Genomic DNA, 144179 nt, shown 5'->3' on the forward strand with positions numbered 1-144179 from the left:
CCATCTCTTTACTGAGGCCCCGCTCTTCACTGTGGCTGCCCCTCTTCACTGTGGACCCTCTCTTCACTGTGGCCCCCTTCTTCACCCCTCTCTGTTTACCCTAAATAAATACATTTTAAATTCAAAGCGAATGTCTAACTCGTGATTAATCACACATTTTTTTCCATTCTAAATATCCCTTGATTTCGTGCTGCGAGCCTTTTAGTGAGATCAGAGAGTGTTGAGAAGGACAGTAATAAAATATATTTGGTAAGATAGATATAAGAAGAGAGACCCGCAGTGAATTCAACCCGGTCCACTTGACATCGGGTAGGTGCATGACAGTGGTAGGCCTACTGTAAAACTTCAATAGCCCAGGCTTTTATTTGTTTCAATCACTGAACTTTCGAACAAACTCTTGCTCAGCAAAGATGGGAAATACTAGGTAACATTTATTATTTAAACCAGTATGAATATTCCTACCGTACGTAGGCCTATACACATTACCAGGCTATCAAAAACACACGCACGCACGCACGCACGCGCACACACACACACACACACACACACACACACACACACACACACACACACACACACACACACACACACACACACACACACACACACACACACACACACACACACACACACACACACACACACAAACACACACACACACACACACACACACACGGTGGCGGAGCAGTAATCGGGAGAGTCGGGAGAATTCCCGGTGGGCCGTTAACGTTTCGGGGCTGTCGGGCTGATAACTGCGGGATAACAATATTGCGTTCATAAAAGTTCCTTGCAGCGCCATCCGGCAGCCTGAGCTGTGCGTCCGCAACCTCTAAATCACTCAACAGACGCAAAACTCACAAACTGTCAACATCGCAACCAAGTCGATTTCGTCTAGAGGGGAGTAACTGGGCGGCCCCTCCCGAGGTGGTACAGCCCAGGTGGGCCTTGAACTGCGATTGGTCAGAAAGACGTAACAGCTAATGACAACATTGAACTCTCATGCAGGCTCGAACAGAGTGCCACACAAACGCACACACACACTTTTAAGGAGTTTTTCACCCGCTCCGTACGAAATCCTGACGGGGGATGGGGGACGGGGGAAGAGGCCCTAACGGGTGTCTCTCGTGCATTTCGCGATTGCTTGTTCATGTGACCTACGGTACAGTGGCCGCTAGGGTGTGCCCACGGCCCAAATTACTGCCGTGGCCCACATAAATGGACCGGCCCACCGGGAAAACCATCTTCCCGATGGCCACTCCGCCTCTGTACACAGACAATGCTTCATATCTTTCATAACCGAAAAGCAGTTTCCAGTTGGATTTGCCTGGAAGTGGCCAAGTCAGTTATTAACCCAGAGAGAACTGAGATAAGTAAATAAATAAATTAATAGGCCTACACTTAATGATTTAGGCTCCTATAGATATTGCTATGGGGTATCAGATATAGTTTTGAGTTTCCCTTTGCAGGCTATGTCAAAACCGAGAATTTGCCCCTTGATCCTCTGAGTGTATATTTTATTTTCTTTAAACAAATTATATAAAACAAAACCCCAGCCTCTTTCATTTTTAAATAGAAATAATATATGTATGTATATATGTAAATGTAAATATTCTGAATGAATATAAATGAAAAGATCTGCGTGTCGCGTGTATAAGCTATACGCACGGCTTTATATATATGCGTGAGATATGCGTGACGTGGATAAGTTATACACCCACATCTGTACTCTTCATAAAAAAAATCAGTGGTGGCAAAAAGATTGTGGAGTTATTGTTGGAGAGTGGGTTATTGATTTAGGAACTACGAGAAATGACATAGATTAGAATAGAAACACGCACGCACGCACGCGACGGATGGATCCGACTGGGATTTCAGCGAGCAGAAGAGGAGGCTGCCCAACTGAGGAGGCAGATCGTTGAGCGGAGAGCTAGGATGCGGTGGAGGATGCTAAGGAGACAAGCCATCCTCAGTTGTCTGTCTCACTTATGTGTGTTATTGATATGGCTTGTTTTTAACCTTTCAATTTATCGGTTAATATTGGTGGCACCATACCACTGCCAGGTGGCACAAGTAGCTGTACTGGCCTCTACCCCTCTGCCTGTGGGTGGCTCCCTAAGCTCCTGAAAACAGGGTAGCCTATTAATTTCTGCACTGTCAAACCAATTATTCTCATGTAATCACACTTATGTACACTTACTCTATTTAAAGGGCCACTGAAATGGTATTGTGTGTAGATTAATTTTCATATGAAGGAATCCCTAGAAAGCTCTATCAGTATATAATACAAAGCAGATAAAAAAGGCAACGCATACTTACTTTGTATCTGCCCTTTAAATTATTCCTGTTCTGCCCCCGCTTCTTTGTGTGTGTGGCGCGGTCTAGCCTGGTACATCAGCTCGGCAGATAGCTAATAGTTTTCCCTCATAAAGAATGAAGCAGCTTGTTTCCTTTCCAAACTTTACTCAGGAAGCACTGTAAAACTGGACAGATACAAAATATATCTTTCAGTATCTCATACAGACGTTGTTCAAGAACAATATTCATATATTGTCTGTTTTAAAGGTTTCATAACAAACAAATAACACATGCGTTAGCTTAGGGCTAACGTCTATGGGAAATTACATTAAGATGCTCGCGATTAGCATAAAGGATAAAAAATACACATTCTGAACAAACTTAATTCCATTAACAAGGGTTTTCATTACTAGTATTCAATGTTAAGATAACTGTATGACATGTACTTACAGGCAAACGTGTTTTCTGGCCAACCAATATAAAAGAAAATAATACGTGACTGTTGCTTCACCATGCATCGTCGAACTACGGCAGGACTGCTATTACAAAAACATTGCGTTACTAGAGGTGTCCCTTTCTCCAAATAAACATCAGAACAGCACAATTCCATTTCTTTTTGGCCTGTTTGGTGGAAATCCCCAGGCCAGAAGTGGAAATAAAGTCCCTGGGTAAAGCAAAGTTGCACTGCCACTTAAATAACATATTAGGGTTAGGGTTAGGGTTAACCCTTCATAATAAATGAAGACTACTGAAAGCTGACTTGAACTGTTCCAAAGACATACAAGAACTCAACATCAATCAATACTCACTCCCGTCCCGTAACGGAGGAGTTGTGGAGGCCAGTGAGCCGAGCTTCATTGGCCGCCCACCACTCAATGAGGGCCCTTGTTTCTTCAATTGTCCCTTGATAAAATATTGTGGCGAGCAGCACGGGAAGGACGAGACGGGAGCCCAGGTTGAACAATTATGCAGTTCCGTGCCCCATACACCGCACGACTACGGACTGCCTTTATTAACGACCACGAACATTACAGAAACACGGGACACCTGACCAACACACACAACACTCTCACTAATGGTCCCGATCACACAACAATGGAACAACACACAATTAACACACAACCAATAAAGACCCCAAACCCGTTAACCCCACTTAACCTAACAGAATAAATTAACAAAACCCCTTTTGTCAACTGACAACCCCAATTCCAAGAATCCCCGCGGCTCCGGAACATGGCGCCCACACCCGTGGTCGCCACACAGCCCCCACCTTAGGGGTCAGACGTCCCGTCGACCCCAACACCCAACACATAGTCCCGAATGTTCAGGGGGTCGGCGCCGCCGCCTTGGCCCCTGCCAGCGGCGGCCCCGTTGCGGCGCAGCCTTCCTCCCTGGTTGGGACGCCCGTCTCCAACAGTCCCTATTAGTCCTGGGGGTGTGGTCGGGGACCACCGCCATCGGGGCCCCCACCAGAGAAATGATGGTTATACACAATATATACACAATATACATGTATATACGCCTTTATTAATTGAATGCATAAAAAAGGCTATCATATCAAGTTTAACAATTTAAAAAATGTAAAATCTGTTTCAGCTTTCTGCCTGAGGCTTTTATAATAGGTCCATGAACTAAGGACTGACTGCTGAAACTGGTGGGGCAAGCTAGCTGTCCCGCTCCGTAAACGAAAACGTCTTTGTCAAGGATTTGAAAGGTTGGAGAATTCAATGATAGCCTAATAAAAACGTAATAAATACATACCGGTATTCGGGAAACAAAAGTAGCATTTGGAAAATATAAATTATGCTTACAGTTGTGGATCTTCTCCAGGGTTTCAGTAGTCTCTGACACAGTACGCTGTGCTGCGAAATGCATGCTGGGATATTTAACGGTCCGAAGTCCACACAAGTCACCTCCGATGCATCCTCGATGAAACGCTTCTTTAATAGGTCCATGATGAAATGGCCAGTTTAAGAACGCATGAAGAACACTTCCGGGTTTTACGACTTTACTTGACTTCATGCGTACTATGAATTGGAAGAGTTGTTGGGCTACGACTGATGACATTTCACAAGAACGCAAGTTCACAAGTACAGCAAATAACGCAAATTGAGAAACTAGTGATGGGTCAGTCGCGAACGAGCCGGTTCAAAGAGCTGGTTCTTTTAAGTGAACGATGGAAGTCGGCTCCCGACCGCGAGCCATTTCTCTTTTTAAAATACAGGCCTATATATAAAGTTTGCCTAGGCAGAATAGACCTCTGAAGAATAAGTCCCGCCTCTAACGTTTATCTGCTAACGTTTTGAACTACACACTTTTTCCATCTAGATTCCACTTGGGTTTTGGATTGTCCGTGACAATATGTGTAGGATTGTTTATTATGGAAAAGATCCGCTCAACAGGAGAATTTGTGCCATGCAGACACACGGCAAACGGACAAATTAGAAATAGATTTTTGTGCAGTATCTCCCTGCTTCTGAAATGCGTGAACATCTCCGCTGCAGCGCTCGTCCACTGGTTTCCAACAGCATTCCTCTGTGCGACCATCCCTGTTGCATACATTGTTGAAATCATATGCTAGATGCCTTATTTTTCTATGGGGTTTTTCGTTACTGATCTTGCTATAATAAGACCACGTTGGCTATGTAATCGCGGACAAAAGGGGACATTTCATAGTGGTTGGTGGAAGCCGGGACATTTGAGCTCGGGACACCAATCCGGGACTGTCCCGGCAAAATCGAGACTGTCCCGGCAAAACTGAGACGTCTGGTCACCCTATGTAGCCTACCTGCGGTTGGTTAGATCAGTAGTACGGAGAGCAAATGAATTGCATTCCCGCTATAAACAAGCGTTCCCGCTGTGAAATGAGCATTCTAGCGCTCAAATTACGTTCTATAAATATATATATTCTATATAATAAGACCATGTTGGCTATGTAATCGCAGACAAAAGGGGACATTTCATGCTGGTTGGTGGAAACCGGGACATTTTAGCAACCCAACTTCTTTGGCCACAACGTCCCTCGCCTTTGCCTTTTTATTCCTGTCCCTGTAAATGAACATGCTCGCGTCCTTCAATATACGATGACCTGAAATAGCCGCAATCATTCTTTCGCGCAGCATGTTGAAGGAACAAATGTTTGGTAGGAACTAGGAATTTTCTCACGTCTGTTTCCTGGGACCCACGCCGGTTATAGACATCTTCATTCCAATTGGCTGGCGGTCATATACAGCCGTAACGCTACTAGCTCATTTGCATAGAGTTGAGCTGTTTTCAACTCTCATTTACAGCTTTACAGCTTTAAAGCTATCGCTCAAGCGTTTTATCGCTCCTATCGCTTTATCGCACATGTCTAGAAAGTTAATGCGCGTTTATCGCTAAAAATGCTTTTGGTGTGAACGTTCAGTTAAGCAAGCAGCGAGGGGCGGGGATGCGCGTTGCGCTCATATGCAATGAAAACAATTAGCTACAACAATTTATTGATATTAGAATCACAATCAGAAATCTTTATTGATCCCCGGGGAGAAATTGTTTCGTTCCAGGTGCTCCGTGCAAATAGAAATTAAAAGCATAGAAGATAAGATTATAAAATAGAAAATTATAAATAAAATACAATAAATAAAAGTAAGAATAAAGTAAGAAGTGGACATCTCTTAGTGGGTTATAATACAATATTTACACTTTGTTTTATGTCAGAATATCAGAGGGAGGAGTTATAGATTTGATATAAATATTTTATAGAAAATGTGATTTTTACTTTTGAATACTAATAGGATGTATCGAATATTTTAAGTGATACAGGCCAACATATACGAATCATAAGTCAAAACCGGGAACTTTGACCGATGCATACACATACAAATGTACCGTCAACATTTTTAGTCTGTCTTTCTTTTCACACAAGGGAACTGTATGACGAGTAGAGAGAGGAGATAATGAGTGTGTTTCTCTTTAAGCCGGTGTACGTCGAGCCCTGTCTGTTGCAGGAAGGAGGGGGATACATCTTGCGCATGCGCAGTAGCAAAACAAACATCCAACGAGCTGTCTAGGATCCTTAATATTAACACTTTACTGAGAAATAGGAAGTGTCAACGCTAATAAGGTGCCACTCATTTCATCGTATCATCTGCGTCCTTTAATTCTACTTTGTTTACAAATGCAGCCGATACTTGACAGCGGTGCAAGTTGGGTAACGTTAGTTAGAAGCGCCAAATTTAAAAGCAGAATGTAAAAACAAGGAGCTTGAGGAAAGACCAACTAAACAACTAACACGACCAATGAAGACCTGCTGTTTTATGTTAAACGTCAATGTCATAACTAGACAGAATTATCCAGTCTAATTCTCTGTACTCTTCGCTAATACACGAGCGTCCTTTCATATTTATTTTGTTCTTCACAGATGACGCAGACAACTCGTACCGGGAGGTTACGAAAGGAGGTCAAATACACTGAGACGGACGCTGACCTGTGAGTTTTCACTTACATACAATATCTATTTAAAAAATGATTTACACTTTACCTCATGCTTTTGTTGTGATGTAGCACAGCTCGAGTCCAGTAAGAGTTTAATTGACATGTTGTGTTAACCAAGATGCTCTTCTCTTTTGTACCCAGGTCGTTCTCCCAGTCAATGAGTAGTGAGGAGGAGCTTGATGAATGGCGACCTCCGGAGCCCAAGGTATCTACTGAGACCACCATAGACCCTGTGTCGGGGAAGAAGAAAACTGCTGCCAAGAGAACCGCTAAGCCCAAAGAACCCAGGGCTCCTAAAGCCCCCAAAGAACCAAGGGCTCCTAAAGCCCCCAAAGAACCCAGGGCTCCTAAAGCCCCCAAAGAACCAAAGGCCCGGGCCCCAGCCAAGACACCCTCAAAGCAGAAAGCTTGTGTGCCCAGAACCACCAAGGCCTCAACATCTACCATGGGGCCTGGAAGAAAGAGGAAGCATGAGGACACGGCGGCAGAGGCAGAGAAGCAGGGGCGCAGGGATGGAGGAGGACAGTCAGACCAACCCAATAGATACTCAGAGGGAGGAAAGCCCAGTGTCACCATGAAGATGGAGGTGAGCATGATCAAGATAATAAAGCTTGGGCAGGGGACTTGAAGTAGGCGACTTCCACCATTTCGAAGGTCTTAGATTGTCAAAGTTACATTTAACTAAATGCAACCACACACATTTTCCTCAGAAAATGCACATGCGGCGACATGTCTAGTTGTTATTTGTATTATTCCGCCACTTTCTCCTGTTCAACATGTTTCTGTTGCTCGCTTTTTATCTAACCACATTGATCACATTAATGCCTATTGATGAAATCCCAAATCTGGTCAAAGTGGAAGATTTTAGAAGATCCTATAGGGGCCTGGTATGGCCCTCATATTAGGAGTCTTCTAGTGTTCTACAACAGTGGTGCTAAAAGTTGTTATACCTCGTACCACCTCAAAACATATTTGGCTCTCCAAGTACCACCATTATGACCGATGTTAAAATACAGTAGCTTATGCCTGCCCTATTCAGCTACATACAGTTCACGCAGGCTAATTTATTCCTTACAAGAATATTATTTATTTTTAACTGTACAAAGGGGTAGCACTAGAAGTGGCACAAACTCTTTCACACAACTCTCATAGAACACAAGGGGCCACCCCTCTCTCTCTCTCACACACACACACACACACACACACACACACACACACACACACACACACACACACACACACACACACACACACACACACACACACACACAGCAAGTGAGAACAGTAAAGGCAATAATAATATGATTAAAAGTTGGCCAGTATGAAGACAACTGAACTTTCTAATGAGAAGGGTGGGCCTGCCTCTGCGAACACTGTCCTGCGATGTCTACAGGACAGTCTCAGGTCAGCTTCAGTTTCAGGTCTGGCTCGGCATCCATCCTGCTTCTGTATTTAGTATTTATAATGGCAAGTGAAGAGAGGCCTTCCTCGTACAGATATGTGGTTACAAAAATAAGGAGAAAGTGCATAGCCTTGTCTGAAAGGGCAGGGTATTGGCTGTGTAGCTGCATCCAAAAGTCTATGACAATGACCGCCTTGTGCCAGCAGACTTCAATGTTTCGAATGACAATTCTGGTAAACTCTCCTGCTCACCAACAGTGAACGGGTTTCTCATCCAGTTCTCTTCTGGAGTTACTGGGAAATATTCACACCACTGTTGTCCGAGCGAGACGAGGTGTGCAATGATATTGTTCCAGACTATTGAATCGTGGACTTGGACTGCTTCAATCCGTCACGTTTTCATAGGAAAAAAACAACTGGTTTCAGTGTTTCTCACAGGTCTGAAATATGCTTGTGTTGGTAGCCGGCGGAAAGGGCCGGCATTAACTGCCGTCATAAAAATTTGTCTACATGTGACCAACATCAAATCTTTCTGGGTTTTTCAAAGAAGAGCTTCAACGCCTGTGCGTATGGGAAGGCCTCTTGGGCTGGTCCTTATATCGATGTTCACAGACATGCAGCGAGGTGCTCCCCTTTCAGTCTGATTCTCAGGACAGTTTGGACCGGAAAAACAGATCCAACATTGTTTTTGAACTGTTGAATAAACTCACAAGTTGAGGCTAGGTTCGTCAAACATGACAAGAAGCTACATTTAATCTACTTAAAAACTATACATTTTCCGGCCATGCTAATACGACTACATATAAGTTAGAACTATACTCCTATAACCATAGTATTACTAATTATTAATCTAGTTATCATACCAATACTATTTCACATACTTATGCGACTACTCATAAGTAATGGCAATACTTCTTACTATCATACTAGTTCTACTTCCTCCACTTATCATACCAGTATTATTACTAATAAGTCATCATACCAATACTATTATATATAGTACTTGTTCTACTTTCACTACTTATCATACTTACATACTACTTATAAGTTATCATACTAATATAATCAATCATACAATAGTAATATATATCGTACTTCCACTTCCACTTCTTAATACCATACCATACTAATACTATTTCTCAACATACACTTTCTAACATATTAAAGATCATTTTACACTACAGTACTCACCGCACTTTATGCAGGAAATATAAATCGTAGGAAATAAAAATGTGATTCATAATGTGATGAATATACTAATAACGATAATGAAATAAATAATAATAAATAACAAGAGGGACAAACAATAGGCTAGAAAGGATAGTTCAGCTAACAATATATAAATCTAATGTTTAGAAGGATGACGCATAAAGCAATATGACTCTTTATTCGACTAACTAATAAATTAATTAACCGGTTTCCGGTAGGGCTGTGCGATAGACTAAATCTTCTATCATCTATCATCATGATATCGAGGATATAAATAATATATAAAAAATATAAATAAACAAAAGACGACACTGACAACGATGCCCATTAGTTTGGAGCCCAGTATATATATATTTGTACAATTATTACACCCAAAATAGTCAGAGCAGTTAAGGTTTGGTCGGAAAGAGCATAACGACCAACCGACCAGTTGTCGGCCCTAATGCAAATTAGTTACTCTGAAATTTGTGATATCATGGCGGCACCAGTAACATGAAATATAAGGCTTCGTAACAGTTTTGTGTAAACCAGTGGGTGATATCACAGACGCCACATCCGTATCTTTTACAATCTATGGCTCATCATATTTGCTTTTACTATGTACAACGCTATCCGCCATTGCTGTTTTGTACTGCAAGCATGTCCTGTAGCTAAAAACTGGTGTGGAAAGGTTTTGTTGCTTGAGGATTCAGGCTCTGTTTTTATAGACATGGGTGATAAAAGACCTTCTAGGATGTAGATTTGTTCTGCAGCTGTACATATATAATGTAAAGTTATTTACTTAAATGTTTATCCCTCTCTTTTCAACTCTTCCCCTCTCAGATGATAAAATGTTAACTCCTTTTCCTCTCTTCTTTTGTGTGACCTGGTAGAGGCAGTCCTTCACTGTGGCTGACGGCCCTCTCTCAGGGGGCTGGGTGGATGAGGCACTGTCTGGGAAAGGCATGGCAGTAAAGAAAGAGGAGAAGGAAGACTTTACCTTTGATGAGTCTTACGTTAAGAGACAGAAGACCAGTGGCGCCCCTGATGGACAGCCCAGTGCCTTGTCGTCACCTGCCGCACGAGCTTTGAGGAATGAACTCAACATGAACTGGGACCTGATAGAGGTACATACACACATGCACACACACTATAATATATTATGTATCAGTGGCGAGCTCTCCATGAAAACTGAATGTGGCATATGGCCAGGGGTTTTGAAAACGACATTACCAAAAAAAATCTTTTTCCTCCCAATCATTTTATTTTCAAAGGAAAACATCTACAATTTTGCCGCTGGGTTTTGGTCCCTTTGTGAAACTAGGCTTAAATGTTGACTGAATGCTGACTGTTGTCCAGCATATTTCACGCATGGGCTCTCTGTCAACTCCCGCTTTGGTGAGAGACAGTGCGGAGGAGCTCCACGCACTGAGAATTTTGGGAGAAAAGCTTTTAAGTAACACGTGACACCCAGCAATGGGTCAGCTAAACAACACATTTCCCAAGATACTACCGTTTCATGCTGAAGTAACCCACCCAAAGATGTGACCATCAAAACTACTCTTTCAAACATTATAACTAGAGGCTGACCGATACTGGATTTTAGGGGACAATGTCAATACAGATATTAGGGAGTAAAAAATGACAGATATCGAGATATATCGGCCAATATTCAAACTATAGATATGTCTGCCTTTATTCGATGTGTGTGTGTGTGTGTGTGTGTGTGTGTGTGTGTGTGTGTGTGTGTGTGTGTGTGTGTGTGTGTGTGTGTGTGTGTGTGTGTATACCTCGTGGTGTCCTGTGGGTGGAGCTCTTCCTTGGGATTTGCTGTTCACATTCCAGTAATGCTTCGGGCCACAGCATCATCGCATTAAAACCATGGGGAGGATCTACTGACCTTCACACAGATCACGATGTGAATCTATTTGTGTTAGGAGTGTAACGGGATGTGCCAGTTAACGCATTTAGAGTTTCAACCACCACAGTAAAGGATTTAAAACAGGTGATTACGTTATGTATAAATCGACACCATTTCTAAAGTTTTCATCTCAGCTAACATATATGCCGATACCGATATATCTGTGATTGGCCAGTATCGGTTGATAAATCGGCCATCCGATTTTATCGGAGCCTGACCGATAGCGGTTGGGTTCTAAATATAACAATAGATCAGTTATTCATCCCTGCAAACTTAACGCTTTTTGGCGACAATCGCCGTTTTCTTGGTCAATTGGGTCATTCACGTGAATTGTGTAGAACCAGTGATTTTTTTTTAGGGGGTGGGGGAAGGCTGCCTTTCAAATGCATGCCATGCAGGCTAGAATTGCAAAACATTATTGGATAATTCTTCTAATTGACATTTCTCTAGGCCAATCGGAATCTCAGCACTTGCTTCAGAATCTTGAAGCACACAGCGCCAACTGAGCTCGCCTTTGGATGAGACGCCGGGCTATCTCACGAGTCTGATGGAAACTCTTAACGTCAATTTTAAGTAGGCGTGTACGGTATAGCTGGTATAGAAAGTACACCAGTGTGAATTTGCGCTAGGGTATGGATTTTGATGTTACCGTGAGACCGGTGTGACTGGTAGACAGTGTTGTGTCTAACGCGCAACAAAGTAAGTCACGCGTTAATACAGTAACCTAACTACTTTTTCACGTAAAAAGTAAAGTTACACGCAACTACTGAAAATATGGTAATGAAACATAGTTCCTTTTTCAATTCGGTGCAACGTTACTTTTCCCAGGGACAGATTTGACAGCGATACTGCCTTCTCAGGCAGTATGCTATTGAGCATGCAATAGTCCCTTCTCGAGCTCTCATTCCAAACCGTACGAGACAGACGCTGGTAGTGTGAAGCTGTCTCTGAATATCAGACATTGCTTCCGCAGGAATTTTCCAAAGCCAGTCCTTACGACAAAATGCCAGCAGTGGAACAAGGTAACAAACGCCGTCACCGTTTACTTGTGTAAGGACATGGTTCCCTTTCAAAATGTCGAAAGAAAGGGCTTTAAAGAGATGGTCAAAACACTCGATCCCAGGTACGCGTTACCTGCCCGCACACACTTCCGCCAAATTGAGATGCCAAACTATACGGCAAGGTCCGCAAGCAAGTGGAGAAACAAGTCCATACTAATAAACATTAGTGTTTTTCAGAGATAGAAGTAACTTGAGAAAAGATTTTTAATTTTTTTATGCAGTTTTGCTGCTTAACCAGTATTTTACCCCTTCAGAAGCATTTATATTGGAATTAGAAGATCTCTTGTCTCTGCATCTCAGACATCGCTCCTGCAGGCATTTTCCAAAGCCAGTCCTTACATCAAAAAAAGCCAGCGGTGGAACGAGATAACAAACGCCATCACTGTTTACTTGTGTAAAGCCATGGTTCTCTTTCAAAATGCCGGCTTTAATGAGATTGTCAAAACACTCGACCCAAGGTACGCATTAACTGCCCACACACACTTCAACCAAATTGAGATGCCAAAACTATACGGCAAGGTCCACGAGCAAGTGGAGATTAGTACCAGTATTTTACCCCTTCAGAAGCATTGAAATTAGAAGATAAAATTAACATACCGTGATATAATACCGTTACCGTCTATGCCTGAAATCATACCGTGATATACATTTTAGTCCATACCGTACAGCCCTAATTTGAAGGAACTATCTTACGTTAAATTCGAGGTAAGTCAAGCTTTTTGGAGCAAAACACGCTATTTATTTGCTTGATTCAATTAACGTTAGCTACCGCTTTTTTGATGTGGTATAATTGACAATAATATTGTATTTTTAGGACTGAGTCAACGCCGAGTACTGCACGAACGTAGACCTTGCATAAAGTTAGTAATTTCTAACAACATAGGGCTATTTAGATAAATAATCTGGCAAGCGTGTTGTCCTAGGCTAATACACCAACGGCAAATTTCTGCATAATAAAGGGCTACATTTTGCATCCAAATCTGTCATTTGAAATATTTCCATTTGTAATGTGTGCTACAACCTCCGTAATGAATATTCACGCTAAATCCCGGCCAGGGTAGCTCAGAATTCGAGTAGCCGTATATCTCGAAACACCAATAAGTCCTTGGACCGATGATTTTCGCCCCCCCCCCTTTTAACTCTGTGGAGTTTACAGGTCTGGCTATTATATACATGCATGCATTTTCAACACACAAGTAGGACAAATCCAATGCATGCCCTTCTTGAAAAGCAACGTGACGCACTGACGTTGAAGAATTAATCTAGATTACTAGAAATGTATATTCAAGAGAGAGTTATTGTCCTGGGTTTGATGAGTGTGTGGTAGGGGTGTACGGTATAAACGGTATAGAAAGTACACCGGTGTGAATTTGTGCTACGTTATGGATTTTGACGTTCCTGTGAGACCGGTGTTACCGGTAGACAGTGTTGTGTGTAACGTGTTACAAAGTAAGTAACGCATTAAAGCAGTAACGTTACTACTTTTTCACGTAAAAAGTAAAGTTACGCGCAACTACTGAAAATATGGTAACGAAACGTAGTTCCTTTTTTCAATTCGGCGCAACGTTACTTTTTCCAGGGACAGATTTGACAATGATACTGCCTTCTCAGGCAGTATGCTATAGCAAGCACGCCTGCGTGCTTGTGCAGTAATCCCTTGTCTCTGCATCTCAGGCATCGCTTCCGCAGGTATTTTCCAAAGCCAGTCCTTACATAAAAAAAAAGTCAGCGGTGGAACGAGATAACAAACGCCGTCACTGTTTACTTGTGTAAGGACATGATTCCCTTTCAAAATGTCGATAGAAAGGGCTTTAAAGAGATTGTCAAAACACTCAATCCAAGGTACGCATTAACTGCCCGCACACACTTCAACCAAATTGAGATGCCAAAACTATACGGCAAGGTCCACGAGCAAGTGATTAGTACCAGTATTTTTCCCCTTCAGAAGCATTTATATTGAAATTAGATGATAAAATTAACATACCGTGATATAATACTGTTACCGTCTATGCATCAAATCATACCGTGATACAGATTTTAGTCCATTCCGTACAGCCCTAGTGTGTGGCATATTACATGTTTATTTGCGTTTCTTAGAGTCACAGTCGATTTTGGAAAGGTTTGTCACTGATATGTATGCATGCAGGCAGCTTTTTGGAAAGATTTGAAATAAGATAAGAGTATGTTCATAAAAAAAAAGGCTATTAAAATAGTGTTCAATTTAAATTTCACAATATCTCAGTCAAACGATTATTGGCACAGCGCTATCTAGTACTAAACCGGTTGGCCATGAGGATTTTAAACCTGTTTTCTTACATTATGCTATTGTTTTAGTGTTGGTGTCAAAGTAGTTTTCCAGTTTGTTTAAGGTTGAGTTTAAGATCATACTAGACTTAATAACATGTTTAAAACTCTTCAAACCTGAAAATCAATTGTTCTGTAAGCTACACTTTTGCAAAAATGATTCAAGAAAGATTGTTGAAGTAATAGGAAGGCAGATCAGAACACAGATTCAGCACGTCTCACTGTGTTAATAATATTTTGAAGGGATGTATGGTGGAAGGATGAATACATATAACCTGCTGACGACTAAAGCCATGGTGGTATGTTGCTGCGTGTGTCTCCTTTCCTCTAGCTCTTGTCCACGATGACTGTGGTGGAGCGCTGGGTGTGTGTGAACATAGTGAAACTCCTGCGGGAGGAGAACACAGTGCCTTTCATGGTGCGCTACAGAAAGGACATGATCAACCACATGGATGCTGACGCTGTCCGCGATGTGCAGCTGGTGTACGAGGAGATATGGTAGGTGGGAGTGTGTGTGTCGGGGAGAAAGAGGGGACAGATACACATTTTCCAGTGAAAACAGTAACAGTTCTAAATGTTGTATGATATAAAGCACTTTGGGTGTCTTCAAAAGTGGTTTATAAATGCAACAATTATAATAATATTGTTGGCCGCTAGATGGCAGTAGTTACCAGCCTAAGAACCTTTGATTTAAACATTTGATTGGGTGTGTATGAAAATGTTGTACCACTGATTCTTTACAAATTTTAAATAATTACCTGATAAACATGGCCAAGAATATATGATTGTGTCTCTGAATGTTTTATATCCAAAACATCATCTTCAAAGTTGGTACCTGGATTCAGAGCAATAGAATAAACCTGCATAATCGTGTCCTCTTATGTAAAGTGTAAAGGAGACACAGCAAAGCATCAGTTTGTAACAGATAAGTGCTGGTCAACTTTCAAATGCCTCTAAAAATGCAGGTGCATCTCAATTACAATATTGTTAAAAAGTTCTTTAATTTCTATAAATTAATTTAAAATGTGAAACTCAAATATTATATTGATTTATTACACCGAAATTGAAATATTTCAAGCCTTTATTTGTATCTAACCCATAAAAAAATATTTTTGGTACATTGAAGCATGGAAGTGTTATGGAAGTCCAGGTTGCTGGGATAGCAGCCTTCAGCTCGTCTGTATTGTTGGGTCTCACGTCTCCTGACAAAACATTTTCTATGGAGTTCAGATCAAGCAAGTTTTCTGGCCAATAAAGCACTGTAATCCTATTGTCATTAAACCAGGTATTGGTACTTTTGGCATTTTGGGCAGGTGCCAAGTCCTGCTGGAAATTGGATTCTTGGATTTTGTGCCTCTCCCAGGGGTGTTGATAGACCTAGAGCTTTACTGGGGCACAGGCTCCCACCTCCCAATACTTTTTTTTTTTTTTTTTAATGTGTGCACAATATGAAATAGATGGCTACAGAAGGGTATGTACAAGCTTCAAAATCATTATCGTCACTTTCGTACTGTAGGCTATATAATAAAGCACTGGTAAAGGTAAAGATTTAAAGATTCATGAGTACCGTACAATGATATTTATTTAAACACATACACACCTCAAAGATTAGCAAACAATAAGATCCTCTTACTGCAACCATTTAAGATAAGAAATACTCAGATTCTTAGCTACCTCAACCTCAATCCACATTTAAAATAAGTATTTCAGGAAAATAAAGTAACTAACTAAAAAATAAACAAAGTCTCTTTATGACCTTCACTTTCTTATCTAAAGCAGTATTATGCAGGATGCTGGATGAAGGAGAAGTTGTGCCTTAGGCTAACAATAACTCTAATCTGACATAATATGAGTTTCATTTAAAATTAAAGTATTTAAATTAATTAACTTTTCCAAATATTCAAATTTATTAAGATGCACCTGTACGTTTATTTCAAGACCGATGAAGTTTTATAATCAGTGCGGTTTTGGTTTGATCACTGAATGCTCTATAAGTTAAGAACAGTGGAGTCTCCATGGAGAATAGTGCCGAGGTTTCCCTGAGCAAGATACCTAATTCTAACTGCTCCCGACGAGCTGGCTGTTGCCTTGCATGGTTGACGCTGCCTTCAGTGTGTATGGACCTTTTGTAAGACGCCTCGGATAAAAAAGCTTTTGCTAAATTCTAGTGCTGTCAGTAACGCAAACCAATTTTAACGGCATTAATATTTTTATTGCGCGATTAACGCTCTTTTGGCTTGGCAAATGTGCTGTCTAGCAACAACTAGTCACGTTAGAAAAACTACAACACCATACCGGATCTAGCTACACCGTAAACAAAACAACAAGCACATCGCATGAACTTGTTGGGGCGAGCAATGATACAGAGCGGGTGAAAAACTGCTTAAAAGTGTGTGTGTGTTTGTGTGTCACTCTGTTCGAGCCTGCACAAGAGTTCAATGTTGTCATTAGCTGATACGTCTTTCTGACCAATCACAGTTCAAGGCCCACCTGGGCTGTACCACTTCCGGAGGGGCCGCTCAGTTACTCCCCTCTAGACAAAATCGACTTGGTTGCGACGTTGACAGTGTTGCGTCTGTTGAGTGAGTGAGAGGTTGCAGGCGCACAGCTCAGGCTGCCGGATGGCGCTGCAAGGAACTTTTATAAACGCAATATTGTTATCCCGCAGTAATCAGCCCGACAGCCCCGAAACGTTAACGGCCCACCGGGAATTCTCCCGACTCTCCCGATTACCACTCCGCCACTGTGTGTGTGTGTGTGGGCGTTATTCGATAGCCTGATAATGTGTATAGGCCTACGTACGGTAGGAATATTCATACTGGTTTAAATAATAAATGTTATAGTATTTCCCATCTTTGCTTAGCAAGAGTTTTGTTCGAAAGTTCAGTGATTGAAACAAATAAAAGCCTGGGCTATTGAAGTTTTACAGTAGGCCTACCACTGTCATGCACCTACCCGATGTCAAGTGGACCGGGTTGAATTCACTGCGGGTCTCTCTTATATCCATCTTACCAAATATATTTTATTACTGTCCTTCTCAACACTCTCTGATCTCACTAAAATGCTAGCAGCACGAAATCAAGGGATATTCAGAATAGAAAAAAATGTGCGATTAATCGCGAGTTAACTATGACATAATGCAATTAATCGCGATTAAATATTTTAATCGCTTGACAGCGTAAAAGAGACGAGAAATACCAATTCAGATCACGGAAACAAAATAAAATGAGTTAAGCCTGCCTTGAATTCATCATGTATCAACATATTCTTGGCTTGGTTATTTCACGCAAAGATTTCAGCAAATTACACAATTTTGGATGTGCAAGAAGGGCCGGAAGATGAGTTTGGAGCTGCTTTTGCTTAGTGATTTCTTCTCCTCAAGGTCAAGGGTCAATTTGTTCTTGCGACCTTACAAACTCATTTCCCGTGTGCTGCCCGCTTTTGCACTACATTTCTCAATTGTCATTGACAATATTCCAATAAATACCTTCATGGCTTTACTGTTTTACTGTATTTTTCTATGTATGTATTTAAAGTCATCTCTCTAAGAAGACTCAGTCAGTGATCCAGACACTGAGGAAGGATGGGCTCCTGAATGCAGAGCTGGAGAACAACCTGAGGAGCTGCAGGTCGCTGGATGAGCTGGACCACATGGTCAGACACAGTCCCACCTGTTACTTGCATAATTTGGCATATTAGCTGTAATGATGTATTTTTTCTCAAAACTCGACCCATGTTCATTTACTTTCACATTAATGTTTTCTGTTTCCTGTCTATCCCTCCCTCTTGCCCCTATATCTTTTCAGTATTCGCCGTATAAGAAAGGCAGTAAGCTGAGTAAGGCTCGGAGGGCCAGAGACCTGGGCCTGGAGGAAGCTGCTGTCGTACTGTTGAACCGGCCTAATGACCTGCATATCCAGTCTTGGGTCAAGCCTGGCAGTGAGGGTAGGAGACATTGACTTACAGACACAAACACACACATGTGCAGGACATTTACCCTCCTTAACAATAATTCTCCAAATGTTGCTTTGCTTCTGGCTCTATTTGGCTGCAGTCTTTAAAGTACCTTAAGGTGGCACCAAAGGTCCATGAAAAATACAGTTCTCACACCCAACATTTCAGCAAGGCAACATATGTAGCAGCATCTGTTGTCATCTGTTGAACTAAACATCTAGTTAAAACGATTATAACTAAATAGGTCCGGTTGGGGCTGGGCTTTTGTTGTGTATGTTTGTGTTAATCATTTTTTCTGCTAATGTGTCTGTACCTGTCAGGTCTATCTTCAGTGGAGGAGGTGATGACAGGTGTGAAACACATTTTGGCTGATATGATTGCCAAGGATCCAGAGTCCCTGGCCTACATAAGGACACTGTAAGAATAGCTTCCAAATACATCATCATCATCATCATATGATATTTCCGACGCAATGTCATTGATATGAAGAAAAACTGTAATGGATATTGATATCATAGGGTTTTATAGAATATTTTTACATCTTATAGTGTGAAATATTGTCCAATGTCTAGTCTTTACACCAAGACTAATCTGAATGAAATCTTTACTTTTTCTACAAGCTGTCTTATTTGGCAAGGTTATCTTGCCAAATAATAAATAAATAGCTCTTGAAACTTTATTTTATTTTATTTTTAGGCTTGTATAGTTATAGGAACAAACAAATAATACATAATAAAGCTGTTGAGCTCTCAAGCCATACCGATTATTACATTATTAATGGTCTTTATTCCTATAATTTAAGAGACTTCTCGCTCTGAACGGCAACCAGGGCTGACGTCCCCACAGCCCACTTGGAGGCGGGGGGCTCACTTTGACTTATTGTGCATATGCTTGTAATTTACAAATGTAATTATACATTAATGATAATGAAAAATTATTAATAATTAAAATTAATAATATTATTAATATATCAGTCAAGAATACCCACCTGGGGTGTTGAATAATGCAAAGAACAAAATAAACCCTTTAGCACCCATAACACCTTTCCCAAATTAGTTTGCCTATCACAACTTTGTCATTTTTACTAACTAAACTTTTACTAAACTAACTTTTATCACAACCGCTGCCTGGTTCAGCACCCATAGAACGCCAGTGTCAGGCCACCAGATGTACAGGGAGGTAAAGGGAGGACAACTGCCAATGCTGTAGCAACCTGTCTATGGTAAATGCAACACAAAAACGCCCCTAGGAGTAAGCGTTACAAATTCAGGCAAATCAATTCTCCTTGGGGAGCCCTGAATGATCTAACAACTCTGATTAATTACTTTTCGCCACTACTCTTTTAACTTTTTTTGTTTAGAATTAAGGTAAGCTACAAGGTGTTGTATCAAAATATCAAATACATATGTTCATATACCATGCCGTTTACCAGAAGGTAGTCTGGAAAGGGTTAGTTTGATTAGTCTTTTAGATTTATGTTCATCAACAGAAATAAGTCCCAAAATTAAAAAATGATTCTTTGACATACCACATGGTAACATCTGTTGTTTTGTTCCTAGTCCAATTGCTCCAAATGAGTAATGGATAAGACCACTCAAGATTTTATTTTTCTAATTTTATTAAGTTCTATAAATTTTAATTCTATAAATTTCTCTGCTGAGATGAATAAAGTATATCTTATCTTATCTTATCTTAACTTGCACATTTGCGACGCCTGCTGGAGAGAATACAAACTGCGTCCTTGAAGATACAGTGTGGATCATGTTCACTTGGTATAAAGTCGCGAAATAGCTTGTAACCTTGTTTTACAATATCATTTCTGTATTAAAGAATGCACAGTGGTAGTCATCTTTTTGGAAAAGTCATGAAACGCAATCCTGAATGTTTTACAAATGTTTTTGATATTCAGCAGCAGTCAAAATTACCCCGACTCCCGGTGGTTCTAGTGTTTAGTGCCTTACTTCTTTGTTGCTATTTGCTTTTTAAAGCATTCCATCGTGTGTGTGTGTGTGTGTGTGTGTGTGTGTGTGTGTGTGTGTGTGCGTGTGCGTGCTTGCTTTTGTGCAGGTGTGGGAACAGCTTTGTGACAATCCAGTCGTCTGTGTCCAAAGTGGCCCTGAAGGAGCAGGAAGGGGGCAGCCAGCCCAGTCACAGCCAGGCCAAACCTGGGGCCCAGCACAAGAAGAGCAGGGACATAGACAAATTCCACCTCTACTTTGATTTCACTCGCCATATTCAGCGCATCCAGGCTCACCAGGTAGGATACATATGGGAAATAAATATATATATATATATATTGTACATATCTATTTTGCTTATAAAAGGAAAAAAATGTGCTGAGTATCAAGATTTCCGATCCAATATTTTCCAATGACAACAAAATTGGCTCACACTAATCTGAAATGAATCTACAATTTGAACAAGCTATTTTGTTCTACAGGCGAATATCGTCAAACTAATTCCAACAGTGAGGAGCTTCTATAAATCTTCATTACCCTTTTTAATTAGGCTTAGGGCTATATAGTTATCGGAACAAACAAATTATAAAAAATGAAGCTGTTGAGAATTCTAACCATACTCTGCATGCCTGGCGATGCATTTCAGACTCAAGAATGCACAGTTTATTGTATTTTAATAGGTGAACTGATCGGATCAAGATTAAATTAATAAAAATGCCATGTGAATGCGTGAGCCATTCATCCATCTTTTTACAGTGCCCCCCTGAGAGTCATGGTTGTGATAATTTATTTAGCTTATTTTGCGTTCCCTCGTTCCTTCCCTTTGGCATTACCTCAAAATACGTATGTGTTCATGGCAATACTTTTTGCGTTTCCTCGCAATCCTTTTGCGTTATCTAGCAATATGTTTCGTGTTCCCACACCATTCTTTTGCGCTACCCCACGATCAGTGACTCTGATTTCACTTAGATCAGTAACTAAGTAAAACTTTGTTAAAACACAAACGATGCCTCTTAACTGCTGCAGTAAGGAAGATGGTGAGCTACAACCTTATTTTAACCTAAAGAGCCGTCTTCTGAGCTGGACAAATAACGTTGGTCTATACTTTCTCCAAATTAATGATTTGGGCTGTTAACAGGGCATACCTCAATTGAACATCTCCAAAACATGTTTTAAAGAAGACACACCCACTTATCATAATCCCCTTCATCCACAAACTACCATTCGCTACACTATTTTACATTGGACTATAAAGTGCAAATCCATTATAATTTAATCCTCTAAATGCCTCTGAGGATATTTTGGTGACAAGACAGAGCATAAGCTTTCATAAGTCTACATAGGCGTCCAAGAGAGGGTAAAACATGTTGGATACGTCTATATAACACCATGGTGTGGGGTTGTGTGGAGCTCTCTCTGTGCATCCGTTTAGGTAGATTTCTGCGTCCAAGAGAGGGTTTAGCTTCTAGGACATATATATATATAACGCCTTAGTGTGTGTGGGTGTTTGCAGCGGGTTATGTTGATTTCCGCGTCCGAGAGAGGGCAAAGCCTCTTTGATGTCTTTGCAGCACTTGATGTTGATGTCTGAGAGAGAGTTACGCTACTAGGACACATATTAATAACGTGACGTGTCCATCTGTGCAGAGGAATGGTGATGTCTGCGTCTGAGAGACGGTTTAGCCTCTAGGACACTTAGTAGTATAACGCCACGGTGTGTGTGTGGAGCGCCTTCCAGCCAGCTGTTCCGTTGGTATTTATGTCCACGTCCGAGTTGGATAGATAGTATAATGCCACGGTGTGTGGCTCAGTTGATATACAACAGTGATTATATCAATTGAATGCTCCTACACAATGACACTACCAAGGAAACACTCGCAAATGGGTCCTTGCCATTTGGGTAGCCACCCCCCTCCATCCTACAACTCTTAGCCCGGAACACATTTTTTTAAAACCTGTTCTCCAGAGGTGTCAGTCTGTTCTGGGCTAGTGTAGAACTATGGCGACCTCCATCAGAAGAGGACCTGCTGCCCCATGTAGATATAAGGGCTCATTCTAAGGAAACGAAAACACAATTCTTATTTCATGAAATTAAACACCAATTTGAACATACTTATGAATATTATATATTTCTCCAATCAGACTTTACACTTTTGAATGTCTGTTTACACTCAATTCAACCCTTAAGATGTTACAAATAATTGTAAGCCAGTATTCACGTCAACATTTCTTCATTCATTGTCTTTCCTAGTTGAGTTTTACTGTTTGTTCCTGCTTCAGAATATCTATGGCAGAGGTTCAATCACACATAGCACTGTATATTTAACCTTGGATTTGAGATGGATTATGCAGAATGGGCTCTGTTATAAGGCTAGGCCAAGCACACTCAAACCATTCGCAGGCAGCTGCACCACTGCCCTTGAAATGGACTTGGAACTCTTTATTTTTGTTGCACTTAAACAGATGAAATCTGGTTTATACAATAGACACACACACACACACACACACACACACACACACACACACACACACACACACACAGAGTGTACGAGGAGTGACTTCTCCTCGTACACACACCATCTGTTTGTGTTTGTGTCAGTTTTTTGTGGCTGGTGCTCAGGAGCTCTGAATGCCACGTCAGTCGCTGTTAGGCTGTACCCCCTCTGTCCGTGACGCCCCCTGTACCCCAGTGACTACTAGGGTTCTCTGAGTGGGTCCTGGGCCTCATGTGTCACCCCTGCTTCCATCACCGGCTGACTCGCCGCCACCAAGCACTCCCTGGCAAGCATGCCACAGTGCCCCACAGGCGCAACACACACAAACACGCACACACACACACACCCACACCCCCATGCGCACACACAAAGTACATCGTAACCCCCCTTCCTAACCATTCTCTCCACTTAACATATGTGACATGTCCCCTGCTGACATGCCATTGGATTAGGAGGCTTTGATTGACTGGCATGCTCCTGCTCTGACAGCTAATGCTGCTGGGTCTAAAGACGGAAGGAGGGAAGGGGGGGAGGGGGGGAAGGAGGTTGGAGCGATAGAAAAATGGAGAGCCAGTGGAGATGAGCAACAAATAGGTGTGGTCCTAGCCTTTGCCTATTTCTCCCACCCGATCCCTCCCCTCTCAGTCAGCCTGTCTCTCTCCCCCCATGCCCGTCCCACTCCTCCTGTGTGTGAGGCGGTTAATTCGAGTGACGCACCGTTGTCACAGAGCGTTAATCCAGCGGCCACTGTGACCCTGCTAGCTGTCAGATTCAGGCTAAAGTGAACCTTTTCTAGCCGTTAACTTGGTGGCCCCTTGTGTATGTCCGCATGTTTGTTTGTGTGTGTTAGCTTGTATGCTTCGGGTGTGTTTTGACAGGCGGCATGTGTGTGAGCTTGTTTGTTTAAGCAGAAGAAAAATTATGTCGTATAATGTACCAAATTTGGAGGTTTGTTAAAGGTTGAGCATGGGAGGGATGGAGACAGGAAGCAATTGCGTGTGAATACTATGGCACTTATTTAGCTATTTCTCAAACTTCATAATCATCTCTTTATGTCGACTAGTTATTAGCACACTGTATGACTGTATGACCAAACTTAAATAATTGTTTTTAAATAGTGATATAATATGATAATATATAAATCAATATAAATTATATATTCTTTCATTGATGTACTTATAATGGTCAATATTTTTACGAATGTACAGTTAAGTGAAACCTCTGAATTACTCTAGCAATTGTGAAACAATTAGAAATGATTTCCTTTTAATAGTTTTACATTTACATAGAATATGTAGACCAATATTAAGTTAAATTGTGTCCTTTATGAAAAGTGTTTTTAAAAGCTGCAAACTTGGCACACATGTACCCGGTGACGGTGGGACTAAATGGTGAAAGAAATCATAGCAATAAGACGGCGGAGATAAACCATTTTAAGAAAGATATGTGCGTCTTCATAACGTTTAAACAGCTATAATTTTGCGTCAAAACGACGAGGGCTCGGCTCTCGAATGGCTAGGAAGAGGATATTCCTTAGTAGTCAAATGTCCCATTCCTTAGTAGCCAATTACCATGCCAAATGTCAAGTCTATATTAAAAAATATTTTACATAATCTAAATCGCGGCCTCACTCCAGTGCTGCCTGGGATTTAAAGTGGTAGCCTATATACACATTTTCTCTTAAGTCGGTTTTTAAGGATGATTGTGCCATTGTTGAATTAGAAACATTGTCGTGATGATTTTGAGAGAGAGAGAGAGGGGGGCTGGTGGTATGATGGAGGAAGGACTGATCTTGTCAAGCTTTGGCTTGAACTTGCCTAACTGTCAAAGCTGGCCTGTCCTTTTCACACACTTAACCTTAACCTAGGGAGACGCAAAGCATCTAGTAGGGAGAGAGATAATTACTGTTAGGGGTGGGCGATATGGCAAAAATTTCATATCACAATATTTTTCATGAAGGATCATGAGCCACATTCTTATCACGATGGTTGGGAGGGTAATAGAAAAAAATGGTAATTATTGTTATATTATGGGTTGGATCTAATGAGAGATCTACAACCAAAGACTTTGATCAGGTAGCCCTCCACAACAGAACAAAATAAGAAAATAAAGTCTCTAACACGTGTGCATGTTAACTCTATAGTCAAGCTCAGTAATAAGTGATCATAAACAGGAAACTAATGGGCCAATCCACGGTCCAAGTCTAGCGATGTTAACTGAAGATTGAAGCTTTTGAAGGGTGGCGTTAAAGGGGGCATTAGGAGAGGCGACAGTTGTTCATGGTTCAGCATTTAACACTACTAGACCCACAGGGAATTGGACCACTGGGTCTGCCTCTTGGTCCCCACTTAGGATTGCCTTATTGCCGTCTTTGTACTCTTTAAGGACACGAGTGTACTCAACATTTTGAATCAATACAGGCAGGGATTACACAACCCACTCATGCTGGTGAAAATTATTCTTTCCGTCATAACAAGGTAGTGCATTTTTGCTGCTCTGCTAAATTAAATGGTGTAAGGTTATTTCTATCGTACACTGAAACATATCATTAACGTGTATTAAATATTGTAATCAGTCAAATGCTTCAACGTTCTCTCTATCAATGCATGATTGGTCATGATTGGATTTGAATACCGTGCGTAGTCCGTCAGAACGGAGCTTGCCGTCTCGTTTTGAAACGCTGCTTTCAGAATATTACCCATATAACATAAAAGTATAAATGAACCCACTGTTTCAGGTAGAATTAGGAGACAATGAGATTTTAAGAAGTCTGTTTTGGACGGACGGTTCTAGGAAGAATGTGAATTGTTACTTACGACCCATGGCGTTGTGTATGAGCGTTATAATGAGCAATGTTATTTATGAAATGGCCACACAACGTGGCATAATACTATAAATGAACGAGAAGCTTAACCCTCACTAGTAACAGTACAAGTACAAATATCTAGTACAAATACAAAGGTAGTATCCAAAGATACTCTGTGAATACCTAATAAAGCTAAATGTAATTTCTCTGTAGGGAACCTGGTCACAAGCATTAGTTACTTAAATACCTAAATGATGGGAAAAGTCCAGTTTGAAAAATCCTAAAGCTCAGCTCAGAAACAGACTGTTTATATTTCAGTTTGCTTTGTGCTATGACAACCCGAGATCAAGCGCAATGTAAAGAAAACAAGTTGTATTTCTCCATAATGTTGCCAGACATTAAAAATGACAATCTGTACATGTCTTTTTCAAAAACAATTACTTTAAGAGGACATTGACGAGTTCCTATTGCCCCACGGCCGGAGATATACTTGCTTTTTAACTTCAACATCCCGAGAGAGAGAAACGCCCCCTTCCCCCATTTCAAAGCAGTTAGGTGACATTATGCGTTCTAATAGTTCTAACTAGTTTACCCCAAAAGTTTTATGTATATCATAAGTGTGCACCTGCACATGCACACCAATAGTGTTCTTTGTCAAATCATGTGATCCCCATAAACTAAAGCATATAAAAGCTGAGGCTCCACTGAGTCCAACAGTCCATACCCTATTACTCAGTGACAAAAAAAAAGTATTTTTATTAGTTTTTATATTGGATTTATTGTTATTATAATTCTGCCTAAATCTACCTTTACTAAAACCTCTTCAGCTTCACTTTATTGGCATTAAATATTGACCCAGTTGCTCATCTTCTGTTGTGCTGTGACCCTACAATACCAACTGATAATGCACTAGGTGGTTCTACTCTAAAACACAAAGAAATCTTTGTGGTACCCAAAACCTTTTAAGTACCGAAAAAATATTATTATCCGTCAGTTTGCTCTGTGCTCTGTCCAGAAAGGTAAACTTCATGGCTTAGATTAGAGTGTAGGGTGTAGGAGATATTTTCTCTCTGTCAATGCACCCAACTGAAGAGGGAAGGAAAATGTCACAAACATATTTGTCATATATGCAAGTTTGCTTTTTTTATTCCTTTTCTTACTATTCCATTAGGTGTGTGTGTGTGTGTGTCTGTGTGTGTGTGTGTGTGTGTGTGTGTGTGTGTGTGTGTGTGTGTGTGTGTGTGTGTGTGTGGCGGGTGTGTGTGTGTGTGTGTGTGTGTGTGTGTGTGTGTGTGTGGCGGGTGTGTGTGTGGCGGGTGTCTGTGTGGGTGTCCAATGCAACCTCTCATGCACACAGCTGCAATTCATGCTAGGGTGCAGCTGAGTGCTAGTGGTTATGGCGTTATGTGGGTGGGGGCGAGGAGGCCTTGCGGTGCCTTGTTGCTGATGGTGGTGCAGTGGTGGCATTTGTCAGCTTGCTTCTTCCGCTTGGGCTCCAGATTGACGTTTTGCTTCTTGGCCCTGTTGTGTAGCGGGGCTAAAGGTTCCCAGCTGAAAAGGTCAGACACTTACTACTGTTTGCTTAACAGCATGTAACAGTTCCTCGGAGGGCCCACCAGCACAACACAAAACAGGGGTGGCCACAGGACACGGAGGCCTCGGCTCCTCAATTGTGTGTGTGTGTGTGTGTTTGTGTGTGTGTGTGTGTGTGTATGTGTGTTTTTGACTTCTGTAACTTAGGAGTTAGATAAGTTTGTTTGGCTTTACAAGAGGAGGGTTAGAGCTGTGTATATTGAACTGATATGCTTGACACACTCAAAATTAAGTCAAACACGAATAAAGAACTGTGTGCTAGCTCTATAAAACAGTGTCTACCACTTTATCCCGAGTGTGCCCGTATCCGGGCAGGGCCAGTCCCTTCTATTGCAAAGACGTTGTAAGAGATTTAAACAGATTGGAAACAGTCATTTTAAACCACCCTAGAAGGTTTAGATTCTCAACTTTTAGTCTTACCAACCATTGTTAGCTAAACGAAACACAATTCCAAACCCAAATAAAATAAAAAGCATGTAACAACAAGAGTTATGTACTTCATAACTGTGAACAAGCACATTCAAAGCAATTGTGTTGTCTTTCATGTGATGGGATCTCCTCAAGCTATATACCATATGAAACCTCCTCTCTGTGAAAAAAAACTATGAAAAGTGATGCCTTACTTTTATTATTTTTTGTCATCAAAGTTGTGTTTGGTTGTAAAAATAACGTATTTGCTGATAATTAAGTGTCTTGGCTTCATTTTGCATGCATACAGTTTTTAAAATCAATGTATAGTTGCTAATGGAGGCTGCAGGGCTTGCAATCTATACTGGACGGATGTTAAAAATGTTGTCCCCATTAGTTGTGTAACCCAAATTTATGGGAAAAGTCCAGGTTAAAAGATAGAGGGTAGAGGGTGGATTTGTAACCATCTGGTATCATTCTAACTAAAAACTGTTTCAACTGGATAAGCTGCTATTGAACTGTGTTTTGTTGTTTTTTTACATACAACCACAGGAGCACTATGCTGCTATCCATGTAACCTTTGGTTTAGATGTCGGGATTTCGGGATGTTACCCTGCGTTATTCACTAGAGAAAAATATTTGTGTCAAAAAGGTCAAAGGTCTTTGAAGCTATCTGTAAGACAAATAGCTGAAAAATAGCAGAAATAGATGAATTACTAAACAAAAATTTTCTTTCACAAATCTCCCCGATCCCTCCTCCCACCTTTACTTCCTCCGTTCTGTCCTCTCCAACCTTGTGCCTCTGCATCTTATTTACTAATTTGAACCATACCATGACACTTTTTTTTTTGTTTTATAGTTTTGTGAAAGTAGGAGTGGTTCATGAAGTTAGCTTTGCAACTAGTGGAACATGCTTTTAGTAGTGCTTTTTTAGTTGCTTTTAATCTTGTTTAATGTCCACAGATCATTTTCTGCTTAATTGCAATCACCTTTCCTAACCCATGCAAAAAATAAAGAATTAAATGTTAATTCATATCAAATATTTCGTACCACCCAAGGTTTTCATTTAGTTTGAACAGATACTCTGGCTATACCGTGTACCTTCGGTATTTCAATTTATCGAATGTTTTATTGAACGAAAGGAATAATGCGTGATAATTTATTTGTAGATTGAAAGAAATGCAAGAAAAACCCTGGTTATGATCAAAGTTGCAGAGGGTCTCAAAGACAGATCATAGCAAAGGTCTTTTGGTGATCAGGTTTGGTTTTGTAGAAGCAAACCAAAAATCTGTTCCTACGTTACTTCAATATGAACCAATACAAAACATAAAGAGTGTGTGTGTGTGTGTGTGTGTGTACGTGTGTACGTGTGTACGTGTGTAGACCTTGGCTATTTACCGCGGGGAGAGTCTGAAGATCCTGACAGTGAAGGTGAACATTCCCGACAGCGTGAAGAGTGAATTTACGAGGTGGTGCATCAACTGCAGGTCTGTCAACACACGCGCAAACACATACGTGTATTTAACAGTAAAGTACCCACAACAGGAGCCGTATGTAATGTTAGCCATAAATTAGAATCGTTGATTTGCTTCAACTTCTCATTTTGCTATTGTTTGGGCAAAGGGTGTTTAAGATGTTTAAGTGTTATACAGCCTGAGCCACACTCAAACGGCCGACCGTAGTTTGGGCTTTGTTCGACACCGTGAAGCACATGAACAAGAATCCCCGCAAATTGCTTAATATGGAGTTAGTTTGGCTGGAAATAGTGAGTTGAGTTGCCTCAGTTTTATTAGGATTTAGGCCCTGGTGTTGAGCCATATGATGGCAGCAGAACTGCTAAAGAATGCAAATTTACTACTTCTACACTAAAATCCATTTTTTTTATCTAAAGCTATCACAAACTGGTTCTTTATTACGAATTAAAGACTATAAATACTATGTTTAGTATGACAGGTGACATAGAAATGCTTTTCCATTGTGAACTGATTGGAATCACTCATCAATTGTGGGGAAACAGATTGAAGAGATGCTACCTCCTTAAAGAAAACATCATGAATAACCTTTCATTTCTACCTTAAGTTTTAATCGAACTTTGTACTTATTTGTAATATTTGTGTAATGCCAGCTTATTCCAGCATTTTAAAAGTTTCATTAATCCTTTAATTCTCATAAGTAATTATAGTTGTATATAATACTTACTTTTTATTGATTTATTTATTCTGTCTATGCTTGATCTCTTGTAACGTTATGGTGCAGTGAAAATAAAATAATTGGTATATCTCTGTCTCTTGTTTCTATATTATATAATATATTATATTAACACTTTTCGAGGCAGCTGCTTTGCCTATTTTGTATGTACTTCTTGCAATCTTGGGTTGTATCTTCATTATTAAGTACACCTACTATAAGTCGCTTTGGACAAAAGCGTCCGCTTAATAAATATATTGTAATTTTCTGTCCTGTCAACTTGTATTGCAGATGGAGGCCTAAGATGTTGGGGAGACCAAGTGATACTAAAATTATTGGGGATGCAGTAGAGGATGCATATAAAAGACTCATTCTACCCCTACTTACCAGAAGCTACAGGTAGATGAGACCATGTCTATGCTCGTTTTACTACTAAAACTCCTTCCTTCAAATTTCAGATTAGAAAAATGCATAGATTTTTAAACATGATTCTAGACTGTAGACATCAATCTTTCCAGAGATTTTGAAGCATGATTCTAGATGGTAGATACCATTCTTTCCACAGATTATGATGAAACTAGAGTAAAGACACCATTATATTGCAAAATGGTTCAGTATTGACTTTGTTAGGGACTTAATGTAGTGGTCTAGCTGGGTCAGTCAACAGACCAACTGGTCCAACAACCAACATGAGGTCAAGTTTTGACCAATGTTTGGAGGTAGTGCTTGGTTTACATTTCATTTTTACAGTTTCAAATCAAATTGAACATATGTATTGATTCAATTGTTTCTCAACCATTTTTCCATGGGAGAACAAATATAAAGCTGTCTATACTAGGGTTAGGTTGTTTTTTTTTTTAGAAACAAATTATTTTTTCTATCGATACATGCATTAATTATTTATTGATGAATCTCAACAAGGAATTTGGATCCAAAAAGGCACACAATTATATTGATCCCAGTTATAAAAACATTATGTATATTCACTGCACAAAGACATATGCTTAATAACGGAGTATTTAAATAATTAAAAAATATTTAAATTAAATTAATGAAATGCGGTATACATCCAAACGTGCATGTATGTGGTGTAGAACACCATACACAAACACCAGAAAAGGGTTTTAGTGTTGGAAGGGCAGAACTCTAGAATCAGGAGGGACAATCTGTGGATCAAATGGTGTCTAAGCTCTAGAATCAGAATAGACAATCTGTGGATCAAATGGTGTCTAAGCTCTAGAATCAGAATAGACAATCTGTGGATATTATGGTGGCTACACTCTAGAATCAGGATGGACTATCTGTGGATAGGCCCTTGTGTCCAAAGTATGCAAACGTATCCTTTTACTTCGTATTCTATGTGTGTTTCCATTTAGGACCAAGTTATCAGCAACTGCTGAGAAGGAGTCTATAGATATGTTTGTGCGTAACCTTCGCCAGCGTCTTCTAGTGTCCCCAATCAGGGGCTCCGTCATCATGGGGGTCGACCCGGGCTTTGCGCATGGCTGCAAAATAGCAGTTCTCTCCCCTACCAGTAAGTGCATTTTCTCATATGTAATCACTAGGGGTGTGAACGGTTACAAAAAAATGTAAACGGTTAAACAACCCCTTTTTTTCGTGAACACGGTTAACCGTTTTTTTATTAATTAATGAATATATCATTTTTTGGATTATTATGGATTATTAAGTGAATTGCAGTCACGCTATAGGGGGATTATTTTTTTATCAACACTGCGGATGCGCGATCAGAATGATCGCAAAAAGAACATTTGTTTGACCGGTTGCTATGGTTATCTCTGTGTGGTTAATTTGCAGTTGCGGTGTTAATTAGGATGTTTACTGTTACATTAAACTGTAATCAGAAAACGAGGTTATATGCTATAGACCCTATAGTAACTGTGATATAAAGGCTGGGACGAATTTCAATTTATAAATATGTACACTTTGTGTTGAAAGTATAGACCGTCGCGATTCCCATTGAAACGAATGGCGCGGTGATTATCCTTCAAAACGAGAGCTGGTAAATTGTGAAAAATGAATTAAACTGTAATCCGACAACGCGGTTATATGCTATAGACCCTAGAGTATCTGTGGTATAAAGGCTGGGACAAATTTCGAATTATAAATATGTAAACTTCATGTTGAAAGTATGGACCGTCGCGATTCCCATTGAAACAATGGGAATCACACTTTTTTTTCCCGATTTTCGTTTACTGATTTTTCCTAAACGGTTATGATTTACTAACCGGTTACACGTGTACCCGTGCACACCCCTAGTAATCACCGTTTCTATGTAGTGCTCCTGGTACTTTGCTGTCAGGCTGTCTCCAAAGTTGTGCATGTGACAGTAGTGAGCTGTCTACCAAACAGTATTACTTTACAGTGGAAACCTGAAGATTTCAGTTTCGTTCTCTTTTACGACATCTTTGGCGATAAGATGTAAATTTTCCCAGAGATTCAAACAGTGTTGCCACCAACACCATGTGATGCAGACCATAAAGACCCTGACGAAGACAATTAAGAACTTTTTTGTTTGCATACGGTTGACAACGCTGGAATAGTCTCAGCTTGTATCTGCTGATGGCCGAACAAACTTTTATGACCGTATGTGAAAAGGCTGAAGAGTTATGAGTCTTTAAAGTTTTCCATTGATTGCTTTAGCGCCCCCTATCTTTTTATTTTAATTTGAACTTATTTTTTTTTATTTGAACTTTAGCCTGGTTAACCTTGATCCATGCTTCTTTAAGTACACCAAGTTTGGTGGCGATTGACTCAAGTTAACCCCGACTTTAGTCACTTAACATTGATTGGGCTAATTTGGACATGCAGCTGCCATTATGTTACAGGTTCTGGGTTTCCTAGGAACGTTTGCTCAACATGAGGAGGGACAAATGTCTACTGGATTTCATGACTGTAGGTGAAAGGGGTCAGAAAATATGGCCGTCCAAAGTCTGCATTTTCAGTTAATTGTTATAGCTCCTCCTATCGCCCAATCTGGGTACAATTTGGAGAGGTTACATTTTCAGTTAATTGTTATAGCGCTCCCTATTGCCCGATATAGATACAATTGCACCAAGTTTGACAATGGTTGGGTTAAGTTAACCCTGCCTTTTGGCGATAAGTTAAATTTGAAAGATTTTGAGCCTCTTGCAGCCATGTTGTTTAATCAATTGACTTCATCTTACTTGAGCAGTTGGAACTTTGAACCCAACAGCTGCTAAATTGGTCCCGCTCAAATCAAACATTCCGTCTATGAACTGTGGTGATTTTAGTCACAGGCGACGCCCATCTCAATGCCATGCCTCAATTGAAAGTATGTGGACTTCTTCTTGTTCAGAATTTGATCTTGAATAACTTTTGCATTGGACTCAAGATCATAGGAGTCTATCTTGATGTTGATATAAGCATTGAAGTCTTTACATGTTTTAAACCACACCCTTTTTTTTTTAGAAATGAATGGCTCCTGGGTGCCCTAATCTGTGTGTAATCTTGTACAGACTTCCCTTTATGTAGGATCCTTCCTGAATTTAGAGTTTTTTTTAACAAAGTTCCAGATGGTCGTAAATCTATTCAAAGAAAGTTATAGGTTCTTGAGGCAGATTTGTTCACCATGAGGATATGCATGTGTCGGCAAAGTTTCATGACTAAGTCAAAGGGGTCACGAGATATGCTTGTTCAAAGTTTGCATTTTTGGACTATTGCTATAGCGCCACCTTTGGGCCAGTCAGTGTAATATTTGCTCTCTGTTAATCTTGAGTCAGCCTCTACAGCTGTAGAAAGTTTCATAAAAAGCGTGCGGGCGGTTTAGGCTGTGTAAGTCAAAAGTGGCATAATAATAAAACTAATGATTTAAAATAGGTTGCCTCACACTATGTGCTTGGCACCCTAATTAAGGCGCGAGAAATCCCTCAGTAAGAGCTTCTCGTCAGCGCTTCATTTGAGGTAACAGTAGACATCAGAATTGCAAAACATGGGACAACAGAATTATAGGATGTTGGTTTTGTAATTGGATATCACAATGTAATTCAAATACATCAGTAGCACTTTGTCGCCTGCATCCAGTGGGAGGGTTGGAAAAATGGACTGAGATGAACGTTAAACTAAACTAGAAAAATCCATTTCCTGCAGAAAATGCGGTGAGTGCTAAGTACAAAGTGAGGTTGAAACAATTTTTTTATACAGCCTCATAGATTAAGACATAAAGAAACCTTAAATGGCTTAAATCAAGTGAAGGGATTTGAACAGAGTTCAAAAGTCTAAATGGACTAAACAATGTAAACATGCACACCATTTAAAAAAATGTAAATGGTTGGAAACAAATAAATTGACAGCTGAATGAAAAGCGCAGAAATGTTAAAGGAATTGAACTGAAGAATCTGAAATTGCCAAAGTGTATGTACTCGGCTTATGCTCATTTTTCCAGCCTAACGTTATTAAAAGTTGTCCAATTGGGAAGGAAAATCACCCAATCTGGCAACGCTGCCTGAACGTCGTAAAAGTAGTTCAACTGAGCGAGAAAAACTGCCCAATCTGGCAACACTGCCTGCACGTCCACTTGCTCTAGCCTCAGCGTAAATCAATGAGACCAACTGAAAACAAGCCGAGAGGGAACTTAAACTGTGATTTTGAAAAAAGTATAAAGGTAATCGAAATTCAGATTATTGAAGATACACGTGTGTTGATTTTTAAAACCTTTGAACAAAGATTAACGATAAAATATTGACCAAGTTAAGAAGTCTGAAGTAGTAAGTGTCAGAGAATGGGCAGGCGGCTCTGCCGTCCTCCCATTGACTTCCATTTTAAAAGTAGAATATCTTAGAAAGTGTAAAATATTTAAAAAAATCTGAAAAGAAGCGCACGATTCCAAGATAATATCACCATTTTAAAATTGGAATGGAGTCTAGGTTAAAAATTGAGGTAGGAGATAGGTCCCAAAGTTTGTAGAGAATAATAAAGAAAGAAAGAGTAAAACTTAAGAACGATAGTTGAGCGCTGCATGCAGCACTCACCTAATGATTGTATTACCAACAGATGTAATGAAATGGTTGCGGGTTCTCCCAAGGACCTAGTTTTCCGTGGTTGCACTCCTACTTCTCAATTCTGTCCATAGAAATAAGAGGTTGCGGGAGGCGGGTGCGATAATGTTTTGAGAAGCTGTTTATTGATGAATGTATTTAGCAGATATTTCAGTGTTTAAACGAGGCCAAAAGAGAACAAAAAGCTCTACCTACTAATAATAACAGGCTGGTATGTTCACAACATGAATTGAACATGTAGCAACATTCACTGCCGTGCAATGAGGTCAAAACTGCTCAATGTTCTAACCACCTATTTTCTTTTTATAATTTGAAGACTGATGAGTGAGTCGAAAGGCCCCGTCAACCACACAGCAATCCTATGCATGTTGTAGTTTTGCTTTTTTGCGTTTATTAAAATAACTCTGTAGAAATTTAAAAGGAAAAACGTGGATAACAATGTGATTCTGCAATAGTGGCTCCCTAGTGGCCCCTCTTCAGTCAGGGAAAGGGACTATGAATTGAGTCAAATAAAAAATGTAATCGTATACAATTATTCAAAGCTTAATATAATGTAATCAGGCCATTCTTCTTCTTCTTCTTCTTCTTCTTCTTCTTCTTCTTCTTCTTCTTCTTCTTCTTCTTATATCCTTTATTTAACCAGGTTAAGTGTCATTGAGATTAAAATCTCTTTTACAAGAGAGACCTGGCCAAGATGAACAGCAGTACACAGTTGCAACATAAAACACAAGACAAAGTACAAGTTCAATACTAAGTGCAATAGTAATAAAACATTTAGATCATTGACTAAAACATTTGCATTTTCTAATGGAGTCCGACATCAAACTCTTTACAGCTTAAAATTCACTGAGAGTAATTAGGTCTTGCAGCTTGATGGTTATTCCAGCAGGTTATTCCAGGAAGATGGTGCAAAAACCTTAAAGGCCTTTTTTCCCAGTTCTGTCCACGTTTTAGCAACACTCATAAGGACCATGTCCTGAGACCGTAACCCATGGGGGACACGTTTCCAGGACATATGCCGTGACAAATACCAGGGGAGCTTACCTAGAATTGCCTTGTAGATAAAAATATACCAGTGACTAAGACGTCGCATAGACAGAGAAGGCCAGTTAACTTTTGAGTACAACGTACAGTGGTGAGATAAGGCTCTGCTGTTTGTTATAAACCTCAAGATCCATGATACACAGTGTGCAACATATGTAGACAGTTAGCTGATGCATTAATGTACAACAGATCACCATAATCAAGAACCAACAAGAAGGTAGCTTCGACAAGACGTCGTCTGGCCTCAAGAGAAAAACATGATTTGTTCCTAAAGTAATAACCTACCTTTAGTTTCAGCTTTTCACCAGATTTTGTATGTGAGTTTTAAAAGTGATGTGGTCATCGATCATAAATCCATCCATTGTACCTCATTTGGTGACTTAACATACATTTATTATTTATACGTGAACATCTTTAAGGATGCAACTTTCACTCCAGATTGTGCCTTTTCTCTTTTTCTGTTTTGTTTGTTTTTCCCCCCCTTGATTATACTTATGCTGACACATCTAAAACAGACATTTGTAATGCCAAAGCCAAATATTTGGCCAGATTCTACCAAATAGGACCTAATGGCGTATGTCCACCGGAGGGTGCCGGTTGGTTCAGTATGCAAAGGTACGGCACGGTTCGCGTTTCCAACGACAACAGTCGGCGTCATCCGGACTGAGCCGTACTTATCTCGCAGTACTCCTCTGTTTGGGTACTGACACGCCTGAAAGGGTGCCTGAAAGTTCGAGCTACACACGCCGTCCGTTGATTGGTCGACAGAATCGTCACTTCCATGCGACAGGGGGATAATAACAAACAAACACAGTACCCGCAGGGTATTTATGGACAACGGCGAAAGCTTCGTTTATTGAAGAAGATGTCGCGCAAAAGTTTGCCGTCCTTCTTGGACGTCCTACATTTTTGCTCTTTGTTCATTGTGTCGCGTTCTTCTTTTTCTTTGGATTTTTTAGCAGGCTACACTGTGTCGGACTGCTATGAGGTCACGATGCTTACGTAGCTGCCGCGGCTATCCCCATCCGGCTTAAACCCCGCCCTACCATAAGGGTACTGTCAGCTGTGGAAACGAGAGCCGTAATTGAGCAGGGCTATACCGCACCCTCACTACTGGGATGAGGCATGCTGGGCCGACGCGTACCCGCCGGTGGAAATGCGCCTTAACGTGGACTTGCCAAGCTTTGTCAAAATAATAGGAACCACTACTGAATCCCTTTCGCTTGAATATTTGTGATTATTTTGTCAAGTGCAAAAATATAGAAAAAGTAATAATTGTCTATCCTACGCATTCCATTAATAATATTGCTTCTTATTAAAATATCAAAAAACAAGACCTACGATGTATATTTTATTGAGTTGTTACATTATCCCAAATGTTTTCAACAATTTTCAAACCCAGAGATATCCATAGTTCTGTTTTTATCATTCATTTGTTTTGTGTGTCAATATCGTCTTTTTGTTTTGTATTTAACAAACATTTGTGGAAAAACACAGTTTCTTTCAATTGAAGGTAATCATCAGTCATTTTCACACAATCATTTGTCGTTTTGAAACTAACAGAATCATACCTATGGTAATTTTGCTGGTTGATCATGGTTTTCTTATAGCTATGGCTGGAAGCAGGCAAACGTTATGTTGTTATGCTATATGTGCATCCAATAAGGTGTCTGGTGGGGTGGATTGTAGTATTTCGATTGTATTGGATATGTATTGGAATCATGTGTTCAAATGAGAGAGATGATATGTCGCTAGGAATTAAATCAAATTTATAGTTAGATTTATTTAGCGTGCTTCACGAGGCCGTAACGCTGGTCACAACAGGCGTCACTGTGCCTGGTGCCCAGCCTCTATGAGGATCACGCTAAGCACACACGACGGCTGCCAGGACATCTCTCTGCACATGTACTTGATTTCTGTGTTTTGATTTGAATGAGATATATAATTACACACATTGAGGCACGTGTGTGTGTGTGTGTGTGTGTGTGCTAATACAAATGTGTGTCTGTACACACGCACACAATTATTTATTTAGTTTTTGTTTCTTATTTCTCGTATTTTATTAACATATTGGTATATGTCAGTTTTTTACCTAAATATATTGTCACACATGGAATTGACTACATCTTTATGGATACAAAAATATAGTCTGTGTGTAATCACAAGGTCTAAATGTTATAAACTGTACAATAATTGTTTTCCCTGCTTATTCAAATAATTTCGTGTCTGCATTGTATAATGCTATATATCATATTCATAGTTTTGAGCTGTGAGCAATTTTCATTTCCATTTGTCCCCTTTTCAGATCATATTTACTGATATAAATATTTTAATATAATTATATATTAATATAAATCATATTAACTGACTTAACTATCAGATTCTGAACATGTGTCTGGAAATGGCTGTTCTCTGTATGCACCATCATTCAGGTCATATCCTTCATACAGATGTGCTCTACCTGCATAGGCCTGGCCAAAGAACAGAGGCAGACAGACTCCGCCACCTCGTGCTCAAATACAGGTACTACACTTGACATCATCATAAAATGACATATTATAGTGATGGAATACTTGTTTTGTTTTTATAGACTAACTCAAATGTGATTATTTTCTTCCTCTTCCTGATTCTTCCTATCACAGCTGTAATAAGGTTGTCATTGGCAACGGGACAGCTTGTCGTGAGACAGAGTCTTTCTTCGCCGATCTGATCAGCCGGGGTCTTTTTCAGCCGCTAGACGTGTCCTACTGGTAAGATACAAACCTACATGTGTTTATAAACTCCAAACACCAGCTTGTAAACCTAAGGCCCACAGACCACCTGCCTGCAAATACTCTGAACTGAGTCAGGATGCATGGAAATTTGGAACAACCACACACCGAATATTCCATTTGTAAGGATGAACCTTCGAAAAAATCTGCAACCAAACCTAAAGAGAGTCAAAATACACTGTGTGCACAATTATTAGGCATGTTGTATTTTTGAGGATTAATTTTATTATTGAACAACTACAGTGTTCTTGGTCAATCCAAAATGTTAATGAACCTAAACCTGAATGTTTAAGAAAGTAAAAGTGAGGTTTTGTCTTTCTTAATATAGAGAGAAGTATAGAGAGTATAGAGAGAATATTTATATATGTGCACAATTATTAGGCAACTATTAGTGTGCAGAATTATTATGCCACTAAATGAAAAAAATAACATTTTCCCATCTCACTTGTTTATTTTCATCTGTTAAAGGGAGAATAATAAAACAATTTGGAATTTACAAATAAACATTTCTGACATGTCAAAAAAAAAATCAGTGACCAATATAGCCACCCTTCTTTTCAATAACTGTCACAAGCCTTCCATTCATGGAGTCTGTCAGTTTCTTGATCTGTTGATGATCAGCTTTTTGTGCAGCAGCAATCACAGCCTCCCAGACACTGTTCAGAGAGGTGTACTGTTTTGCTTCACTGTAAATCTCCCGTTTGTGCCGGCTGCTGCGCGGCGCAACATTGTATCTACTAGATACAATGTTGCGCTGCGCAGCAGCCGGCACAAATGGGTTAAGCAGGGCCCACAGGTTCTCAATAGGGTTTAGGTCAGGTGAGGAAGGGGGCCATGTCATTATTTTTTCATCCTTAAGGCCTTTACAGGTTAGCCATTCAGTGGAGTACTTCGATGCATGCAATGGAGCATTGTCCTGCATAAAAATCATGGTCTTCTTGAAAGATGCAGACTTTTTCCTGTACCACTGCTTGAAGAAAGTGTCTTCTAAAAACTGGCAGTAGGCTTGGGAGTTGATTTTAAGGCCATCTTCAACCCGACCAGGTTTGAAGACCAATACCAGCCAATACCAGTACCCCACCTCCAGCTTGCTGGCGTCTGAGTCAAAGTGAAGCTCTGTGTCCATTACTGATCCAGCCACGGGCCCATCCATCTGGTCCATCAAGAGCCACTCTCATCTCATCAGTCCATAAAACCTTTGAAATATCTGTCTTCAGATATTTTTTGGCCCAGTCTTGACGTTTCAACTTGTGTGTTTTGTTCAGTGTCAGGTCTGGTTTCAGCCTTCCTTACCTTGGCCATGTCTCTAAGCACTGAACGCCTTGTACTTATGGGCACTCCGGGTAGGTTGCAGTTCTTGAATATGGCAGCAGTTGAGGATAATGGGTTCCTGGTAGCTTCACGTTTGATTCTTCTCAAATCTTTGGCAGTTAATTTGCGTCTTTTCTTCTCAATACGTTTCTTGCGACCCTGTTGGCTATTTGCAACAAAACGTTTGATGGTTCTGTTGTCATGCCCCAATATCTTAGCATTTTCAAGTGCTGATTTTCGAGTGCTGCATCCCCATGAAATACTTTTTACAATTTTTGACTTTTCAGAGTCCGTTAAATCTCTTTTTTGGCCCATTTTGCCTGAGGAAGAGAAGCTGTCTAATAATTATGCAAACCTTGATATAGAGAGTTGATCTCCTTAGGCCACACCCTCACTCATTACGCAAATACACATCACCTGGTATGCTTAAATCCAATAAGCACTCAAGTTTATACAGCTTGATGGAAAATATGCATAAAAATTATGATATGGCCAAAATACTCACTTGCCTATTAATTGTGCACACAGTGTAGATTGGCATATTGTATTTTTCTGACCCTTTTTCTACGAGCCATTTTCATGAATCATAACCTGGAACTGTTGGGTACTTTTTGTCTGTGTGTGTGTGTTTGAGACCGATTTTTATCAAGGGATGTGATCTGTTGAGTCTGATCGTTTACCCACCTCCTATTTGAACAATCCAGATGTATCATTTTTTTATTGAGCAGCTGTGAAGCAAGCGGATCTGTTCCACACACTTCGGCCAGATACTCTTAACGTCAACCGATGGAGTATTGTATTCGAATTTGTATAAACATGTTTGATATTTGGTTGTGTGTCTCAGCCTTTTGTCTTTTGAGTGGCCATGTCATGTTTCTAATCTGCATCCCTACCTATAGGTATGCGGTGCTTTATCTCTTTGATACTCTCACACGCTCTCGCTTTACTGTCATTTAAAGGGACTCTGTGAGCAATGGCACACGCATAAGTTGAAGGGGTGATATCATGCTTTTCCCCTTGCTTTAGACTGTTATATGACGTATGTTTACATGTTTTACGTGCTAGCAATGCTAATGAGCGGGCACGCCATGTTTCAAGTCACTGGGCTACTTTGAAGATGACAATTGATTGAATAATGGGGCTGATCAATTTTTGTTTGATTGCGATTCATAGTGCCCACTGTGGCCTTACTTTTTGGAGACCCGTTTACAAGCGGCCTCTATACGTGTACCGACTTTGACAACTCTGAGTTGTTCACCTTCAGAATGGTTGAGGTCAGCGTTTTCTTCAAATTGACTTCCATTATAAAAAATATCTCACTGTGGTCCTGCAAAAACTGGCAATTTGAAATTGGCAATGTGACATATTTAATTTTAGGTATCGACACAAAACGTTCCACATTACCTAAGTGGGGTGTCCTTGATGGTTCAACCAGATTATAAATCCGATGGGTTCTATGAAGCTGTCTTGTGATAGATTGAATATTACGGCCCATGATTTTTTATCAAGGTTGTATTTTGCTATTGTTGCATTAAAGCCAAGATATCAAATGTAATGACCAAATAAAATTTTGATACAAGTCATAATCCCAATTAAAATTAACACTGTAACGCCATGCATCCTCTCTGTAAAGTATAAAGTGCCTTAAATAAACCTTCAATCAGCTGTGGCAGTCCTATGATGCAGAGGTCGTTACACTGGCTACAGGCCTTGAGCTTACGTTGCTAGCTTTAGCTCCGCGCATGTAGTTTCCAAAGTTCACGGTCAGATTCTGCATGAGACTCCAATGAGGTAAAACGCTGCCCAGGGTTGGACACTTTGCTTGCACCGGATCAATCTAAGACTCGAGGCCGGGGATGGCCCTCTTGAATTCTGTGGAAAGAGCTGCCTTGGGGTTCTCCAGCAAGGTGGTTAATGCGCCATGCTAAAATTGCTAGCGGCTGCATTTTCTTTGGGCATGTATTTTCCACTTCATAAAATGTCAACCAAAACCTTTAACGCTGCTGGCTAAATAGATGACCAAACAAATGGACTACTGCAAGAATGTATGATTAATTTTACCATGTACATTGATAAATTCATAATTATGAAACCACATGTACAAGTCTTAAAGATAATGATGGACTAGTTCATTATGTGGAGCCCTCTTCACAGAGGACAGACTTCCCTAACTCTTATGGCCCTAGGGTATATGCCCACCCATGTGAAATGACCTCTGTCACCCCGCCAACTACAACTCCCATGGGGCCTTTCTCCCCTGCTGCTTGTCCTGTGGCTGACCCTGCTCTGCCACTAGGAAACATGTTGACCCAATAAGCATAGCTTAGCTTGAATGATGAATCAGAGAAGGCATGGGTTCAAGGGGCACTTAAAATATGCTTGTATTCTTAAGTGTTGAGCTACTCCCCCATGTGTCCTACTGTGTGTGATGGAATCTGCGTTTAAACAATATCACTCATTCAATCACAAGTAAAGCAAGTCATAGATTCTTCACTGACTAAATTATCTCAGTAACTCAAGGATTTTATGCCTTGTCCGCACGATTCAAACTTTGAAAAGAGTACTTTTCTGAAACTGCAAAACTACCTTGACATGTATGTACTTTTTGAGCATCTGTCTGAATCTCTTATCGGCATTCACCTTTCTATTCTAGTCACTTTACTCTCCTCATTATCATGTGTGCATGTTTGTGAAGGGGGGGGGAGGGCTCTAATCTAGCTCAATCAAGACCTCTGCCTCACTCCAAACGTCTGCTTCCTGTCCTCCCTGAGCCCTCATTGTGTCACCCACGGGTTCAATGCACTTCAACCGTCACTCCCCCAGACCCCCTTCAGCCCTCCACCCGTGCTCTGTCTTGGCCGATCCCTCCCTCCCTCCCTCCCAGGCTCAACCACTGTCAAACAGAGGTGGCGTGTGTACGTACATACACGGGTCTGCTGTGTATCAGATATCTGCAAGATTTGCCTCGAATGTTCTCGATAGGCTCTCAACTGTATTAGGCTTTCTAAAAAAAAGTCTTCAATGTAAAAGGCAGACTTTGCCTAATACTCCCTAATCGGTAGCTTCATTTGATCACCTTACTTGGATTGTCTAATTGTATTTATTTGCAGATATGTTGTCATTGATTACTGTGGTAGATACATTCTTCCAAATTGCAAAATCCAATGTAGTCATTTCATTTTTTGGATGATTTCTTAATTTAGGATAATATGGCGGTGTGAAAAAAAAAAAGGCCTTTGATAAATTGTGATAGCATCAGTGCTCAGAATCTTCTCCAGTATCTGAGAGGAATGATACGCCTGCTTCTGCTCTTTAATAATGGGGCCATGATATCAATGAGGATTTTGGTTTAACGGTAAGGTGATATTTACTATAGAAAATGGAGAATGTGGTTGTTTGAAATTGTTATTTCTGTGATCTGAATCTCTCATTTGTACTAAATTTGTTGTTTTAATGATACTTAAATGTCTCGAAGACATTTTGGTTGAATAAAAGAAAATAGCAAACAAACAAAGCACCTCAGTTGCTGATCACACTAAACTTAAATATCAATCTGATTGCTTGGTTGGCAACTTTGCAAAACAAAAAAGGTTTTTGCAGCCAGAGGTGGGATGGGAAGTCTACTACTGGGCCAGTTGTACTGGCGTGCTACTCTGATACAGTTTCAGTTTACTGATTTGTGTCTCATTGCACAAATGTGTAATTTGATTTTAATCAAATTGCAATAAAACTGAATAAATGTGGCTTTACTATACTAAATGGAAGTCAGATTCTAAGCATCTTAATTCTGGCAAATACAAGGATGTTAATTCATTATTTGTATTCATAGAAGAGGTGCAACCAACTGCAAAACCAAATGCACAGTCTGCTAATGAAGAGAATTAATTCATATTGATGTTTTCCCCAATGAAATATGTGATGTTTAATTTATGTGGACATATTATTTACAATCAATTTAATGTATTTATATTTGCAAGGCCTCAGTTAAGTTAAATAAAGGGTCATCATCAATAGCTTTTCAAGCGCAGTAAGGGTATGAAAAAATGTAACACAATGAATAAATTGTTTTATTTAAGTATTCACCCCCCTTTATGGCTAGGTCACTTATCTTTCAGACATGTGTGCAAGACTGTACCACAGCAGTGAGGGGACACACACACACACACAAAGTCAGACACCAGCGCTGTCATTGACCAGGGAGTCTGTCTTACCTTCCCGGGTTGCCTCTGGTCACATGAGATCATTATTACCATCTAGCGCAGTGGTCTGCTTCTATCTTTTGTCTTGTCCTATTTCCAGACATGTTGCTTCGAGGCGGCATCAATGATTAACCTCCAGTGGCAGAAGTAGTCATGTCCAAGAGGATCCAGAAGGCTAAGCTCTCAGTCAAGTTTGGAGGCTGACATGGACTAGGATGGATGAAGGTGTCGGCTGCAGCATTGGGTTGGATTAATCATAAACTCAATCTAAGACAGCAAGATGCATTAAGATCCCAGTAGTAAACATATTTATATGGGCAAATAGGTTATCTTCATTGTAAAGACTGCGATGTGAGCATGCTGTGGAGTAGTTCTCCCTTGTATTCAAATATAGAGCTGAACAGTTCCCCTTAAAATACATTTACAATAGATATCCATATCTCTTGGTTTTTCATATCTATAAAAAACACACATCCATAATTAATTTAAAAGAGTTGAATGTGCTGTTAATTTTTTTTTTCCGTATTCTATTGTAGCATTGACTTCCTCAAGTTAACAATGAATTTAGTAATGTTAATACTGAAATGATCAGTCTATAACAAAGTATAAAACTTTTTGCAGTATTGAAAATATATATGAAAAACCTTTCTAACTTAAAGGATGGCTTAAGCATATTCTCTCGCCTGCATAAAGTTTTGTGCAAGGGGTTAAGCAGTTGTGGTAGTGGTAATATTCTTCTCTAGGCTCAATATGACCACTGTGTTAATTACAGAACAGGAAGGTTATATGTCTGACTCAATAACTGACGGACATGGAGGAAGACAGTGTTGGACAGAGGCTTCCTGCAGGCTTCGGTCAAACCCTTAGTGTCTTCATTACACAAGAGACACCATTGGTTGGAGGCTGAAGCATATTGTCCTTTTTGCCCCTGGATGGCCGAGTAAGGCGAGGGATGAGGCTCACATGGAGAGGGGGGGGTCTGGATAAATGGAGGAAGGTGGCTAGGTGGGCACACCTACCTGTGAATGGCAAGTAGGATCTCAATTATCAATCATGGGGGAGGTGGTAGAGGAATGAGAGGAAAGGCAGAGGGAAAGTACGTACGTGGGTGTGGTGAGAACTGTACCGGGTCGTTGCACACACATTGACACACAGACGCACCGCACTATTGCATTAGTGCAGTGTATTACCTGATTGGCAGTTGAAGGGAGACATGGAATTATGTCGGGCAGCTCTTCTCCTCTCTCATTGCTTACAATTGTGTGTAAGAAATGGCGAAAGAGAGAGTTTGATTTAGAGTAGGGTAGAGTGCATGATCTTGAGCCCATTGGTCATTTGCGGGTGGTGAACTCACACACATATTGGTCTCCTAGTGACCAGTGTATCACCCTTTCTCTTTCCAGTTTTATATGTTTGTTTGTGTTTGTCTTTGTGCGTCTTTCTGTGTGTAACACATAGGGAGGGAATCGTAGGCCTGCACAGCCACCAGACTGACATAAATCACTGTGAGGCCTTGCTCTTTTCAGACGTACGTGTGTGTGTGTGTGTGTGTGTGTGTGTGTGTGTGTGTGTGTGTGTGTGTGTGTGTGTGTGTGTGTGTGTGTGTGTGTGTGCCTCCTAGCATTAAGCTAGAGACTGACGGCCCTTGACACCTGCCATTTGGACGCTTTCCTCTGTGAAAAATGTCATCGTCTTCAGACAAGACGTGTATGTGTGTATGCATGTAGTTCGAGCCTAAATTTGGAGCCCTCAGGTCAGGTTTTGCAGCTGACTGAACAATAGACCCAAGCTGTTTGTGTTGCCACGACAGCGGGTCTAGGCTCTCTCCCTCTCTTTCTGTCTGTCTGTCTTTCTATAGGTCTCTCTCTCACACACAAACATGTGTTTGGGGTAATACGGCCTAAATAACGTTAAACACTTAAACAATGTTTTGCAATTGGCATGTTCAATTGGTCTTGATCCATTTTGAAAGAATGGGTTTTTGTCAACAATTTCCATATGTTTTATTATTCTCTTGGCTTAAACTATGGTACTGTGAAATGACAATATAACAGCATAGACATCCAAGCATACATTTTTGGACATCATAAATGTGCTTGTAACCTCACTCATTCTAAGTGTAAATTGGCACCACTTGGCTGTTTTAAATTTTTCTCAAGGTTGGGTTAATTGATTTCTTTACAAATTAGACTTTTAGTGGACATGTGATTGGCTCAGCCCTGTCAACCCTTTCTGATTTTTCCCCTGATCGGTTTACTATGGATATATCACCTTCGATCTCTGGATGATATGATGAACTCCTTTAATTAAGCTTGCAACTGTATTATTAAAGCAATATTCTTAATGATTATACGATTATAGCTGTATTATTATTTGTGTAAGTCGTATTATGAAGTATCAATGTGTATCCATCTCCTCCAGTGACAGTGGCTATGAGGGGTAGTCTGTGCCTTAGGCCATGGGGTTTGTCTTCAAGAGGTCTACTCAAATAAAGGGGCAGATGGGGATCCCGCTTCTGACTTTGCCCCTGGATGGGACAGCGCTCCAAGACAGTCCAGTGTGTGTGTGTGTGTGTGTGTGCGTGAGAGAGTAGGAGTGAGGGACAACAAGAATAAGTAAACGAAATCCCTGAAGGCAGCAAGTCACTGTTCTTCACTGAGAGGCAGCCACTGACATTGGGTTACTGAGTGTGTGTGGTTGTGCTTACATTCAACCTCTTAGGCCAAAGCGCAAGGCAACAGACAACCTTCTGTTTGCTGCCAGGGTGATGCGTTCGCAATTGCGACAGCTCGGACACTATGGTGACGAGGGCTCTGAGCTGTATCCATGACAGTTCTGTTACCCAGCTGATTCGGTGGCCAGCCTCATTAATTCACTCATGATAGGGGCTTGTGGCCTTTCTCATTCAATCTGTCTGTCTGTATCCTCCCTGGGTCATTATCCTCTGCAAACTTAGTCTTGTTTGTTTTATCGTTGTGCTACCCGGACTGAGCTAAGATTTGGTAGTTTACTCTGCGAGTCTGTTTCATCTGTCTTCTTTGTCTGAGTTTATATACATTCATAGGGGCTGATCACACAGCATGGTCAACACACGTGGACACTTAACAAATGCACCTCCCAGAGTGCTTTGAGGGAGAGTTCGGAGAGCCTGTGGCGAGGGGATTCTTCTTTTACAGTGAAATGGAGGCAAAAAGAGGCCAAGCATTTACAAAGCCTTTAATTGTCATTAACTATTATCCCTTCCCTGCCAAAATCGGCTTCTTGTAATTTTAGACTTTTGCTCTGCAGCCAAAGTTACGCGACTTTTATGCCTGGTTAGAAAACCCCAGGAAAAGGCAAAGAGCATCATGGGAAAGGAGCTCAGCAGAGGAGTGCTTGTACCAAAGGTAACAAAATGGTGTTTGTATTTTTAGAAATGTTTTCTGTGTGATCAGCCCCTTTTTATATAAGATGTTTAAAGAGAAACAATAGTCTGGGTGTGTCTTGTAGTTTGTAAGCATGTGTATTTGTGTGCACTATTCCGACCTCTCTGAAGGTCACATGACAGGGCTTGTTAGGAGGGTCTCGATATGTCAGTTGTCAGTACAGTTGATGGTTGGTCCGGAGAGGGGGGGGAGGTTTGAAGAAGCTCAAGTTGTTTTATATAAGAATCTCTTCAAAAAGCCTCTGCCGGTCCTTATTATCAGAGGTTACACTGCAAAGTGTGTTAGTGTGTATTTTTGTGTACAGAGCATAATCTACCAGTTAACAAAATGGAACCTAATGTTGTCAGAAGAATGTTTGCAATATAATTTGTCTGTGTCAGCATTTGTGTCAATCCACCCAGGCAGTGACCCCGATTCATATGGGTCTGCCCTGAGGAAACTGACCCAACCACGCTCCTCACAGATCTCCCCTCCATCCCCCATCTGTGTGTCCATGTATCTGTCACGACGAAATGGGGGAGCAGAATAATGGGGTGACATGAAGACTCAGTTGTTTTTCTTATCAGGGTATCATTGGCTTCGATTTATATTTTCCCCTTCTCCACGGCATGGGACGCTTAGCGGCCTGTTTAAACTGAATACATTAGCATGGGCAAGGGCTGAATTCCCCACCAATGTTGCAATTTCAAACTGTAAAAGATTGAAGATGAATTCTGCACCCTGAACTTTTCAACTGTACTTTGAAGGCTAGTATGAATATTAGAAAAACAATTGTTTTTCTTATTTTAATAAGCAATCACCGAAAGGCTGTCAGTTTCTTTATGGTCTTTTTAAAAAAGAAAAATCCCCAAAAAATGTTTTTGAATTGCTTTAAAGCAATTAAATTCAAGGCAAAAATATTTTATAGTATAATACAATATGTTACTGGATTGAACTGGATTACTGTTATATGGTATGAATAATATTTATATGCATGTGTGTAATAAATTCAGAATGAGTATAAACTGGTTGCTGTACATCAGACAGGCCTCTAGATGGCAGTCATGCCACATGGACCAAGCTAAACTGACTATTGTTGATGGATCTGGGTCCCGCCATGCATTATGTTTCTGTTGAAGCAGTTCCCAGACAGCTTGCCTTAAGAAATATTGGATGCATGTCTCAACCCTTAATGTTCACCATACATAATCTTTTAATTAGTTTAAATATCAGATCAAGCACTTTTTCTAACCACTACTTTTATACAATCAGTGATACCACCAATATTTATAAAGAGCTTATTTACAACATTTTCACGTATTACATTTCTTATCGATTTGAACACAAAATATGAAGTGAAAGTAAACCACTGCTTGTGTCCTTACTCCCAAAAAGGCTAATAAAGTGACTTTTCCCTATGTCCCTGATGGATCACGGCTTCCAATCATTGGATTAATGCAACTGTTTTCTATGTAAATTGTAATGGTACATACTGTCTACTGCCCTAACATCCAAATATCTACATCTGTCATGCTCACACCCAGTGTCTATCTCTCTCACCCAGTGTCTATCTCTCTCACCCAGTGTCTCTCTCTCACCCAGTTTCTCTCTAACCCAGTGTCTGTCTGACCCAGTGTCTATCCATCTCACCTAGTGTCTCTCTGTTTCACATAGTCTCTCTCTCACCCAGTGTCTCTCTCTCACCCAGTGTCTATCTCTCTCACCCAGTTTCTCTCTAACCCAGTGTCTATCTGACCCAGTGTCTATCCATCTCACCTAGTGTCTCTCTGTTTCACATAGTCTCTCTCTCACCCAGTGTCTCTCTCTAACCCAGTGTCTCTCTCACCCAGTGTCTCTCTGACCCAGTGTCTATCTATCTCACCAAGTCTCTCGCTCTCACCCAGTGTCTCTCTCTCACCCAGTGTCTCTCTCTCTCTCTCTCTCACCCAGTGTCTCTCTCTCTCTCTCACCCAGTGTCTCTCTCTCTCTCTCACCCAGTATCTCTCTCTCTCTCTCTCACCCAGTGTCTCTCTCTCTCTCTCTCACCCAGTGTCTCTCTCTCTCACCCAGTCTCTCTCTCTCTCACCCAGTGTCTCTCTCTCTCACCCAGTGTCCCTCTCTCTCACCCAGTGTCCCTCTCTCTCACCCAGTGTCTCTCTCTCTCCACCAGCATCACTAACGAGGCGGGGTCGTCCATCTACAGTGTGAGTCCTGAGGCTGTGAAGGAGATGCCGGAGCTGGACCCCAACCTGAGGAGTGCAGGTTAGGACACAGGGAAGGGGGGGACCACACACCGACACACGCACGTGTGTATAATTGGCCCATACACCGACCCGTGTGTGTGTGTGTTGAATGCTGGGGATGGGTTTTGTTTTCAATCAGGATGCCCTTATTATTGATATCTTTACTACAGATTGCTGCCAATACTGTTTGATCCAATACCGTTAATCATTACAGTAAAATAAATGTTGCAATACAGAAGATACTAGGGATCGGTCAGAATATTTGATTCTTAGATTATTTGTTCCCGAGGGTCAAAATAGATTTTTAACATTTGGACCTTTAACATTTTTTCCCATTCAAATATAAAGTTTTTCACAAGCCATAACTTTGTTTCCCTGGTAACGCCTGAGCGTTTGACTAATACCTGGAACAATATTAAAGTATTAAAGTATTAAAGTGAAAATGTCACGTTGTCCTGGCAACCGGATATTCAGTTCTAAACAACCGAATGAGAGATGGCGTTTTCCATTGCTTCCATCTGTTGTTTCTTTCAAAATGAAAATCAATCAATTTCAAGAGGTGAAAATCACTACCAATCGAAACATGGGCATTGTATGGCCCCCGGGCCACATCCAGCCCTTTGGCCGTTTCTAACTGGCCCGTGTGAGGTCTGTGGGGAGTTCACAAGCAAATGTAAATAATTGTATAAAAAATAAATCGGAATACAACTGCACTGCTGTTATTATTAAGGCGACTTTTGTTGTTGCTTTTTTTGTGCGCGTGTATGCAGCTTCTTCTTCTCTGGTTGCAAGTCGCAACTAAAAATAAGTAGAAGAAGAACCCCGTCCACGAGCCACGAACTGGCCACGAACTGAGCTCACAGGAGAATTTAGTGCTGACGTGAATGGCTGTTATTCCTTAAAAATGTCAGTTCATGCGAAAAAAAGAAAGGTTGATACAGAGTGCCGAGTTTTTAAACAAACATGGACTTCTAAGTATTTTTTCACTGAAGTCAAAGGTAAAGCCATGTGCTTAGTTTGTGGAGAACAGGTCGCTGTGTTAAACACTAAACACGCAGAGAAATACGTCAACTTGACTGATGCAGATTGGGCACGGACATCTGAAGCTCTGTTTTACCAAGCGTTGCCAATCCAGGGATGCAGCACCCAAGACCAGCTTTGTGGTATCCCACAAAATCGCCCAAAAAAGTAAGCTATTTTCTGAAGTGGAAAGAGTGTTTGGTGGACTCTGCTGAAACAAACATTTTCAGTGATGAAGTTTAACAAATCAGGATGCAGATCTTCTCTCACTGATGATCACCTGTCAGCTGTCCTGCGCATATCCACCTCAAACATTTAACCTGACTTCAGTGCACTTGTTCAAGCCAAGCACAGACTAGATTTCTCTCACTGAACAAGAAAAAAAGAACTGAAAAACAGCTAATGGAATAGTAAAACTAAAAACAAAAAGATAATAACACTTTGTATAAAGTTAATTTATTGCTGTTTTGAAAAACAAATGGCAAAAACATGCATGAATTTTGTTTAAAATTGCTTTGAGTATATTGTTCAAATAGTGACATGTTGTCATTTTGTACTATGTCTGCTCCAGTTTTTCATCTGAAGAAAACATGTGGAAAAAAAGCTAATTCTGTAATTACGCTGCAAATGAAATAGTAATAGCACTTTATAAAGTTCATTCAATGCTGTTCTTTGAAAAATTGTGAAAACATGCACATTTTTTCACAATTGCTTTTGTGGATGTTAGTTAAATACTAACATAACTACATTTTGTACCATGTCTACTTTTTTTTTCATATTTTCGTAACATTTACTCTTACCAGTCACAGCTTATCAAATACCCTACATTTTACTGCTTTTTATAAAGAGATCAAATTAATATTGAGCTGAATTGAATTTAGCCTATTGGTCCGGCCCTCCACAACAGTCCCTGTTTCTCATGTGGCCCTTTGGTAAAATTAATTGCCCACCCCTGCCCTGAGGTATTAAAAGGAAAAGTTTGACGATGTTACTTTAGTTTTTTTTTTTTTATATGAAGACAATCTATTCTCAATATTACTTACATCATTGGTAAAGCAAACTCACAAATCAATTCGCAAACGTTCGTGTGGCATAGGATTTCCCCATGTTAATTTGGTTTGTGTAGAACCGAATATCGGTTGCTATGGAAATGTGATGTCACACTTTAGTACTCTATCATTACCTTCCCGTAAGGTTCTTATGCAACAGAAACGTTGTTCTAGTAGCTAGAAATTGCGTTAGGTGTAAAACGAGCACTAGGTATCCTGCTCTGCCTTCGAAAAAACAAAGCTCAGACGCGCCGATTTGGAAGTTTCCAATAGAATAGCAATAGCAATAGAATACTTTTCCTCATTTCTGAATGGGCCAGTTTTTTGTCACAAAACAAGATGGATGGGGAAATTCTTCTGCTTCTGAGGAATAGGCAAGCTGAAGCGTAGGGCCGTACAACTGTACGTAAGATTTGAATAATCAAATCATTGTTCCTAGTCAATTCAAATCAGTCTAACCATTTTGTTTTTATCATGTGCATTATAAAGGTATGGCCACACTGAACGCGTTACGCGCCTAACCTGCCGCTTGATCATTGCGTGTCACAAAAATGGTTGAACGCGCCTATGCAGCTAGATGAGCCCGCCCAAAACTTATTTTCCCCCGCTACTTTTCTTTTGCTCCACAAACATGGCTGAGATCACCACCATCGCTGCGCTGTATTTGTTGTGGGAGTTCGAGGAGTGTAGGAAACCCAAACGTCGTCGTCTTTGGGTGCATGACATCCTCCGTGGGCGCTCACAGCTGGGTGAGTTTCACCACTTCCTCCAGGAACTCCGCCTGGATGACGGCCGGTTCCAGCTGTATTTTCGGTTGACTGGGGCCATGTTCGATGACCTGCTAGCCCGGGTTGGTGTCAGGAAACAAACTACAGGCGCTCCATATCAGCTGCGGAGCGCTGCGGAGCGCCTGTCCTCCGTCTCTCTGCCAGTGACGTCGTGTCAATCTCAATGCTGATTGGCTATCGCGGCTAAGCGTTACTCGTAGGAGCGTAAAAAGTTCAATTTTTTCGTAGGTGCGTTCGACGCGTTATTTAGGTGTTTAAAACGATTCTTAACGCGCTGCTTTAGCGCGTGTAACGCAACTACGCGCCTAAACCAATGGTCCCCTGTCAAAAATGCAGATTTTCTACGTTGAATCTACATTTTTTTGTGTCTGAGTACTTTTCTGTAAACCCCCTCTCAAACCTGAGGTTTTTCAGAATAATATTCAAAATTTGTCAACGCCTACTAAAACCTTAATTTCTCAGGCTCTTTAGCAGATAAAAACATGAGATGAAAGGCATTTGAGAGCTTACTTCTTTGGCTGTCAACTTGACTGACTTGATTGGCCATAATCTTCAACCTCATATTTATAACAAAAAACAAAAACAGAGGGTTACTTCTTCTTTTCCTAGTAATTTCAATTTTAATTTGTTCATTTTCTTTGTTGCATTATTTTTATGGATAAAAGCGTCTTGAGAAACCATATAATCATAACTTGAACTTAACTTAACTGACTGACAGGAAAAAGAAAAAGAGCCTCCGCCAACATTTCTTGGACTGGTGCTGGAACTGATGATAGCTTACCATCTGATCCAGTAGATCGACCCCCTTCATGTGCTTCTGATAATCAGAGACGCAAGCTGGCACTGTGACCTCTCTCTGTATGTCTTCTCCCTGTCTTCTCCTGACAGACCCTTCTGCCCTGGGCTTATGGTAGTTTGACAGTACCTAAACAACCTTTGCATCCTGCCAAGCACAGAAGGTCAGGTCATCCTTCTGAGACACTTGGTACCGATGCTTATCCATGGCAGGCGGTTTTGGGGGGATTCCCTTTCTGTTTGATCGAACGGTGCCACCCACATACAGACCATGAGCCTTCAAATCTTCAAAGAGCGGCTCCCCAGAATAAAAGTTATCCATAAAAATGGAGAGATGGGACCTGAAGTATGGTCCAGCCAGATCCATCACTATGCGGTGTGCAAGGCCCATTTCACTACTCCTTCCCTCACATCCGGTGTAGACATGAAAGTTTGATACATACCCGGTAGAGATCTCAGCCATAAGCCACACCTTGATGCCCCACTTGGTGGGTTTAAGAGGAAGATACTGTCGGAAAGTGAGTCTCCCCTTGAATTTTACCATACTTTCGTCGACCCTCAAAAACCCCTCCACTTCATACAATTCCTGGAATCTATCTTTCAGGTAGTCGAGGTACCATCTGACATTCCAGAGCTTGTCAGAGCGGTTCACATCATTGCTGTTGTTGTCATGCAAGTGGATGTACCTATAAATGCACATAGCAAGTTGGACAGTGAATTACACATTATTATCATGAGTTTTCATTGTCATGTGTTTGTATGATTACACTTTATCAGTTCATCAGACATCATAATTATTACTGTCATCCATCATGAGTTATCATTTTCATTTGTATTTGTTTGTTTTATGTATTATTATCAATCATCCATCATAAGCTAGCATTGTCTATTGCATCATATTTAATTTTTATTGTCGTTTATCAATAATCATCAATTATCAATCATCATCCTGAGACATTTATTTATTGGCATTAGTATCAGCAACAAATCATTTTTACCATTGCTATCGCAATCATATCATGTGACATTCCCATCATCATTACAAAAAGCTAGTAGGCTAGCCATCTCCACAATCATTATAATACATTATTATTTTCATTGCTATTGTTAGTATTATTAGCATACCTCCAGATGATGTCAAATCTGTCTCTTGAAATGGCTTGAAACGGGTACCCACTTGCATTTAGATTTGCGCTCCGTGTTTGATCCGCATACAGATTTGTTTCTGTTAAAAGTCGCATGGGTGTCAGTTTGAAATGTGCTGGGGACAGAGACACATTCTGAAGTGCATTTTCAGAAGTGCTGGGTACAATGAGGATGCACTCTTTTTTATCTCTTTAGTGCCGGTAATGAAAGGTTCCGAAAGACGCCATACCCATGTAGCTAATTACTAAGGAATAAAATGTATACAAAATCTGTCTGGCACGTTTTATGAAGAAAATGTTTCCAAAAAGCATCGGACATATGACCCACTATGTTCTGCTCCATGTATCCAATGTTGACAATGTGACATGACATGGCTAAGCTACCAACATAAACAAGGGGAGCTAGGAAAGGAAATTAACTGCGTGTTTAAGTTCAGAAGGGGCAAACGTGTGGCTAAACACAGCACTACAAAAGTCGTCAAGATTGAAAAAGAAAAAAATATTTGTTGCACAGCTGAACGTTGTGTCACATCATGAGCTGGCTGTTCTCTAGGGCTGGCCCGAATGGCATTTTTCAGGCTTCGAATACTCGTTGGTTTTTCCGAGCGAGTATTCGAATACTCGTTCCAGAAAAACACACCATCAAAAACAACATTAATAATCCCTATATACTCCCTGGAACTGATTTTGACAGTATCTGCATATTTTGTTGAAGATTTAATGGCTTTTGAACGTTACTTAGTAGGCCTAAGTAAGTTGGAGTTCCTCAGTTTTTCCCCGTGGAAGCAACCAGCTGTTGTTCCGTTCCAAATCAGCTGTCCTCTCTGCCATCTCAGCCCTTACGGGAGCTTTTCAATTCATCCTGGAACGTGCATCTTTTCAGGGAATTTGTACAATAGATCCATAACAAATACTGATTATTGATTATTGGATATTGATTGTCCATATTATATCCATTATATTGACCGGGTATTCCCAAGACGCTCACGCTCTGCAGCAAGCCAGTCACAGTTGATGGGCGCGGCGCTGTACAGCGAACCTTAGCGTTTCGCTAAGCATTACTTTTCCTCCCGAGATCCCGCTTATGTTGTGTTATAAAGTTAAGGGAAACAAGATATCTATTCTTCCTCCACCTCTCAAGCTTCTCTGCTTCGTGTCGCTTATAGTTTGCCTCCCTCGCTCTGCTAACGTCCCGTAGCATACAGCTGGTGTCTCACCGGTTGCGCTTTGAAAGGTCAGCGGCCAACTAGGTCAAACTTCAAAGACTAAAAAGGTAGTTCTGCCGTTCCCAAACTGAAGATTTTTGGGGCATTTTGAACCAGCTCATTCAATGTCTATGTTGAAGTAAGTGCGCTCAATGCGCTGCGCTCTGAGGTGAGGTGATGGATGCGCTGTGACACTTAGTGATGTAATATCCTCCTAAATGAGCAATATACTACTACTACAATATTACTAACTTTTATATCCCAAATATTATATTATTTGCTGACATTATATTGCAGTTCTAACTTCTTGCAAAAAACAAATTGTTGAGCAAAAACAAAAAACGAAGCTCCGAATACAGATTTAAGCTTTGAATACTAATTTTTTTTTAATTCGGGCCAGCCATACTGTTCTCAATTCATAACACGCATTCCATCCAATCTAGCCTACATCAGGCATTCTGACCAAAATTAATGCAACCCCCCCCCCCCCCCCCCCCCCACACACACAATTATTCCAGAATTCAAGCAAAGCAATGGCCGAAAGTCACTTTTTGTCAACAAGAGACTGACTACATCGACTATCAATTGCAAGTTAAAACAGCTGACCACTTGAGTGCAAAGAACACATAAGACCTCGCCACAGCACCAGCAAATCTTAAGCAATAAATATCGGGTCTTACCTTTATTTATGTGGCAGTGGTCTGCAGATGCATCCAATGGTGTAGCCTACCACATCCATTTAGTTCAACAGGTTATCGTTCTGATACTGTCCATGGTACTAGCAACCTGCTCTGGTGCTTTTTACCTATGTATTCAGGCTAAAATGACTTGATTGTCTGATGCCTCATCATCCCAGCCAAAGAGTATTGGTATTATTAGTAATGACTACTTGCCAAAACGAAAAAATAACTTCACACAGTGTCTTTTTCCAATGTATGTGTTATCATTCGTAGAGTTGATCAGCAGAGAAATAGTTTGCCAAAGTCGTTGACGTCGCTTAGCAACCGAATGCGCTGGGGTTGATAAGTTACCGGACTGCGGAGTGATACAGATGACGTGAATCAGAGGCAAAAAATCCACTTTCCTTGACAGCGGTCAAATATGCTGGACGTGAGCATTCCACTGCATTGAGAAGAGCCGTGTAATAAACAAAAATAATTGACAAGTGAACGTTGGGAAGGCCAATGCAAGTGAATGGAGCAGTCTACAGCATTGAGAAGAGCCGTGTAATAAGTAAGGGATAATGTATAGAACGCCGGTCATTATCGGAAAAATAAGCCCTGACAGGGCGAACAGGACACAGACGCGCAGCCTAGGTGGCTTGCTTGGCCCTGAAGGGGCTTTTTTTCGATAATGACCAGCGACGTTCTATACATTATCCCGCTTATTACACGGCTACTTGCCAAAACGAAAAAATAACTTCACATGGTGTGTCTTTTTACAATTTATTTGTTACCAGCGATCGTAGTGTTGATCAGCAGAGAAATAGTCAGCCAAAGACGGTGACGTCGCTTAGCAATCGAAGACTCTGGGGTTGACAAGTTACTGGACTACTTGCGGAGTGATACCAAAGACGTCATTAGAGGTAAAAAGTCCTTTGTTTTTCTTGACAGCGGTCAATTATACTTAGCAACGGTGAATTATCAAATATTGCCCATGCAAGTGAACGGAGCGTACCACAGCATTGAGAAGACCCGTGTAATATTCCACAATAATTCAACTCAAGTTTTTGTGGTGGTGGGTACAAAATGAATCTTGACGATTCCGCTGGGGCGCGTCCCCACCAGTTTTCGTGGAAGTTCTATTTTGGCGGCTGGTTCGTGATTATACCGGATCTTCTCACGTGAGTGAAAGTTGTTTGTTTTCCATTCTTCTTGGAAGCCAACAAAATCGTGCATATCCTTAATGGTAAATACGCATAGATGCGCGATCCGGTCTTAAAGGTTAACACGCACAGATGCGTGATCCGCTCGGAATGGGTAAAGATAAGATTTGACAGTTGGAAAGAGAGCAGAAAAGATCAATCTGAAAAAAACACTCCCCCCTCACCATCTTTCTCTGACATTGACAATTGTTGCACTCATGCACCTGTGGTGGAGCTGATGTGAATGACAGCAGGATGAATTCGCTGAACAATCGGAATAGATGGCCTGATCAGAGAAATCAGTGTGGTCTAAAAGTGAAATTGTCTCATACAGCAAATTGCAAAGTCGACATGCAAATAATAATATCATCTATATTACTTAAAGAAACAATGTCTCCCAATATCTAAAAAAACAACTGGATTCAACCTGTCAGGCGTGTCGTGTTTGCTTCATGAAATTGAGCTCTAAAGTGAATGCCATCTCACCTTTTTTCTCACATGCTTGCATTTCCATTATGGATATGTAAGCCAATATTGTGGTGTATAAGGCTAAAAGTGGCCTATATGTTCTGTCTTGGATGCAGATGCTGTTGACATGAATCAACGCGCATCTATAGACAGCTGTTGGAACCCTTTTTTATATCGAATTGCTTGTACATAAATAGCTTCATGCGGCACGTATTCATCTGGCAGAGATTGGTCATCCAAATTTTTATTATATCTCTGTATGTTGTCCCACTACTCTTTAAAGCTTGTCAAAGTTGTCGGCTATTGGCGTGAGGTGGAACTAGCATCCAAGTGTTGTTAGACCGTTTATTAAAGGTGTAGTATGTAGAATTGAGTGGAGTCTAGTGGAACTGACTTGGCAGAAATGGAATATAATATTCAGAAGTTTGAGTGCAGGGGAGGGGAGCGTTTTTCCTATCAAGGGCAATGTAGGTATTTTTAAAATAATTTGCGGTCCATACAAATGTATAGATTTTAATTAACATGCTTTTTATTGGTCAAGCGTCTCACTTCTAGTGCAATGGCTGGGACTGCTGCTCTTCAGCGAGGCATCTGACGTCAATCTAAAGCGGAACCTCTTTGCAAGGGTCACTATGGCGGCTATCACTGCAAGAAAATCAAGAGCAAAAATGACCGAACGAGCACACATCTGGCAAATCTGTGCACACAAATCCTTATTTTGAGCACTTTTTACTTTATATTTACAATATAGCCTGTGAGGAAGAAACGATTGGTTGAGCGTGCACAACCAATTGATATTCTTGTCCCTGTCCCCAAGAAAACAAAAGCCCTCAGTTTAAATGACTACCACTCCGTACATCTGTGTTTCTGAAGGGATTCAAGCGGCAGGTCAAAACCCACATCACATACCCTCCCCTGCCTGAGTCTCTGGACCCACTACAGTTTGCCTATGGGCCGAACAGGTCTACCAATCACGTCATGTCCCTCCACACTGCCCCCTCCCACCTGGACCAGAAAAACACATGTGAGAAGTCTGTTTATTGATTATAGTTCGGCATTCAACACCATCGTGTCCTCCAAGCTCATTACTAAGCTTGGATTCAGAGCTTCGTGACGGGCAGACCCCAGGCTGTGCAATTGGCACCAACACCTCCTCCACATTGACTCTCGGTAATGGAGCACCGCAGGGGTGCGTGCTCAGCCCCCTCCTTACTCCCTGTTCACCACTTACAGCTCCAATACCATCATAACGATACGTTTCACGTCCTGAAGCCTCTCACCAAATGCCTTAATAACCTTTTCACATTCAGCAGCATATCAGATGTCATAGCATGCTTTTGTCCTTGCAGTATAGGGAAATGCACCGTGTTACCCTTTTCCTGTTGCATTTGCAACAGCTTTAATTTGGCTTTGAACAATTTAACGTTTGAAAGCAGGGAGCTGAGATGCTGGTTTAGACCTTGGAGCTTGACGGTCAGCTTTGACATGTACTTCGTAAAGTCCAACATGAAAGCCAAATCACACAGCCACCTGCTTTCGCTGAGTTCCTTGACAGGTTTTCCATTCATCTCTGTGAATGGTTTAACTCTGGTGCATCGAAATGGTAAACCAGATCGCCATACTCAGATTCAAGATCACTCAGTAGCTCCTTATACTGGTCGCTCTGCCTTTTTGGCCAAGAGAGAACGGGACAATTCTCTGCACTGAGAAAACTGACTCCTTTTCAATATCTTGTGTCGTTTTTCTGAGACAAACTCGAACAATTTTACATTGTATGGTGATGACAATTCTGCAGCTGGATGAGGGCGCTCTTTAACAAATTCTCTCTCTAAATGACGCTTCAGTTTCTTAGCAATTGGCTTGCTCGCCACAATACATATAATCGGATACATGTATCGATAATTTATCTTGATAGCAGTCTGCACTAAATGCCAACGTTACTTCCACTATGGGATATGAATATAGGTCGCTTTTGATAACATGACGGTGGGCAGTTGTATCTGTTCTTTTTCCAACTTCGCTCGGTGTTTCACTATGGGAATCGCCCAGGCATGATCTACTACGGAAGCTCCAATTGCACCACGTCTGTCCTTGACAGACAGGTCGGACTGTGCCACAGGGCCCTGCCCCCTGCACTTTTACAGTCGACCCACCCTCCTCAAATCATTCTCGCTTTCTTCCCGTGAGAAAGCTACTCAAGCTCCCTCAGCTCATCTAGGCTAGCTTTAACTGCTTTACAGTTCACAGACGTGCCGTCAAGGATTCCGTCGTTGAACGCAGTCATAGGCTTTTAACCTGGTTCGGCTGAGTAGGTACTTCGTAAGAAGCTATCTATTACTACACCGTGTTCTCCAGGTAGTGTCCACGTAAAGGCGAGCTGCTTCTCCGGTTACCCTGTATTTGCTTACAGGTGTCGCTGGTTGCGGTGTAGCTTATCGGCTAACGCGTCAAGGCGAGCTTACTGCGGCACAGTTAACATTAGCTTGTTAGCTGAGCCAAAACACCCAGAGTCTAACTAACGCATCACGGCGAGTTAACTCTGCGCTATGTCTTCATCCGCCACCCCTGCCAAATGGTTGGCGCCGAAGGCTAAGGAGGCTGTATCCCGCCAGTGCCCCGCGTCATGTGGAGCCTCCATATCAGGCCGGGACCCCCACCCCATGTGCATAGCGTGTATGGGCATTAAACACACTCAAACTTCGCTAGCGGACCCGCATTCATGCGCTCACTGTGCATCGATGCCGGAGAAAATTCTCGAAAGGAGGCTTAGAGTGACGGTGGCTACCACCCAGGACCCCTGCCTGGCGGGTGCCACCGCTAAAGCCTCAACGAGCACCCATCAGTCCCAAGAGACAACGAGCTGGGCGGACATGATAGAGGCGGCATCCCCGCTTGTGCCCCCGCTATTCGAGGAATTCCTCGATGCCGAACCGGGCACTGAGGACGCAAAGGGTCACGCCAACTTGGACCTCCTCGACATGGACGGAATGGAGGAAGAGGAAGATGATACCACTTTTCCTGTCCAGCAGTACAGATCCCCTAGCGCCTCTGACGCTGTGCAACCAGTGGACAGTAACCTGTACGAGGTGTGAAAACGGGCTGCTGCTAAATTGGGCATTCACTGGCCTGCAGCCCCGGATGCTGAAGGGGCAGAGCGAGACCTGTACGATGACAAGAGGCTCCCACCAGCCCAACCGCCCTTTAAGCAGCTCCTGCCAGCAGTTCCTATCTGCATGAAGGAAATGAGCCGCTACTGGTCCAGCCCATTTAAGAGCAAGCTTCCAACCAAGGGCTGCTCTAATTTTGAGATCTACGGGATGGGAGAGCTGTGGCTGTCAGAACCCCCAGCTGTGGAGCCTTCTGTTCTGAGTAGCACCCAGAAAGCCGAGGTCATGGATGCTGCATATGACCCAACCAAGGTTCTGTTTGGTCCAGCGTTGGAGAAAATGAGAGAGACCAGCACTCTCAGGAAGGAGAAGCCTTCAATCTCTGCCTTCCCCGGAAACAGGCTCCCCGCCCACCCCAACCAGCAAGGTCAAGCTTTGCGGCCGCCGCAGCGGCAGCAAGAGGAAGACAAGGGGAAAGCAGGCCTCAGAGAGCCTACAGACCAGCCCACACAGATGGCCCACAGGCCAACCAACAGCCTAGGTCAGAGAACCCAAGGCCATGGGGCAAACACTCCTCCGCTTCTGCGGCAGCCAGAAACCGCTCTCCCCACCCCGGGGATGGGAAGGAGAAGTGTGCACCCTAGCACTCCCAGCTTCTCTCTCTCCCCCTCCCATAAAAGAAAAGAAAGCTTGGGAGGGTAGAGCAAAGCCCCAAGTTTCGTGGTTCAGGGACCTGGATATGTTCAAGTTCTCCAGGGGCCCTATCTCTATGTCTATCTGAGATTTTAACACACAAAGAGCTCTGTCGTTCAATCCGTCCAGGGGATTGGTTTGTAATGATCTATCTCTCAGACGCATATTTTCACATCGCCATCTATCCTGCGCACCGGAAAATTTCTACGGTTCGCATTTCAGAACGGGGCTTACGAATATCAAGTAGTCTCGTATGGGCTATCGTTGGCCCCGAGAGTGTTCAGCAGGTGTGTGGAGGCAGCACTGTCACCGCTAAGAAACAGCGGCATCAGAATATTCTCTTATCTGGACGATTATCTGATATGTTCCAATTCACGCGAACAGGCACTCAGAGATTCTGCTACGGTGGTAAACCATCTCAGGTCTCTGGGATTCAGCATAAATTGGGAAAAGAGCCGTGTGGACCCCGTGCAATGTGCAGAATATTTGGGTCTCAACATAGACTCTCTCTTATCGCGTCACACTATCAGAGAGGAGACTAATGTCTCTCACGCAGTGTCTCTCCCTCTTCAGGCAGAGAGAGGCCGTATCGTTCAGATTATGCATACGCCAACTTGGCCTTATGGCTTCGGTGATATCAGTAGTACATTTGGGGCTTCTGATGAGAGATTTTCAGCGCTGGATTGCAGCAATGCGTCTGTGCCCCCGTCGCCACCTGAACACCAGCGTGTGTTACTGCTCTCCGCCCGTGGTCGGTGCGCACGGTTCTGACAGCGGGCGTCCCGCTGGGGGCTGTGTTGTCCAGGGTAACCGTGACAACGGACGCGTCCGTGTCAGGGTGGGGTGCGACAATGATGGGCAGAGCAGTGAATGGCACCTGGAGCCACAATCTAGCTCAGGCTCACATAGACCTCCTGGAACTTTGGGCAGTGTTCCTTGCTCTAAAACACTTCCTACAATTTATCCGGGGCTGCCATGTCTTGGTAAAGACAGACAATTCCACTGTAGTGGCATACATCAACCGGCAGGGCGGCATTCGCTCACTGAAACTACACGAGTTAGCTCGAGAAATGATCTTGTGGAGCAGCACCAGGCTCCTGTCCCTTCGGGCGACACATTACCAGACGTCCTGAACAGAGGAGCAGATCGTCTGTCCAGAGGGATCCCCCTGTACGGGAAGTGGACTCTTCATCAACAGGTTGTGGAACAAATATGGCAGAGGTACGGCTTGGCAGGTACAGTGCCCGCTGTTTTTCTTACTGTCGGACGTGACGGCTCCTCTAGGGGTAGATACGCTGGCCCATCCTTGGCCAAATGTGCTGCTATATACATTCCCCCCTCTCAGCCTAATCTCCCCCACCCTAGCCAGGGTGAGAGAACAGAGTCTGTCGCTAATCCTGAAAGCCCCGCGGTGGCCATCCAAATATTGGGTGGCGGAAATAATACAACTCCTGGCGGGCGAGCCATGGCCCCTTGCCCTGCACAGGGATCTTCTCTCCCAAGCGTGCAGAGAGATTCATCATCCGTACCCGGACCGCATAGCGCTCTGGACTTGGCCCTTGAGAGGTGGAACTTGAATTTGGCGGGCCTGCCTGCACAGGTCGTTGACACTATTCAGAATGCAAGGGCCCTTTCCACTCGCCGGCTCTACAGTGGCAAGTGGTGTGTTTTTGAGGACTGGTGTGACTCGAGGCACGCCATTCCATATCAGTGTTCTGTGGTGGACCTACTCTGTTTCCTGCAGGAATTGTTGGAAAAAGGTAAGGCCTTTTCCATGATTAAAGTGTACTTGGCAGCCATCTCAGCAGTTTCCAGGCCCCAGGTCCCTTTGTGGGATTTATCGGTGGTGCTGGATGCCCCATCTCATACCCCATTTGAGCCATTGGAGGCGGTGGGCATGAAGTTTGTGTTGCTGAAAGTGGCGTTGCTCTTAGCTTTAACCACAGCTAAGCGTGTAAGTGATTTACGGGCATTGTCTATCCGTCCTTTCTGCTTGCAGTTTGCTCCAGGGGTCTCCAAGGCCTGCCTGCGGCCCAATACGGCTTTTGTGCCTAAGGGAGTCGGCCTATAGGTGTCTTACGGTGGAACTGTCTGCGTTTCACCTGCCTCAGTTCTCCTCTGCGGAGGAGCAGAGACTCAATACATTATTCCCAGTGTGGGCTCTGCATGTGTATGTGAGCCGGTCAGCTGATTTTAGGAAAGGGGATCAACTGTTCGTGTCCTGGGCCACTCCCCATAGTGGCAAGCCTTTGTCCCGCCAGAGGCTGTCCCACTGGATTGTAGAGGCTATATCTCTTGCTTATGGATGTAGGGGCTTGCAGCCCCCGCATGTCTTGAGGGCCCACTCCACAAGGGGTATGGCTACGTCATGGGCCTTATTCAGAGGAGTGTCAGTGCGTGACATTTGTGCTGCGGCGTGCTGGGCTACACCTCACACCTTTGTTAGGCTGGATGTCTCAGGGCCTTCTGTTTCTCAGTCCGTGCTGGAGACAATCTCATCAGACTCAGTGATATTTGCTGCCTGGCTGAATTTGCATGGATTCGGGAGACATATGCAATACGGGAGTGGTCTATATCTCCCATAGTGAAACACAAAGTTAGGAAAAAAAGCTTTGGGTTACTTAACGTCATCTCTGGTTCTTTGATAACAGAGTGAGGTGTTTCACCAACACGTCCCTCCTTGCATTTACACAGAAAGAAACCGGTATAGAATGATTTGAGGAGGGTGGGTCAACTGTAAAAGTGCAGGGGGCGGGGCCCTGTTGCACAGTCCGACCTGTCTGTCAAGGACAGACGTGGTGCAATTGGAGCTTCCGTAGTAGGTCACGCCTAGTTGATTCCCATAGTGAAACACCTCACTCTGTTATCAAAGAACCAGGGATTACGTTAAGTAACGCAATTTTTTTTTTTCAACAGTTTACTTCCTCAATACTTTTAGTTATCGAAAATATTGCAGACCCATACGCTCGTATGCACTAGCTATATGAGGTGTGGGGTTGGAACCCTCAAAATCTTTAGCACTGCCATGATTCAAGTGGTATATTCGCGTCCGTAAAATGTTGACCTGATTTATTATTTATATGATTCATTTGCCTAAAATGTAATGGTCTTTAGACCCAGGTGGAACAACTGGCTGAAGGAACCTTTAGTTCTTCAAATTAAACATTTGATAATTATAATTTTGAGCTTACTGCCCCTTTACAAGTCACCGCTTTTAGTTTTCCTGCAAAATGGAGGAGAAAGTAATTGTTGGCATTTGCGGACTCCTGCAGCTCTATAATATCACCTGTCTCTTGAAAGGACCGCTAGAGTGTTGGGTTCTCCGACATCTCTGGTACTCTTCCACAACAAGTAAAGACTCGCAATGGTGATTTTCTCGGGCGTGATCTGAGAATGAATTTGCGGAAAGAAACATTGTTGTTCACGAGAGAGCCCCTCCTCCAATATTCTTAAACACTCTGGCGAGTGTTTTGAAGTTTGCACGTTCAAACTTGTGTATTCACGCGGGTAGAATGTTGACTTGGCTTTTGGTGTGAACACACAGTAAGGTATGAGCTGTTCTCTTTTTTTGTAATCTCCTCTCCCTTCCTCCAGTCTCCATGCCCCCCCATACGCACCTCCATCTCCTGATGGCGTTTCTCTTCTTCCTCATCTCTATTCTGTGCAGCTCCACTCCACTATTAAATGTTAAAAAAAGGGACAGAGAGAGATGTATACATGAACAAGAAATGGGAGAGATAGGGGATATTTTTGGAGGCGTAATAAGCAGTGCCAGGGCTGAAACTCCATCCCTATGCAAATATTGTTTCATGCAGCAGCCTCCCACTAAGGCCAGGGAATAGGTGAGTTGGTGAATAATACAATAGAAGGAAGATGATACGGGGAGATTTCCCCCTCACATTTTTGGGACTTCCTGAATGTGTTTAACACAAACAGACTCTGTGTCTATCTCTCTGACTCATTCACTCACTCTTATGCACAAACTTACGAATGTGAAAAAAACATTAGGGGAAGTGTGTGTGGATTATTGTCAGTTGCACAAGCTGTCGTTAGTGCCAGTTAAGAATCCATTGTGGCTACTTTTCCTGAATAGGTTTGGCTTGGGCTGGTTAATGTCGGCAAATGGCCTATTCAGCAAACATTTGAATTTGAGTTCCAGATAAGACATTACAATTACAAATGATGACAATCTATGTTCTCCACCGTTGTTTAAATAACTATAATTTCACCTTTCATATTTGGGAACATAATACTGTGTGTGTGTGCGTGTGTGTGTGTGTGTGTGTGCGCGATTGCGTGTGTGTGTGTGTGTGTGTGTGCGCAGTGTCTATTGGCAGACGTGTTCAAGATCCCTTGGCTGAGCTGGTGAAGATCGACCCCAAGCACATAGGGATAGGAACATACCAGGTAATTCTGACCATCATTTAGGTATTATGCATATTCTTAGCTAATGCCCTTAAGGGAATGTATCCTCAGCATTGTACCCAGTATCATGTTTAAGGAAATTCTGTCCATCGCTTGTATTATACACAGATAAATGCTAGGGATGTAGGAAACAGCACGTCATTCAGTTCACAAAGGAAAGGACTGAGTATACAAAAGGTGTGTGTGTGTGTGAGTATAAATGAACGAGAGTGGAGTAAATAAATACATATGGCTATTAAATAAATAAATGAGGCAATAAATATTTGCATTTAGATAAATGTATAAATTACTCAATATTGAAATGAAGAAAAACGTTTACTTAATTTCAGGGAACGTTAATTTAATGCCACATTTATTTTATAAATTCCTGGCGGATGGATTAGACATAACTTACATAGGGCCTGTGTATGGAAAAGAAAAACGAGCTATTGTGCAGACTATATGGAACATCAATGGGCTATTCTTAGCTGATGAAATTGATCACATGGTTTATCAGCAAATACTATTCTGCCCTTTATTGAAGACCGTTTAGAAATACTTTTCAAGATATGGACACGGAGTACGATGAAATAATGTCGCAATAAATGTTGCATTATGAAATAATGGTCTGGTGAAATATATATATATTGTTTTTCATTTTCTTTCATTGTCTATTTCATTCTGCTAGATTATCTTTTGTTGGTGAGGTAGCCAAGTTGCACCTTCTAGAAAGCCAGAAGAAAATGAAGGCTCACTATGATCAGAAGTCTGAAGTCCAGTTTGAGCCTGGAGAGACAATCCTAGTTTTACTAGCTATACCTGAAAATCCATTTGGAGCAAAGCTCTTTTGCCCTATGAGGTAGAAAGGAAGCTAAGTGACGTCAACTACGTAATGAGAACCCCTGCTAGGAGGAAGTCGTCTAAGGTGTGCCATCTTAACATGTTGAAGAAATCCCAGGACAGGCCACCCTTGGCTGCTCCTTTTACAGTATTGGGTCCCAGGCCGCACCAGATACCCCTCTTGAACCAGAATAGAATGACCCGACTCCACCTGTAGAAACTCTATTTGACCACACCACTCTCATGGCCCATCTTAATAATGGGTTAGCCTTTTAATGTGATTCTCAGCGAAAAGATGTTGTGCATTTGTTACAGTCTCAGGCTTGACTGTTCGTGGATAAACCAGGGCTCACCTCCTTGGTGCAGCCCGTTGTGGATACCTCTGGGGTAGCCCCTATAAAACAACATCCTTATAGGGTGAACCCTGGAAAACAACAGTTGATAAGGAAAAAGATAAATACATGTTAAAGAATAGCATCATAGAGCCCAGTGATGGTGGGTGGAGCTCTCCTATTGTCCCCATTACAAAACTTGATGGGGCTCCTTGTATGTGCGTTGACTATAGGAATCTCAATGCCGTTACAGAAAACGATTCATACCCCATCTGGAAGATTGTGTTGATTGGGTGGGTACAGCCAAATTCCTGCCACATTAATTTTCCCAGTTAATGCTTGTTTGTTCTCACTGACGGATAAACTAACTGTGTTGCCTATTTAGATGACACATTTTCTTTAAAGTGACACGTTGCCAGAGCATATATTTAAACCTAGCCAGTTGCCTATATTCTGTGGCAGAATGGCAGGTTTTTATCAAAATTTGTCCCTAACTTTGCTAGTTTAGCTACATCTCTGTCCTGTCTTTTACAGAAGAATCAGAAGTTACTCTGGTCTGATCACTCGCACTAGATCAATTGAAGGCTGTCTTGTCCTTTGATCCTGTTTCAGCTGGGCCAGATTTTAATATGCCCTTCAAATTGTGTGTTGTTGCTTGATGCTTGTGTGTGTGTGTGTGTGTCATCCGATTAGACCTATTCGACTCGCCTTGTAGCAATAACACAGAGGTTGTCTAGGACTAGTATATCCTATAATTTGTGGGTGTGCTTGAGCTTTTGCGTGTTTGTCTTCAGAAAGGAAATGTAAGAAGTAAAATAAAGCAGGCCGGCTGCTAAGAGAGTGAACAAACTTGGCTTCGGCCTGTGTCAACAGATGATGCTACCAGCAATAGCCAAGTCAATTAATGGAGATACGCAATGACGTATAGTCAGTCATAATGTTTGGACTATATAAACTCACACATGTTCTGTTTGTGTACTCATGCTTGTGTTTGTGCAGTTAAAACTGGCATTAGGTGTGTGTGGGTGTGTGTGTTGGAGACAGGCGGGACAAGGATTACCTCAGTGCACCTACCTACTATTTACAGACTATTAATCCAATCAAATGCAGCTAAAAACTGACTGACTAAAAGGTCTTGGAAAATACTTTTTTAGAGAGCACTGTGAAAAAACTAAACGGAGAGAGAGACACAGTGTGTGAGAGAAGAGGGGAGAGAGGATGGAGCTAAACATTTATAGAAGGTGTGGTGCAATGGAAGGAGAGTGGATGAGATCAGAATTTTTGTGTCCAAGCAACCTAAATGCAACACAGGCTAAGCACTAAATGAGCTAGTAATAAGCATGGCTGCCCCATTGATGGAACACAAGTAATTCTACTGTATCGTGCCTCATTCCAGAAAAGTCAATCAAGGGAAATAATTAACATTTGGTTACTGAACTGAATTTAGAAAGTGAATGTTATGTGTAGGTTTATTATGTATTCAGGAAAGGTCCAATAGACAAGAAAACATTGGCCATTTTAACTCTGATGCTATTTTAACGTGTGCTTGTGTGTTTCTGTGTGTATCCACGAGAGTGTATGTACTTTACGTCTCTCATCACGTTCCGACCGGCCTCTTCTGAACACCATGGGACCCCCACCCCTTGCACTCAGATCGTGTGACTTGGTCAACAAACCATAATCTGATGGAGTAAATAAACTCAATGTGCTGAAAGACACAAGAAGGGCCGTCACTTTGACCAGCACACGTCTTTTACACAAACACACCTGTGTTATTGCTAGACTGCAACTATAAAAGTCCAATAAGACTAATAGGATGACACAGACACACACATCCATTGATCTGGATGTCAATTCACTTCAAGCCGAAAACAAACAAGGTCGCTCTCGCTCTCTCTCTCGCTCTCTCTCGCTCTCTCTCGCTCTTTTCTTTTCTTTTTTTTGCCATCTTTCGTATAGTGTAAGTTATTTAACTTGTAGCCTGTTTATAATGTTCACACTCCCTCTGAGGAGTAAGAAACTGGAATAGAGGAGATCGAAGAGAGACCAAAACTTGAGGAAATGAGAAAGAGGGTCAGATATCTAAATGAAATGTGCAATTCTATTCAATTGTTCTTATTTAGGTAAAACTTAACCTTGCCAAGTAGTGTTGCCTAAACAGAAACCAAATAATGGAAAATAAATTCAATTAAATCTAAAAATGAACAAAGGACATGAACCCTGGGCTGAGAGTCCTGTGCTTTAGCCATTCATCCATCACAACTTTCTCTGCCTATATCATTTGTCGTGATCTAACTATCACTTCATTAAGCATTTCTGTCAGAAAGCATCTTAGTCAAGGCTTGGTTGATCAGAACAAAAGAGACTCATTAGCACCCGAGAACCAGTTACTGAAAGATGGCATGATCAGACCTGAACCACAGTTTCAATACGACTCATTATAATTCAATGAATGCACTAGTAAAGCAGTCAATTACCGTCAAATGATGACGGTGGCTACACTGGGTACCCCTAGCCCATTCTGCCGGTGAATTGCATTCGCCCTGCAGAAAGGTCTGGAGAAGAGCAATACATTTCATTCTGCTTCCGATACGTTTTTGCGGGAGCCAATCACCAAGCTGGCTTTTCCCTCTGGCACGCTATTGGCTGGTTTAACACAATGATTGATGACAGGGAAGTCACGGCAAGCAGCCAATTGCGTACAGAGTCGTTTGAACTAGGCCCGTTGATCACGCCTCTTGTGCTGAAGAAAATGACAGCAGCCTGCCCAGACCAACGTGCAATCTATGATTGAGCTTGGTCTGGCAATAGCCAGGCTAGACGGCGGCAGTATGTGCTGGTAGTGGGACGCTGCTTAAGATTGTTTATCCATCTATCGAAGATAGACAAATATGGCATCCATGTGTTTGACGTCCACTTAGTAGGCCTATGAGTGTTGTGTGTCTACTTGATAATTAACCAAATGAAATACTACAGCGTATGAGACTAATAACGTGTTAAGTTACTTTACTTATAGCCTACATCTGCAAATAACGCGATACAGTAGGATATATTTTCAAGCGGGCATTCTTGATTGTAACATTTTGTTGTTTCACTTTCTGTTCACAAATGTAGGCTACTTAGTGTATGTCGCTCTTAGGGGTGTAACGGTACACAAAAGTCACGGTTCTGTACGTACCTCGGTTTTGAAGTCACGGTACGGTACAGGACGATACGGTTCATAGTTAAGGGGAAAATTAAAAAAAACAGCTTGTTTGTCAACAACGGAGAATGGCCGTAGATCAGCAGCAATGAAAACACCAATAAACCTGGTTATGGCATTTGCATTTCTGAATTCCCAGCCAGGGATTGTTGAAATAGTGTCGTGGGCTGGGTTTGCACAGCTCGTTTTTTTTTCACAGCACAGTGATAGTAATGGCGCATTTCCACCTGCGGGTGTTGGTCGGTTCAGTGCGCAAAGGTGCGGCACGGATCAAGTTTCCACCAGCAAAAGTGGGCGTGACCCGGACTGAGGTGTACTCGTCTCGCAGTACTCCTCTGTTTGGGTACTGAGATGCCTGAAAGGGTGCTGGCAAGTTTGAGCTACACACGCCGTACGTTGATTGGTCGACAGAATCGCACTTCCGTGTGACGGGGGATAATAACAAACAAACACATTAGCTGCAAGGTATTTCTGCGTAATGGAGAAAGCTTTGTTCGTTGAAGAAAATGACGCGCAAAAGTTTACCGTCCTTCTTGGATGTCCTATATTATTGCGCTTTGTTCATTGTGCACATTCTTCTTTTTCCTTGGATTTATTATCTTATTAGCTTATTTATTATTATTGTCGGGCTTCTATGAGGTCCCGGTGCATACACAGCTGCCGCAGCTATCGCCTTACGGCTTAAACCCCGCCCTATCATAAGGGTACTGTTGGCGGTGGAAACGCGAGCCGTAACGGACGCATGTAGTGTGAACAAGGCGTCACTACTCCACCAAGCCGCACCAAACCGACCCGCACCCGCCGGTGGAAATGCGCCATAACACCTGGATGGTGCCTTTTCAAATGCGTGTGCATGTTAAAGTGCTGTACGTGGACACGGAGAGCCCTCTCTGTAACCGGAGAGCCTGTTGGAGACCCTCTCCATAGCTTACGTGCGCATCCAATATTTTTTAACTATCCGTCGACGCAACAGAGACAGCAAGGGCAAAGTCATTTCCGGAATCACTTGTCCGGTTTGACTTTGCACCTTATTTACTTTGTACATTGTTTATTTTGCACATTAAGGACCAATAAAACACCAAATAAGATTTGAAGAGCTTTTGAAGTTCATTTACAACACTGCTTACATGGTTTGAAGTCAACATATGAGATCGATCGGGAGGCGAATTGCATTGCGTATCCGACATCCCGACAGAGAGCTGCAAAAGCTCGAGTGGTCTCCGTAGTTACGTAGTCGGATTACGGAGTCAGAGTAGTATACTTTGGCTAAACTGTAGCATTGTAGCATTGTCTTTTCAATCAAATCTCTTCTATTTATATTTCTGTGATGGTGAGACAATATCCCAGCATCATGTTCCATTTAGCATTATTATCTTATCTTGAATATCACTATCCAGATCATAATAAAGTCATCTATAAACAGAGTGCCCACAGACTCCTCTGAAGAAGGTGCTCACCTCCTGCCTATTATTAAAAACATTCAACCAACATTGAGTGGAAGATATTGCCAAAAGACGTCAATACTCAGCAGTATAACGTTTATTGCTTGCTATAGTCCAAAATTGTCCAGATGGGTAAACATATTATCTGCAAATTACTATTAAAACTATTTACATGTGCAAAAACGCCAACAAATTCTTTATTTTGCTGACCATTTGTTTTTTTATCCCGACAAAAGCCTCCTAAGGACAGTTCCTCTGCGCCTCTCTCGTAGATCTCTGTGGAGACAGCGCAGCATCAACACCTCTACCCAAGCCCCCCCCCCCCCTGCTAGCTCAAGCAACCTAATCGCAAACCTAAGTTTGGCTACTTTATAGCGTGATGCTGTTGCTGCTCTCAGCTGTGTCAGAGCGTTCATAGTTGCTAGGGAAACCACCTGTCATCGCCGCCTGGTGCAGCAGTGTGAACTGCCAAGTTTTTAGAATGTCGCAGCCAGTCTCGTCTCAAGTTGCATGTCGTTGCGAGGCAAATCTTTGGTCTGAACTTGGCTTAATAGCGGACCTTAGCGACAGGTCAGTCCCATCAATTCGCAAATCAGTTATTGCTATTCAGCGCACTTGTCGCCATCAAAACAAAAGCGCGCAACAGACTGGAGGTGCACAACAACTTTAGACTGGCTATCATTCATATTGCACCTGACATTTCAGCCCTGGCTATGGGTATGCAAGCCCAAGGTTCACATTAATGAATGTAGGCCTATTAATACCATGCACTGTAAGCTACGAAAATAACACATTTATAAAATAGGCACAAAAAATAGAAATGTATGGTTATGGGGGAGGGGGGGGTGCATATTCCATCAGTGAATTAGGGGGGCCCTGAAGAAAAAAGGTTGGGAACCACTGCTCTAGGTGCAGACAGTACTCTGTCTCTTAGTCTCTGCTGCTACAGCTTGTTTAACGCAAATCCAGATATGACCTTCACACTTAAAGGAACACTCCACCCATTTGCATTAAGCTTTGCATTGTAAGAAACCCAGTCATACTTTTGAATGGTCATGTAACACTCTCTCATTTTCCCATGAGACGGGAGAAATCCGTATTTACCTCTTACGCTTCCTTCTGGCTATGACGCAAAAATTGTTGTTTGCGTCATTGCCGGAAGGAAATACAAGAGGGGGGATTTCTATTGAGACTACAAGCACTAGTTCCCACCCTTTCAAACCTGCCCATAGGGGGTGGGACCTAATGCGCTAACAGACCTATTACAGATCAGTGCCAGTGCGTTAGACTTCGTCTGCAGATAACATGGCCGAAGGTACTGAATACGCAGACAGACACAATATGGGGGATTGGGATTTTGAAGAAGTTATGGTAGAAACGGATGTTCATGGCTACCGTTATGAGCCACAATATAGAGATGAGCAGCTGAGGGCTATGGAGGAACAGGAGGCGGCTGAAGCTGCCGCCGCTACAGCCACGGCAGACGACCTGACTGCCGCAGACGTGGAGCCCGCAATGGCTCGAGCTGGGGCGGATTGGTGGTGCCTGTGCTCTCACTGTGCGCCAATGGACACAGAACAAGAGTCTGTCTGCTGCACGGAATCGGAGGATGACACGGACGTGTGTGTTGTCGATCACCTGAGTTTCTCACCCCAGGCTTTACGCCTCATCTGAACAGTTGGGTATTGGATACATATTTCCAGACCCAGAAAGTGTACTGGAAATGCCAGCCAAAGACCGCCGGGAGTAACAGACGTCTGAGCATAGAGTAAGTGTCTGTTTTTTTACTAACACATTGGCTAATAGTTTTGAGTCCCGGGGAACGTGACGATGTAGTTATCCAAAAGTAGCCGATCTTATTGGCAGATCATAGGCTACGTTACGTTAGCCTGAAGTCTGTGTAATGCTGTATAGGCTACTCAAGGCATAATTTGTCTTGCTTTGCTAATGTTGTTCTCTTTCTTTCTTAGACAGTATCGGCTTCCTGTGTTGTCCAGGCCATCAGAGCTAATTACCCATCACAAGATGGGCAGTACCGTGGCTACCAGTAGATGCTCAAGATGAGCTCTGACTATTTTGACTCTGGCAAACGCACACTACACGTTTTGTTTTTGTAAATAGTTCATATTTTTTCATGAATAAAACTTCAAATTCATGTTGGTTGTTGTGATTTGTTTACTAACCCAAGTGCTGTTATACTAAAGTAGGCCTACTGTATAAGATAAACACTTATTTCAACTGGGGAGAAAAGGTTGAGTACTTAAAATGCTGAGCTACTGTCAGGGCTGTACTCTTACTTTTTAAAGCGGTAGCACTGGTGCTAGCAAGCAAAAACATTCAGCAGCACAAAAATAATTTTGGTAGCACACATACTATAGTCAAAAAAAATATTTTATTCAGATATAACTATATGAACAGAATAGGACGTATATACAAAAGTAACACAATATGAACAAATTTAACAACAGTAAAGTGACAATAAACATATTAAATAGTAAAGTGACTATGAGAGCCTTTTTTCATGTAGTAGAATTAATGAAGCGAATTTAGTGAACGGGAGCTCCTCCTTGGTGATGCAGTACGCAATATTCATTTTAATTTTGATTCCCCTAATTATGTCCTTGTTCATGCTTTGGTTTTGTTTGCTCACAGCAGCGTCGATCGAATCAGCACGGTTAACCTGGGTTTTTGCCAAAAAAGCCTCCTGGCAAACGATGTGTCGCTTTGACAAGTTGTGCTTAGTGACGTTGTCCCTCTTGAAAATAGTGTTCCCTGTAATGTAGGGTGTCTTCCCAGATGTCGTTTCCCCTGCCTCGAGGCAATATATACAAAACATAGACTTCTTGGATTGGTCGTAGACCAGCCAATTGAATGTTTTTAACCACTGGGGGTTAAACCTGTATGTTTTCCCGTTGGCCGAGTCGACTTCGTCCGAAGGTGCCAGTTCCGTGCTTGTGGTCGCCGAGTCGATCTCTTCCATACGTGGATTTTTTTCCAAGTTTCCTCTGTCGTCCCCCCCCTCTTCCTCAACGTGCGAATGTTCGGGAAATGTAGTTTTTTAGTAGTTGAGCGTAACTGGCGAGCCTATAATTCGAAATACATTTCCCTACATGCATCACTCCCATCATGCTCCCACACACTCGCGCTTAGCAGTGCCATTTAAAGCCATACAGAAAGACGTACTTTTTTTCGGCACGGGTCCTTCTCACCGTTTCGCACCGGTGCGAGTGGACTTGTATTTATCTTCGCACATTATATATTTCAATAGCAAATGCGATCAAAACTGTCGCACTGTACAGCCCTGGCTACTGTAATTAGCAAATGTTTTTATGCTGTACAGTAATATACAAATGAATATAAAAACGAGGGCAGAAGTCTAAACTAGTCAAAGTATCACGGGGATATGTTTACGCAAAGTTTGCTCGCACTACCACTCGCGCTAGGACCATGGGTCCTCCCCCCTCCAAACGGAAACAGGCGGGCGTTGCTGCGAGCGCAATGCACTGTGGTAGTTGGAGGATTTCTTAATTTTGAGCCAGTGAGACACTTTCTGCCTTTTCTCAGGCTAGGATGAACTGATTTCAATTTTTTTTGCACATTTATAATACATATGATTATTTACTTCATATAACCTTCAAATCTCCACCGGTGAAGTATCCCTTTAAGACGCTAGTGTGTTATCTTCACGGTGAAGAGAAATTAGTTGATTATCCCTTCAATTGTCAATATACGATCAGATCGCAAATTAGCAAAATTGTAATGGATACATAGATACATACAACATCAGATGAGGAAGAGCCAGACAGAACTTGAGAAAATTAGAAAGTGAAATGAAAAATAGTAGAAATAAGGAAGAGACCGAGATGAAAAAAGTGGAAATTCAAAAGAAACCGATCTATAGGAAATGAGGAACAGATAGATCCAGAACTAGAGAAAATAAGAAAGAGGCAGAGTAATAACTTCAGGAAATCAGGAAGAGACAGAGGGACAGACAGAACTAGAATAAATTGGTAAGTGACCAATTTCTTTTTACTCCAAAAAACACACAAACGGACAAACACGGACACACAAAGACACAAAGACACAAACTGGTTTAATAGTAGATGCCGTTTATGTGGGATTTGGGCCCCCCTATATGCGAAGTTGTGCATTGCACTTATGAAGATTGCTAACTGTCATGGAATGAGATATCTACACCAAACCTTTTACACATGTGCTGGGAGGTGCATGGCATATAGAGGGCACAATAACCCTTCTAAAGTGTAATTGTTATTGATTTAATAATAAAATATTTGGATTTTTTTTTTTTGTCATGTAATGCTTTGGTCCTGAAGATAACATTTTTTCTAAATTTTCCTAAAATGTCGCTGCACAGGAAAGAAAACCTTGAGAGACACTATGTCGTCGACAAATTTTACAACTTTTAACCCTAAAAATAACAAAAGGTATAATACAGATAATTTGTGAATACCTAACTGGAATTAAATGAGGAAGAGACAGATCTACAAGGAATGAGGAAATGAAAGAGAGACATGGATTTTTGAATCCTGCCTTGCAACATATTCCAAAGAAGTGGGAATATTGACTTTTGTCAATGCCAAAGGTTCCCAATATGGCAATGATAATTGTCTACAGATAGTGTTTTGTTGCCATCGATCATATAGTTATGTGATCTCACTTGTAGCCTGCGTATAACTTTCATGCTTGTTCTGAGCATTTAGAACATGGAGACAGTCATTGCTATTTTCTTTATTCTCCGAAAAACACATTTGACCAAACCGTAGACAAAAATATCCTAGTATGTGGTCACATACACTGTTGTTTGCACAACCTATAAACATTCAAGTCTTTTAATAATATTGACTTAATATTGACTTTTGATATTGGGAAGCAATTTCAGAATTAAAATAATATTTCTAAGAGAAACTAAATAATAGAAGAATGTGCCCAGTTATAAATTGTGTATACTTTTGCCTATAGCAACCATTGTGTGGATCTCTTAGCAGGAAAAAATATCTCTACATTTTCTCACGCTCTTACTATCAAACCCTCAGGTACTGTGTGGGTGTGCAGGGTGTTGGGTTGAATCGAAGGGTAAAGACAAACCCGGAAAAAGTGGGAGACTTTTAATTGGGGTCCTTTCCTCACCCCCTCAGGCTGTGTGTGTTTGCATGTGAATATGAATGGGTGTGTAGTTGTTTTGCAGGAACTAGATACAAATCCGTCAGTCATTCATTGGGTTTAAAAAAAATAATAAAGTAGAAAATTATTTAAGTTATCTATTGCTGTCATATCACATTCCCACTGATTTATGACTAGTGCTTAAACCAACCAGTCATCTCTCTCCCACACACACGCACACACACACATTCTTAAGTCTACCGTGGAGGAGCAATTTCCTCCACTGTTGGCTATGTGTTACGTACAACATTTTTTTCTTCGAGTTCATGGAAGCTGTCATTCAAGCTGTAGAAGGACCTTTAGATAACCCCGGGTTCAGTGTTCAAACAGAGACTCCATTGATTCACACCTATTTAAAAGTACACCAGGGTAATCTCTTCTTCTAAAACGCAGGGACAATAAAGGGCTTCAGAAGACCATACATGGTTTGTCTTTTGTCATAGCTGACCAAGAAAATAAATGGACAGTGTTATGTACCATTTGAAAAAGAAATATGTTGTAATTAGTTAGCATGAATGGGATGTGCAGTAGGCCTGTCACAATGGGATATTCTCTCTACACAAAAACAACAATAACATGTTGTCTTCATTGACACATGGTGTTGATTTACAGTTTGATTGAGTGTGTCACAGTTTGGGGGAAAACAAAAACAGTGAATAATGAAAAAGCTGATACCTTTCCTTTAAGCAAAATAAACATAAGCACACTAATGAACTTGTTGTTTTTTGTCTGAGCAAGAGTGCTTGTGCTCTTTGTCAAACTTTATTTGACAAATCACTTTGTTGCAGTGGTATGGCATGGGATTTTTTTTTGAGGAAGCCAAGTGAGACAAAAACCTTTAATCTACATGCTTTTTTGAAGCTTGTATTTATTAAATGTAACTACAAGAGCTATTTGGGCACCTGTTCATTTAACCAGGACTTACACACGCCTGTAATCTGACCGACACGACACGGACCCTCTCTCTCACACTCACTCACTCACTTACACCCCCCCACACACACACACACTCACACAGTCCTCCTAAACATCTTATTAAATTATACATTTTATTATAAATGCACCCCCCCACCCCGACCGAAATGCACAATTAGCTGCTTAATGCCCAATCCAGATTCGACAGTGTATGAAAGAAGCATTTATTCACAATATAATTAGGAGACGTTTTACGTAGGCTATTTCAAGTTTCACATTCATGTGTAACACGACTCGCACAATCAGTTTTATATGTGCTTGACATACACACATACTTTCTATGCATCCTTTTAGTTTAAAACTAGGCCAAATGTTCATTATACAACACTACTTAAAATACAACACCAAGACAACCGAGAACAAGCGGCTATAAACAACCACAGCCACATCTGTTCAGGTGAGCCGGCTCTATACAGCTACTGTCCCTGGAGCTGATTCTCAGCGTTAACAACCGCGATAAAACAACAACTTCAGTGGATTGACCAATGCAACTTATTCCAGGCAATCAAGGCACAATTAGCAATATAAGAACACAAAAAATAACACACGTAGCTACACGTTCAGGGAACAGTAAAGCTGCACCGGGAGAAGGTGATTAAAGTGCGATAATCTCTCTTTCTCTTCACACGCAGCTGAAGCTTTGGCATTGGCCTGCCGTCAGATTTGTTTTTTAGTTGCTGCTCAAGTGGCAGTTTGGTAATTCTTTCTTATTAAATACTCTAAATCTCGACCCTCCATACTGCACTTACTAATACGCTAATATGATAAAAATGTAAACATGCTAATCTCCCACTATTTGTTTACATTTCAGTGACATTTGATTTGATTGGTGTGAAGCCAAGGGCCCAGGGGCTTCCCTTGGCACCCTGCTGACTAATCACAGGAGGGCAGTGTCATGACGGTAGCCTCACCTGATTGGTTAATCCTCCTTTTTTTTTTCACCAAGGGATGCCACCTCGGGCTGGCTGCCTCGCGGACATACAGTGTGCAATGTCGTGTTTTACCGCATATTCAGTATTTAACAATAAGAGGGGTACTGTTTCACGCATTTAGAAAATGCTCAATGAGAGGATAAAATGGGGAAGAAATGACAGCAACACAGCACCAAAGAATTACCAAAACTGTTAATATAAATGTTTTTTTTGGATGACAACTACAGTCTAAAAAACAGGGAAGCATGGCTTCCCTTGGCTTCCGGGAGAAAATGCCACTGCTTTGTTGTGATGCCTACTACAGCGGTACATGTCTTTCCGTGTTTTTCTTCATGGTTGTTAGCTGCTGCCATGAAAGAGGTGGAAATATGTAACTTAATGGCTATCATTTCCAAAACAAGACCAGACATAATTAATCATGAGGCTTAGAAAATGTACTATAGTATAGTATAGTAATAGTACTGAGTTTCATGTCACTTGATCTGTGGATTCTTTTAATGATATTTCTACTCTTTGCACAGCTAGTGCTACTCTTAGCTTTTGTCAATCATCGTCCCGGCATTTAGTACATGCCTCCACCCTGGCTTTATTACGGTTTCCAAGTTCTGAGTGACATCACTGTGTGTCAAGTCCAAAGACTTAAACCTCTATTGTGGCGCCGTGTCATTCAGCATTTGAGCAGTTGGTTTCTTCTCTTCCCTATTTAGCTTTCTCACCTTCTCTGCTTTCTTGTATTTTATCTTTAGCGTTTCTGCGTGGGGGACAATGTGCATGTGTGTGCCCGTGCAAGTCTGCAGTGTGGTAATGCCTTATGTTGCATGGTGAGATCATGTTGTATTTTAAGTTATCACTCATCCTATCTCTTTCTCCGCATCCTTCTCTTTCACTATGTCTCTCTGGTTGACACTTGGTGTCAATCTGTTGTTAGTATGCAGAGATTGTCTGCTGCTCTGTGTCTGATAGCGTGTGTTAGGAATTTATTTGTAAGGTCCAAATGTGTCTGTTCTTTTTGGTCTTACTTCTTCTTTTTTTATCAATAATTTACCCATGCATATTTCATTTAGGTATGTGTGTGTGTTTGTATGTGTGTAGGTAGGTAGGTTTTTATGTATGTATGTATGTTGTGCTGAGCTTGAATATTTGCATGTTCATTTGTTAGGTAGGTAAGATGAACAAGGATTCTTAGAATCGTAATACATTCTGAAGACTTGTCTGGTGAAATTTTTGTTGTATGTATTGTTCTATAAGGAGTACAGTTTGTCTGGTTGCACTGATCTAATAGTTCTCGTTTTGCTTGGAAAGTGTTTTTTTAACCAGAGACAAAGAGAGGTGAAAGTGGTCGGAATGAGGAGAGACCAGGTTTTGCTTGCTTCGCGATAAAGCCATATATTTGCTGCTTCCAGCGAGGAATACCTTTTGGGAAAGGGGCTGGGAGCTTTGCAGACTGTGTTGTGCTTTACTTGGCAGTTGATAAAAATAATTTAGTCATCATCTGACATTTGTGTGTTGAGACAGAGCTTAGAATAAATCCAAGTTTCAAGGATTTACTTGGTTAAGTTTGGTCCAGTGAACCTGTGTTGTGTGTGGTGTTCCTGTCAGAGAGGCAGCCATGAGAAAACTCTAAAAAGCTACTAATGTGGATGGACGGGGCGGACATTGGACGTGTCAGGAGTCGAACGGTATTCGTTTTGGTTGTTACTTTAACTTCAGGCAGGGGTTGGGCGGAGGTTGCTTGATGGAAAACGTGTGGTGGGGAATCTCAGGAACATTGAACATTGGTTTCCCCGCATTATAGACCCTCCTGGTGACTCATCTCATCCACCTCTGCTCGTCTCAGCAGACTGCTGTTTCCTTTTGTTTCTTCTATTCTATATCTACTGATAAAGTGATTCAACAGAGTGGATGATTATCCGCTACTGTGCACGAGGTACGGGCAGAATGTTGGTTCTATCGACTTTCGACCATAAATGGAACACATAGTAGATCGTCCTAAAGGTCCTGGCATGCTACTTTATGGATGCTTTAATATAGATATTAGTGGGCCCCTAACACAGTATTTGAAGACGTGTCCGAAATTCAGCCGTGGTGCAGAATTACAGCCACTACGAGCCAGTCGCACATTGAGCTTTCCCCTAACGTGCCGTTTTGGTGTCTGTAGCTTTAATGCAAATGAGAAGGAGAGAGGCGGGTCAAGGAGGAAGGAGGGTGGGGGTGCGGCCCTGAGCAGCTTGCGGACATGGTACCAAGAACTCTGTTTTCAGTGGATGTATCGCAATGGCGAGGTGCGCACAGCTTTTGGCCGTGTTCTGTAAATATTCTAGAACACTCCGGGTGCTCCGGCGGGAGTCCTGGAGCTCTACATCTAAATAATATCATATTATACATCGATATCTATATCATATAATCTATATTATCACAGTCAAAAGCTGTGTGCGCCTCCAGACGATATTATGAATCTCAAACGACTGCATCGGTTTCTCTGACGTCTCTGGTCTCTGGTCCACGTCCACATCAATCTGAAGTAGACTGAACCATGACATGGAGGAGAAAGGGATTGTTGCCCGCGATTGTTTACCGCGATTGTCTCCCGCCGGAGCTTCGCTGCCGAGGGACCACTGCCTCGGCGGCGGGCAGCGTGCAGCGCTTAGACACCACCGCCTCCTGCAGCAGGAAGCGGGCAGCACCGAGGCGGTAGTCCCTCGGCAAAGGGCAGCAGGAAGCGGGAGACAATCGCGGGCAACAATCCCTTTCTCCTCCATGTCGTGGTTCATGTACTTCAGGGAGTCAAAGCCAAAGTTCCTTTCCCCCAATTCCTGTGTGTATAAAAGGACATTTTATACACACAATACCATCAGTAGATCACCCGTCGATGCCATTTTGTTTTTAAGATTCGATAAGTAGATTGGCGAACACAGAGCTTGCGTGTTGCTGACGGGTGTCACAATCTCTGTGTTCGTCAAGCTACCTATCGAGTCTTAAAAACAAAATGGCGGTTCTGCACTGATATGTTTCATATAATTTCATATGAATATGTCAGGGGGGAGAAGACCATGTCGTGACGTTCACATAAAAACATCCCAGTCAAAGGTTGTCAGGGGTTTATTTATTACTGAAAAATAACACATTAGTTTCAAAGTAGGCTATTTGTATTTACATAACGCTTTTAAAGAATAAATATAACCGATTTATTGAAGATGAACACAGATGTAACGGATGGCAAAGACTTCACAACACTTCTAAAACAAAATTAAATAGAAACGGGTACAAAATTGTCTTGGTCTATTGCAGACTTCAGAATAAAATTTTAATTCAAATAAACAAAATCATCCATTCTAAAGCTGAAGCTTATACACAATATCCTAGCCCTCTAGCCCATTCCTCCGGTTTCTCTTTCCATGGGTCTATCCTTCTCTCATTCACTCCTTTTACTTACCATTTTTTATGGTCCTCAATATCTAAGCGCTTTAACCTATCACCTTGATTGGCGAGCAGTCTCCACCAACAAAAAGTCAGGAGAATCTTAGCCTGGGAAATACTTGCGATGGGTGTGTGCACAAATTTTTAGTGTATCAATGTTTTATACGTGGGACATGTAATGATGATTTACCTCGCCTTGTACGTGTACTTGGTGGCATCAAGCTTGTTTTCAAATCTAAATATCCCTGTCTGTGTGTTTGTAGCATGACGTGCAGCCGGGAGCTCTGAAGGCAGCGTTGGACGGTGTGGTGCAGGAGTGTGTGAGCTTCGTCGGAGTAGACATCAACATCTGCTCTGAGACACTCATGAGGTAGAGGGCACACACACACCAGTTGCTTACTGGAGCACAAATTGACTGACTTTGCAAAAAGTACAAAATAATACCCTGTTTGTTTGTTATTTGGGCAATTTCTATATTTAATAGTATTTTTCAGCTTTAGATACTGTTATTTAAAGCTAACTGACTTCTCAGACACACAAACATAAAGAAAAATGTTTTATAAGAAAAAAAGTGAATGTGTGTTTCTAGATGTGGGAAATAGGCTACCCTGGTGTCTCTCGCATAACCGATAATGACGGTACAGGAATATATAATTGTACATAGTGTCAGAAGTGTTGACTCACTTACACACACAGGCATGTCATTGAACATGTTCAGGACATTTACCCATATGCACAATTATACATAGCATTACATTCCTATGTACACACATCAAATACACATAGACAATCACACATGTATGCTTTGAAACAGTAATTAAGTATTCCAAGCTCACAAAATGAGCGAGAGAGAGAGATCATCTGATTACCAGTCTGCTGTGTAAACTTTTTCCATACCTGCATGTGTTCATATAACAGAAATACACACAGACTTGTTGATGACTGCAGCGTTATGCTGAGTGTTTGACATGAATGAGTTTGCCACGCAGTAGTGTGAACATTAACTAAGCAGAAGTAGACATACCTTGATTGAACACAAAATAATACATCAGTATTTGTGAGTTTGTGTATTACTTGTATTTCATTACTAGAGGTGAAGCGGTACAATATTTGTATTGAACCGTGTAGTACAGGCAGCACAGATTTTACATTAAATATATATATATATGCATTAAATATATATACATTAAATACATTAAACAGGTCTTGTAGCTAGTAAAACATTAATAAACTACACATAGACCAAAGACGATTGGTACAGAATTAATGAGGAGAAAATATAAAGTAAGTAAAGTGAGGATCACAGATTCTGTGGTGCAGTCAAGGCATGGTCACTTGAGAAGTGGCTGGAAATCGGACGCGTTGCTGGGTTAGGCGCTATGTTCTCGAGCAAAGCAAGTTTAAAACATCAATTGGCTAGACTTAAAAACATTCTGGCTTCTTGAAAACGCATTCAGCTTCTAAGGCCCAGAGGATTGCAGGGTCCATCTCATGGCCAATTGCCACCACAATTTCTACACAGGAAAAACAATTTAGTGGGTCGTGCACTGTGTCCAAACGCGCCAAATGTCAACACGTTAATGAGACAGTTGGTAGGGCCACCAGAAAGCAGCACCGTCAGCCCGCAACAATATGCTGCTGTTTCCAGTAGGGACAAACAAAACAGGTTGGAAGTGTTTTACCTGTGATACACTGTTACAACCTGCACACTTTTGGCCCGGACAGTAATTTCTGCCTTTTAACAGAATAAAAACGAAAGAACAAATTGAAATGCTGTCAGAAAAGGCTTCTCTTGTGCCAACTACAGACAGCTAAACAATTGAAATATGGCAGACACGGAAAACCGATTCAAACTTTCTGCGCTTGAAACAATGTCGGGAAGTAACTTGGGATCACTGGAGTTGTTTTCTTCACCACCATTGCCGGTAAAAATGAACTGACATGACTCAGCAGCAATCAGGTTAACGGACAAGTTAATTTATTCAAGCTTTTATTAGCATGTCATTTAGTCACGTCATTTTATTCTAATGATATTACCCTAGGTAACATAATGTTAACTTGCAACTTCCCCATTAGTTGAGACTACTACTCAAACAGCCTTAGATAATGTTATATGGGGAAACAAATGGTGGGGTAGCAAGGTGCTGTTATCTGTGGTCAAAACATCCGTACTAATGCAACCTTATGAGCATGTTGAATGTTGTTGTGAATAATAATAATAACATTAAATTCACACACCCAAATAGTTAGATTCTACTTCTTAATTGTGTTTTTGGTTGTATTCTTTAGTTGGAAAGATATTCACACTATGAATTAAAATGATCATCATCGGAGTGAGTCCTGTGTATTCCTGACCAGGAGACATGAAGCAGCACTCCTCGGTATAGATCCACCCTTTGGTCAATAATAATACACAATGGGCATATTAAAATGCACCCTTCGCGAAACAATAGATAGAACATTGTAATAAGCTAGATCGCAATAGAAATATCATATTTCTACTGGATTACTGTTTTTGTATGTTTCCGCGGGTGTTAAGGACATATAAGGGAAAATGTAACTTAATGTTACTATTACCCTGAATATAACTACTGATTTCTCTGTATTTGAATATTTTGGAGACAATTTGAATAAGGTATGTTCACATATCCACACAATTCATATCACAGGTCTAGTTGTTTGTGGATATTTTAATGCAGAAATGTTACGTATTAGGTCTTTAAAATAAGATAACAATGATGATTAAATTCAAACGTGTCTTCTGTATAGCAGTTTCTCCATTCTGGGCTCAAGGTTTTTTCTACATTGAAACTACTTTGTGGGCCGCAGAAATTATTTCAGGTTTTGCTTTGGCGGACCCTGAAATAATTTCTCCGGCCCCCAAAGTCAGGCAAAGAGAGACTTTATGGAGAAAGCATAAAATACAATCATCTATTTATATTTATTTTGGGTGCAATGTGGTCTTTGAGCCAGCGGATGACCGATGTATGTTGTAATCCGACTAGTAGACAACCAAACGCTGATTACTGTAAGTCATTTCCGTAAAGGATTGTTCTTATACATTCAATGGCTTAGAAAAGAAGTGCATCTAATTTTGTTTTGCATCCAAGCAAAATATCTTCAAGTCTAAATTACATCCCATGGCACTTTATTTTAGATCGATGTCTAATAGACATTACAGTTTGAGAAAATAAAATCTGAGCCCAACAACAGCTACTTACAAAATATAAACCTTCCAGCAAACCAAGCAAATATTGTAGCTGGTGTAAATGCAAACAAACATACAAGGATTCTAAGTTACGGGCCTCTTACTCTCTTGCGACTCTGATGAGCAAAGCCTACATTACTATCGGTTGTTCGTGTGTGGATCAGGCTACTGGTTATTTTAACTAAAGGACAGTACCATGTAGACTGTAAAGAGAATGTTATAGTTGCAAAACAAAAATAAACGTATAAATTCTACATGATTATTTTTGACAATGCTTGTCTTCTGCCATGAATGTGTTTGTCTTTCAATTGGCAAACAAATGTTCAGGCTTCCCTTGATATTATCATATAAAATGTTGAACAAGCTGCAATGCTGAAGGTACACAGTGCAGCCTTAGTAGCCCGGCAATGAGTACAAATAGGTCAAATTACCAATCGGGCATCTGGTAAGGATGCCCACTGGGCGCCTCCCTTGGGAGGTGTTCCGGGCACGACCAGTGGGGAAGAGACCTCAGGGAACACCCAGGACTAGGTGGAGAGATCATGTCTCAACACTGGCCTGGGAACGCCTCGGGATTCCCCCTTCATGTTATAACCTTGTTCTATTTATCTTTTGATAAAAAAAAAAAAAAGTGTGATCTCAATGTTGTGTGAATCTTTCACTGTGATATTGAAAATGGTATTCAATAGCAATATTTTTCATGGTATTGTATCATAGTTAGAAAATCCGGTATGGTGACCACACTAGGACTAAGTGAAGTGGTTGTGTTTTCTAGGCATGTGTCGGGTCTGAACGCTGGGCGGGCACGGAGCATCGTCGAGTGGAGGGAGAAAAACGGGCCTTTCTTCAACCGGGAGCAGCTCAGACTGGTCAAAGGCATGGGGCCCAAGAGCTTCCAGCAGTGTGCCGGCTTCATCCGTATCAACCCACACAACCTACACAGGTACACACACAACCACACGCATGCACACACAAACACACACACATACACACACACACACACACACACTCCTCTCGCTTCTCTCTTCTTTCTCTCTAAGTTCTCTCTCTCCCCCCCACTTTCTCTCTCGCTCTCTGTTATTTATATATATATACAGGGCTCCAGACTAACCTTTTTCACTGGGAGCACTGTGGCCCCTAACTGAAATTTTTAGGGGCACAACCAGAAATGTCGTAAATCAACATCCCAATGTGATTTTCTAATTTTTTTCACTGTATTACTAATACATATCTTACTACTATAATAGCAGGCCTGTCGCAGCAGTTACTCAAGTTACTAATGTGCGCATGTGCCTAGCAGCCTGCAGCTCACACACAGCACCTGCGAACGCATACATACACCGCAAGCACGCACATACACACCGCATACACACACACCGCACACACAAGCACATAAGCACGAACATACATGGAAACACACACACATACGCACACAGCGCACGTCAAGACAAAGGCAGCGACACATACACGAAAGCGCACACACACGCACACACGCACGCACGCACGCACACACACCATATGTCAAGACAAAGGCAGCGACACACTCGCCGAGCTAAGACGTTATGTTTTTTAACAAAGCGGCTCCGCCATCAACACACGCGCAAGTAAGAACACACATGCACACAATGCAGGGACACTCGCGCAGGTAAGACGTTATGTTTTTAAACATAACTGCTCCGCCATCGACAAACACTCCCAGGTAACACGTTCTGTCTATAGACTGTAGAAATTGTGATAATGGAAGCGAAGAGACAATTTCTCACCTCGACAAGCAACGGCAGGTCGCTCATTTGGTCATATAAAAAACGTGAAATTCAAACATCGCACCGACCCCTGAGGTACTATTTTCTCCGTAGGAAATGTAAATGACCTTATATGTGAATGAGGAGTAGAAAGTCTGTATTTCTCGCGACACTTCAGTGGGCGTGTTGATGACGCTTCTGCATGTCATTGAGTGGCCCCCTAAATGATAATCAGCCTGTTACCTTTTGTTCGCTGAATGGTTAAAAAATATTTAAATGTTGGCACTACTTTTAAGAGTCATTTGTGGTGAACAAATGTTATATGTTGTAAAATTATAGGCAAAATGTTATTCTATTACGCACTCAGAAATTTGTTACATTATCGACTGGGGTTTCCACATTATTGCTAGGGGTTTAAATACAACTAGAGGTTGAGTGCGAGCGACGCACGTGCGAAAGCTCTAGTTTTGATAATAGATGCAGAAATTACAATGTGCCGTTTCAAATTCACTGTCACATTTTATTGTGATTCTCATCTATTCCAACTGTTTCCAGGTGTGCGCGCATGCGTTCGACGAGCACAGAGGAGACCGTTTCATGGGAGTGCGCCCGTTTGTCGTGCCGCTTGACAGGACGCTGCGCCTCCTCTCGGCCCGCTCGCCTCTCCATTGAGAATGCAGCAGGCGCGACAAACGCCTCCCGTGTGAAAAGCCCTTTATGGCACATGAAGTCCTGACCGGGTTCGGTACCCGCGGGTGTCCTGCACAATTTGGATGAAATGGGTGAAAAATAATGTACTATGTCGGACACGGGTGCGGGTCGGACGCCTGAACAACGCAGGTCGGTCGCGGGTTTTGCGATTGCGAGCGAGACTTCTCTGATGCTGGATGTGTTATTCAGGAGCGGAGGAGTCCACTAAAACCGTCAACTGTGGATGATGTGCTTTTTTTGCACAGCAATCTAAAGTACCAGGCTTAACATATTGTAATTCATCTCAAGTGTCTAATTTTCCTTCTGGTGCGGGTCGGGCGTTGGTAACAATTCATAGCTGGTCGGGTCGGGTGCGGAATGTAATTCGCACTACTGTCAGTTTTAAGTAGCCCATTGCGGGTACGGGCGGGTGCAGGTTTGCAAAATAAGACCTGTGCAGGACTCCGGCACTGGCCGCAAAAATTAGCCACTAACAGTGGCCGTTCCCTATCCTTCTCACACTCATTGGCCTGCTACAGATTCTGGATTCGTTGACACGCCCCTTCCCCGTTTAACGTGTAAAAATAAAAGGGGAAATTTATGTAAAATTCAGTCGCACACTCTCACATTTTGGTCGCAGTGTGGAGCCCTGATATATATATATATATACGTACAAATGAGCACACAAACAAACACACATGCACAGATGTCTACACAAACAAGCAGAGTCAGATTTATTTTTGGCTTAGTAATTTTCAAATGTGAAAAGTGAAAATATGTTTATGTATAAAAAATGAAATTCATCGTATAAATTATGAATTCAATTATTTTGCTGGTCGGTCCCATGCCATGCAAAAGTACATGTGATACTCTGATCTACCTAAATATAAATTCATAAGCAAATGTCGGGGTCAGTCTGAACAGGTCCTCTGTTAGCTGTGACTCCGCTGCTCCAGAGAAGCCAGCGGTGAAGAAGAGCAAGGGGAAGGCTGCCACCAACATACCAAGCACACCAAACCCCCTGGACCAAACCTCCATACACCCCGAGTCCTACCATGTGGCTGAGAAGTAAGTTACACACCACCACACCACACCTCAGGCCTTAAGATGACCATTTTCTTGAAGAAGGCATAGGGTGCATCTGAATACTAAGTATATACTATTTCTGTGCTGTGTCTACTACTTGACCCTTAATGTAGTACGTTCTACAGCTATGCGTAGAACGCCTTCGAACGCTACCAACACCACCGAAACGCCATCGGTTTTTTGGAGATTACGTATTTCCCCCCTGTGCGCTGCACATCAGATGCCGGCAAAATTAAAGTCACCTGTGATAATTTACAGATTTCTTTTTTTTTTTCACCGCAGCGTTCTTCTCCTTCGGTTACCAGACTCCGGCTGAATGTGGGATAGCGTAGTGACCTTCCGTTGTATACTGTGGCGGTAGTATGCATTCGGAAACTTTTTGCCTACTGGTCATGCGTATATTTTTGATCGTGAGAAAACGTTGTTTTAACGCGAGTGAGTGCTAAAAAGAATGAATGAATCCGGCCGCGCGTGTGTGTATGTGTAAAATAATTAATGAATGCGGGCGCATGTGTGTGCATCCATCTGTTTAAACACACGCAAACTAAACATGTAACGTATAATATAGTCCATGGCAATGTACAGGGCCGGCGGTAGCCAGGGGCATGGGTGGGCTCAGCCCACCCAAATGTGCGCCCTGCCCACCCAATCAAAATTGAAGAAAATGTTTTAGTTTTAGTTTTTTTTTGGGGGGGGGGGGGGTTTAGGTGGAAGTTGAGACCCACTATCGGACGGACATGTTTGTTCACTGTCCAAAAAATGTCAAATAAAATTCAGCCAATTAATTAATACTATAGAATATACCATTACCATGCATTGCTTCTAATTGGGTGGGCAGGACAGCCTGCCTCCAAGTTACCCACCCGCTTATAGTGGTCACTGGTCAGCGTTGCCAGGTCCGCTTTTTATAAGCGACTTTGGGCTTGTTTCTGAAGAGCAGTCACTTATGGTGACACGGCAAGCAGCAACGTTTTAGGGAGGGCTCTGGTGTCGGGGAAAGATTCCAATGGCTTCCAATCTCACCTAGCAACTCTCTCAGTGGCTACTGCTGCAGTTGGTGTACTCACAACATCAAGAACCCCGTTCCGCCATTGTAAACGGACGGAATATGGCTCTGACTCGCTCTGACTACAGCGATAGGAGGTGATGACATAAATTCCCGAATGCAAAAAACTCTACTCGCCCGCCGTAGCCGCCCTCTCAACCGGCGGTGCTTAACCCATTTGTGTCGGCTGTTGCGCCGCGCAGCAGCCGGCACAAATGGGTTAAAGTCCCTACTAGCGAGGGCTGTGACTGCCGCCTCCTCCAGTCCCCCCGCCCAGACCGCAAGTGCTGAGGCTTTGCCTTTCCCAGCACTACACAACGACGTAACCGCTCTGGGCACAAGCTGACTGCAAATGACATGCGCACGTGCAGCTTACAACCAATCACAGACAATGATTTTGTCAAGTTACAGACCAGTTATGTTTTGGTTTAAATGTTCACTGCTTCTTACACGGTTGTCATTCACAGCAGAACGCAGTCAGAAGCACATGTGCTGAAAGGACAGTTACTTGGTGACTTTTCATGCGACTAAACCTAGTGTAGGCTAGACTATTTGTGAATCTTGTGCTGCTACCAAATGCAAGGCAAGGCAAAGGAGAAAAAATTAATTTGTTAACCCCAATTCAACCAAAGTGGTTTACAGAGGGAAGAAAAACAGAAACAAATCAGAATTTTACTGCAATTAAAAAGTAAAAGAATATATAAAAAACACATTTAAATTATGACAATTAAAAGGAACTTGCAGCTTACAACCCTTGCTGTGTAATGAACTATAATATAAAGTGAGTCTAAAGTGATGTATCGCTTTTTTAAGCCTATAACCAGGCCTAGTGCTGCTACTGCTAGCACATCAGAGGCTCCAGCTTCTGCTCCAACGTCACCGTCTACAAGCTCTCTCCCAAAGCAGTCCCCCTTTCTCGGCTGCCTCAGCCCCACCTCATGTGGTTAGCGACTTGAATGGTGATACACCATCTCAGCCATTGTTAGCTAGCAACCCAAAGCGGGCCTTTGGTGCTACATCACGGTCATTCAATCCTGCCTGGTACCGCACACACCCGTGGCTGGAATACTCTGTCCTGCTGGATCCATGTTTCTGTTTCCCCTGTTGGAAATATGCCACTTCCAATGAAAGGGATGTTGTTTTTACCATGCGTGTATTTAACAATTGGAAGGCGTCACTCGAGCGTGACAACGGGTTACAGAAACATGCATCCAGCCATGCTCATACACAGGCTGCAGCCACCTGGTCGGAGCACCGATGCAGGGAGGCAACAGGGGAAAATATTGACTGTATGTTAGTGGGTAACACACAGATTGAAAAAAAACGGTACTATGTAAAGAGCATTGGTGATGTTATAAAGTTTATGTGTGTGAATGAGTTGGGGCTTCGTGGATCAACTGAAACTTTAAAGCGTGACTACATGGAGCCTGATGCTGATGACATTGCTGCGGGTCTGTTTTTAAAACCTTTTGAATATACCCTAGAAAAAGATGAGAAGCTTGCTAACATTGGAAAGGGAATACAAAAAAATGCAAATGCACCTCTAAGGATATCCTAAATGAAATAATTGAAACGCTGGCAAATATGGTTTCTGGAGAGGTCAGGAAGAGGTATGCAAATGCTGACTCTGCTGGGTTTTGTCTGAAAAGAGATGGGACCAGGGACAGGTGTAATGTTGAGAATTTGTCCACTATAATTCGGTTTGTGTGTAATTCCATTCCAGAGGAGCATCTGATTGGGTTGCTCAACCTGCATCAACTTGATGCTGAGTACATGTCCACGGAGATATTGAGGCATCTTTCTGATGCTGGTTACAGTCCTGACAACATGGTTAGCCAGTGTTATGATGGTGCATCAGTGATAAGTGGAATAAGGTACAGGCATTGATTCAGAAGAAGCTATATAGATGTATTCCTTACATTGTTACAGCCACCAGCTACACTTGGTGGTTGTGCATGCCATGCAGGCTGAGCCATGTATCAAAAGGTTTTTCGACCTGTGTAGTTCCCTGTATAACTTCTGCCACCACCACTATGTCTCAGAAAGGTATGACGCTCCTTGCCTCAAAAGACCCCTTGAAATTCGCTGGACAAGCCACTATGACGTTACAAAGTGCATCATCGAGAATAAACACCAGCTTCTCAGGATACAGTCAGAGATGTCAGAGGATGATGATGTCAAAGTGGACTTTTGCAGTGAAGCATCAGGCCTCTTAATTCAAATTAAGAGGCCTGAGAAATTTCTATTGCGGGTACTTGGTGTCTTGAAGCCAGCAAATGCTATTTTGCAATCTCAGTCAGTGGATTTGTGGAGGTTGTTGGTGCATCACTTCAGTCTTAAAAAGACATCCGTAACGACAAGCAATGCTGGGCAGAGTTTTCCGGGGCACAAGTTGGGGATAATGATGACAAACTTCCAAAGAGAAAGAGGACATTAAGTAAGCACCTTGGTGAAAGCGTGGTACTGTCAACTGTGGGTCGCACAGGTTATGATGATCCAACCATCACCCCCTGTCAGTCTCTGAAAAGGTCTCTGCTCAATGTTCTTCACAGGGCCATTTCAGAAGTGGAGATCAGATTCTCCAGAAATGTTTCTGACCTGATGACAGACATTTCCAGTCTTCTGCCAACATCGAGTGCATTTCTTGAAACCACTTTGTTGCGCCCTTTGCATGTGCTTGCTGGCCCTGTGACAGACGAGTTGAGTTGGCTAAATGAAGTCCTTGTTGCAAAACCAATGTTGCTCAAGAAATGCCCCGATAAAAAAGATCTCTCCACTGTTTGCAAACACCTGCAGGGGTATAAGGAGGCATTTCCAGAGTTGCATAAACTGTACATAACAGCCCTGGTGATTGGTGCTCCTCAGCTTCATGGGAGAGTTCTTTCTCTACACTGGCTTGAGTCCAAACCCCCTACCGTTGCACCATGCTTCATAAAAGAAAGAGGAATTTAGTTATTTTGGCCCATTAAAAATCCATAACAAACACATTGGACATGGATGAATTTGTGCAGATTTTTGCCACGAAGAACAGGAGAAGACTGATAATGTAGATAAAACACATACACACATATGTGTGTATACTGTACAACACATATGTCAATGTCAAGGCCCGCGGGCCAGACATGGCCCTCCGCGACTTTTTAATCAGGCCCGCCAATAAATTCTGACAATCAATCTAATGTGGCCCGTGCGCTGATGTTTACATTTACGTCCATGACAATACAACATTGAAACACAAGAGGCGCTGCAGCGCTCCGCTGCCATGCTCCACTCCCGCCCTCCACTCTCACACTCTCACGCAGAGACAATACAAACAACGTAAATGCTATCTGCCTTTCCAAAGGTAGCTAGCTAGCATTAACGATGGCCCAAAAAAGAAAAGTGGACAATGAATATCGACAATTTCAAGAAAGATGGGAAACAGAATATTTATTTTGTGAATTAAAAAAAGCCAATGTGTCCGTACGTCAAGAGGCATTGGCAGTTTTCAAAGAGTATAACCTTCGGAGGCATTTCGAAACGAAGCATGAGCATTATGGAAACATGGACATGGAACAGCGGCTGCAAAAAGTCAAAGAATTAAAATGCAACCTTCAACAACAGCAAAACATGTTTACTCGCATCAACAGTCAGTTTGAGGGAGCTGTGAAGGCAAGCTTTATAATAGCGGAGGAAATAGCAAGAGCATGCAAGCCGTTCACAGAGGGAGAGTTTATTAAAAATTGCATTGAAAAGGTATGCGATGTTGTATGCCCCGACAAGAAGCAGGCATTTGCAGATATCAGCCTCTCCCGAAATACCGTGGCTAATCGGGTGGATGAGCTGGCCTCCGACTTACAGATCCAGCTAAAAACTAAAGCCAAGGAATTTGTTTCGTATTCGTTGGCTGCAGATGAGAGTACAGACAGGACGGACACTGCCCAGCTTTCCATATTCATCTGGGGGGTGGATGCTCAGTTTTCCGTCATTTCATTCCGAAATTTTCACACAAGTGGAACGGTGCGTCAACCAATCAGAATTGCAGTGGAATAAACTTGTTGAGCTGACAACGGATGGTGCACCTGCGATGTGCGGGGAGGTCCGTGGTTTGGTTGGTTTGGTTTGAGAGAAGATGGGGCACACGGGAGGAAACTTGACAGCCTTCCGCTGCATCATCCACCAGGATGATTTAGTTGGGGCTGCTGAGTTTGCACCTCTACTCCCTGAATCAATGCCACAGGTCACCTTCAGGCTGCACGCATCATGTCTGTTTGGAAGCACCTACTCGTGCGAACAGATGTTCTCCGTAATGAAACTGAACAAGACATCCCACAGATCCCGCCTCATAGACCAGCATCTGGTCTCGATATTGAAAGTGGCCATAGCAAATGACATTAAGCCTAGAATAGACGAGATAATTTCTAAGAAAAGGTGCAGTGTCTGGTAAGAGTTTAACTAAATAGCAAGCACAATGCCTATTTTGCTTAGGTTTGGCATTATAGGCCCTATTGTTGTCCTTTCAAGTTTCCAAAGTAAGCCATACAATTTGAGATACGACTTGTTGCATTGACTATTTTGCTTTATTAATCAGTTTTGCTGGTAACAAAGATCTTTTTTGTTTTGTTAAAGACAAAAGTACTGTGATGCAAATCTGGTTTGTTTAATTGTGCAGTTATCAATACAAAAACATTGTTCAGCACTTGATAAATACTATTTTGCTTAATTAATCAGTTTTGCTGATAAGAATTACCCAGACATGGAAAAACTGTCTGGCCCCTGATTTTATTGTTTGAATGACACCCCTGCTGTACAAGATGACATGATATTTACAGTAAATATAGATATCCGGTTGCTGTTGGCTGCTGTTAAATAAGTGAAAAAAAAAAATAGAAAAAAGTTCTGCATTTGTCAAAACACACAAACATATATGATTGAAATAGCCTACTGTTAATATTGATTATCTGGCTGCTGTTAACTAAGTGAAAAAAGTTTAAAAAAAAAAAAAGAAATCTGCATTTCATGTTGGACGTGGACGCACGCAAACACACACACACACACACACACACACACAATGCATTAACTGTAAAGGAAATAGGCCTATTTAAGTCACCATTTGAGTCATCAAATAAAATAAGCCAATCAAACACTTACATCACAATCATTTATTTTATATATATACACACACTATATATCTATATAGTGTGTATAGTATATATATATCTCTGGACTACCACCATCCAGGTTGCCCAGTCCCAAAGCTTTCTCTTCTATCAGCTCAGGCTGCCTACTGTTAATACATGTTTTCAGGTTGATGTAAGGTGTGATTAAAAAAAAAAAAAAGATAAATTATGTTGTATATTATATGTTACTCATGAACATTTTGGAAACAAAACAGGCAAGAATTAAATCTCCCACACAGCAATATTCAAAGTAAATTTGCATATTGTGTTCTACATTTTTTCTTGTTTTTTTTTACATAAATTAGTTTTTTTCCGCCTTGCAATTTTAATACTTTTGTCTGGAAAATTCCTTAATATCAATATTTCTGCCAGCAGAATTGGATTTTCAATTCAGAGATACAGTGACATTTCATCAAGTTCTGAGGTGTCTTTGTAGAAGGTGGCAGATGGTTGTAACACTGATGTGGAAAGCTGCTGGTAGCAGTGCTATCATGGTAATACCCCCCATACAGCAGTGATGTGTCTAAAAGCTTACATTTCAGTAAATGTGCCAAAAAGCAGGCACGGAGATCTTGCAAGGACAAAAAATATCTGCCCACCCTAATCTTACTGCCTAGAACCGGCCCTGGCAATGTATATTAACGGGGGGACACATGCATATTAGGAACACAAGTCGATAAGGCATACAGTACTGGTAAGAAACAACGTTTGTTAATGTATTGCGTATATCATTAAGTAGAACCACAGTTACCGCATATCATATGTGTGTTAAGTTTTCTTTGCCGAAATGTATTTGAGGACTCAGTATATCTGAGGTTGTGGAAGAAAGCGCTATTCCATGTGTGAATTAGGCCGTATTATTTGGCCATAAACTGAGCCATTTGAAGTTTAAAATACATGTGGTCATGCATGTCTCATCGGAGACTGCAAACGCGCTGTCAAAATATCAACTCGTCAGATTCAAATGCGCTCATGGCTCTTAAAGGGGGTGGGAGATGGCACTCTCATTGGTTTATTGCACGTTACGCCCAAACCACACCTACGGGTAATTAGGTTACTTCAGGGCAACCCTTTTTAGATTTGCGTCGGGCGCAAGAGTCATTTAACCGCCGGTATTATAGCAACATCGCCATAGAACCGCCCACAAAGCTACTTGCGTTTGGCGCTTCTCACTTGCGTTTCAGACTGTTAAAATAGGGCCCTATATGTATGTTTGACTAGGTTTTCCTGCATTCAAAAGGTTTATTTCAGTTTAATTTTTTCAGACACAGTATTTATAGACTTAGTACAATTTTTTTGTGTAATAATTGGTCGTTATGGGGCTTACAGGATCGTATCCTGTTTTTGCTGGTTTATCATGGTTTTCTTATATCTATGTATGGTACTATGAAAACCTTGCGGTTACAATTCAAGGCTTTATTGGGGGAGATTTTTTTAGGTAGATTACATTTGAAAAGTATTTGATTCATGTTTCAAATTAGTAATGTGAGGTTTCTCTTGGAATTAAATGAAATTCATATTTACATTTTCACTGTATTCAGAGTTTTAAATGTGTTTGGTTAAATTATTATACCTGCTACTCTGCAGCCATTTATAATGTAGACACACACATGCACGCACGCACACTTAGCCAGACACTGCCAGTGCCTTCTCTCTTTGTCTCTTATGTCTGAGTAAATCAAATCACATCCCACACTAGGCTAATGGTCCCATATGAACGAGTGTCAAAATGAACCCAATCCTACTGCAAACAAGCCTGTCGTGGTTTGGTATGCTGACACAAGAGTGTGTGTGTGTACGTTTAGTTTTGTGTTTTCATTATACATTTATGTGTACTCGTTTGGGCCTGCGCATGTATATTGTTGTTTTAGATATTAAAACACACTTAACATCTGCCCAATACTGACACTGGTGTGTGTGTGTGTGTGTGTGTGTGTGTGTGTGTGTGTGTGTGTGTGTGTGTGTGTGTGCTTTCAGGTTTGTTTGCAGCTGCAGTCACTCAGCTGTGTTTAGTCTACATCAGGTCTGTCACTAGTGGCTCTCAGCATGCCTCTCCAAGTGCTGATGGGTTTAATGGCTGCTCCGCTCCTGACTCCACTTTGTGTGCCTTTATGCAAATAGGATGATATATGCTGACTCTGAAAGTGAGAGCTAACCCCCTGCTTCAGCTCAGATTCAAACCACCATGAGAAAAAGGAGGGCTGAGAGTTCTATGATGGATTACGGTATTCTTGTTATCCCCATGGTTATGACCGAAAGCAACTTTGTGATACTTTTATAGTACTTTATAGTTTTTTTTCATATGAGCGTTGTAATGACCGATATTGTTTCCGAATTTCTTTTGTTAATTAGTGTTGCTAAATTAACACACTGGTAGCATAAGCAGCGTTGCTGATTATATCTTTCCACAGTTTCAGACTGGCCATGGCCTTCTTGAAGTAATAATTGTGTACAAGGAAGACAAAGCTAACGCTTTTTGTTTCCATTTTGAAAAAGTTAGTTAACCATTTTTTATTGTTTGCATATTTGGTGGTCCATGAACAGTCTTGATAACGATTCTAATCTTCAAGACCCTCATGCTCTCAATGTCGGTCTTATTTTAGTAACAGTTACAAAATGGCATAAATCACTTACATATAGACATATTACCATGTTTACACTGCACTTCCCATATTAAGTTTGTGCTTCTTGTTATAAAATGTATTTTTGAGCGAGTAGTCATTGCGGGCGTTCTTTTTTAATGTCTCCTTGACACGTCTTCTAATGCTTTTATGTTCAAATAGCTTCTGAAAATGCTTCTGCATCAGGGAATGGTGTGGAGGTCTCTCCTATTGCCTCGCTCTGTGGCTCTCTCTTTTATCGCCCTTACTCGTTCTATGCTTCACCCAGTTCATATCCCGCTCTGTTTGTTTTCTCTCCTCGCCGTTCGGCCTCATTTACTACTAAACCAGGCAGAAAACTCTTTCCCCCCTCCCCACTGTCGGTCTCACTCTGCGGTGTGTGTTCTTTCAGCTATGGTTTGTGAATACTACTGTTCCAATGGGGCCCTCTTAAATGTCAATCATCATTACTCACACTCATGTCTGTGTGTGTGTGTGTGTGTGTGTGTGTGTGTGTGTGTGTGTGTGTGTGTGTGTGTGTGTGTGTGTGTGTTAAAAACGTGTATTGGGGTGAAACACGCATGCACTGCTGCTGTCTGCCAGGTGCTTCAGAGTGTGTGCTCCTGCATATGTTCAAACCGCCTACACAGAATCATGGAAAACAATGATTATTGTTACCTGGGGTTCTTATGACAGATTCTGTCGACCGGGGTCGCGTCCTTGACAAGTGGGACCCCACCCACCCGTCGATGACTGGATCAGGCTCAGTGTGCTTAGAGTTGCTGGGCTGTTTCTTAGTGTCGCTCCTCCAGTAGTAGTAGGCCTCCATTCAGATGCTAAAGTGATAAATGAGGTGAAACTGTGGTTGGAAGGAAGGGGGGGGGGGGGGGGGGGTGGTTGTGGAACAAAAGAAGCAAGGACAAAAGGGATGAGCGGAACAAGGAGACCAGTGAAGTGCTCAAATCAATGGAATATTTTATTACGGCTCTACTGCGTCTTATTTTGTGTGTGTGTGTGTGTGTGTGTGTGTGTGTGTGTGTGTCTGTGTGAGTATGTCTGTGTGTGTGTGAGTGTCTGTGTGTTGGCATGTGTTGAGATTCCTTTGGATGTGCATTTGCATGGTCCGTGTTGATTTATGCACCCTTCTCTGTAGGTGCTGGTGTGTGTGTGTGTGTGGGCGGGTGTGAGTATCCGAAAAGCATATCAGGTTCATCACATTAAAGCAACTGGATCCTCAATTACAGCTCACAGCCCACACATCATTATTTTTTGTAACAATATCTTCTCATGCACACGCATGAGCACACACATACACACAAAGTTCAGCACTACACACAATAGTGCATTTATTTTATGGAGGATAAAAAATATTATTTAACTTTTGAATTTCTGATTACCATTCACAGAAATGCATACTGGAAACATGTTAACATATCATATGTTGTTCCTAATATGTTGTTCTTTTCAATTGTACTTATTTGTGTGCTAGGCATTGACAACAGCGCAATAGCTTGGGAGAAAAAAATGTTTTTAGGTTAACGTTGACAATGTTTCTTTTACCATTTCATCTAATTTTTTTGCAAATATTATCCGGGATTTTCTCATCAATGCCCAAAACACAATCATCTATTTGCATAGGATAAAAGTGTTCAACCATTAAATCATCAGGTGTTTTCTAGCTGAACTTCCTAGCGATTTCTCCACCACAGTGCAGAGTGCACGTTGCTCTGTGCATTTCTCCCCTCCGGCGCCTCCGGCTTCCTCCCAGCCCTGAGGTCACGCCTGTTTAATTAGAATGGGTCTGTGGGTGTGAGTGACTTGTGGGTCCATGCTAAACCCCACGTCTGACTGGCTTTTTCCTGCACGCATCAAGCTAGGACCCAGACCACAGTACTTGACTCAACACCGGCTGGCCACGGTCATGCAGTGTGCAGAAGCGTCTATATGATCATAATGCTGATAGGAGGATAACACAGTCACTATGCAACATGCTAAACATTGACAGGCTTCAGAAGGGAAACATGGTCATAAAAACATAGGCAAATTCATACTTTGAGTACTCATTTTTGGGCTTGGATCAAAACGATATTATTACAATATAATTGGGTTATATTGAATACTGTGTATTTAAATTGTGGCACTGACTACAGAGAGAAACTCTTCTTCTAGAGCAACAATTGTTAATACAATGCTAAACAGAGGGGGTTATTTATAATTTAACAAAAGGAGCTGCCACTGAGGTGAGAATATCATGATATTTAGTCCACTCTTGGAAAATCATTCATCATTTCAGACACAAGAGAATTACACAACAAGTCTTTAATGTGTGTGTGCTAGATTATATATCTCAGTGGAACCTCTTAAGTTGGCCATCCAACCAAAACACACATACATACACACAATAACACACAAGGAATATGTGCAGTGGGTTTGTACCTTCTAGTGGGAGGGCCCCTTTGACTCCTGGTACCTCTTAAATACCAGCACCCACCTGGATAAACAATATGATGCACACATATGACACACACAAACAAGCACCCACCCACAGACACACACACAAGGTACGCCCACTGACTCCGTCCTGGTGCAGGATACTTGGTTCATTAATCCACTGCATTTTCCTTTTTCCTTTCTTCTAATATGCCTCCTGCTTTGTCTTCTCTCCGTCTCCTCTTTTCATCGATTTTCTCACCATCCTCCCCCCAACACTTCTTCCACACCATCCTCTTTTTTATTTGCTTTTGGGTATCAAATCTTCTCCTCCCCTGCTTCTCTTTGCAGTTCTCATGTTTTTCTAAACTGATTTCTGTGATAGTTGGTTCAATTTCTCTGTTCATCTTTCAAACTCATGTTAAGGTGTCCTTTGGCAAGACAACTAGCCCCTAGCTGATGTTTTTGTAACTGTGACGTATTGACTGTAAAGCTGTTTGTATAGCTGGACAAAATAACGACTCTGTGATTACTTGATCATCCCCGCCATTTATTTTTCTTTCAGTCTTCATATTTGTATTTTTAATTGAATTGTTTTATTTCGTAAGTCTTCAAGGTATAATATATATCATTTTACCATTAAAATATCTGAAAATGACTAGATCTATGTTATATATTGATATGAGATATATGATCATCAAACTCGTCATTGTGTAATGGTGTAGGATGGCCACCTCTTATCCCATCCAATCAGTTGCATATAAAGAAAGTTTCCAGAGAATTCAGAAAGTGACCGCGGTCAGAAAGGGTTCTGTAATGGTGGAGGACCATGTTTGAGTTGGAGACATTAGTCTGGTCCAGTTAATTACCATAGCATCTTATCACCATTACACAGTCTAATGGTTCACTGGCCTGTGTTCAGAACTTCACATGGGATTAGATTGCACCCCCTTACTCCAAGCCCTGTTGAGTAGAAAATCACTGGCTTTGGAGGAGCTCAGTGTGTCCAAAGCCCCATTTCTAATTTGAATTGATGAGGTTAAATTGAGGAGTGATCTGCCATTGTGCAACTACAAAACATCAATTGTGCTGCTCTCCTAGGCAGGGCTTAGCTGCGGCACGATTTAGCTTCAATTTAGCTACCATTTTAGCTTCTATTTCCACCAAAGTGACTGGCTCTCATTGAGGGATTGAGGCATTGTGTTTCCTCTTGGTTGGGTGTGCAAGAGGTACGATGGCAGAGGTAGTGGAGCTGGCAGGAACCTCATCATTCACAGTTGTCTCAGACATAGTTGGTACACATGCTGGGTCAAGTTACATTCCTGCTGTGGCTCTCCCTGCAAAATGTGCACATGGCCCTCAGCGTGTCTTTCCTAGTGTGTGCGCCAGTTGCATCGACCCACCTGTCCTATCCGTCACAAGATGGGGGACAGCTGCAAAGTCTCTTTGGCGTCAGGCTGCCGTGGTGATTTCCATCTTCAGCATTGCCCAACTGGTCCAGACCTACACATTCATGTCTGTCAACGATTTAAACATTACATTACTTAACCAGGGACCCAACACACCAGGACCACATAGTTCACACGTCTCGTATGTACACCAAACAAACATAATTCTCCAGTGTGCAACAGCTTTGCATTCTCCTTATGGCCACTGCTGTCTGGCCCTCTGCATGTAGACTAAATAAATGTATGTGTATTTAATCAATTATTTCCACTAAAGAGGTGTGGCAGGTAGCCGTGCTATAGCATTTAGTGATGGAAAAACTTTCTTATTTTATTTCCTTCCTTTATTTTTAACCAGCTAAACTAGTAATTTTCCTTTTTCTTTCTTTCGCTTTTCCCTACATCTCCCTTCTCTTTTTCTGACCAATCTCTGGGCTCTCGCTCAGTCAACAGGAGACTTGGCACACAAACTGGGATCACCATTAAGACTATTTTCCCAACAATGTCACAAACAGGCAAGCCTGCATGAACCCTAAAACCCAAATGGACACACACAAAATAATTCTCTCCCACAAACACACATATTTAAATGTATCATTAAAATATATGATGATGAAAAATGATCTCAAGATGGTGGCTTGAAGAGAGGTTGAGCTCAGTTTAGCTAAAACCATTTTGCTACTTTTCATGATTTCACATCCTGGAATGTGTATTATTAACCACGTACTATAACCATGCCACGAAGAAAAACCTGCAATGGGACACATTGAGCTGACGAGCTAGGGTAGCTTACGCTTTAACCAACCTCATTTAACCCACACTTAGTGACTACAGCTTATTCCTATCAATGATCACGCCTAGGAAAAAGGGACCATAGATACGGAGACTAGGACTTTAGCACTGGGAAATGCTGCTTATCCTTTTGAGGGCAAGCATTGAAAAAGCTGGTGTTGACGTGAGGGATCATATTGATGACTTGGAATACATGCAGGAGAAAGAACACTTGCCTTGTAGGACACGCAGAGGACAGCCTCTACCCAGCCTCTACCCTGCCTCACTCAGGGTCACGTACCGGGGCAGAGACCCAGCAGCAATGGGGGAATACCTTCATTTGCTGGACATGACCCAAATGAGGATAACCGGTGAATTTCAGACTGACTCATTTTTGTTTCTAATGTGATGGAAGTTGGTGTCTACAATGTGACTTAAAAGCGGTTAATATGTCTATTATATGGGGAGTGACAACTTTACACCTGGAATGTAAATGGTGTCCATAAACCATACAAACAGAGAAAGGTCTTGACTTTGCTTGAGATAGAAGGGGTAGATATTAGGCTTCTGCAGGAGACCCACTTAAATGTTATTGAACATTTCAAATTGCAACAAGGGGGACAGGTTTGGGAAGGTATTAAGTTCTTCCTTTACAACAAGGAGGAGAGGTTTGGCTATTTTATTTTGGAAAAAACATTTAAATGTACAAACTGCATTAAGGACACTTGCAGACTCTTTAATTATTAAGTGTTAAAGTGTGTTTTATGGAGAATAAGTTGCTATCATAAATGTCTACTAACCCCTGGTAATCCCAGTGATTTCCTTAATAGTGTGTTCTCTAAAATGTTAGATCTAAATGTCAGGAACTCTTTTGTAGACAGAAATTTTGAGTGCCATTTAAACCAATATTGAGCCTAACCCATAAGTTTCGATTAAGCAGACCGTCTCTCCATCCAGGCCAAGATTGTAACGACTTCAGAAATCCCTCATCAGAGATTGTTAATGCCCTTTGTTAGGATTTGAATTATATATTTGTGTGGAGATTAAAATTTATTTAAATGAAGGTCAGGGTAAAGTAAGGGCCTGAGGAGTGTGACTCCTACAGGCCAATCTCATGACCAATGACACTGAACTGAAATGCAGGACCAAATAGGTATTATGCAAGGTCCTAACTCATGTAACAATATTTGCATGTTACTGAAAACAATTCAGTCTTTTCATCAGCTGTCCATATATGGTCTTGTTCCCTCATTTAATGCTTTAAAGGCATTTGACCACGGTGAATGGCTTATCTGTTTCACACGTTATATTAATTTGGTCTAGCGGACAATTTATTGTGTGGGTCAGGTTTCCTCCTCATGCCACAGTAATTGCTAGGGGATTGTGATCTCCCAATTTCTTCACTCAAAGAGCAACAAGACAGGGCTGTCCTCTTTGCCTCTCCTGTTAGCTCTGGCCATGGAGGCAGTTCTAACAAACCAGTCAACCGAACAAACCGATTCGGTTGATTCAAATTTCTTCTCACATAAAACTAGCATAAACCTCAATAGCTGGTTTAGTTATTTTGTATGGGCTACAAAGAGGCCTCTCGTAAAACGGCAACATTACAGCTCATCTTCAGAGGGTGCAAAAAAAAAGTCTTATTTCGATGACGCCGTTTCCGGCAATTTTTTTCTTGCAGGACTCAGCAGCCATCATGTTAGCATGTCTTCTATTAAACACAGTAAGCATGTACATGTAGCATGCATATACAGCATGTACTACACTGCCAATGTATCTTACAGGTAAGACACTAGTTGTTTCTGCCTCTACTAGTCAAAGGTATGACGGTATCCTTCTTTATCTGCTGGTTCAGCTGATGCAACGAAGGCTGAATCCTCTTAATTTATCTGTTCTTGAAATGTCTCTCTAGTTTTCATCATGCGGTCTTAAATAAAAAAGCTACTGATCATTAAGTGATGGCAAACCTGTATATGTAGCCCAAAGAAGCACCACATCCAGACAAACAAATTACACAATGGTACTTACTAGTGTAACTTCTTATAATAGAAACTCATCTAATAAAATAAACTTATTCAAATACATCTATTCTCAGATTCACTTAGAACACATTCATGGAAAGTATTTTTTTGTTAACTGCTAGTCTTGGGTAAAAATGTCATGTATATAGAGTTAAGTAAAGGGCAATTAGGCGGTCTCAAAAATTCCTTTTTGACTAAACAATGAGCCAAGTCGTTTATGTTTTCTTTTTGCGGTCCTGATTTGTTGATGTATTTTGCTTGTGTTTGTAAACTTGAAAAGTGAATAAATATACATATATTTATTCATAAATTATTGAAATACTATCTCATTCAACTAATGATATCATTTATTATGTACAATTCTGGTTATTTTGTTTGTTTGAACCAATTTAGACTTAGTCCCTCACAGCCTTTGCCCTGTCTGCCCTACCTCTTCAGATTGGTGTCCCTGGTTGGTGGCAGCATGGGCCAAATCGGTAGCGAGGGGCTGCGGAGGTGTGTGGAGACCCAGGTTCAGGCCAGCTGCCTGGAGCACCTGGCCAAGACCCTAGACACCATCCCTGAGACGCTGCAGCTCATCGTGGAGGGCCTCACCCAGCCCCCCGGCTTTGACATACGCCAGGGTAAGACAAGGCAATCAGCTGCAGTTAAAGAGTTCCTCTTTTTTTTGGGGGGGGGGGGGGGGGCGATACGTCATCCAGAATGCTGTGTGTGGGCTTTCTAATTTGCATGCCCATGAATAATGCTATTGCTGGGGTGCAATTGCATTGAAACTTTGCGCAATGTACACGCCACTTTTTAGTTGTATGTACCCATATGTTCAAAGGAGTGTGTCTTAATTGGAATTTGAGTGGATTGTTACCTAAGAGGGCGATCAGGCGGGCACCGCCATACAGCCGTGCTATAACTTCCGGCCCTGCTCAATACATTGGCCTGTATCAGAGGTTATCCATTGCCATCCATTATATCAAGCTTGAGCATCGCTGTTTCAATCTCAATGTTTAAACAATGGTAAAATATATAAAAACACTTAACCTTGATAGTCCACAGTTGACTAGCTATTTATATAAATGTATTATCCGTTGAGTATCAACATTGTTTCAGTTTGGTGTCTGTTGAATCCATCCTCAGACATGTTTCAGTTGAATATCCTTTTGCATATCTCATTTGTGTCCGGTGCGATTTTTAAGTGCCATCAACTTCATTTTCTACATATTTTAAAGTATTCAAATAATTGTCATATGATTATCACAAACACAAAACCTAAAACTCATTTCATATGAAAGTTAACAGTGTGGCTAAAGTCTTTTAGTTGCAAATCCAAAAAAACATAATTTGGACTATCCAAAACAAGTGAAATCCTTCGACGTGACAAGTTTGGAATCATTTAAGACAGAATCTCAGAATGCCGTGAGCAGCATTCGTTTCTAGCTTGGAAATTATTTTCCAGGCATTGTGGGAGATTTCTTTAAAAACTCACAGTCTGAGTTTGCCTCTGAAAAACCTCAGTTTGTAATTCTCAAATGTAGACTTTATTTATATTTACTATGTACCTATACAATGTATACACATACTTTTGCATTGGCAATGCTATTTTTAACGTTCTGCCCACTAGTGGGCATTCTACCAATAAACATTTCTTTCCTGCAAAGTAAATATTAGGCACTACATATATTACATTAACACAGTCGAGAGAAGTGTTGTCCGTGGTGATAGAGTCAAGACTCATGACTCCCGTTGTAAGGTCCTTATATTTTGAACGCGATTGTTGGTTGTGATTTTTTCACACAACAATGAAATAACATCCATAGAAGTAAACTATATTCATAGACCTATAATTATCGCTTTCTGTTATATGTGTCAATATTTCCCATACATAGACCAATGTGTGGTGCAGTGCCACAGAATCAACACCAAGCGCCACAAATTGCGAGACAACCTATTGTTTTCGTATGAATTCCTATTATTATTATTTTAACTCCAAAAGTTGGTCAAAAGTTGTGAAATTTGGCACACTGATTCAGGACAGTTACATGATCTCATGAAGCAAATTTGGGGTCTCTAGCCCATGAGTTCTAGCGCCACCAACAGGTCAAAGTTGGACATGCATTCATGTTTATAACTTTTGACCCATTTATCCAATATTCACAAAGGCACAAGGTATTAGTGGAATCCTTGGGCCAAGCCGAGTTCAACGCACCCTATGTCGTCATTTTGCGCCATGATGGATTTTCTGCCATCTTGGTTTGCGTCGAAAACCTTCAAAATGCATCTCCTATCACAAATTTTGTCCAATCATCTCAAAACTTGGCACACATGATCTTCAGGCCATGCAAAGATTTTTCAAATTCAAAACCGTTTGGCCGCTACAGCCAATCAAATTATACCGTGAAGTCGCCAAACACGGAAGTAAGCCAATACCTCAGCACCCCTTTGACATTTCATAACCAAACTTGGTACATAGACCCATGACATCATCATGTGGGTACTCATTCAATTAGGTGACCTTTGACCTCTAGGGGCCACTGTAATTAATGAAGATGTGTTTTAACTCTTCTCTCTTCACATGAGTATATTTAAAAACTAATGTCCAATGTCTGGTGATACTATCAGACCGCCCCATGTAGCTAATAAAATATTTCCAATGGCAACATCAGAATTTGACTGCCATGTTGAAAGTTGTCAAAATCAATAGTACATATCCACAGGACACATATTATGTCCAATCATCATGAAACTTGCCATATATGATCTTCAGACCAAGCTGAACAAACGGTCTGAAGATCATGCTGTGACAGCCAATCAAACTTGAAGGCAAAGCCGACAAACAGGAAGTAAGCCTGTTCTCAGCATCTCTTTAATATATCATAGCCAAACTTGGTACATAGACTCATGACATCATTCTGGGGACATCAAAACAATTTGGTGACCTTTGACCTCAGGGGGACGTCAAACAGGAAGTGAGCTCATTTCTCTGCAAGGCCTTCATGCATCCAAACCAAAATTGTCTCATAGTCTTATGACCCTATCCTGATGATGCCCAAATAATTGGGCATCATCAACGCCTAGGGGGGCGTTGTTAGCAGCAAGTCTATTCCGGCCCTTACTAAGCAACTTCGATGTATTTTCATCATGATAACCATTTGCCAATATCATCATGTAGCCACCTAGCGATTACGTCTGTCCAGCAAAATTAGTTTATTGAGTCCCATTCTGCTTGACCCCCACATTGCTGCTCGCAGCTATATTTATTATTATATTTATATTGTTACATTATACTATTGATTTTGTTTTACCCAAAAAGTTAAATACAAGAACAGGTTGATATTGGTTGAGGTAGGTCTTAAGTTCAGTATTTGAAATAAAAACCTCCAGCTTTAGTTATTTTTTGCAATTCATTCCTTGAATGTCACTGAATCTAAAGATTGCCACTAACATAGGCAAAGATTTAGGTAAAAACTAAACTTTGACCTCAATTTTGGTGAGTAAATCTCACCATGAAACTTAACAGACAGGTCTTCCTCCATCATAAAGTCCAGGTCTTTGTATGAGCAAACCAATTATACTGGCCTGCCATGTAATGTATGGAGTTGGGGCAAGGAATGAAACCAGGCAGGGCTCTGGTAAAAATGTTTTTAGTTGTCTTCTCTTAAAGAACTTACTTTAAAGAATTAAGATTGAGCTGAATAATTTAAAATGCTTCTTGTAGCTTTTAAATTGTCTCATCAGGTGACAATAGATAAGCATACAAGTGTATATTTAACATGGCAGATTCAGAAAGTGTGTGTTTGAACGCCGCCTGCTGCACACACTCTGCATACACCCCGATGACCGACTCCACCGACCGCCACGGCACCGTGACACTCGATTCCCCCAGCGGCGCCAGGGGGCACCACACTTTGCTACCTGTTTGTGGGAAACACTGTGTATTGATCATTCATCTCTATAGCAGTCGACGCTACAAGCCAATGTTTACTTGCACTGTGGGACGTGAATATCAGTTGCTTTTGATTACATGAAGGAGTGCATTTGTGTTGTAGATAACACCTTTCTATGAAAAGGGGATAGCGTATTTTAGTTATTGAACAAAGAAACTTAACATTTTCAAAACACACCCACTTATCATAATCCCCCTCATATGCGAACAGCCATTCACTAGACTACTTTACAATTAAAAAGTTAAACTTTTAATCTTAATCCTCTTAATACATAGGATATTTTGGTTAAAGTTCGAAGCATTAATCGTCTTCACTAGGCGCTGTATTCCATCCTTCTTTTCACATGGCGACTAATAGGAATATGCCCCAAATTCTCAATGCGGCTGATGTAAATAGTTTTTAACTTACTTGCATTGCGTCAAGATAACAAAACTTTATTTATATTTCTTTCCTTTTTCTTTTTTTCATTGAATTTCCTTTTTTTCCGATCTTTTTTTTTGGTCTGTAGAATTATTGGGAAAACACCAATTTTTTGGAAGAAGGCAGGGATGATGTTATAAACAATTATTTTGAGTCCTTTTTGATGTTTTTTCGTCTAATTTCAAATTTTATTTGCATCAAGTCATGAAGTAATCCATGTTACTATGTATTATTTTTTAAAAATCCGGGTTTCACTTTTCCTGTAGGTTTTAGTTTTTTCTATTACTTTAAATCAAATTAAAGGGATGGTTTAAGCTTTGATGATCATTCTTGGGTAGGAACTATTCAGTTGCTGCTCAATACCTATGAGATCCTTGCTGTTGCTCAGTTGAGAAAACAGATGGCCCAAGGCTACCGAATGAAATCTGTACTGAGGGGGAATATAATTGGTCCTGAGTATTTCCTGGAGCGCTAGCTTCACTTGTTTGTCTTAATGCAGAAAGGAAAGGATCTCTCAGAGGCAGTGGAAGGTGGGGTGGACATGGAAGCTGAGGCATATGTTAGCACACAGAGGCAAACATTAGAAATTGCTCGTAATGAGATATCTTTTCATGTAATTAATTTGCGCACTACCTTACTACTTACTTACTCTATCATTTTCTTTTCTCACACCCATTCATCCATCTTCTTTTTTCCCATTTTGCTGTTTCACATTTCACTCTTTCATTCCTCCAACTCCTCACCCCTCTGGCCTCCCTCCTTCTCCTCTGTCAATGTCCTCCCAGGGTTCGAGCAGGCAGACTTTAAGCGTGGCGTGGTGTCAATGCGGGACCTGCAGGTGGGCGCAGTGCTGACGGGCCGGGTGGAGAACACGGCCCTGTTCGGGGCCTTCGTGGACATCGGTGTGGGGAAATCCGGCCTCATACACAAGAGCAACATCACTGCAGACAGGCTGCCCCCCAACAAGCGCGGCCGCAGCCTGTTCCTGGGCCCCGGGGAGAGGGTGGAGGTACGGGTCCTCAATGTGGACCCACAGAGGGGCCGCATCGGCTTGGACCTGCTCAGGGTCCTCCAGTAGGAGGCTGGACCTCCTCAGACTTCTCCAGTAGGAGGCTGTCCAGTCTGGACCTCCTCAGACCCCTCCAGTAGGAGGCTGTCCAGTCTGGACCTCCTCAGACCCCTCCAGTATGAGGCTGTCCACTCTGGACCTCCTCAGACTTCTCCAGGAGGAGCTGGTCCAGACTGGACCTCCTCAGACTCCTCCCGTAGGAGGCTGTCCAGTCTGGACCTCCTCAGACTTCTCCAGGAGGAGCTGGTCCAGACTGGACCTCCTCAAACTTATCCAGGAGGAGGTGGTCCAGTCAGGACCTCCTCAGACTGCTCCAGTGGGAGCTGCTCAAGACTGGACATCCTTAGGCTCCTCACCTAAATGAAGGACTTTATGATGTTAGAATTATAATTTTTCCATTTTAGGATTTGAATATGTTCGTTCTTTCCACATATTTTGACACATAATAGTTTAACCTTTCAAGTTAGATGCTTGAATATACTTTTTCAAACAAGTTCATGAAGATTCACAACCAGCATGAAAATAACATTTGATTAAACACATGCCCACAATATTGTGTGTTTCTTAAGTGCACCTGGGAGTGATAAGAGAGATGGTCTTAAAGATAGCACACAGGCAAGGTAGAGGGTGGATAGAAAAGGTTATGGAAGAAACAAAGAAATGGACGGCAAAGAGAAATATCCAGTGAATGAGACGTGAACCACAAAGCAAATAAAGAGTTGGAGAAACAAGGATTACTCCTTTTGCTTTGAGGTGGGGGTTGTATAGGATTGATCTCCCAGAATGCTGAAAAACCTGGAGATTTTTTGAGGCTTGTCCCAGACATAATTATTCTAGGACATACTCTACCTTAAACACACACACCCTACACACATCAGCTATTTCAAAATTAATCCCAGACTCTCCGTCCACATTATATGATGTTTATGTTTATGAGACAGGGATAAATACATAAAACTATGGTTCTCTGTAATCCCCTGGTGTGCCCTGAATACAATAACTGAATGCTTAAACTGCTGAATACAAACGCCTCACAGCTGTGCTGCTGATTTACGCTGAGAACGATGAAATATACAGATACACATAGAGGACTTCCATCAAGGTTAATGAACCACAAGAGGCTTTTTCTGGGAGATGATTTAAGTGGACTCATACACATGTCTCCTTCTTTGCCCCCTCCGTTACAAAGGAAAATGCAGCTTCCTGAATTTGTTGCCAAGAGTTCGATTTTTGTGTGGAATGTGTTGATTATTTTTGTCTTTGGATTTGGTAGTTTGGCAGAGTATTTCCCCCCCCCTACCCCTCATAGCAAACCCTGAGATATCAGCACTTACCTGCACCCCAAATAATCCTTCCTTGCACACAAATGGAACATACAATCTAGAGCAAGGCACAGTGCTTTCAGAACACTGCCAGCAGTCAGCCTGTGATGAGACGCTGCTAAAGGCTCACCAGTCTCCACCACGGCGGCTGCTGCTTATCATTCACTGGGCTCAGGTGTTGCCTTTGAGCTTCTGATGAAACACGGAGGAAAATCAATAGCCAGGAGTAAATGATGACATGCATCTCCTCCACACTCCCTTACTCTCTCGCTCACATCTTATAGTGACACACCGTGTAGCTAAACGCATTACATTGGTATTTTTCATACAGAGAATGTTCATGTTCATTCGTTTCAATGAACCTTACAGTGAAGTAAAACACAAGTGAACCTCAGGTGCTCTGACAGTGGGAAGCAGATATGGTAGGAAGTGGATTTGAGAGATCAGATGGCAAATTCACTCATGAAATAGAACGTGTGGGGCCGACAAAATCTCCCCTGTTGTTCTGTCTCCTTGCTGTTTTGTCAGAATTTTTCTGAACTTGCATGACAATACCAACTCTCTGCCATAGAGGGATACTGGCACACACACAATGTCAAACAACATCAGTGGCTGCTTGGTATTGGTCTCTCCATGCAGCTGGGACTGCCACAGTGACATAGCAGTGGTTAGAAGCAATCTTCTATTTCCAGTAGGACATAATGTTCACAGTAGTAGCTGGGCGACTGCTGAGATGAATATAGCCTCTCTGGCTCTCCGTGGCTACAGGTTGATATTTTGATAGATAAAAGAGACTGACACTGGTCACAGAACACCACGGCCTGTAGTTCCTCCACGATGAGCAGGTTTTTTTTCAATAACCTTAATGGGTTTAGTCGTCGTACACAGGCACTGGTAACTTCTTTATCAGTTTTATCGACTCTGTAGTCCCTAGTGCTACAGTTTACCCCCATATCCTTCACTGGGTTTATGTACGGTCTGAAGAAACTTGAGCTCAGATGGCCTGCCGCTGCAGTGCAGGGGGGACGAGGAGGTGGCCTACAGTCCAGCACGTTGGTAAAGGAGAGAGGAGTGGTGATGCATGGAGCCCTGGAGTACAGGGGGGTGAATGGAGAGCGAGGGAGATTGAATGAGACAGGAAATTAAAGGCTTTCTGCAGGTTTCTGCTTGTGACCTCATCAGTGTGATCATGGGATTTATGAGTTCTCCTTCTTGACACCCACACACCACCTCACCGGGCCAACACACACTCACACCACCTAACTGTGCCAACACATACACACACACTTTGTTCAGTCACGCTCCACACTACATGTGTTTTTGTCTCTGAAATCCTTTTCTTTGTTTTACTCTTGCTACATTAACCTCATTCATTAACCATAACCCTAATCCTCATCACACACCAACATTAAATAATGACATAACACTTACCCTGATAACACCCTGATCCGACTTACATTAGCCATCTGAAATTATTTTATAGTGTGCCTTAAAGTGTCACTTTAACTAAGAGAGGCCTTCCCAATAGATTTAATACGGATGGAAAATTAGCATATCCTTAAGCGTTCAGTTTCCAACCACATAAACAAACACCCCCATGCCCTGGCGGTGGTCTGCTCCTGTGGGAGGGAATGTGGCTGTTTTCATTACAGCTCATCACCAGAGCTTATAACCTCCCCCCCTCCCCCAGATGAGGAGCAAGATAAATGGCTATGCATAAGCAGCCATCTGATTAACAGTGGGATGGGGGCGGGGGGGTTCTGCTCTAGGGCCTCTCTCACACAATGCCTCCTTCTGCTTCTCTCCACTTCTGTCTCTGCATCTTCCTCCAGGCAATCTCAGATGCAGATATTTATTATGCTCCTCCCTGACAGCTATTATTATACATTATAACTACGTTACCCACAATTCACTGTCCCCTCCAGCCTCACCGTTAACCTCTACCTAGTCAATAAATGGCTTGTGTGTGTGTGTGTGTGTGTGTGTGTGTGTGTGTGTGTGTGTGTGTGTGTGTGTGTGTGTGTGTGCGCATGGCTGTGCAGGCAGTCTAAAAAATGAGGGGCTGGGTCATGGGTGCAGGGGACTGCTATAGGATACTGTGCAGTACACAGCATAGTTGTCTCTTGCCAAGCTCTATTTGTGTTTCTACTAGGCTACTGTATATTGTTAAGATCTACTATTCAAAATGTATTAACGGCCACAATGCTTTAGTAAAGGAGGAAACGAAGAGAGATGGCACAAATAAATAACATGGAGACAATTGCAAAAGCATACACACCAGCCTTCTTCATTAGAGTTGAAAGAAAATGTAACTAAAGCTGTTTTCTACATGGTAGGAAAAAACTAAAAAGCACTCTCTGAGCTCATCAAATACATATAGAGAAGACAGAGCTGGATCAGGAATAGACAGGCTGCAATGACGAACAGACACGTGCATGGGACCAAGGAATAACAGGGCTAGTTTAAACCCTAAAAGCATAGCATGAAGCTGAGTGTGAACAGAATGTGGAAGAGCATGTAGATGACAAAATTACTTTTTTACAGTTTTTACAGTGTCTACATCATTGTTTAACAAAACTACATTACCATTTTCATATTCCTTCTGTGCTTACATTTTTACGGTCTTCAATATGTTATAAAATCCTTTAATTTATATTAAAGTTTTTTCACATGCATATTTTTATTAAAAATGTATGAGTTATGTGAGGGGGTTTGTGGTGTGATATAATAACACAGATCTGATTTCTCAACAAGAGAGTTTCATGTAGGCCTAACATATAAACTCACTTTCTTTCTCAGGGTAAATTCTTAGTGCGCAAACACATGACAATGTCAAAAAAGCAGGAAATTATACAGAGGAATGAAATCAGAGGCAGCCCCCCGCCACCACCAATTCCACCGGTGGATTATGAAATGGGCATAGTGCGGACAGTGCAAGCTGGCAGAGTGCCGGATACCTCTGGGTCTTCTTCACAACTTCCCACAATGAATCAACTCTTGTAAATGGAATGCATTTATTTAGCGATTTTCTAACCAGTTAGCACTCAAAGCGCTTGACAATATTGCAGGGCTTCCATAACATTCACCCATTCATCATACACACATTCACACACCGACGGCGGAGTCAACCGTGCACGGCAACAGCCAGCTCACTGGGAGCAGCAACACTCCACTAGGAGGAGCCAGGGATCCAACCTTCCGGTTACCAACCAAACCGCTCTACATCCTGAGCTACATGCCGCCATACATGTCTCCTCTTGGTCATCTGAGGCAGAGCCATGTCACTTGCATATCTAGGATGAGAAATAGCAATATTATTGCTCACATATTTGGCAATAAAATGATTCCTTACAAACAGGCTACATGATACAATTAATCGCAAAATAATCAAACTATTACTCTCTGCTTATTCAGGGTGTAGCCATCAAAATTACACTTAATGTAAAAGAGCATGGCCTGTATAAAAAGCATCTTCCAACAACCCACCTACATTTCATGTTGAAACCCAGCTCTACAGTTCGTTAAGCTTCACAGCTGGGTACACAACTGGCAACTTCTGGAGTTGAGGAAGAACGTGATGACTTCCCCATACAAAGACTAGTCCCCTATACGTCAGACACGCCCTCTGTCATCCGTCGACGGACGCATGTGGTGTGAACAAGGCGTAAGGGCTTGTTCACACTACCTCCGTCCGTCCACGGATCTCATGGACTTTGCATGGGGCGCTCGCGAAATGCATTGTGGGTCCGTCCGTCCATTTGGCTCCGTGGCCTGCGTCAAAAAGTTAAGAACATTAAACTTTTCAGGCAGTGCCGGATCCTATCATTCCACATTTCTTTAAAAATATATAACAGCCGGATTTTTACTCCTTCTTCCTTGTTATCGCAAAATGGATCCAGGACACGCGTGGAGTGCATTTGCATAACAGCGATCTGATATGCCGACGGATCAGCTGCTGCCTGAAAAGTTGAACATTTCTCAACTTTGTGACACAGGCCACGGAGCCGAATGGACGGACGGACCCACAATGCATTTTGCGAGCGCCCCATGCAAAGTCAATGTGATCCGTCGACGGACGGAGGTAGTGTGAACAAGCCCTAAGTTTGGGCCGATTGGGCCGAGCATCCAGATGGACAAATTGGTCATGTGGACTCCTGAAACACAAACGATGACGTCATCGCCCCCCACAGCTGGGGGACGTTAGAGTTGCATTGAATTTTTTATTCAATTTTTTATTTGTTTCTTTTTGTAGCTTTAAATACAGCCCCTTGGTAAATTTAATTACTAACTGTACATTGAAAATTATTTCTGCTCAATATAAAAAGTTTAATCTCCTCGTTGACTGAATGTTTGCATAACGCAGGCTGAATGCGCGCAGGCTGTATGTGTGCAGGCTGTATGCGCTCAGGCTTGATACACTCCACTTTTTTTGTGGAGAACCAGCGGCATGAATATTTACTACAGCGTCTCTACAGCTCGATGCGTTTTCGCAATGAGTCCGTCTTAACGGAGATATTCCTGAAACACATCAAGGAAAACGGAGGGGGAAAGATAGTTTTTGCCCGTGTGGACTGTTCTTCTCGGACTGTATTTTAGTAAACAGCGAGCAGGCTTTATGTGCATGCTCGCCTCTTCTTCTTTTTTCTGCTGGAGTTCTGTAGCAGAAGCAGCGCCCCTTATGGGCCTGGAATATGTACTACAGCATTTCTACAGCTCGAGGCGGTTTCGCAATGAATCCGTCTTTACAGAGATATTCCTGAACGGCAAAATAGTTTGTTTTCGCCCGTGTGGACTGGGCCTTATTCTTCTTTGGGACGGACTCAGTTGATGTGTTTTATGCTGTACAACGAAAGTCCATGTTCGCTTTGCTTTTACCGAAATATGTTTTTTTTATCAAGATAGTCATGACAAATAAAAAAGTAAAACACAGACAAAAACCATTCTAAAAGCCTACTTAAATATATAGCCATGCAATAAGTGACGCAAACACTTCTTGTGTGTGGGAGCACAGAATGACTTTGGAGTTAGATAGAGACACATGGTCCCTTATATGATTCAGGGAATTAATGTTTACTTAAATTAGTAGATAATATAGTATAAATCCAGGCCTAAAGGAAGTGATGTAATTAGGCAACCTAGGGGTCAAGGACACTTGGGAGTGAGCCAGAGACCTGGGGGCTCTTTATTTTGAAAGAGTGCCTCAAGGATTCACAACATTACATTTTGGGCTCCAGCCCTACAGGAAGTAATTCACAAAGCATCAGAGAGCCACAGTGGAAAGTGTGCTAGTCTTCTCCATCACTGTCTGGTATGGTAACTCCACCTCTTCAGAGAGGAAGCAGTTTGAGAAGGTGGTGCATACAGCATCCAAAATGATAGGACATGCCATCCAATCTCATCTCTCTATCTACGCCACTCAGACCAGCCATAAAGTGCAGAAAGTGCTAACAGTCCTTCCCATCCTGCCAGGTCCCTCTCCCAACTACTGCCCTCTGGAAAGAGAGTTCAAAGTCTCAGGGGTAAAACATCCCGCTTTTGTAACAGTACGTACCCTGCCACTATTAGGCTCCTCAATGCTCAGGCACCTTGCAGAGTAAACCTATATTAAATGCACCTTATTCAAGTGCACTTTATAGACTGCACAATACACTTCCTGGGAAGTTGCAATAGCACAAGATCTTTACAGCTTTTTACTGGTTTGAATGATTGTCTATGTGATTGTGTTTTATGTTCTGTAAGTTCCTGTGTGTGTATTGCCTTTTTTAAACCTGACTGGCACCAAGACAAATTCCAATCAACTGTGTTGACATGGCAAGTATTGAACTTGATCCTCAAATGTGCCAATTGAATCACAATGGAAATAAAAAGCATCATAATGAATTAATCTGAGGTCATAGCACAGAAAGACCTGGACATTAGAACGCTCGCAGCGGCGTTTCCCTGACCCTAACTTCTTTCTGCAAGCACTGGAAATACTTATCTCTGATATGTTGTTACGGGCACCGAGGTGAACGTTACTATGAATTTTGGCATCTCTACCAATCTTGGAAGACCCCTAAAAAGGGCGTGACCTCCAACCTTAGAGTAAATAGGCATTAAACGGTGTCTGTTTCAAGTTCCCATTTCCGTTGGGGTGGAGATGGAAGCTTGTGCCTTAAGGTGTGTAAAGATGTTGTTTATATATGGGGTAAAAAGTGTGGTCAAACACCTGAGCCACGCATCATATAAGATATAAAACTTTGTTTTTATGAGATGAAGGTCTGATTCTCAGATATGCATGTTTGATCGGTGGGGTGTATGTCTAGGAAGAATTCCAGCTCAAATCTCAGAACTTGGATGAGGGCTGAAAGGTCACGAGCTGGAGCATTATCTGAGGCTTTTTTTTAGTTATTTCCTGTAAGGCCAGAGCCCCAAAATGTATAATCTTACTTGTCCTTGAGGCCCTCTTTCATATAAAAGAGACCCCAGACCCCTCTCTAGCTCAATCCCAAGTGTCCTTGACTCCCAGATCACCTGATAATTACAGAGCTTCCTTTGTTGGCTTGTTCCTTGAACATTGTTCTTGTTTTGTGTCCAGAGCTCTATACCAGCGGCTCGCTACCAACCCAACGCTAGGGCCTAACAGCGAGCCCTACAATGACCCCTTAACACAATCTAGGCCCCAATTCAGACCGCTGTGAAAAAGATCATAAGTGTCAGCAACTGTTCGATCTTGTAGTTGCTAAATTCACACAGTGCAAATAATAAAACACATGACTTTGGGTTTTGGACGTTTGATATTTAGTTATTTTTAGGAACTTTGGAATTTAAAATCAGTGAAGAATATTTTTTTCAATTTAAAACTGACAAATTCTTTAATAGACATATTCTGTATTATAACACGGCTCTTCTTAATGCTGTGGAATGCTCCATTCACTTGAATGGGCCTTCCCCACGTTCGGCGGTCAATTATTTGCATAATTGACCGTTGCTAAGCATTCCTGTCAAGGAAAGTGGATTTTTTGCCTCTGATTCACGTCTTTCGTATCACTCTGCAAGTACTTATAACTTATCAACCCCAGCGTATTCGGTTGTTAAGCGATGTCTTTGGCGAAAAATAATTCTGCTGATGTCCTTAACACTATGAATGATTAAAAAATATTTTTAAAAAGACACACAATGTCAAGTTATTTTTTCATTTTGGCAAGTAGCTTTGTAATAAGCGGGATAATGTATGTGTATGAACGCCACTCACTATCAAAAATAAGCCTGGTCCGGCTCAACCTGTCGGGGCTCTTTCCCGATAATGACCAGCGTTCCATACATTATCCCTTACATATAAAATAAGAATTTCTGCTAAGCACTGTGCTTCTAAGGATTGGAATTTCAATTTCTTAATGAAATGTTAGGATAATGCTGCAATCCATTTGTATGGTACACCGGTACGCCCAACCTGCTCTAGCGAGAACGTGACGTAATTTCCTGACTTGCAGCACTTATAGTGTTCCCATTTCTCATTGGCTAGTCATTGGTATTGTTAGTTACATTAGCCTTGTACAGTCAGTTTCACTTAACTCGGTCTACTCTCAGAACTACGACTGGGAAGGTTTATACCACGACCAAAAGGGGGCGTTCCTCTGTTAAATGCCTCAAGAAACCTGGGAGATTTACACCCTACGACTCGTACGGTTGGGCCTACCATACAAATGGATCGCATTGTGTGTGTGTGTGTGTGTGTGTGTGTGTGTGTGTGTGTGTGTGTGTGTGTGTGTGTGTGTGTGTGTGCTATGTTGGGAAATATGTAGACATCAGATTTGAATTGTTCACCTGCAAAGGCTCAATCCACTGAATTGACGGTTATGGGAATTCAGTTCTTGCCCAGCAGGTGAGGTACTTCTGACTTCCCATCTTCCCAGATGTATGAAAGGGTTAGCCCTTCAACCAAATCAAGGTTTGATAGCAGATTTAGAGGGGGGATTTAAGCGCAGAAACAACATATTTCTCTCGTGCAATGCCCCCATTGCCTTTCCTCAGGTGAGAGGTGTTTTTGCTCTTATGGCTAAAGCCATATTTGCTCTGTGTACCAACCTCTGTTGGTTTCTGTGTAATGGTGTATAAATGTATATTGAAATATTGGAAGTTTATTTTTGGGTGAAGGGAATACAGCATTGTTCAATGACCGGGCAGCTTGTGCTGATGGTTTTTCCCCCCTTGGTCCAAGTTTTTGAAGATCTGAGCAATATATAAACATATACTTAGCAGTTCACTGAGGGGTAATGATAAGAGATGCTTCTGAAGGATCTTTGCTGAAATTCACTGTCATTGGGATCACAAGGACTCTACCCCACCATAAGAGCAATTCTTTCCATTTCCAGCTGTGGTTTCAATTCGCCCATGGCTCAAAAGACGATTGGGTAGGGCGATATTGTCTGTTTACCGGCTTGTGTAATGTGCATGATGAGTTGCTTGAGGTGCACACTGTTGTGGCTTTTATGTCAAGTCAAATTCATTTGTTATAACTTATGCATTGCATATCGCAAAGCCATGCATTCAAAAGGCATATACATTGTGCCGAAATTAGCTGTTTAAATGTAAATTCACACAGTCATGATAAGAAAGCTAATAGTAATGTTCACCTTGGAACAGCACTGGGTCTTAAACCCTGTGTCTCAGGAGGAGGAGCAGGTATCTGGGCAGGAGCAAGAGGAGCAGGAGGAGGATCAGGTAGCTTTGCTGGGGCAGGAGAAAAAGCAGGAGGAGGAGGAGGAGGAGCAGGTAGATGGGCAGAAGGAGGAGGAGCAGGAGGAGCAGGAAACTTGGCAGGAGGAGGAGCAGGTAGATGGGCAGGAGGAGCAGGAGGAGGAGGAGCAGGTAGATGGGCAGAAGGAGGAGGAGCAGGAGGAGGAGGAGCAGGTAGATGGGCAGAAGGAGGAGGAGCAGGAGGAGGAGGAGTAGGTAGATGGGCAGAAGGAGGAGGAGCAGGAAACTGGGCAGGAGGAGGAGCAGGAGGAGGAGCAGGTAACTGGGCTGGAGGAGGAGTAGGAGGAGGAGCAGGGAGCTGGGCAGGAGGAGGAGCAGGGAGCTGGGCAGTAGGAGGAGCAGGGAGCTGGGCAGGAGGAGGAGCAGGTAACTGGGCTGGAGGAGGAGCAGGAGGAGGAGCAGGTAACTGGGCAGGAGGAGGAGCAGGGAGCTGGGCAGGAGGAGGAGCAGGAGGAGGAGCAGGGAGCTGGGCAGGAGGAGGAGCAGGAGGAGGAGCAGGGAGCTGGTTAGATACTCCTTGGGCCCAGTGGGCAACGCAAAGCCAAAATACACTGCAAGAAACATTCCACAACAGATAATACGGGCAAGACACACAGCAAAACAGATGAGGATATTAGAGCGGCGGGGGAGAAAGAAAAACAATTGGGGAATATAAAGGGAGGTTAGAAACCTGGGGGAGAAAAATGCAGTCATAAGTGTTGTCTTACGGGTTCAGATGTATATGTACATGTTATAGGAGCAGTTTCAAAGTAGTTAGAGGTTGTTTTCTTTTGGACGCGTCACCTAAGTTATTCTTCATCTACTGCTTGCAATCAACATATGTGGGTATGAGGATGATATGGTGAGTGAATCTACATTATCACCTTTATGATTATTTGCAATATAAGACGACATTTGGCATAGTGGAGCTTCTTCGGATGATAAATCTGAACGCATTGTGATGATAGAAGTAACTAAGACATTTAACAATGCGAAACAAATACATCTGTACAATAAACATATCTGAAAGAATACGAGGACCAGCCTTCAGTCATTTTGCTTCCTACATTGCCTCCCAGTTCACAATACGTGGTTGGTTGCAGTGCATAATCTGAAAACAAGTGAACTGAAAATGACCCCTGTTGAGAGGTGGATCAAAACCACCCGACTATAGTGGCCATGTGTGCGGAAATGAAGTCAGTGGATTTCTGAAGCAGCACTGGTGTTTCTGAAGCGTTTACCCGGGAGGACGGAGCAGAGAGGAGTGTGCTGGAGGAGAATAATCTTTACAAAATCTCATCTGTGTCTCCAAGTGGAACGGGTGTCTGTGCATTACCGTGCCCATCTGTGTCCATATGTGTGTGTCTGAGTGTGTGTGTTGGGCGTGAATTTCCTTGTGAATGAGCAAAGTCTGGATGTATGTGTCTTAGACTTAATGTATGTGTCACTGTGAACGTGTGTGTTTGCATTTTCTGGTGTGTGCAAAGAATGTTTCATTATATCTCCAACTTTGTGTGTGTGCATGTACAGTATGTGTGTGTGTGCATGTATGTGTGTGTGTATGTGTGTGTGTGTGCGTGGATGTGCGCCAACTCCTGTGCTGACGGCAAACAGCTTATGAATTGAGGGAAGCTTGAAGCCCGCCATAATTCTGCACATACACGCACACAAATAAACATGTGCGTACACTCACACACATGGAAAGACGTACATGTGCGATTACACAAACGTACTCACTGGGAAAGAAATGACTATTAATGGCTATTAATATTTCATGGAGGGCCCACCATGATGTGGGACCACTTCAGACCACCAGTCCTCATAAATCTCCCAGAAGTATTTTCCAAGTGGCACGCCCAGCCCTGCACTCTGGAATGGCAGAGACAGATGCTGAGCGAGAGGGAGACCGAGATAAAAACAGTTAAAAAATCGATCTATTCACTATATCTCCCTCTGGCTCCACATCTTCAGCCTTTGCCCGGGAGAGAGCAGGGGTTCCTATCTTTCTGCATCTCGTATTCCTGCATCTTTCCCTGTCTTCGTTTTAACAATGACAATCCAAACTTCTATTGAATTCATTCAAAAGCAATTAATGAATTCAACCTAAATTGGTTGTTAAAAGGTGAATTCACACATTCATCTCTAAGCGCACACAGCGCTTAGAGAGATGCTTAATGAATTCAATCCATTTACTTGTCTATAGTGCTGTGAATTCTCTTGAGAACAAAACAACACAAGTGATCCTGTCAAAACTAACGACCCAGTCAATATAGGAAAAAGGAAATAAACATCACTGTCAACCAATCAATACATTATTAGGACACATCCATACTACACACAAACAGTAGTAAATTACTTTGAAATCAAAGGTTTGAAGACTAATAACTAATAAGAACATAATTTGAAATATTATCACCATATAGCATCAATCAATGAGTTTCACTTACTTCCACAGCACTGAATAGCCAAGTGTCAAGTGATGAGGTTTTTTGATAGATTTTGATATTGTATTTAGTTATTTGAACTGCTCTGGTTCTGGAAGTAAATTTCCCATTTGTTTTCTCCATTGACTTCAGAAAATCTTTATATTAAGAGTTTTAAGCCCGGAACCAGTTATCCCCCAAATTAGTTGTGACCCTGAAACATTTGATTTTGAATTAAAAATAAAATTGAAAACTGAAAAAAAGACTGTGTACATTATTTTGTGAACGGGTGAAGGAACTTCTCGTCTCATAAACATTGCTAACCTTTTCCGACGACTTCAAACCCGAAAGTTTGGCTAGTTTATATAATATAATTATTATATTTTTATAGTGTTTCAATTATTAATAAAAGTGTATGCATGTATGTATAGTGTTGCCTATAGTGTATATAGTTGTCATCAACATGGTCCAGTGCTTTGTTCCTGACTGCTATCACCGCTCGGCATCCATCAATGCCGGTTCCCCCGGTTCCCCGGTTCGAGAGTGTTGGCCTACACACTGCCCAGACTCAAACCAGACCACTCCGTAGCCTCTCGTCTGACACGTTCGGCAAAAAATTGCATTGAAAAAAGTTGCACTCATAGCGTGTACATTCTGCGCTTGTGCAAGATGCAATAAGACCCCTGAAAATCAGGTAATGCTCGTGGCGCTAGTCCCCCAAACTGCGCTGATTCACTGGTAGTGTGCTAGCAACATGCTAGTGTGCTAGTGTGCTAGCAGCACACTACCAATCAGAGACTCTGATCATCAGACGCCAACGCTCTCAGACTTTGCATTTTGAATCAAACCAGATACTGCCTGCGCGGTTCCAAAAGCTTCCAACACAGCTGAACACACTGAACAGATTTGTTCCCGAACTCTTCCGAGTCTCCCCAAAAGTTTCAGATGGCCAATGGTTGGGCCAGTGTGTTCCGCGCTTTAGACACGGTGGATATATAAGGTAAAATGTTACTCGTTTTTAATACATGTGACTTTGGTTACATATTCCAGTTACATATTCTTTAAACATTATGTATTCCTAGCCTTTATCCTACCAAAATTACTATATACGTAGCACTGGTATATCATATATCATATATTTTGTTTATTTTCAAGGTATACTTACCATGAGCCAAGAGATTGTGAAACAATGTTATATGCTCCTGTAGTTAAGTTAAGTTATGTTAAGGAAAAGTATAAAGCCTAGTATAAGTGCTAGGAAAACATAATGTTCAATGAAAACGTAACTTGAATACGAGACTGAATTCACATGTATTAAAACTGGTAACGTTATCATTACCTGATCGATCCACATGGGCACACACGTCTTAGCCAACACACTTGTTGGGCACCGGTGGAAGGAACGAAGGAACGAGGGACGAAGCACTGGACCATGTCACTGACAACACTATATGCACTCTATGAAACACTATACACAAGCAACACACACACACACACACACACACACACACACACACACACACACACACACACACACACACACACACACACACACACAATATATTACAAATGTTAAACACTTTATTAATAAAAAATATCTAAACTAGGGGATGAGTAGTAGGCAAGTAACCCTTGCCTTTTTTCTGCTTTCCAATCATCTCTTTGCTCTGAATCAAATATTTTATGGTCTCAAATCATTTGTGGAATAATTGGCTTAAACATTTAGTTCCAGGCTTAAAACTCTTTTTATTTTCTAATGATTTTCTAAAAAGTAACTGGAGAAAATGAGTGTGAAATTGACTTGGGGAACCAGGGCCGGTCAGAAAGGGCTCACTGTGGCGCTCTATGGGGCGACTGTAGAAACATGGGGCACCATGGCTCATTGGAGGAGCACCGTCTCCCTGTGTAGATATTAAGGCTCATTCTAAGGAGAGGAGCACACAACCGTTCTAGTTTAATGGGATTGTACACTGATTAAAAATACTAGATTCAATTTCGGCCAAGTACGTTCTACTGCATAACACTAAATTCTACACATTGCACTGTTAAAATAATATGATCATTAATGTGTAAATGGTAATTTCCAACTATATTTTAAACCCTCAGGCTTCACATTGTAAGATTACATCCTTGTTTTGAAGTGCAGTAAAGTGAGAAATATCTATGCACGCACGCACAGGCACATGCACGCAAACTCACACACACACACACACACACACACACACACACACACACACACACACACACACACACACACACAAACACACATTGGCACATCAACCCCTGAGGCTGAGTTGTTACAATGCTTCTTCACATGGGAAAGGAAGCTATTCTGTGCTATCCTCCCCTCCCTCAGGCAATGTATACACTACTCTGCACACCCAAACACACAAGTACACCCAAACACACACACACACAACTTCCGCGTTACTTGTATTGTCATTTACAGTAGCGCAACACATATTGTATTGCAAATCTAAAATCATTTCAATTTTGCATCCTGAAGTCCCTGCTGATTCACGTCCCTAATACACACACATACTATTGCAAGCAAGCATGCACACGCACACACACACACACACACACATACTGCTGTGAGTTTTCTTTTTTCACTGGCTTGTAGGCTAGTGCTAGTTAGCTTGAGCGACCTGCTGGTTGTTACTAATCCCTTTAAAGAACCAGCCTCTGGCTGCAGGCAGGAGATGGGAACCAGATAGAGAGAAGGGAGACACATATCTGGAGAGTGAGAAAAGAGTGAGAGAGAAGACAGGACAGGGTGAGACTGAAGAGGCAGGGGTCAGGACGCGGTGAGGCTGAAGAAGCAGAGGTGGGACGGGGTGAGGCTGAAGAGGCAGGGGTCGGGGGGCGAAGGATGGGTAAGAGGCACGGGTCGGGAAGGGGTGAGGCTGGGTAAGAGGCAGGGGACTGTGTGAGGCAGAGAGGCAGGGTTTGGGACTCTGCATGTTGGCACATGCAGGTATCAATATATCAGAGAATCAAGACAGCAGAGAGTCGGGGCCAAACCAGGCATGGGCATAATGCTTGGCACGAAGAAAGGGAACCTACGCCTCACTATCCACTAGGCCGCGGAACCGAATATATATATATACTCCCTCCATTATATACCAGTATGTTATTTGTAGGTCTATCCTCTCCCGAACCTCACAGATGGTCTTAATACTGGGCCATTCAGTAGAAAAGAAACATTGTAGGCAATTGTCAAATGTTATTGTGGCATATATTCATCTGAAGATATCCATCTACTGTTTATTTGTTTGTTGAACCTTTACAACATCCAGATAATACTATGTAACGACTGGGTCGAGGGTTTCCCAGAACTGGGTGGATCGGGTAATTTTCCTCGTCAGTCTCTTGTGATCCCAAGGATGGAGACGTGTCAGATGACCCTATCTTAGGAGTGTTTGTGTGTGTGTGTGTCTGTCTGTGTGTGCTTGGGTACATTCATTTGACTGGTGGTTCATATTGCTGTATGTTATGTGTATGTGTCTACCTGTTCACGTATGTGTGTGTGTGTGTGTGTGTGTGTCTAATTATTCATGTGTGTATGTGAGCTCTTTGTACCCATCTTTCCTCCCACCTCCCCTTGTAGGTACACAACATCCCCTCCTCTGTCACTACTAATGCCCTTTTTCTCCTCCCAGTCATCTTTGGAGTAAAGCGTTTTTGTTTGTGCATGTGTGTGTATTTGTGTGTGTTTTAATAGCCTCATAACTTTAATTAGACCAATGTAAAATGGGAATCAATCTTAATTTGAGGATCAATAATCACAATAATTTAATGCGCTTGTTTTCTTAATTGAATATGTATATATATATATATATATATATATATATATATATATATAATGCCTTTGTGAGTAAGTGGAGATACTTGTGTGGCATTACATATGCAGACATTTTTATGTGTATTTACAGACGTGTGTATTTGAGTGTGTGTGCGCATGTGCGTGTGTGCGTGTGTGGATGTGTGTCAACAGATGACAGAGAACATAGTGCTGCTGACTGTTCTTCTCTCGACGATCCCCCTAATGGGGGCACTGTGTGAACATATATACACACGTTTACACACACAAAAACACACTTACACACACACACACTCACACACACACACACAGTAATTGATCCTTGAAGAGATCCTTTCCGCCTATCAGACATTCTTCTTCTCCCCAGTGAGGGAGGCATTTGTTGGGCTAGTCCCTCCACCCACTCCCCATGCTCCTGGGGAGGCCCCTTACTCACTTAGCACCTCCCAGGCCTGGGTCAACTTCTCAGTTCCACCATATAGGTTTGGGAGAGTAGGAAACTGGAGCCTTTTCCCACTAAATAGTGGGGCTTTGATGGGACTGCAGAGAGGACTGACACCCTCGCTACAGCTAGAGACCGGCCACTCTCAACTTTCACAAGGGGAATTCCACCAACCTTCACGGATATTCAGAGAGAGGTTTGTTGTTGGGATTATTCTGATGTGTGACCTTTTACCGCTCAAATTCAAAGCCACGAAACAAGCATGGACAAGGAATGACTGTTGTGCAGCGCTGCTGGATTTGGATCAGCGGTCTGCAACAGCCACAGTAAACTTGCAGTTGGTCCATAAACCAGAATTATGCAACAGATTGTCTCTTAATTCATCCCATTTGTTTGACACAATATTCGGTTAGTGATAAAAAAGAAATATATATGGTACAAACATTCAAAGATCAATCCCTCCAAGCTCATCTCTGTGTCCCATAGTCTGTGCATTTCAACCACTGTTCCCCTCTACAGTGTATTGAACAGTGTTCAATACACTGTTCTTTTCTGGCATATGAAGCCCGTAGTGTTTTCCAGGGTATTGTTCTCTGTTTGAAGGCCCTTGCGTGTGAGTGTGTGCCTGTTTGTGTTTTAACCTTCCTGTAAAATGATGTTGAGACATGAAACTCCTGGCAGACACTTGGTTGAACTTTCCATGACTCCTTTGTCACCTATGGAGAAGAAACACACACACACATGCACGAATTGTGTGCATAGGGTGTGCGCACACACACACACACACACACACCCCTACACGAAATTAAGATTGGATGTGCTTAACATTGAGGGCACGTGGGCACACAGCTCATGACAATATATGAAGATAGATACCCTGAAAAGAGCCCTTATGGTTTTGTAATTGTATTGAGTTGCGTTCAAGTGTCATGTTTGCACATGTGTTTACCTGGACCAGTTCAAGTCCACGCGCCCTGAGACTTACTGCTGTTGACACATATAATCTCTCCTGGTTTAGAGCACTTCATCATGCTAAACCCACTGGTTCCTCACATGTTTTTAGAAGCCTTCACTTACACACACGCACACACACATCAGAGTCTTGACATGCGAACACAAAGTAGTAAGCGTCAGATTAACCTATTGACAGTTCACACACATGCATGCGCATGCACGTATGCTCTTATACACTACACAAACACTTTAACTGGCTGGCTAGACAGCTCCCACAGTCCTAAAGGGGAAATAGCAGGTTTTGAGTGACATGATCGGTATGCATAAAATGCTCTTTCATAATCGGCTTCTCTCCATAGTGCTATGAGACAGGTCACAGTATGTATATATATGAGAGTTTGCTTGTGTGTGAATGTCTGTGTGTGTGTGTGTGTTTGTGTGTTTGTGTGTGTGTGTGTGTGTGTGTGTGTGTGTGTGTGTGTGTGTGTGTGTGTGTGTGTGTGTGTGTGTGTGTGTGTGTGTGTGTGTGTGTTTGTATGTGTGTGCTTGCTGTGAAGTTTATTTCCAGCGTGACATGCTGATGTGTTCTCTGGGGTCTGCTGTTCTCTGTTGACATATGGTCGAGTGACTAGTACTCTGACTGGGGAGAGGGACAGACGGATAGGAGAATTAACCGAGGGTGTTCGTTTTACATTTCATTATCAGAATTTCAAAATGTAGTAATTGTAATAAATAAAAATAAATAGCAATGGGCCATTCCCTCTAAAAGGTCCTATTGTATCTAAGTTAAATGAAGATTTATTATGCTCTGTATTATGGATTGAATTATTTAAGAAATGGAAGAGTAGTATTCATAATGATGAGGCATTTTTAGATGCTTCAGATGTGTGAATATATTGTATGACTTGATAGTAACCATCAACTTAATGTTATTCAAACTATGGGGGGCCGCTGAAAGACCATAGAAATCTATAGAGGAAGGCAGGCAATAGACGATGCAGGAGAGGACATCCCAGCAGTCAGGAAATGCTTGTTTATTTTGAGACACTTTCACATGACCTTTTGTCACATACCCAGCATATCACCTGTGACCCTTAAACCTGGCCTTGAGGGGCAAAGACACACCTGTTACTAAAGGGAGGGAAATTAAGGTGAAAAAGAGAGGCAGAATGAGAATGAGAGAGAGAGAGAGAGAGAGAGAGAGAGAGCCTTGAGTCATGAAGGCTGCACCTGCATCCTCTTTACTATGCCCTTAAGATGTCTGTCTGTCTGAACCTCAGGCAGTCTGTCCGTCTGCCTTTCTCTCTTTTGGTTTGATATATTAATTATTGACGCTCATTCAGACCACAAAACATTGAGGCCTTCTAAATGTATGGAATTACACATGAAACAGATGGTCTTGTATCAACACAGAGCCAGTGGTGACATTTGGGCCGTGTTGTGGTTTTGACAAGAGGACGGGCTGTAAATAGGTCAGAGCGTGGAGGAGCGGGGACAGTCAATTCAGAGACACTGAAAAGGTTGAGAAACTGGAATACTGGAGCCCAAATGGGAAGTGTATGTTTCTGTGCCTCCGAGCTGTTGTGTTAGTGTGTGTGTGTGTGTGTGTGTGTGTGTGTGTGTGTGTGTGTGTGTGTCCGCGTGTGTGTGTGTGTGTGCGTGTGAGTGTGTGTGTGTGTGTGTGTCCGTGTGTCCGTGTGTCCGTGTATGTCTGTGTGCCGAGGGCAGAGCATTAGTAACTGGATACTAGTGCAGTAGAAAGCTGGAAACGTGTACCTCCTTATCTTGAGGGCAAGTGAGTCTGTGTGTCGTTTTTCCCATACATACCTGATCATGCCGATAACATCCACCTGTGTTTTTGTGTGTGTGTGTGTGTGTGTGTGTGTGTGTGCTTTCTGCAAAATCCCCTAAATGTCGGAGTTCTTGTTTTTATGGGAAAAGAGTCCAGTCGAAATATAATCGATGCACATCATGATCTTTAATCTGTAAAATAGCGTCAATGTATTTATATTCCATTGCTTCCCCTTATTTATAATATCTAGAATTTATCAGCAAATTTGACCGGGTCAGGTGAGTTTCAAATCAAGTGTGTGTGCATGAATGACATGGCATAAATTAAAATTAAATTAAAGATTCAGTGTAAACCATCAATAACAATTAATAACAATAAGTATCCACAGATACACTTTGAATATCTAATAAGACAGATGGTGCATTTTCTCAACAAAAAAATCAGGCTCAAGGGATTTATGGTTTTGGTGTTGTGCACTTTTGTATGAATATTAAACGTGTTCTCCAACCTAAACGACAGAATCGGTTGTTCAATATATTAGTTGTCCAAAACAACCCTGAATGTCTGCTTTACGACGCAATACGATACTACGTCAAGGTTCTGTGTGCCGTTAGAAAATATATGATAATCTTAACATTCTCGGTGGAAAAATAAACATTTTAAGACTTTTTCGCCCCCAAAAATTGCTTTGATAACATTTCTAGCGATAAACGTGCATTTTATTTTCGTAATCTTCAGTCAGTTAATGTATTTGATGTTTATAAACTAATGCAATGTTTTATACAGTTGCCATGGTGATACATGAAGACGCTACTCTCTCTGTAACCACGCAGCTTGCATGCTGTTTGAATCGTTGTCTTTGCGTTGTGCAACGTTAGTCATCTGAGCTGCTATGTAATGTGTTAAATTATGTAACATAACAAAAATGAATTAATAACGTTGATCTTGTTTAACAGGATAATCAGGAAATTGAAGAAGGCTGTAAAATATTTTCTTTCAGTAAAAACATAGATTTTTCTACGGAAGAGGATTAGGGCCACACATAAAAAATAAATATAAAAAAAAAAATCTGAGTTTAAAGTCAGAATTCTGGCTTTAATCTCAGAATTCTGAGAAAAAGGTTTGAATTTTCGTTAATGGAAGACCAAAAGGTGAGTGAAACTGGCCCCAAAACAACATATGTTCCAGTTTCACTCACCTTTTGGTCTTCCATTAACGAAATGGCTTCTTCTGACAACTGTCAGAAGAATATAAATATATAAATATATATAATATAATAAATAAATATAACAAATATAAAGTTAGGAACGCTAATAAATGTAATTTGTAAAGTTAGGGCTATCTGTCTTGTCGCGCTCAATGAACGACTTCGCGAATGTTCTTGAACTCAATGAACGACTTCGCGAATGTTCTTCAACCTTCCTACGTCAATCGACGCGATCGTCCGCGATCATCTGTTGCCAGGCAGGTTTGGAATGGATTACGTATGGATTACGTACCCGGTACAAAAGTGGCACTGTCACACCAAATTTGTACCGGGTGTCACACCAAATTTGTTCCGGGTGCCAAATTTGTACCGGGTACGTAATCCATACGTAATCCATTCCAAACCTGCCTGGCAACAGATGATCGCGGACGATCGCGTCGATTGACGTAGGAAGGTTCAAGAACATTCGCAAAATCGTTCATTGAGTTCAAGAACATTCGCGAAGTCGTTCATTGAGCACAAGACAGATAGCCCTAACTTTACAAATTACATTTATTAGCTTTCCTAACTTTATATTTGTATTGCATTTAATTGTTTAATCGAATTTAGCTAGTAACCTCTGTGTTTAATGTGTAGTAAACCGAGTGTTTAACCGCGAATGTTCTTGAACCGTCCTACGTCAATCGACGCGATCGTCCGCGATCGTCTGTTGCCAGGCAGGTTTGGAATGGATTACGTATGGATTACGTACCCGGTACAAATTTGGCACCCGGTACAAATTTGGTGTGACACCGGGTGCCAAATTTGTAGTAAGAGTAAGATAAAGACGTCTGGCCTCTTTTATATGAATCAGGGAATTACGTTTGACTAAAATAGTGTATAATATAGGATATGTCTAGCCCTGCAGGAAGTGATGTAACTAGAAAATGCATTTCCTGCTGAAAATGCGGTGAGTGCTGTAGTACAAAGTGAGGTTGAACATATTCTTTAATAAAGCCACATCGATTAAGACATAAAGAAACGTTAAATGGCTCAAATCAAGTGAAGGGATCTGAACAAAATTTTAGAAGTCTAAATGGAGTAAACAATGTAAACATGTACAACCATTTAAAAAAAAGTAAATGGTTGGAAACAAATAAAGTTTCCGCTGAATGAAAAGCACAAAGCATTGCTTAAAATGCAGAAATATAAAATGAATTGAGCTGAAGAATCTGAAACGTCAAATGTATTGCCCTGCACTGTGTGTGTGTGTGTGTGTGTGTGTGTGTGTGTGTGTGTGTGTGTGTGTGTGTGTGTGTGTGTGTGTGTGTGTGTGTATGTGTGAGTATGTGTGTGTGTGTATGTGTTTGTGCCTTTAAGAGAATAGCGAGCAGGTGCGTGATTAAAAGTAGCTCAATAAAGTGGAAAAAACTGCCCAATCTGGCAACACTGCCTGAATGTCCTCCATAGCTAGCCCAATCTGGCGGGAAAAACCGCCCAATCTGGCAACACTGCTGAACGTCATCACGCTCCAGCATCAACGTAAATCAATCAGACCAACTGAAAACGAGGCCGGTATGAAACTAAAACTGTGATTCTGTATAAAGTTTAAATGATATCGAAATTCTGCTTAGATATTATTGAAGATACAAGTGTGTAGACTTGTTAAATGGTTTGAACAAAGATAAACAGTTGAAAATTGATTTAGTTACGTCTTAAACAGTTGAAGTACGAGAAGACGGCTCTGCCGTCCTCCCATTGACTCCCATGTTAAAAAAAGATAATATTTTAAAAGTAGAATATCAAATAAGTAGAATATATAATAAGTATAAAATATTTAAAAAATCAGAAAAGAATTGTGTGATTCCAAGCTATTCTGAATATTTTAAAATTTGAATGGAGTCTCTAAGTGAAAAATTGAGGAAGGAGATAGGTCCCAAAGTTTGTAGAGAATAAGAAAGAAAGAAAGAAAGAAAGAAAGAAAGAAAGAAAGAAAGAAAGAAAGAAAGAAAGAAAGAAAGAAAGAAAGAAAGAAAGAAAGAAAGAAAGAAAGAAAGAAAGAAAGAAAGAAAGAAAGAAAGAAAGAAAGAAAAAAAGAAAGAATAAAACTTATGAAGAACAATAGTTGAGCGCTGCATGCAGCACTCACCTAATGAGACCAACTGAAAACGAAGCCGGTATGAAACTAAAACTGTGATTCTGAATAAAGTTTAAATGATATCGAAATTCCGTTTGGATATTATTGAAGATGTGTAGATTTGTTAAATGATTTGAATGAAGGTAAACGGTTGAAATTTGACCAAGTTACGATGTCTTAAGTCATTTAAGTGTCGGAATGGGCAGACGGCTTCAATGGGACCAACTGTAGAATATGTCGGTTTGAAACTAAAACTGTGATTCTGACGAAAGTTTAAATGATATCGAAATTCCGTTTAGATGTTATTGATACATGTATAGATACAAGTGTGTAGATTTGTTAAATGGTTTGAACGAAGATAAACGGTTGAAAATTGATTTAGTTACGTCTAACTAAATCAAGTCAATGGGAGGACGGCAGAGCCATTGACTCCCATGTTAAAAAAAGATAATATTTTAGAAGTAGAATATCTTAAAAAGTATAAAATATTTAATAAAACTGAAAAGAGGCCCACGATTCCAAGCTATTCTGAATATTTTAAAATTTGAATGGAGTCTCTAGGTGAAAAAATGAGAAAGGAGATAGGTCCCAAAGTTTTTTAGAGAATAAGAAAGAAAGAAAGAAAGAAAGAAAGAAAGAAAGAAAGAAAGAAAGAAAGAAAGAATAAAACTTATGAAGAACAATAGTTGAGCGCTGCATGCAGCACTCACCTAATAATAAGGTGACCAATGAGGCAAGGACACTTGGGAGTGAGCAAGAGACCAGGGGTCCCTTTTATGTGAGAGAGAGCCTCAAGAACAAGTAAGATTATACATTCTGGGCCTCTAGAGGACAGGACGTAACAAAAAAAAGCCTTAGAAAATACTCTGACTAGTGACCGCCTACTTCTGAGATTTTGAGCTGAGATTCTTCCCAGGTCCAGCACGCATATCTGACAATCAGACCATCATCTCCTTAAAAAAAGTTACAAGCAAAATGCACAGGAACTTTTTTATATCTTATAAGGGGCATGGCGCAGACCCCTTTTGACCTTTAAACCCCATTTATACGAAAAACTTGTCCACAAGTGAGTGGTCTTTACACACCTTAAGCCACAAGCTTACATCTCCATCCCACCGGAAACGGGGGAACTAGTCTATTAACTTTAAGGTTGGAAGTCACGCCCCTTTCGGTGCCCTTTCAAGATTTGTAGAGATGCCAAAATTCATACTAACGTTACCCTGGGCCCTGGGCCAAGGCGGGAGGTTTTTCTGACAGGGCCTCTCAGAAGAGTTGCCCATGAGATGCAGTCAATCAAAATGTGGTGTGAAAGGCAATCTTGGAGATAGGAAGATCCAACTGGCCTACTTTGTCATGATTATCTTGATAAACAAAATGTATACATACAAATATATTTATGATATAAGCAAACATGAACTTCCATTGTGGCCCACAGAAACAAGTCATCCTAGTCCGTCCAAAAGAAGAAGAATAAATGTCCTCCTGGGTCTCTGGGAAATCAGTGTTTTTATTGAGAGATCATCCAACAGCGGTATTAATGTGTCATGATTATCTGGTCGAACAAAATGTATATACAGTGGGGCAAAAAAGTATTTAGTCAGCCTCCAATTGTGCAAGTTCTCCCACTTAAAAAGATGAGAGAGGCCTGTGATTTTCATCATAGGTATACCTCAGCTATGAGAGACAAAATGAAAAAAAAAAATCTAGAAAATCACACAAATCACAAATCACACATTGTCTGATTTTTAAAGATTTTATTTGCAAATTATGGTGGAAAATAAGTATTTGGTCAATAACCAAAGGTCATCTCAATACTTTGTTACATGCCCTTTGTTGGCAATGACAGAGGTCAAACGTTTTCTGTAAGTCTTTACAAGGTTTTCACACACTGCTGCTGGTATTTTGGCCCATTCCTCCATGCAGATCTCCTCTAGAGCAGTGATGTTTTTGGGCCACACGGACTTTCAACTCCCTCCAAAGATTTTCTATGGGGTTGAGATCTGGAGACTGGCTAGGCCACTCCAGGGCCTTGAAATGCTTCTTACGAAGCCACTCCTTCGTTGCCCGGGCGGTGTGTTTGGGGTCATTGTCATGCTGAAAGACCCAGCCACGTTTCATCTTCAGTGCCCTTGCTGATGGAAGGAGGTTTTCACTCAAAATCTCACGATACATGGCCCCATTCATTCTTTCCGTCATACGGATCAGACGTCCTGGTCCCTTGGCAGAAATACAGCCCCAAAGCATGATGTTTCCACCCCCATGCTTCACTGTAGGTATGGTGTTCTTTGGATGCAACTCAGCATTCTTTCTCCTCCAAACACGACGAGTTCAGTTTTTACCAAAAAGTTCTATTTTGGTTTCATCTGACCATATGACATTCTCCCAATCCTGTTCTGGATCATCCAAATGCTCTCTAGCAAACTTCAAACGGGCCCGGACATGCACTGGCTTTAGCAGGGGGACACGTCTGGCACTGCAGGATTTGAGTCCCTGGCGGCGTAGTGTGTTAGTGATGGTAGCCTTTGTTACTTTGGTCCCAGCTCTCTGGAGGTCATTCACTAGGTCCCCCCGTGTGGTTCTGGGATTTTTGTTCACCGTTCTTGTGATCATTTTGACCCACAGGGTGAGATCTTGCGTGGAGCCCCAGATTGAGGGAGATTATCACTGGTCTTGTATGTATTCCATTTCCTAATAATTGCTCCCACAGTTGATTTCTTCACACCAAGCTGCTTACCTATTGCAGATTCAGACTTCCCAGCCTGGTGCAGGTCTACAATTGTGTTTCTGGTGTCCTTTGACAGCTCTTTGGTCTTGGTCATCGTGGAGTTTGGAGTGTGACTGTTCGAGGTTGTGGACAGGTGTCTTTTATACTGATAAGGAGTTCAAACAGGTGCCATTAATACAGGTAACAAGTGGAGGACAGAGGAGCCTCTTAAAGAAGAAGTTACAGGTCTGTGACAGCCAGAAATCTTGCTGGTTTGTAGGTGACCAAATACTTATTTTCCAGCATAATTTGCAAATAAATTCTTAAAAAATCAGACAAAGTGATTTTCTGGCTTTTTTTTTTCATTTTGTCACTCATAGCTGAGGTTTACCTATGATGAAAATTACAGGCCTCTCTCGTCTTTTTAAGTGGGAGAACTTGCACAATTGGTGGCTGACTAAATACTTTTTTGCCCCACTGTATGTCGGCCTTTGAGAAGAATAAAAGAAGAATAAATGTACATAAAATAGCACTGAACCAAACAGCTCAATAGCCTGGTCCTACCAGACTCTCGTACTTCATGAAGGGAAATCAAAATTGAGCGGAAGTACTTAGGCGGGCGGAACCAGGCTAACAGCTCAGATGACTTAACAACAAAAATATGTTGATTCTAACAACATGAAAGCTGAGTGGATTGAGGGATAGCAGCGTCCGTATGAATCACCAGGGCAACGATAGAAGACGTTGCCTAATCAAACATAGTAAAAATAATATACATTCACTGACTGAAGATTATGACAGAAATCCACATTTAGAACTAGAAATATTAGGATAACGCATTTGAATGCTGAAACTATCTTAAAATGTTGCGTTTCCTACTCAAAGTCTTTTTGGAAAGACAGAACTTTGACCTCTGTGAAGTATTGCTGTTTATTCAGACAATTGATTGACAATTGACAATTGAAAACTTTTACATTGGTCCTTTTGGACAACCTATGCAAACAACGTATTCTGTCGTTTAGGTTTGAGAACAGGCTGACAAAATTATTCTAGGAAATATAATCATTGATGATATTTGATATTTTCATTTAATTTATTGCCTTCAATGCTGAACATTGTTAACGCTTGATCTATGACAAATACACCTTCTTGTCTCCCTTATTTTACAGTTGACACAATAAAGGAAACAAAGCAAGCACAACGAAGCACAAGCTCCTTTGCACAAGGTGTGATGAGCGCTTGTGCCAAGTAAAGAGATGGGTGACTGGAGCCAATAGAGTCGCAGAGGCTGCAACCTGCCATCTGTCTTAATTAATGAGCAACCACACCATCGCACTCACAGGGCCAGGAATGCACAATGAGACACAGACTTGATGAAGGACTACATGAAAAGAATGAATAATACTGTATGTAACAAAAGATAAAAACACAGGTCTGTGTCTTTTTGTTTGTATGTGTGCTTCTGTTGTTGTGTGAATTTTCTCTGATGACAGAATATGGGGGTAAAAGAAGTTAAATGCAAAAAAAAAAAATATATATAGTAGGGTTCTTGCATAGGAAAGCTAAATATCTATATATATCTATCTAATAAGAATCAGCACAAATTAAGTATTTAAATTAAAATCCTATTGTTTCATCCTGCGTGTGTTCATCCACCTGCCCTTTCACCTTCATACTAAGTGTGTATTCTTGACACAGAGGTTCCTGTCGAGGGTTGATAATATAAATAAGGTGTCTCCGGATGCATTTTGAAGGATTTATCTCTGTCCATTGTCTTCTACTATGCTAATTGGGTGGCAGCTATCCAGTTAGCCAAAGCACAAGTTACCTTCTCACATCTCACAGGTTTCGTTATTCGCAAAGCACCACACTCCTATCATTTAGACCTAACATACAGGCCATACATAGGCCTGTATGTCACAGCACAGAAAGAATGCACAAGATGTGCTTTAGTAGTCCATCTTGGGTACATTGTTGTTCACCAGGGACTCCCATGTCCAACCAGCCCCCGTCCCCTGGACCGGCCCCCGACCCCTGGACTGGCCCCCGACCCCTGGACCGGCCCCCGTCCCCTGGACCGACCCCTGGACCGGCCCCCGACCCCTGGACCGGCCCCCGACCCCTGGACTGGCCCCCGACCCCTGGACCGGCCCCCGTCCCCTGGACCGACCCCTGGACCGGCCCCCGACCCCTGGACCGGCCCCCGTCCCCTGGACCGACCCCTGGACCGGCCCCCGTCCCCTGGACCGACCCCTGGACCGGCCCCCATCCCCTGGACCGGCCCCCGACCCCTGGACCGACCCCTGGACCGGCCCCCATCCCCTGGACCGGCCCCCGACCCCTGGACCGACCCCTGGACCGGCCCCCGACCCCTGGACCGTCCCCTGGACCGGCCCCCGACCCCTGGACCGGCCCCCGTCCCCTGGACCGACCCCTGGACCGGCCCCCGTCCCCTGGACCGACCCCTGGACCGGCCCCCATCCCCTGGACCGGCCCCCGACCCCTGGACTGGCCCCCGACCCCTGGACTGGCCCCTGTCAGTAGGGTCCCTGCTGCTGAACGCATTGTGCTCCATGGAAAGGAATCACGATTATGGGCCATTTCTCTCAGTCTGGAACCTTCCTTATTAAAAAAAAGACGACGAACAGTTTCTTTCTGTCAAATAAATTTAGTGACATTCTTTTTATTGACAGTTGAAAATCCTAATTTTAATATAGATTTGACATTAAAATGCGTTTTGACAACATTTATATTGAGAAATGTGCATTTAATTTCATAATTAATCTTTTCCCTCGCATTGCCAGGTGACTGATATGAACGCTGCTTTCCTTGAAAATTAAAACCTTCTTAATACATCCCCTCCTATAGGGAAAGAGGCAAATTGATAATTTGATTAACCTCGATGGAAAACGTCCTGAGGTCAAGGAAAGATGTGAGGAAGAATTCACAACTTCCAGAGTTAAAACAGATCGACACGTTTATCTCATACTGGACCCTCCAGAACATACAGAAAAGAAGGGGAATGATGTGTGATAATATGTTCCACTACCACCAAACCGCGTGTGCTCATCTATGTTTTCAAAAGCTCCTTCCCTGGCATGAGCATTGGGGTTGATTAAACACACACACACACACACAGACACACACACAAACACACACACAGCGTGTTTTCCCACTAAAGAAGCCGATGCTGCTCTCTCCACGTGAACCCTGTGTCCTCCAGCAACAGCTCCTCCTCCTATATCGCCCCCCAATGGCTTCATCACACACACACACACACACACACACACACACACACACACACACACACACACACACACACACACACACACACACACACACACACACACACACAATCCCCCTGCGTCCCACCCACCCACTACGGACTGTTTTGCGGGAAAGTTTTCGGTTCTACCCGATCCTTTGGTATCTTCCTCAGAGGGTAAAACGATCCATGTCTCTTTTGTGTGTGTGTGTTTATTTTTGTCAGACAGCGTCCAATGCCAGAATATGGCTGGATTTGGCGGGGGAAAGGGATACAATGATTATATAGAGAGCGATGAAGGCTGGGCGGGGGGGGAGGGACTCTCATCGTAGATGTAGGAATAAGATGAACTCATCTTTAGTTGAATCATATAGTGTTTCAGTAGATTTAGTGATGAGGAAAAGCAGTAGTGGTCCTTATCTTGACTGCTATAAACATCAGCAAATTAGAAGCCAAAAACAATACAAACTAGGACTGCTCATCACCACCAAAGGTTTTCACGCCCCCCACGCTCCACCAACTCGTGTGATCGCCAGTTGGTGGGACCTTATGAAGCTGACTTGTGATTGATTTACTAATGTAGGCAAATGACCTAATTCGATTTTGCATTCAAAATTTTGTGCAATCAAAAATCCCTCATCCCACATTTCGTCCATACTCGTCCATAGAGCGTCTGTGTCAAATGATGGGCCATTAGGTCTGGTACTGGTATTTGAAGTTTTCTCAAAACTTTCATTGTAGAGAATTCTGTCAAGACGGACATCATGGGTCCAAGAGGAAAATTGTTCAGCATGTCAATTAATGCCCGTGTACCAAGCTTCAGAAATGTTATTCCGTATTTATTTATGGCGAATTGGTACCAAAAAACTTAAGTGCAATCAAGTGACGAGCGATATGCATTACCAATCCGGATAAATAAAAATAATAACAATCCTTACAATATCAAAAGTTATCATAATATGACCATAATTCAAACTATGATCACCAATTGATTTAAGGAGAGATATATTGATTTCAGGAGAGATATAGCGTGACCAGTCCTATATTTCTATTCAATAGTATTCTGGATTTGAAAATTCACCATTCAGTAAAACTATATTCATTCAGTAAACCTTTGGACAAGATGTGTTGATAAAGACTGTTCATCTTGTTTACTGCTTTATATCATGTTGCCACAGAGCTTCTCCTTCCCCTTCCTTTATCATCTGTCTTTTGTTTCTCCCCCATGATGCTCTGCCTCTCTTCACTCTGACATCCGAACCCCCACTTCCTTGCTCCTTCCTCAGTGTAACCTGACCTTCAATATTTTGGACACAATTTTCTTATGAATTTGGGAGAGTACCTTTGCACACTTTTCCTTCCTTTTGTTTTCATTTCTTGAAATGTAATGGCTAATATCTAAACAGTGAGATTGAGCTCTCTCCAAAACACAATATGATCAGAGAGCCCATTATATGTGTTTATGCAGAATGCTGTGACTGACAAACACCTGCCCACTCGGATAGGACATGTAAGCTGTTTCCTCTTCCTCTTCTTCATCTACCATAGTATTATATTACTGGAAAGTACAAAGTACAGTACAAAAATAATTTTGCATCCAGGGTATGGGGTGATACAGTGCTTCTTTTACAAAACAAATCATTGTCTAGTGTTTCCTTTTCTGGACATCTAAACCTAAACACCTGAATGTCTGTGCTGTGTCCACGCTGAAAGATGAACAATATCAGTTATTTAATAAAGAAGGCCATGATTCAGCTTCTACATTGAGTGCTTCTACATTGTCCACCTATAGCATCATTGACAATTCCTTATATGTTTCTGCCACGGGCTGATCTGCATGACTCAACGACTGGATGGGGCTCCGACTAGTGCCTCATAACAAAGTAATGAGCCCTGTCCGAGTGGAAGGGTTTATAGGGTGATATATAAGGACATTTGGGGCATTTCTCATAGCTCTATGGCTCTGTGTCTCCCTTAAGCTCTGTAGCTGTATGGAGACCCATAGCTATAGAGCTATAGGTAGACAGAACTGTTGAGCTATAGACACAGAACTATAGATAGAAACAGAGCTATAGAGCTATATGTTGACACAGAGCTATAGGTAGACACAGAGCTATAAAGCTATAGAGACAGAGCTATAAAGCTATCGACACAGAGCTATAGGGAGACACAGAGCCATAAAGCTATAGACATAGAGCTATAAAGCTATAGACACAGAGCTATAGATAGACGCAGAGCTATAGAGCTAAAGGGAGACATAAGGCTATAAAGCTATAGACACAGAGCTATAGGGAGACACAGAATTACAGGAAGACAGAGCAGTAGACACAGAGCTATAGAGCTATAGACACAGATCTATAGAGCCATAGGTAGACACAGATCTATAGAGCTATGGATAGAGACAGAGCTATAGAGCTGTAGACACAGAGCTATATAGTTAAAGATGCAGAGATATAGAGCTATAGACACCGAGCTATAGAGATATAGACACAAAGATATAGAGCAGGAGTCTTCAACTAAAATTGAACAAGGTCCAGTTATTAAAAATTCCTTCCAAGAAAGGTCCGAACCTCTAACCTACCACCTACAATAGCCTACTTTTGTCAAATACAATCAACACGGCATATTTCCTTATAATTTCAGATATTTATTTTCAATTTCCAAATAGCTTACTTTTAACAATGAAAAACAAGTAAGACAAAGTAACGCATATTACCTTTCAAGTAAACAAAACAGGTACATTAGGCCTGCATTTCAAGTAAACATAAAAAATGCATAAGGCCTACATTTCAAGTAAGCAAAACAGGTACACCAGGCCTACATTTCAAATAAACACAAAAAGAGCATTAGGCCTTCATTTCAAGTAAGCAAAACAGGTACACTAGGCCTACATTTAAAGTAAGCAAAACAGGTACACTAGGCCTACATTTCAAGTAAGCAAAACAGGTACCCCATCTGTAGTGACTGAGACAAACTTTTTTAGATCAATCCCCCTCTTTGACAGCATCTCCTTAATAGCCTCATAAATACCTTCTCGTCTTGTGTGTGTCTCAAGTGGTGTTAGACCCAACAGGTCCTCACAGATCTCTTTCTTGTCTTGATGATCCGTTACATCTGAAGACTCATCAAAGGCTAAGGATATGCATGGGGCACTCTGAACAGCCGCATCAAGCTGTAACAATGCGTCATCTTATAACGTTTCAGATTTTCTGGTTGTCGTTGCAGCTGACATTGGGATTTGCTTTATTTTTTCACACAAATCATATCTTTGTTTACCTTCAAGTAACGTCTCGGCAGCGGCATTCAAGCACTCCTTCACAACAGTCGCATCACTGAAAGTTTTTTTATGTTGCTCCAAAATCCATGCAATCTTAAATGAGCATTCATTTGTATGTTGCTGGCCTGTAAATGAGTGTGTGAAGACGTAGACCTCGCGTAGACCTCTCACACTGAGCTCTCAGCTCGGATATTTTCCGCGCTCTTACTTCTGACTTCTGGGGATACTTTTCCTCGAAGGATCTGTGTTTGGATTCGTAATGCCGCTTAATATTCCCGCTTTGTATCAGCGCCACGGTTTCAACACATAAAAGACACAACAAAGGTTGAGTACTGCCTTGCGGGAGAATGAACATCTATTGGTCAGTCCATTCATCTTTAAAATGTCTGTTTTCGTGGTCAACTTTCCTAATTTTCGAGCAAGCCATTTTCTCATTCCAAATCGCTCTTCCGGTAAACAAACGATTTGATTGGCTATTTTTTGAGTGATGCTATTACGCACATGCTGTGACAGATGGAGGGAGGGGGGTAGTTCAGTGAGTGCATGATCTTCGCTCTGATCATGCTTTTTATAGTGAAATATAAAAAAAACAAAATAAAAAACAACAACAACATTATTTAAAATTGGTCATGAGTCCGGATAGGACCGTCACTTGGTCCGGACCCGGACCGCGGTCCGCTGTTTGGAGATGCCTGATATAGAGCTATAGGGAGACACAGAGCTATTTAACAATTATTCGCCAAAGAAGTTTAGTATTTACTACACGTGAACACTCCAAAAATAAACAAGATAACACTTTTTGCCGGGATTTATTTGTTTTTATTAGCGTTTTTTCATTTTTATTAGCGTGAGAAGACGACCGTCAAGCTCACATTTTGCGATGTAAATAATATCCCGTGTTTGAGATCTCAATCATGGGATATTGCCCGATATCCCGACATAGGGACCCAATCAAATTGTGCCATCTTAGGAGGTTCACGTGTAGCATATACTAAAGAGCTATAGACACAGAGCTATAGAGCTATAGACAGAGCTATGGAAATACTGTGATGACCTAACTTGTCTGTTTGTTGTCTAGTGGTTGTCCTCCCCATCCACCAGATGTCCTTTGACTATCCAATAAATGCATTCCCCTCCCCGCTGCGTCCTTGTTAATCTTCCCACCTGCACCTCATTCCCTCATAAGTCTTCCCCATGTATACATGTTCACTTCTTTTGTTCCCTTTTTTTTGTTGTTTTTGTCATGCCCGTCGTTCCTTGTGGATCCCAATTTGTCATGTTTTTCTTTGGCCTGTTCATGGAGCGGAGATTTTGAGTTTCCTAATTAAAAGTCCACAGAGCCACAGAAAGGTATATAGAGACATAGAGGAAGACAGACCTATAGAGTTAAGGAAGACACAGAGCTATAGAGTTAAGGAAGACACAGAGCTATAGAGTTAAGGAAGACACAGTGATATAGAGTTAAGGAAGACACAGAGCTATAGAGTTAAGGAAGACACAGAGCTATAGAGTTAAGGAAGACACAGAGCTATAGAGTTAAGGAAGACACAGAGCTATAGAGTTAAGGAAGACACAGAGCTATAGAGTTAAGGAAGACACAG

The 144179-nt window shown here is 41.8% G+C and overlaps 1 protein-coding gene across 1 annotated transcript; it reads left to right on the plus strand.

Moving 5' to 3' along the window:
• Positions 1-6331: 6331 nt before the first annotated feature.
• On the plus strand, positions 6332-110903 carry srbd1 (S1 RNA binding domain 1). Its single transcript, XM_079758775.1, has 21 exons — positions 6332-6397; positions 6695-6762; positions 6910-7354; positions 10251-10484; positions 14975-15141; positions 18180-18297; positions 18450-18588; positions 18918-19014; positions 20665-20854; positions 29241-29344; positions 30336-30443; positions 31421-31578; positions 38557-38647; positions 38767-38874; positions 49980-50071; positions 66511-66593; positions 83175-83281; positions 86895-87062; positions 89467-89619; positions 105547-105731; positions 110252-110903. Exons 2-21 carry the CDS (start codon positions 6695-6697, stop codon positions 110542-110544), a joined length of 3108 nt encoding a protein of 1035 aa, XP_079614901.1. The 5' UTR covers positions 6332-6397; the 3' UTR covers positions 110545-110903.
• The last annotated feature ends 33276 nt before the right edge of the window (positions 110904-144179 follow it).

This window comes from Pollachius pollachius (genome assembly GCF_949987615.1).
Source record: "Pollachius pollachius genome assembly, chromosome: 2".
Classification (NCBI taxonomy): domain Eukaryota; kingdom Metazoa; phylum Chordata; class Actinopteri; order Gadiformes; family Gadidae; genus Pollachius; species Pollachius pollachius.

Coding starts and splice junctions, on each gene's coding strand:
- srbd1 (XM_079758775.1), top strand. CDS start 6,695: ATGACGCAGACAACTCGTACCGGGAGGTTACGAAAGGAGGTCAAATAC. Junction 19,015..20,664: donor CTGGCCTACATAAGGACACT/GTAAGAATAGCT, acceptor GCTTTTGTGCAG/GTGTGGGAACAGCTTTGTGA. Junction 83,282..86,894: donor TGCTCTGAGACACTCATGAG/GTAGAGGGCACA, acceptor TGTGTTTTCTAG/GCATGTGTCGGGTCTGAACG.